The sequence below is a fragment of the Amphibalanus amphitrite genome, unplaced genomic scaffold (genome assembly GCF_019059575.1).
Source record: "Amphibalanus amphitrite isolate SeventyFive unplaced genomic scaffold, NRLGWU_Aamphi_draft 001610F_arrow, whole genome shotgun sequence".
Taxonomy (NCBI): domain Eukaryota; kingdom Metazoa; phylum Arthropoda; class Thecostraca; order Balanomorpha; family Balanidae; genus Amphibalanus; species Amphibalanus amphitrite.
In genome coordinates, this window is record NW_024883103.1 from 1 (window position 1) to 134,872 (window position 134,872).

Here is a 134,872-nt window from a genome sequence, read left to right on the forward strand (position 1 = left end):
GAGAGAGAGGGCGAGAGAGAGAGGAGAAGAGAGAGAGAGAGAGAGAGAGAGAGAGAGAGAGAGAAGAGAAGAGGAGAGAGAGAGAGAGAGATAGAGAGAGAGAGAAATTAGCCTTTTTAGAAAGCGGTCGATAGGTATTCGACATATGCACGGATTTAAAATGAACGTGAATGCTTCTCACTAGCCTGTTCACTGTTTCCATTTCCATCGCTAGTGACCTCGCCTTTAGGCCATCTGACCGGAAACCGGCAGCTAAACAGCAGATATTCTAGGGCAGAAACCTTGAAGATAAGCTGTGCCGCAATGTCATTCCTAGTGGTTTTGAACCTGGCTAGATCGGCTCCATGCGCTCCGCAGATCGGCAAATATGGAAGGCACCGGCCAAGTTCCTGCGCTGGTCCCGGCCAGATAAGACACAAGGACCAAACACAATTTCACATGTTGGAACGTTTCTAATCACAAGTCTAGAAACGAACGGTTAATGAGACCTGACACGCCGAATGCCCATTCTGGCCTGTAATAGGCTCTAAAAACTGGTCACAAACCAAAGGTCATTGTGGTCAGGGTCATGAAATTTTTCAGGGTCATGAAAGGGTAGGTGTAAACTTTTAATGGCAGATGGCCTGAACTTATCCTGACTCCTGACCGCATGGGTATTAATTTACTTATGGTGAGAAAAATAAATTACGGCACTGAAAGCTTCGCTGCTATCCGCCACTATTTACGCGAGTTATTCAGGAAAAACCGAGGAGAGGGCTTGTTTTATCACCCCTAATAAGAAGTAGGGTTTCCATTAAAGGGACCCTCCCACCTTCAAAAAAGTTAATGAATTGGCATGAAAGTGATGTCGCTCGGTTCAGAAAGAGCAAAAACGAATATCTACCAAATTTCATCGAAAAATATTCACCAGTTTTCAAGATATTAGACTTTTACTTTTGTTTACTTTTTGGGATCTCCGCTGTTCCTAGCGACTTTATTTGAAAGTGCGGCATTTGTTGCGCGCAAAGCAGCATATACCACCGCGTGCTACAAAACGTTTTAGTCAAACATTTAACGGACGTTCGAAAGCCTGATGACGTCATCAGATTCCCGTAATGGTTAAGAGATAGGGACCACGCTGGTCCCACCCTGCAAGTAAAGGGAAGAAATTTCTTGAACACCATAAAGCTGCGGGGGTTGCGACCAGGATAAATGGTGGTTTCTCAGCCTGGCCGCAAACTTGGCTATCTCAACTCAAAACTAATGTTAAGGTGGGAGGGTCCCTTTAAAAGTAAACGGTAACATAGAAAAATAATATTTCCTGTAGGTATATTTCTCAATTTAATATGGTGGCTGCTTTCGTAATATTAATAAATGGTTAAAGGTAAACAATATTGTAAGTTGACCATGGCACGACATTTCCATTCTATTTTATCCCGTTCGTTCTAGCCCCTCTCGCCTGCCGCCCCCCCCCCCCCCCCCCACCACCACCACTACCACCAAACCGGCTGAGTTGGCTGAGGCGAGCGCCTCCCCTCCCTTCATGCCAAACAGAGCCTGGCTGTCGTGACCTCTGGCCTCACCGCCCGAAGGCTCGCCCGCTGTCCAAGGACGCCCTGCGCGGGCCGCAGTGATAGCCTCTGCCGAGTCCCGCCTCTATCCACCGTTCACCACGCGCTGGATTCATTCATGCCTCTCTGTTTCAGCGTCCTACTCGTCGGGTGGCGCCACTGTAGTCATAGGCGACTGCAGAGAAGCCGCGGCCAGAATGCTCCAAACGGCGAATTTTGAGGTTTTCTTTTAATTTCTCCTTAATTTTTTTAATTTAATAATGGTGTAGCTATTGTATCACAACAGTATGAATGCGTCATTAACTGATTGCAATAAAGAAGGAGTTTAATGTCAGGCAGGGGAGCAAACCGCTGTCGTCAGTCCGCAAATTATTTCTCTCGTCAAACTTAAAATGTAGCCGCCATTTAGGCTACGAACTTGTGGTGTAATTGACAAAATACGACATTTTCAACATGGACTCAGGCGTGAGAGGTGACAGCTATGATAAAAAAGTAAAAATTGATGTCATAAAGCTGTCGAAACGATAAAAATTACTAATTTTGAGAGAAACGATTGAAAATGTAACCGTATAGGCGCATACGTTCCCATATATCTAGTCGGTTACAGTAAACGTTTTCGTTACACTTTTACAAGCGTACGGACACATGTGTAATGTTATCTACCTGGGCAAAAAAACATCGCGATTAACACCTACATTTATTATTTAACCAGCGTAAATAACATTATGAATGTTAAAGTAAGCCGCAATGACATTAGACTGCCGGGGTGTATGCACTCTGTCTCATTCGCTTAGCCATGTTAAAGTATAGGGCGCAATTGGGTTCTAATTGCGCCATCCCCATGGCGCAATTTACAGCAGTTGTTGGCAAATGCGCCCTTTTGCATGTTTCTGAAAAAGCAGCTGTCAGAAGCAAACGAAACATTCTTAATTGATCGGGAGGCTCTTAAATCGTAGCTAATGAGTTCCTCTTTGAAATGGTTACCAGTGCATGCTTATATCTCCAGCGGTTTTCTTACAATTAGCGTTTTTCCTTAAGGTGGCGCAATTCACCCTCCTTCCCCTAGCCCTCGCCCGCACATGCCATTTTCCCATCCTAGAACGCACATGGGGGGGGGGGGGTTGCCACCCCCCCCCCGCGCCATTTCGTTCCTGTTGGAGATAGAGCTTAGCAGTAAAGACCAAAAAGATTCTTTGGGAAGAGACGAATCCAATGATACCCAGTTTTACCTTCTCAGGTCAGTCATTGACCTTCCAGGTCAGGTCAAACTAAAAAATGTTGCTGTTTTGGGTCACCGTTGAATATCAAGTGTGCTGCTTATCAGATACCGATGATGATGCTGTTTTCTGGTGCCAAGCCAGCTAGAACCTCTTTGTCACACTACCCGACCAGAATTTTGCTGCTGAGGTCATTTCAGGTCAAGTTAGGTCAAGGTCAATTATATGTGTTTGTATGTCTGTGTGTGTCTGTGTGTATACTGATGTGTGCACCGATTGTTTTTGGGTCCATATTACATGAAATCATGATCTGAGAAGCTTTTACCAAAAATGCAGTAAAAAAAAACTTCACAAAAAGTAAATTCAGCTTGCCTAAAACGCAATTATCTTAGATGACCTAGGTTGACCTTGACCCTGACCTTGACCCCTGTACATCGTCGTATAACTTCGTATAACGGCACATCACGTCAGACCAAGCATAAGTCTTGGATTGGTTAAGTGTTGCCGACTGTACCCATCAGACGGCCGAGACCCATCTTATATTATATTCCATGACAGTGCAAATAAGCTTGTATCTTGTCCGGTGACAAACGCAAAATATGTCGCAGGTTTTAGAAACAATTTTGGAGTAAATTAATTAACTTGAGAGTTTGAGAAGAATAAGTGAAATACTAATAATAACCTATCCTTACCTAAACCACTAACAAGTATGATTACAGGTATTTTAAATTGTCGCATGCACTACTGTTTAAAAACGAACTATAAAACTGCTGAATTTTGATAGCTCGGACACTGTGTCGTAAGGCAGCCCCACACCTGCAGTAAAGGCGGCTAGCTTGGTCAGGCTCTGTTTTCCCGATCCTCCAACGCCGACCAGCAGCGCGTGGCCCTGCACCATCCTGAGCACCCGCTGGATCCGAGTCAGGTGCTGCAGCGCGTCGTCGAACAGCACCAGCTGGAGCTTATTGTTGCCGCGCTCATTGTACTCCTCCATTATCTGTGGATCGATGGAGGCTGATAAGAATAACACTCGTGATATTTTACAACATTCAGTACCAGCTTGTTCGATTCGTTCGTTAAAAATTGCATAACAATTCTGCCAAAAATAGCAGAAAAACAGCAAAAGGTCATCAACTCGTTAACACACAACTGTACCTCTTGGAAGAGCGCCTTGGATGCGTCGTAGTCCTGCATGTCTTCATAGAGCCTCGGCACGTCCGACTCGAGGGCGTTTCGGTAGTCGCCGAACAGGATGGGGTCTCGGAGCACGTACTCGGTCCATTCGTCGCTGTGCTGTCCGACGTTATCGGCCATCAGCTGCACCAGCTGGCCAGACACCACCGCAAAGTCCTGCCGAAAACGAAAGACACATATAAGGTACGGATCTGCATTGGTTCTACCAAAAGGGGGCTCACATGCAATTAACATAACAGCACAACAGTTAAGATCGGCCTACATCCCCTCGCGCTAGGAATTCTCACCTGGTCATCGATCAGTCGGTCGGCGAACACGCGCAGGCACTCGTTGCGCCAGCAGCGCACCATCTGCTTGGTCTTGGTGAACCGCTCCGGACTGGTCTGGCACAGGCCGCCGAAGATGCGGCTCAGGTCGCGCAGGTTAAACAGGTAGTGGAAGCGGGACGGCGTCGGCGGCAGCAGCCTCACAATCGCCTGTGAAGGAGTGGGGGCATCCGCATACCTATAATTTGGTCGTTAGTTGCCTCCTATATGTTTCTCAACTGGGTCCGTATATGAGCCTACGCCCGATTGAGGTAGAACAGCATGGGAGCGATCAACTATGCTATATTGATAGCCTGGTTTATTGTAAAAGGCCCATAGGCGTAGGAACAGGGGGGGCCAGGTGGGCAAGTGCCCACCCACTTTTCGAGGTGGGGGGGGGGCCAACCATGTGTTTTGGCCCACCCACTTTTTACTCGAGGCCCCTCGTCTCGATTTGAGAGGACGTCATCACCTTCCAGAATAAACAAACTCGGTAAAAATAAGTTCCACGAATCCCCACGCACGGACTCCAAGGGGCCGTGATGGATCCAAGGAGGCCCTCTGTTCATACTTGTCAGTCGAAGCCCCTGAGACTGATAGCCTGAGAGGTCCTAGTGGATCTGAGGAGGCCCCAATATCCACACTGGTCTGGGGAGGCCCCTGACACTGGCGGTCTGGGAGGCCCCTCTATCCACACAAGTCAGAGGTCTGAGACTGGTGGTCTGGGAGGCCCCTCCATCCACACTAGTCATAATAGGCCCCTGACACTGGCGGTCTAGCTGAGGCCCCCTACCCTCACTAGTCAGAGGAGGCCCCTCTATCCTCAATAGTCAGAAGAGGCCCCTGAAACTGATGGTCTGGGAGGCCTATCCATCTACACTGTAGTCAGAGGAGGCCCCTGAGACTGATGACCTGAGGGGCCCTTATAATCACACCAGGCAGAAGAGGCCCATGAGACTGATGGACTGAGAGGCCCTTCTATTCATATAACTGGCCACTGGAGGCCCCTGAAACCGGTGGTCTGGGAGGGCCCTCTATCCACACTAGTCAGAAGAGGCCCCTGAGACCGATGGTCTGAGAGGCTCTTATATTCATACTGCCCACAAGAGGCCCCTGACACTGATAGTCAGAGAGGTCCACTCCTAATGAATCTGAGGGGGCCCTCTATCCACATTTACACTTTTCTAGGGAGGCCCCCGAGGCTGATGGTCTGAGAGGCCCTTTTATTTATACTGTTCACAGAGCCCCCTGAGATTAATGGTCTGAGAGGCTCTTCCATTTATACTAACCAGAGGAGGCCCCTAGGATTGATGGTCTAACAGGCCCTTCTAATTATACTAGCCAGAGGAGGCCCATGAGACCGATGGTCTGAGAGGCCCTTCTATTCAAACTAGGCAGATGAGGCCGCCCCCTGAGAATGATAGTCCGAAGAGCCATGCGGCGGCAACTGGCCGTGGCCATATTTCGGCTCGGTAGGGACCCAAAGAGCTCATGAGAGCACCTCACGGGCTCCTAAGCAGACACGCTTATCCCCATAAGGGTGCCACGCCGGCTTCTGAAGGCTTCTTGTAGGCATCTAATGGCCCTTTCCGGCCTCTAAAGGCTCCACCCGCCTGTGATGGCTCCACACCAGTGTTTATGAGCGCCACACAGCGGCGCCTTTGAGGGTCATACTAGTGTCTCTTAGGGCCCTATATCGGTGGCTCTGGGGCCCCACACCGGCGCCTCTGTGGGCCACCACACCTGTGCATCTCAAGGCTCTATAGGTACATCTGAAGGACCCACACCGACACCTCTGAGGGCCCCACACCAGTATCTCGGAGCTCTGAAGGCCCCACACCGGTGACTCTGAGGACTCACCGGCTCCTGAGAGCACCATGTTGATGTCTAACGGCTCCACAAGGCCACTGAAGGCACAACACAAGCTCTCACTGAGCTCTAATGTCCTTGCACCGGCCTCTAAGGGATTTAAGCCAGCGCATTCATAGCTCCACACCAGCAATTGTAAGGGCTTCACACTGAAGTATCTGAGGGTTCCACACCGGTGTCTCTAAGGGCCACATACCGGCATCTCTGAGGGCCCCATACCGGCGTCTCCGAGGGTCCACATCTGGCGGGCACCCATCAGCGACTGAAGGTCCCACACTGTTGACTCCGAGAGCCCCATCTGCGTCTGGGAGCACCATGCCGTCTCTAAGAACCACAGCGGCTCCTCCGTACGAAAGATGGGCGTCTGCATGCCAAAGGCGAGCGGTTCTGAGACAGTAGGGCACCTACGTGCAATAGAGGGACGCCTATGAAGCCCATAGGGGCGCCTCAATGCGAAACAGGGGCGCCTCTGAGGCCTACATGTATGGGCGTCCACATGCAATAGAGGTCTGCCGCAATTGATCAATGCCATGGGAGTGCATTCATAAGAAACAGGGGCGCCGGCATGGCAAAGAGAGGCGCCTTCAAGAGTCCATAAAAGAGAGACGCCTATGATAAGCGCACATTGTATGCGACAACGGGGCGACTGTGGACATATAGGGATGTCTCTGATGACTATACATAGGGCGCTTATATGCCAAAGAGGGCGCCTATGAAGCTAATGGGGGCACCTAGGAAACGAGGAAGACATTTGTGTAAGGGTTTTCAGGGGTCATGCGCCGTTTGCGGCAAATAGATTCGAAAAAAAATCGGAGGGGGAATAAGTTTTAAAAATGGTGCGGACTTTCCGCACTGTTCGCTTAAGCGGTTAGGTACTCCCCTGGCGTACATCTGCCCGATCTCAGAAGCTAGATTTGGAGGTCATACTTGAAAGCAGCCAGCAGGACGAGGCAAAAGTTGGAGGCCCCTGAAAATAGGAGGCCCCCTGGAAAAGGAGGCCCCTTGACAGGGTGGCCCACCCACTTTTCATGACGTTCCTACGCCCGTGGTAAAAGCTATTTATATTTTATCACAAATAAAAGCAAATTCCATTGTATCGCTGCGGGGCGACAAAGACCGCACCGGGCGCCAGGGGATGTAGCTCAGTGGTAGAGCGCTCGCTTCGCATGTGAGAGGCCTCGGGTTCAAACCCCGACATCTCCAACGCCCCTCCTTTATGGCCATGAAACTGTGTAATGTGTATTGCGGTGCCTGTTTTAGCGATGACGCCTTCGGATAATGTTATTCTGGCCAAAAATAGTCCGCCTTATGAGTTGATTGACCTAAGCCTCCCTCCCCATGAATGTATGTGTAAAGTTAATTGATATGGGGCCAGCTCTGAAATGGCCGGTTTATCTGCTCCATACATACCTGGTAGAGCTGCATGGTGGCCATGGTGAGCGGCAGGGCCAGCTCCGTAATGGCCGGCTCAAACGGCTGCAGGTGACCAGACAGGATGCTGAGGGGAGGGAGACACGTCAGAGCGGTCGAAGTGTAAATATTCAAGATAAAGCAGTGATTTCAACACCGAGTTTGAGGGCAAGAAAGGGTTGCTATTTGTAAAAGTTTTAAATGTGCACATGTCACATAATTATCTTCAATGACGTCAAACACTCAGGCATGGGCACACATAACAAGTATAAAGCTACGAAGGTATGAAATATGATTGATAACAATAACAAGTCAAATGTTTATTAACCCGTGCATGACTGGGGGAGGGGCTCTACAGAGCCCCCTCCCGTTTTTCAGCAATATCTTCTAAACCGTTTGACGGATCAACACGTTATTTGCGGTACCCTCAGACGCATCAATTTGAAACCTTGTGTTTGAATTTCAACTTTCTAGCTACCATAGTTTGGCCAGAAATGACGTCAGAGTGACGTCATGTCGGCCGTTTTTGATGCAAAATACTAAATCAAAGCTAGATCCATTTTCTTTGCATGAATAAACTACAAATACACGTGTCACGTACCTATCAAACTGCTATCTTGAATTTTTGATTTTTTTTAAATATGTATTTACAATAACAAAAATTTATCTTTTGATTTTTTTCAAAAAGCTTTTAACTTTTCGCAACAACCGGAATATATGTGATAGAAAACACACTGATGAACTACATTTACAAGTTTTAACCCAATATCTTCAAAAATAGCCAAGTTAAACGCATTATTGTCAAAATTTTACAATTACATATTTTTCAAATCCATTTTTCAGTACGTTTTTGACGTCGTACAGCAGTATAACTGGCACCATCGTGTTTCTGAGCTCAAACTGCATCTGATAGGCACCTTTTTTGTTGAAAAAATTCATTTTTTCCAAATTTGACCTTTTCTGACCTTAAAGTGACCTGACCTCCGGTAAATTCAGCTGACAATGACCTCAAGTAACACAGACGACACTATTTTCGAAATCTACGAGTAAAATGGACCATAAAACATGCGTCACGTGACCGATACATGATATACAATTTTCGTGACCTAGGATGACCTGGCCTTGGCCTTAAAAATTCGAAGTAAAAGTTCGGTACCCTCAGTGTATCTAAGACATCTCTCAAGGAGTGCGTAAACCAAAAATGAGCCTGATCGGACTTGTCAGCCGGTGGTCAGAGCCTAAATTGTGAATTAGCAAAAATGTCGATAATTTATACTTTGAACTGTGACGTCATCAGTGACCTCGAGGTCAATGAAAATAGGTTTCGCTCGACAGTTTTTCCAGGGCTATCGGACGCCGTTTGAATTTTGACGATCGGCCCAGCAGTTTCGGAGATTTATCTTAGATGACCTAGGACAGGGGCGGATCCAAGGGGGGGTCACATGGGTCATGGCCCCCCCCCTTGAGGCCCGGGGGCCCAAAGACCTGCCAGGGGCACCACCGGCCTATCAGGGGTATCACAGTCCTGACAGGGGCACCACAGGACCGCCAGGGGCACCACAGGCCTAGCAGGGACACCACGGGCCTGGTGCCCCTGGTCCCTGACAGGACTGTAACGCCCCTGACAAGCCTGAAGTGTCCCCGGCAGGCACGTGGTGCCCCTGACAGGCCTGAGGCGCCCCTGCAAGGCCGGTGGTGCCCCTGGCAGGCCTGTGGTGCCCCTGGCAGGCCTGTGGTGCCCTTGCTAGGCCTCTGGTGCCCCTGACAGGCTTGTACTGCCCCTGGAAGGACTGTGGTGCCCCTGGGCCCTGACAAGCCTGAGGTGCCCCTGACAGGCCAGTGGTGCCCTTGCTAGGCCTGTGGTGTCCCTGGCAGGCCTCTGGTGCCCCTGACAGGCTTGCGGTGCCCTTGGAAGGACTGTGGTGTCCCTGGGCCCTGACAAGCCTGAGGTGCCCCTGACAGGCCCGTGGTGCCCTTGTTAGGCCTGTGGTGCCCCTGGCAGGCCTCTGGTGCCCTTGCTAGGCCGCTGGTGCCCCTGGCAGGCCTCTGGTGCCCTTGCTAGGCCGCTGGTGCCCCTGCGCCCGGAGAGGACTGGTGCCCCTGAAAAGTCTGAAGTGCCCCTCGGCAGGCCCGTGGTGCCCCTGACAGGCCCAAGGTGCCCCTGCGAGGCCGGTGGTGCCCCTGGCAGACCTCTGGTGCCCCTGGCAGGTCTGTGGTGCCCCTGGCAGGTCTGTGGCGCCCCTGGCAGACCTGTGTTGACTGGTGCCCCTGCTAGGTCGCTGGTGCCCCTCACAGACCTGTGGTGCCCCTGGGCCTTGACAAGCCTGAGATGCCTGGCTATGACAGGCTCGTGGTGCCCCTGATAGACCAGTGGTGCCCTTGCTAGGCCTGTAGTGCCCCTGGCAGGCCTCTGGTGCCCCTGCTACCCCTGCGCCCGGAGAGGACTATGGTGCCCCTGAAAAGCCTGAAGTGCCTCTCGACAGGCCCGTGGTGCCCCTGGGCCCTGACAGGCCCAAGTTACCCCTGCGAGGTCGGTGGTGCTCCTGGCAGGCCTCTGGTGTCCCTGGCAGGCCTGTGTTGACTGGTGCCCCTGGTGCCACTCACAGGCCTGCGGTGCCCCTGGAAGGACTGTGGTGCCCCTGCCCCTAGGGGTGCTCATGGGCCCAACAGGCCCGTTGTGCCTCTGACAGGCCTGTCGTGTATACTTGCTAGACCTGTGGTGCCCCTGCTTCCTGGCAGGCCTGTGGTGCCCCTGGCGGGCCTGTGGCGCCCCTACAAGGCCGTAGGTGCCCCTGACAGGTTTGTGGTGTCCTTGGAAGGACTTTGGTGCCCCTGACAAGTCTGAAGTGTCAAGGACAGACCCTTTAGACGCCAGACCCTGGCGGGTCAAGTTCGTCGGACTGACAACGATTTGCTTACCTGATAACGTTCCTGGTAAGTACTCACTACTCAGCGTCCACAACATATATATGCACACATACACATACACATTCATATATACTTGCTTACAATTGGTAAATGTGGTTGTGGCTAAGAGTTAAGATACTGACTAAAAATAAAAAAAAATAAAAAACTGAAAATGGGGCACCACCAAAATGAAGTGGACGAAATCCGTTGAGTTTTTAATTTTGGGTATAGGTAGGAGCACCACTCCGATTCATGACCCTCCCCTTGGAGTTTTTCTGGATCCGCCCCTGACCTAGGATGACCTTGACCCTGACCTTGACCCCTGTACGTCGTCGAACAGCATGTTCCATGATAGGTGGGAGGTAAGACTGGCAAAAAAGGCCGAAATCAGGGTGTCAAAAGCTCATAAGGCCCATGGCAAACGAAAGATGTTGAGAATTGGCCATTCGGGTCATGACATGACCTGAAAAACAAGGTCATATCTCCGAAACCAAAAATCACAGAAACTTGAAATTTTCAGTGGACATCAAGAAAGGATAGAGGAGCAGCTATACGAAAAATCAGCCTTCTAGCTCTAAAAATGTTGAGTGCAGAGCAGAAAGACTACCTGGGGGGTGGCAACCACCCCCCCCCCCCCACGTGCGGGCGAGGGCTAGAGCATAGGTCGATGAAAATCGCGATGAAAAATTAACAAAAAAATGTGTATTTAAAAATTCCTTAACATATTTTTGTATTTACCTAAATGCATCATACTGCATATCATTCGACTCGGCTGATGAAGAAGAACAGAACGACACCATTTTTGAAGCTCTAGCTTCATTGTCTATCGCGTTATCTGCAAAAACGTAGTTTAACCCTAGTTGACCTCAAGTGACATGACCCAGACCATTCTTATAGCATACAAACAAAAACGTAGTCACTTATTGATACCTATAAACTGATGGAGGGTAACTAAAAACCGTTAAAATGGAGCAGATATCTCCCATATTTTACAGTAAAAACCAGGCAAGCAAAGGTATAGGCACTGGAATAGAGCGACAAGCCGAAGAGGCTTTGTCATGTTTATTTTCGAAATTTATCTTTGGGCTAGTTTAAACCAAACGTACTCAGTACCTACATATCATCTCATGGAAAACAGTGGTTTAGTGGCATTGCTCTCGGTTGGGGGTAAGCTCGCCCACTCGCCCGGGGTTACCCCAATGTGCTAATTTTATTTTACAACAGCGATGTTTGGAAAAAATGTCATACTTAATTCAGCCTGCCTCGTCACCTCTCACTGCAAACACTTAAACGATCCTTTCATAACATTCGTAGAAATATTAGTGTTGTATGGTAAAACATTAACAAAGCAACATATCTCAGTTTTTAGGCTAGCTAAAAACCCTTCAAATAACATTTTTGCTCTATAACTTTAACAATAGGTATACAATTTTGACCCGTGGGTATTGGGCTGGTCTGTGTCGATTTGGTTGGCATCCATTTCGTTCGATTGCTTTTTGACGGCCAAGCATTTTGTAATAAAACAAAAAAGATACATCGCATCGAGGTGCCCGTGTCGTATTATCATGCGTTCTACTTAAGAATGATTCGGAAACTGGCGTGAAGTCTTTTGAGGACCATCGATGAATTTCGGTAAAAATGACTATGTAGTGATTTGAAACATTTGCATTTTTTTAGAATATTGTTGCTTGTCATGCAAAAATGTTGGGTGTATCTTGGACAAAATTGAATGCTCTTTCAAACGGTACCAGTTTCAATTGCGAAACATATCAGGTTATGCAGCAAAACCCGTGTAATTAAGAAAGCGGCACATCATCGACAAAAACCATTTTCTCCAGCGATTTATACCATCTTGTTGTCGATCAATTAGCTATTCACAATCTTCCCATGAGAGGCGGTACATTTCTCTTGTCAACAGGCGTTGTTTCAACTCGCTCCGTCTAACGGTCACCTAAAAATAAAATTAATTCCAAAATCTCTCAAAAACCGCAATTTTTCAAATAAAAGTGCCCTCTCCGGTGCACGTGGCGCGTGCTATCCTCTGCATTGCACACCATTCAATAGCCCGTTCAATTCTGTACACGATGCTGTTTTTCCCGTGCCGGTCGGTCACCAAGATATTGCACGGGGACTGGACCCGTGTCGGCCAAAATTAGCCGTTTTCGCCCGATTTCGCACGCCGATTTATACCCTACATGACCCTACATATACCCTACATGACCCTACAGTTGCCAAAGAGCAAAAAAAAAGGTCTCAAGGTAGTCAAGGTTGGTCATATATGAAGTCATTCACGGTATAGTTATTAGGCCATTCCAACGCGTTTTAGTGAAAAAAATTAAGCAGTTGATTTCTCCCCCCCCCCCCTGCATTGAGCTGGGTGGATATGCGAGTTCAGATAGCAGCTATCAGCCGGGTGAGGTCGACTGTGGGGACAGTCATTCCCGGTTCAGCGGTGTAGGTCTGCCGGTCACGCTGCTATCGGTCCGATGGCGCCGCTCGGCCGCGCTCCGGCGGCGGGCGCGGCCAGGTCACGGCGCCGAGTTCACTGGCCGTCCAGCCGGGCGGAGAGGCGCCGCCGGGCGCGCACCGGTCCGCCGCGCGACCGGTGCCAACAGCAGACGTCCAGCCGAGACCAGACCGGGCGCACGGAGGCAGACGGGCGGCCGCCCAGCACAGCTGACCGCAGGGCCGGCCAGACCAGGCTGCCTGCCAGTTGCCACCTTGACCGTGCCTTGACCCAGCTGCCGACCTCAGCGGCACCCGGCTCGCCGCTCGGCGGTGTCCTGGTGTGACGTCACTGTCCTGAGCGGACGCAGCGGGCCCGGTGACCCAGTGAGACAAGCGCAGTCAGCGTGGACAGCCCGAGCGCGACCTCAGGCAGATCGCCCGTCGCCAGCTAGTGCTCCGTGACCCACGCCGCGCAGGGCGCTCCGTGTAGCGCTCCGTGAATCGCTCCGTGACGTGCTCCGTGACTCTCTGCGTGACGTGCCCCGTGACGCGGCCAGGACCTGTTCCGTGCCGCGCTCCGTGACGCGGTCGGGGGCGCGTCCGTGACAGGTATCCGTGAAGCCCGGCGGGTGGGCGGCGCGGTGTCACGAGCGATGGCCAACCCGGACTCGTGGGTGCGCTCCGGGTACTCGGTGTTCTGGTCGCGGCCCGGCGCCGGCTCGCACGACTACCAGCCGCTGGGCGCCACCCGACGGCCGCGGCCGCGCCGGCTGCGCGGCTGGCAGCCGCTGGCCGTGCTCCTGGTGCTGGCCGTGCTGGGGCTCAGCACGCTCGGCCTGGTGGCGCACCGGCCGGCCGCCTCTCTCGGCGTCAGGAAGGGCTCCTCCGGCGTAAGGATGGCGCTCAGCGGCGAGGGACAGGGCGATGTCGCCACTCAGGGAGAGGCGCACGGGCCAGTTGACGTGTCAGGTCCAATGGAGGCTCCGGGACCGATCAGCGACTCGGAGGGCAGCGAGAAACAGTCACCGGCGCCGGGAGACGGAGAACGCCACCAGCCCAAGGGTGGACGGCCAGCGGCGCGAGCGGCAGAGCAACTGGCCCCTCCCGCTGAACGGGAGCGGCCGCAGCCGACGAAGACGGCCCAGGAAAGACGGCCCGACGGAGACGCTGGTGGCGAATCAGGCACTTCTAGCACCGATAAGGAAGCCGGTCCGAGTGAGGTGCTGGTCGTGCTCGGTTCACCCGCCGCCGGCGACACTACCCTCGGTCAGTGACCGCTCGTGGGCGGGCTAAAACCAGCGCGGGGCTCAGCCAGTCGGACGCAGCATTAGACCATGGACCGCAGAATCGCACTTCTCACTGAGCTGTGTCCCGTGGCCCTCCGTTTTCTGTCTCAGTACCGTTCCTTGTTTGCCAAGAGTTGTGCGCACTGCACACTGCGTGCTCGCTTTGCGACAGCTAATTGGATATATGGCGGGTTTGATCCAAGCAATGTGTCCCATCACGGTCATGCTACATAGGTTAAAAAGGTCACTGCAGCTGCAACAGTTTCTCGACCATGACCTCGGATTAAAGGGACCCTCCAACCTTCGAAAAATTTAATGAATTGGCATAAAAGATGTCCCTAGGTTCAGAAAGAGCAAAAACGAATATCTACCAAATTTCACCGAAAAATAGGTATTCACCGTTTTCAAGCTACTTTTACAAGATACACTTTAACATTTGTGCACTTTTTGGGACCTCCGCTGTTTCTGTGACGTTCTTTGGAAGCAATAATTTGGCATCCTAAAAGTACGGCAGATGTTGCGCGCAAAGCAGCATATACCACCACCTTGTACCAAAGAGCTTATTACACGATTTAAAAATCGTTAGAATTGCGCTGACATCACAAATTCTAACCCACGCCCTGGTGTGTGTGTGTGGGGGGGGGGAGGCTAGTTCCCCTTTCCAGACACATGGTGTTTTTGCGTTGTTCTTACATTCGGTAACGGAGATACAAGTACAATCGTCGAAAAAATATGCACGTGGTTGCTCGCTTCTCCAGGCCCCCCAAGTGGCAACAATCATTTTTACGTCACAGCTACTTGAACATCTATGCTAACAGGCTAATAGGCATTAATGCATAAGAGTCCATGCAGGAGGTGCTGACTGATATATCGTTTTCTTATGGCGCGGCCGCCTACACCGTAAGCTCGCGCAAGCGTTTTCGCGGGGATCCTCTGATTTCACTGAATTTTGCCTTTAAACCCCCCTGGGAAGCCAAGGGAGCAGCCGGTGCAAGGTGTCATTGCAATAGGCAAAAGAGGATGAGTCAATATCCCTCCTCCAAGGTTTACATCTCTTCGATGCACACTACTTTTAGACATTTGATGAGGCATAATTAAAGAATTTGCATGCATGTCAGCGCGGTAAAAAATGATAGCGGTCTGCTTGAACCCACGTTCTGTGACCAGCCGACTCAAAATTACCACGCAACTTACATAAACATGAAAAGTATTCATTAACCTATAAGTATGTCCAGAAATTATCTTCGTCACTCAAAACATAGTAGTTTTAAAGGAAATTTAAATTTGTCCCAATTTATCTGCAACACCCTGTATGTATTTAGGTACCAGGCAGCTGACCCCTATCGCTGAGTTTCGATAAAATGCGTTTTACTCGATGTTATAGCGCATGCCGGTCCCGTAGCTCAGTCGGTACAACCTAGAGCGTTGGACTCCGCGTGGTGAGAGCACTCGTTCCCGGTTACAACAGTCCGGGTTCGAAGCGCGACGAGCGCTTGACGTTTATGGGCCTCCTCCTGACAGGTATGGTTGCGGTTGGTGACAGGCCGTAGCCAGGCGAAGTCAGTACCTAAGGATACCGGCCGTGCGCGGTTATGTGCGCACGTTAAAGGGACCCTCCCACCTTCAAAAAAGTTAATGAATTGGCATGAAAGTGATGTCGCTCGGTTCAGAAAGAGTGAAAACGAATATCTACCAAATTTCATCGAAAAATATTCACCGGTTTTCAAGATATTAGACTTTTACTTTTGTTTACTTTTTGGGATCTCCGCTGTTCCTGGCGACTTTATTTGAAAGTGCGGCATTTGTTGCGCGCAAAGCAGCATATACCACCGCGTGCTACCAAACGTTTTAGTAAAAGATTAAAAAAATCGTTAGATCTCCGCTGACGTCACAAATTCTAAGGGGGCATTCCAATGCACTAGCCCCTTAGAATCCGAAAACTGCAAGTTTCAAATTCCATATCTCCGAATTAAAGCATTTTTCGATGTTGTGAGTGCCCAAACCGGTATTTTCAGGCCATGGCCAGCAATTTGGCTATCTCAACTCAAAACTAATGTTAAGGTGGGAGGGTCCCTTTAAAGGTAGTGTGCCACCTTCCAATGATTTCCCATTTTATTTTTCCTGGGATAAGGAGCTTTTGTTTTTACCTAATATCGCAAAAAAATCAAAAATGGGCCTAAAATAGTGCTTTTTTCGCCTAAAAGTTTATCGGTTTTTCGATATGTATAACAACTGTAGTGGGCTAACCTGCAAACAGGCGTCGGCAACAATCGCGAATGCGGCGCACATGTGACAATAAGCAAAGGTCATTATAGACTTACGACGTACGGGAATGAGTTAGCAGCTGTCTAATCGTAGACAACACAATGTCTAATTTAAACTGTAAGCCTGTATTGGTATTGTTTCTTTAATTTGGCTGTCGAACATTAATTTATAGTTTGAAATATTATTTTATGTAAAATAATTGATATGAAACAGCCGTCTCTAAAGTTATGACCCCATCTCACCACATGAAAGTGGCAGAAATGACAATGATCAGCTGACGCATTTTTCTTGGCCGAAGTCAGAGCGCGCGGCCCGACGCACCACCACCGCACCACAAAGTATGAGCAGAAGCCGCGCCCAAAGCCAGGGCCCCGGTAACGTAAGGTAGCCGAGTCGGGGCAGCGTGCGCTGACCCAAGCCGGGGCCGCGGCTTTGGGCGCGGTCTACCGCATCCCCGGGCAGCTCCGGGCTATCACATGACACCGGGAGGACGCGCGGCCCCGGCTTGGGTCAGCGCACGCTGCCCCGACTCGGCTACCTCACGTTACCGGGGCCCTGGCTTTGGGCGCGGTCTACCGCACCACCTAACAGGCGTGTTCGAAACCGCAGGAGATGATGATGAACGGGTTTATCGAAACTTGATTGGATGAGCCTATCGGTAATAGCGATTTCAGTGTGTGCATTTATTGTTCATAGTGGTGTGAAATGTGGTTGGGGTACGACCGACAACCCGTCGGGGCGAATTTCGCACTGGGGTACTCAAAATTTGAAGAATTTAAGACGTTTCCATGAGTTCTGAAGGTATGGATAAGTTCTAAAAATCCGGTTCTCCTCTAGGCCATTAACTCCATACGGTCCAGGAAAGCTGGCACACTACCTTTTAAACTTTGGGCTCTAAATTCTGCCATAGCACCGGAATTGCGCGATCGGAGGCCGGGTATAGGGCAGGGTCAACGCAACAAGCTTCGCTTAACGGGGCTCTGTCCTTGTGAATCCTTTCAATCAAAAGGTTCGGACTAAATTAAAAAAAAAAAAAATCCCTGGAACGGTAAAACACTTTAACGGTAAAAAACTTTATCTCTGACCTAACCTGTGACGTCATCGGTGACCCCGAGGTAAATGAAATTGGATTTCCTTAGACAAATTTGACAGGACTATCGAGCACCGTTTGAATTTTGCGGATCCGTCAACTAGTTTCGGAGATACGTGGGGGGGGCAAAAAAGCCCCCCACCAGGTCGCGTTATAAACAGTTCCCTCCAGGGCGCGGGCTAAGGAGGTATTCAAATGCATTAGCCCCTTAGAATCCGAAAACTGCATACTTTGAATATAAATATCTCGGAATTTAAGCAGTTCTCGATGTTGTGACTTGTGAGTGCCAAAACCGGCGATTGCAGGCCAGGGACCCCAATTTGGCTATCTCAACTCAAATCTTAAGCTAAGGTGGGATGGTCACTTTAAGCATGAAAACTGATAAAAGATGTACCAACAAAATAATTTGAAAAAATGGTATATACAATACATATTCCCTTTAACTGAGATAAACTCTGACAAACTTTCGGCGACAGAGCTTTGAGAGCGCCATCGAATGCGCTCTAACGCGACGAACCCGCGCATCCCCTCCCGTTCATTTTTAATTCATTTCATTTATTTATTTTCAAAATTTGACCTTCTCTGACCTGAAGTGACCTGACCTCCAGTAAATTCAGCTGAAAATGATCTCAAAGACACAGACGACATTGTTTTCTAAATCTACGAGTAAAATGGACCATAAAACATGCGTCTCGTGACCCATACATGATATACAATTTTCGTGACCTAGGATGACCTGGCCTTGACCTGAAAAATTCATAATAAGAGTTCGGTATCCTCAGGCTATCTAAGGCATATATCAAGGAAAGCGTAAACCAGAAATGAGCCTGATCATGGACTTGTTAGCCGGCGGTCAGAGCCTAAATTGTGAACAAGCAAATATGCTGATAATTTATACTTTGACCTGACCTGTGACGTCATCGGTGACCTCAAGATCAATGAAAATAGGTTTCGTTCGATCGTTTTTCTAGGGCTATCAAACGCCGTTTGAAATCCCCCCCCCCCCCGTCACTCGCGTTATGGAAAATATCCCAGTCATGCGCGGGTTAACTCTTGGTTCATGAGTGATCCATGACTGATTTGTGAAAAAACTTAAAACTGTCACAATCTAAAGAAAGATACGGGATTACCTTGGAAAATGCCTTGGTGACTTCAAGTGACCTAAGCGTTGCGTTGGTTTAATCGAGAAATGACCCGTATATCCTTGGAAGAACTTATGTATTTAGGGCTATCGATGGCTTTTTGGTATTGTTTTCGAGATAATTGGGCGTGCCCAAAAACACCCCCACCCCCACCCACCATGGCGAGGCTAGCTGAAACTCACACCCGGCCTGGCCGCAGCTCAAATTGAACAGATCAATGCACTTCGTATTTAGTAATTTTTGGATTTTTGCGAAAATGAGCGAAGCATCGGTAACAGGAAGAATTACAAATAGGTACGGCACTGCTTCTCTGCTCTAAATGTTTCTTTTTTTCGACGGCCGAAACTCCTTTCAAGGTATAAGGTCGACTCGTTTGCATGGATCAGATGCCGTACATACCTGCGAGCACTTATATCTACGTCCTACATTGACGTCCGTCTGTCTGTCTGTCCACAGATGCGTCTGGAAATACCAGTCCAGTTCAGGGAGACTGACCACAGTCGGTGAATAGCGGCAACGGCACCCGTTCAATACCATTCAGCTATATGAAGATATCCATAGATCAGGTCGTCCCCTGCCCACAGGCACCAGGATCTCATCCAGATGGCATTGATGTACGCCGCTGATGCACGGCATCATGTGACGCTCGCCGTATACCGAGCCATCTTGTTATGGAATGGATATCGAACGGTTGGGTCCAGGACACTGTCGTCCCTACTGCCGTGCGTTTCTGGGAAACGATAGGAATCTGAACTGTGATTTGTATGGCTAAAACCACTTCTCGTGGTTCGAGAGCCCCACAGACGTGCACATTTATGTAAATGTTTATGTCATTAGTAATACATTGCTATTGTAGGGAGGGTTTTCAACAGGAGCGAGGGAACGGTGGCTGTTTTCCAGTTGATGCAAGAGAGTCTTAGAGAGCTCCCTCTTCCGTTCATCTTTTTTGGAGGCAGGTCAGTCAACGGTGTACACAAAGATCTAAGGTCACTGCACCTTTCTGGGAATGGATGGAATAACTTTACTTGTGACCGGTCGGGTTATCGATCAATGCAATCTTTTAGTGGGATAATTGGGATCTTTAATAAGGTTTCGGGCTGGTAAATGAGCCACAAAATTATAAACGATGAAGAAAAAAGTTTTCCTACATGCCGGGGTATGTCTTAAGCACAGCACGAGCCGGGCAGTAAAACTATGACCAAGAAACTGTCGGTATCAAAATGCCATGTTATTTGATAGGCCGGGCAGGAAACAAAAGTTTACTGCCCGGGTTTACTGCCCAGGGCAATGACCTCTAAACTACAGTTTATCGCATTAGCCCAGAGGTATAATTGATAGGAAATGTATAATTGACATCATTATTGCATGATATGTGCCGCGTAAAATTAGAAAACCAACATTTTTTGGTAAAAAAATATCTGCTCTGCTTATCAAGGGGTTTGAAATACTTTGTATTGGTTACAAAGCCGAAATTATGGCAAGATATGCTTCTATTAATCGAAATCCGTTATCGCTTGTTCTTATCTTCGTTTGATACGTCCACTGATACCTTGGGCGTAAGTTATTGCGTTATTATTTGACAGTTGTAGTCCTTTCCTCAAAACAAACATGTGAAATATGGAAAATATAATGTATTTTACGAAAGTTCAGCCATAGGTCATCAACAAAGTACGATTACATAAATAAAGAAAAGATTCTTGCAAGAGCACTGGAAAATTCACGTTTAATCACTAGGAATATTATACCTTCTACCTTCTTCTTGTTCTTATGTCGTGGCAAGTATGATGTTCCTTGGATATCCAATTGCTGTGCCATTCTGAGTTGATATTTTCAGACGCGATTCTTTTTGAAGTGAGGTATTTTGATGCATTTTCTTCTATAAATTTCCTTTAAAGCTTTATCCACAGCAGTAGCGCAATCACTGTTCGGAAATTATGGACAAAACAATTGTATAAAAGTGTCACCAAAACCTGTCCAAACTACTTAGCGGGTATGCGGCATGTAGGAAAAATCTTACTGACCTCAGCCGTACGAAATTATTTGGAAACTCGGCTTGCAAAATTTGACTCCGGCCCTCGTGCTTCGCACTCGGGCCTACGTCAATTTTGCAAACCTCGTTTCCAAATAATTTCGTCGGCCCGGTCAGTAATATATAACTCTAATGCGTTTAACAGTTATCTGCAATGAAAAACACGACTCTCCAATCATTATCTTTGTCGAATCCAGCCTTCAACCTTCCTGGGGATTTCGCCATACCCGAGTCACGACTTCCCACGCGTGTTTAATTCGCGTCTTACTGCGTCTAACGATGACTTACGGCGTATACCCGGCGTTACAGCATCTTACGACGACTTACAGCGTAAAATTCGCGTCCTACGGTAGCATATCCTGACTACCAGCCACAGATAACAGTAGTACACAGATAACAGTACAGTACTACAGATAACAGATAACAGTACTATCGTAAGGTGGGCCTATTTGAGACAGTGGGGCTATTTGAGACAGTATTTAAAATTGTTATAAAATAAAAACCGTTTGTAATTTGTGCTTAATTTTGCTCAGGCGATTTACCGCTCGATTCCACACTTTCCTGAGCAAAAATATCACTTAAAAATCAAACGCTCTTCATTTTATAGTGATTTTAAATACTGTCTCAAATAGCCCCACTGTCTCAAATAGCCCCACTTTACGGCACTGTTATCTGTGTACCAGCGTATATCGCGTCTTACGAGTACAGTGCCGTCTGCCGGCCACAAACGATGTTCGCGCTTTACTGCGTGCTCCTACTTATCTTGGCGTTCCCTATCCCTCGGGCCGATGCATGTAAAAAAAAAACACTTTCACAGTACCTACTATGCATTTCAGACCCCATGAGACCCTGTTTTTCGGCGATAATTTATTTAATATTTATCCAATTGGCTTCAAATTTTCGCACAGCACATTTCAGCTCAAGCGCCAATTTTTGCTAATATGGTCTCTTAACAAAATATCAATTGTTAGGGTACTTGTCGTTGCCTCGTAATGTTAAAATCAGCTCCGTAAATCCGTCAGTGGAGTAGAGGCTATCCGTACGTAGGCGTGACGTCACAGGCACGTGACCATTAAGCTCCGCCCTCCCGGCGGACGGAGCGGTGACCTTGGCCGGTCAGTCGGATGCGTGGAGCCGACGGGGCAGTAGCCGCCGCACCCAAGGCCGTATGCCGGACCGGGGCGGCTCGCATTGGACGTGGCTGCCTTGCGGTTGCCGTTGCAGTAATAACGATACAGCAGAAACTAGCACTCGTTATTAGCGCACTAGCCTTCGGTATTGCATTTATCGCAAATTAACCTGCACCTTGTCAATCATATCTACTTTAATACTAAGTTCAGGGCTAGTGACTGTATTTTTGCTTGATTGAACGTCATTAAAAAAGGCCGTTGATGTCAATTGACTGTGAACTGATGCAAGACGTCGGTCAGCCTACGAAAAATTTGCAAGACATGGTAAACAGTTCATCATCATCATCACTCCGTTTATTACTTCAATGCACAAAACCATCATGAGAAATATCTGAGAATTGGCACAAAAGCACGAAGTGCTTAATTCGGGGTACCAACTCTCAACTAAAGAAATAGAACAGAACAGAACATCCAGCAATTGGTGATCACTGCTGTCACCGCCGCCACGTCGAACCCCGCGACCATCGTACTAAGGTACCGACTGGCCCCGCAGCCGCCGCGCACCCCTCCCCGAGCACTGCGCCCAAAGTATGTAATTGTATAAGGACAGGATCAGGAATCGAAACGACGTGAGTTCATAAGGAACGTTTGGAAGGATCGAGCCACCGGCAGACGCTCACCGCTGTTCAGGTTTGTGCCGTGAAGTAATGTGTCCAGCTGGGTACTTATTGGGAGTTGACGTATGTCATAATGGAGAGTATTAGTTAGTTCGTAAAGAAGTGTGTTCCTTTGATTTGTGTATAATGGGCATGAGAAAATGAAATGGCGAACACTCTCTGTGCTGGACCCACAAGCACAAGTAGGTGATTCCGTGTGTTGTATTTTAAAGAGATGTGAATTGAGTTGTGACATGTCGTTCCTCAGTCGTGTATGTAAAGTGTTGCCTCTTTTAGGTCCTAGGGTGTAGAATTCTGGTGGTCGTGGCAGCCCCAAATGTTTTTCTACGTGTTTTTTAAATTTACTGGGTGATAATTTTTTGACAGTGTCGGGAAACTGATTGTACTGTTTCTTTGTTTTCAATAGAAATGACCGTTGATAGGCAGTGGTGCGTGGTCTTTCATGTGTATGAGTGCGTGCGTTTCTGAGTGTTCTGTTCGTAGCTCGTTGTCGCGTTTGAGGTATCATTTCTTTAATGTATTCAGGCAATTTCGAATCTAGTACACTCAGTTGGTGGTAAAGTACAAGTCTATGTATTTGTCGTCGTATGGTTAATTTGTCCCAGCCTAGTTCTTGTCGGAGTTTGTCGGTAGATGTGCTAAAAAGTGCTCCTGTCGTCAGTCGTGCTGCTCTATTTTGTAGCGTCTCGAGTCTTGTCGCGTCATGTACGGTAATATGTCCGTCGTATATTGTGTCACAGTAGTCGAAATGGGGTCTTATGTATACTTTGTATATTTGGTCGAGAATGGGCCTAGGTAAATATTGCGCTATGGGATAAAGTGGACTTAATGCTTTGGTTACCTTTCTGCATATCTCGTTGACGTGCTCATGGAAACGTAGGTCTTTAGATAATATGAGTCCTAGATGTTTGTGGCTATCGTGTGACGGAATTGTTTCGCCTCCAAATTTTAGGGCGGGAGCTTGATGATTGTGGGAATAGGAAAATGTTTGTTGGATCGTTTTTCCAGTGTTAAACGTGATGGCCCATTCCCGACCGTATTGAAGGATAGCGTCGAGGTCGTGCTGGAGTGTCTGTTGAATTTCATGTAAGTCCTGTGTTTTATAGGAGGCGTACAAGGAGGTGTCGTCAGCAAAAAATAATACGTCGTTCTGTGTCCGTCCGGAAAGTCCGTTAAGATAGATTAATGCGAGGAGGGGTCCGAGTACGGACCCCTGTGGACAGCCGGCGTTAATAGTTTGGTAGTCCGAAAAAGTGTTGTTTATGCGCACGCACTGCTTTCTGTCTTTTAAATAGGATTCAAGCCAAGTTAACAATTTTCCAGATATTCCGAATTCTTTTTTACATTTAAACAGTTACACCGTAGCATTTAAGAAGTGTGGTTAAATATGAAATATATTATGCTTATGCGTAATCGTATGCTTGAGATGGATTCATGTGATTGAACACCTTCAGAACTAGCCCATTTTATAATTGGCTAGATTGAGGTCACCGGACTGACTTGACCCCAGGCTTTCGTGTTGAACTGCAAGTTAACTACTTTTTTAACTAAAAAAAAGTAGGCCATCCGACCAATGTCTTTACATTAGTTTGTAACCCCTTTACCTACATTGTCCCACCAGAGAGTAATAATCATACAAAGAAAGAAACCGTAGTTTTTGGACCCGCTACGCCTTTTCTTTTAAGTCGGTCATTTTGGAGCACAAATTTAACGACTTACTTCCGTTTATCGGTAAGAATCTTGCTCCTGTTATTGCTATAACCCGCGCCGGGCCGGTGCTCTGAGATTCCGCGCCGGGCCGGGGGGGAGGGGTGTCTGAACCCCCCACCCTTCTAGCTCGGCTCCTGGGCCACGTAGCGACACGCGGTAAGCGGCAATCGAGAGCACGTCCAAACTAAGGACGAAAACACTTCTGTCATTTTTTGGGTCAGGTCAAAGGTCAGGTCACCAGAGGTCACCAAAGGTAAAATGTTGACTATTTCAACATTTTGGAAACTGCCGACAGCTATCTCGGGAACCGATAGAGTTACAGCGCCGCGGAAAAGCGCATTCGATAGCCCTTTTGCAGACCTTTCTGAATAATGTTCTCAGATTTGACCTCAGGTCAACAGTTTTAGCCTCCAGAGGGCAAAAACTCCAAAAATAGCCGTTTTTACGAAAATCGTTTTTTTTTTGGCAATAACTTTTGACTCAAAAGAGCCATGACATTATCTTTGCCAGCATCGTGTTCTTCTCGTCGAGACGCATCGAATGAACTATAATTTGACCTTGAAAGGTCAACTTGAAAATTTGACCTCAGGGATCAAGGTCATGACCTCAGGTCAAGGTCATGACCCGACCGGAAAAGGTCATGTTGCATATCAGTCGATCCGCAACGTCGAGCCGAACACATCTAAGGCGTTTTCAGCGCTCTAGCACGCCTCTATCAGAAGTTATTAGCGAAAAACTGTTAGATTCTGTTCGTGACCTGAGATGACGTCAGGGACATAACGAGGGGTCACAGCTGCCATTTTCCGGTTCACTGTGTCAATCTTACCTACATCTCGATGTTTGAGAGTGTCTAGAATAGCGTTCGTGCAAAACAGACGCTTTTCAATTTTCTCCCATTGACTTATAATGGAGAGGCCGCAAAATTGACCTGACCTTAGGTCACCGATATAAAAATTCCGAGATGAACATTTTATAGATAATGTTGCTCTCATCAATCGCTGAAAGTTTCAAGGCAATCGATAAATCGGTGTAGCTATGACGAGCATTCTTATTTTTTCTGAGGTGAGGTCACTTGGCGTGACCTGGTGACCTGACCTAAGGCGACCTGGGTCTGAAATTTTCACATGTGCGGAAAAGATGCACAAACAGGTGTGCTAAAAACGGCGGCGTTCCGCGCCTCCGTTTTTGAGATATCTGCGAAAAGCCGCAGAGGGGGGTGTTCAAACACCCCTCCCCCCGGCCCGGCGCGGGATAAGGGAGCCATCACTTATTTGTATGCTGCGCTTCTTAGTTCTTAGGTCCTCTGGTTCGTGCAAGGTAGAGTTTGAACATTTCAAATCAATACGAATAATCGAGCGAAATGGACAATTGATGCCCTCGAATGACCTGAACATCGACCTAATCTTAGCAATTTAGCGAATTCGAGAACGAGCGGCAAAGGCCGAAGGCGTTCTTTTCTATACCTAGGTAGGTAAATGTCCCCCTAGAGACGTAGTTCAGGTTGGAATTTTCAATGAAAATCACAATTCTAACGGATAGTGATTATCATTGAAAAGTCTCAACCTACCGATACAACAATACCTACCGTCTTTTTAGTTCTTTTTTTTGCAGATGGATGAGCCAAGCCAACTTGGCATTTTGCCCCACCAATAAGCGTTTTGCCCCACCAACTTAAGCTGATTTTTAAGACTAGTGTTGCTTTGGAAATTAATCTTTTTCGCATTGAAGAGCTTTGGAATGTCTGTTTAATACAAAATATTATATCTGTAATGATAGGAATTGATTCAGTGTGGCATTTTATTCAACCTCATAATCGGACATTGTGGGTTTGACGACTTTTGCCCCAACAACTTCCCTGGAAAAGCTCCACCAATCACCCATGGTTGGTACTTGGTATAGCTACTCTCTACCTACTCTGCACCGCCACACAGTTATATGGGTACATGTCAAAGTCTAAAAATGCTCTCTGTTTCTGTTTGTCTCTATAGTCTGTTATGTACAATGTCTCTGTTTCACATGCTTGTTCAAAGCAAGAGGTATTTGTACTTTTCCGAATTGTTTTATAGTGGTAAGGTCATGAATCCGCATGCCCGACCTTTCGGTACATATACCTATATGCTGCACCGATCCGTCGCCATGGTGCACCGACCGGCGCGGTGAGCACTCCGTGGAACGGTAAATGCAGGGTAACTTTTAAAGGGGGAAGGGGGAATTTCCCCCCTTCGAAAATTCCGCTCCCCCTTTCAAATTGTGCGTGAACGGCTAGGGAGGGAAGGGGGAACTTCCCCCTTTCAAATTTAATTTTGAGCCCATTTTCAATCAATTCGCTACTCAGATTCTATAATCATCGACATCGTTGATCAGACTCTAGTCATCAATCAACGTTGCTGGCGCTTAGATAATTTTCAATTTGAGGTTCCATCCAACCATTTTACGTTCAGTGCAGCGGGAACTCCAGATTTGAACCGATACCGATCGGATGGTCGGTGGGACCGTCTCTTGTCTTGTCTCTTCCGACTCTTCGCAATCACTGACATATCGCTACAGGCGTCGGCGTAGAAACCGGCGGGGGACGGGGGTCATTACCTCTCCAAACCAAGGGTCTTCCTTCGAACCAGGGTCCTTCAATCGGTCTTGGCCTAGCAAAAATAGTCACGTGTTAACCTCTCTCTATTTAGAAAGGCGCTACTTGATGTTTGGCCAGGGTAATAGGTTGATACTACTGATTGACATTTGCAAGGGCGCAGTCAAGTTGGGACCTCCCCCGTCCCTTACCGCCAAGGTAGGTACCTACGTATATTTTTTAGCTAATTTATTTTTGGCAACCTAACAATATAAAGTGGCCAGAATCCGGGGAGAGAGTAGGATTTGGGGGTAGGTAAGGTTCTGCAGGCGCCATCCTAACAAAAGCCTAATGGCATTGGGCCCCCTTTCAGATGCCCCTGGATCCGCCCTTGCCCCGAACTGTATCCCCCTCTCGACTTTTCCTGTAAAAGTAACCCTGGGTAAATGGAACTGAGTTCAAGAATTTTACGCAAGATTGAGATGGATGTAGCATGTGTTACTTGACTGCCCAGTCACACAGACAGCTCGGACCGGACCCGGCACTCCAGACTTACCTATGCCAACCTAAGGGTTCTTATGGATTCAGAAAAATCAGCAGATCTGGCCAACTACTGTCGCCTCGTACTTGAGCAGACGCATGATCTTAAGCTAATAGAGGAAGGTAGTTTTAGGAAGGTAGTTGTGTGTTTTTATATTGTCTTTTGTGTTTTAGACTTTGCGTGTCTGGCTTCGAATTTAGCTAGCCATTTAGTGCACGTGTATGTTACTTATGGACACTGATTTACGTGCATTTTAAGGTATGTGTTTTATCCGCGTTTATTTCTATTTTTAAGTTACATCATTTGAACATGCACCTGGTGTCAATAAACTCTACTACTACTACTACTATTACTACTACTACTACTACTACCTACTACTACTAGCATAAGTTATGCGAACTGCACGGCGCTTCGTGGCGTAATTTTGCTACACACTTAAAAACTGAGTTGATCACCCCCCCCCCCCCCCGGTGGTGGATAAATGTGTGTCAGAAGTGGTATGATTATTGAAGTGCGTGAAATTATTCCACGCGGAAATAGTTGTACGTGCAAATTTGTTTGGAGCATTGGTGAATACAGAGAGTTGACAGAGAGACTTTTGGGCGCTACTGGTGTTCGGTTGTTTAAATTCTATTACAAGCTATTTCGGCCTTATCTCGGTCTAGTTACGGTATTGTATAAATAAGGGAAAATTCGGCAGGGAAGATAAAGAAAGCTAAAAATGGCGAAGAGGCGAGGCACGACAACGAACCAACGATCGATTCGATTTTGTCCAGTTTGGATACCGGTGCTGGAGTCCGGTGATGGTAACCGGCGATGGAGCCCGGTGCTGGAGACCGCGGTTATGGAGCCCGGTGGTGAAGCCCGGTGATGGAGCCCGGTGCTGGAGCCCGGTGATGGAGCCCGGTGCTGGAGACCGCGGTTATGGAGCCCGGTGATGGTGACTGGTCGTGGAGCCCGGTGCTGGAGACCGGTGCTGGAGGAGCCCGGTGATGGAGCCCGGTGATGGAGCCCGGTGCTGGAGACCGGTAACGAAGACCGGTGCTGGAGACCGGCGATGGTGCCTGGTGATGGTGCCCGGGTGGTGAGCGGCGAGTGCTCCGGTTTGTTGACCGATTAAGGTGCACGGTTTGGTTCATAGGCGTCGCCAGACATTTTCGGTTGGGGGGGCAAAATCAAGTTTTGTGTTAAATCTTGCCTTTCCCCAGCCGTTACTCACTCGTTTTACATATCATTCGACGCGCAATGGTGCGAGGAATCCGATGGTGACAAAGTTTTCCTTCTAGCTATAGCATGTATTTTTTTTTACAAAAAAATCAAAACTTTGAAATTTCTGGACAAAAACGACCGTTAGAATTACAGTGGCTGCGATTGCCGACGCACTGCAGAGGGCCCCTGCGCAGACTCTCGTCGCTCATGATCATTACCCAGAAGAAGGTGAAAAACGCTCCATTTGAATCGGATCACCTCGCTAAAACCTCCATTCACGCATGCATGCCGAGGTTTTACGTGAAATGCATAGGGCTTATCCCAGCCGCCGATTGTAGGTAGCTAAGAATTGGGCATTCGGCGGAGATTGAGAGAGAATGTCGGAAGTGTGAATCGGAAGTACATCATTCATCCTTGCTGCATTGAGAAGTGTTTTGTTCACTCGAGTGTGAACAAAAAGTTTCTGGTTTTTCGAGTGAAGGGAAGCGCTGCAAACGCGACCAAAAATATTTAACGGAACCAAAAGTTACGCACGGCATAGCGGCAAGGGATCCCTTAGAGATAGGATTGCGACTTCCAGGCCATTTCAGGCCACTGAGGGTCAGTGTGGACTCTCAGAAGCCTGCTTAGGATCCCGGAGATCGGCGTGGGTCACCCCAAATATTTACGTGTATGTGGTGCTTTAGGGCTTTCCGAGCCTAAGGTGGGCCCGGAAAGCCCTTTAGGGCACACGAGCTTTCAGAAGCCAGTGTGGGCGGCGGGCGCTATAAGAGACTAGGCCCAGGGTGAGCCTGGAGCCCTCGAATAACAGTGTGAACCGTCGGGGTCTGTGTCGAATCCTTAAGGACCCTACGTTGTTAGGGACATAAGAAACATGTGTTGCGGCCCTCAGAGGGACACGTGAGTTGTGACCCCTCAGATGCCGGGTTGGGGTTTAGTAAAGTCTGTCGCCTCAAAAGTTCGGCTGAACTATCATAGGCCAGTTGAAGTTTTCAGAAATTTTCGAAGGCATCCTCAAAGATTCGTGTGGTCCTTCAGAGGTCTACGTATGTATAATGTCCTCAAAGATCCCTGTATGGGCCCTCTAGAGAACATGGACACCAGTGGGACTCTCAGAGGCCGGTTTGGGCCCTCCGAAAGCTTCTTAGAGCTCAGTGGAGCTCCTTAGGAGCCTGTGTGAAAAGCAGGCTCATGAGCCCTGCGGCACTTGAACGGTACTTGTGCCTGTCGCAGACATTTGACGAGAGTTGAGAAAGGCCCCGAAGATTTCGTGTCACGCTTTGAACGAAAATTATGTGTCAGCACTCCAAAATTTATGAAAATCAGCTACAAAATGTAATACAGAACCAACTAGGAACATGGCATGGATCATGGCATTGACATTTCCGAGTCTGGAGTCGGAGTCTTGAAGATTTTGGCGACTGCGACTCTAACTTTGGTTTGAACTGCACGCTCCAACAGAGTCTGACCTCACAGGCATTCTCAGAAAGGTACCCCCATTTTCCCCGACTCCAAAATCTCATCGGATCTGTATCGATCTCAGGGGGTGCCCGGTCCGAGGTTGGGGGGGGGGGCAAGCTGCCCCGCTTGCCCCCCCGTGGCGACGCTAATGGTTTGGTTACCAATTATGGTGCCCGGTTTTGTGACCGACGATGGTCACAAAACCGGCCGCGGTTCTATGACCGAAGATAACGTTTTTGATATTTTGTGTGTGTGCGTTTTGGTGATCTTGAAGATCAGAGGGGCGTGTGTCAGAAGTGGTATGATTATTGAAGTGCGTGAAATTATTCCACGCGGAAATAGTTGTACGTGCAAATTTGTTTGGAGCATTGGTGAATACAGAGAGTTGACAGAGAGACTTTTGGGCGCTACTGGTGTTCGGTTGTTTAAATTCTATTACAAAATGTTATGTCCCGCGAGTGTGACTTTGCTCCCCCCCCCCCTTTTTGCTACTGCGGCTGCAACCTCCAGTGTGCTCACCGGTCTCTGACGGGTCCGAAAGAATTTCAAAAGCTACTCAAGTACCTACATTTTAATTCACCTGAGGTCTTATTTGTCGGTCGAAAGCACTGTTTTGACTTTTGACGAAGGTTTATTTCTGTTTACATGGCTGCCCTGCAAATAAATAACTCATAGTCATCTTTTTAGCAATCTTGGGTGTTTTCGGGGAGGACTCCCCCGGGCCCCGGATTCCTCGACAGGGGGGAGACGCGTCCGCCCCCCCCCGTTCCCCCCGCTTTCGACGCCCATGCTCATTACCAAAGCAAGTACCTATCAAAACGCGACTGTAGATCAAGTACCACATTCGGATAAATTGCCCACCTCTAAATATGCGTACTCGTTCGTTATATACATATGAGTCCATACTTTTTAAAATCAAATATGATGAGCAATATTTCTTATGGAAAAATATCAACAAAAATTTAACTTTTCGAAAAATAAGCCTTTCAATTCAATCGCAAAACGAGCAGAACAGTTAAACAACACTTTACGAACGTATACATATCAGCTGTAAACTTGCAGAGCGCCGCCATTGCTGCTCACTGCTGTCAACTGCGAAGTTTCTTAGCTGTTCTTAGCGGTTGTGACTCAAGGGATTATTTGCATGACTTTGCCCCTAGCCGGCTAGTCTCCCAGTGTTGTACTACAGATATTGAGCGTTTACTAATATTCTACATAACTTTTCATCACCAAGTGACTAGGCGTAGGCGAACGCAAGTTGAAGTGGCCCTCGCCCAGATATTTTCCTGCATCAAGAAAATCGACAAATATTTTGTATTGAGAGCCATACTCACTCTGCTATTTTCAACACCCTAAAAAATTAAATATCAGCTTCAAATCACCACTAGTTGAAAACAGGTGATGAGATAGAGCTTCTAGATAATCCAGAATGGCTTCGAATTCTAAGGATCGAAGTGAAAGCGTAGAAGTAGGGCAAAGCTCTTCCAGTATCCCCAATGGGGAGAATGCCCTAGATGGGAACAAGAACTTACTTCATGATCCAAGCAAGTTTTTGTGTGGAGTTGTTGAGGGTAAGTTTGGGTTGGCAGGTACCTAATCGCTTATTTTTATAATCACACTTTGTAACTTTTAATTGTATTTTGTACCTTATTTGTTAATCAGCTTATACCATGGTTAAATTCTTAGACTTGTAGGCCTATTTTGTAATTTGTTAATAATAAGTTTATACCATGGTTAACAACTTAAAATCTATTTGCTTGAGTAGGTACCTACTACCTCAGTCGGTGACACACCAGGGAAATAAGCTAAAATAAGAGCGCTCTATTTATTGCTCCCGCTACTTCACCGTCTCCCATAGGGTCCTGTGTTGAGCTGGTGTCGAGGCTCTAAAAATGACGCCGATTTTTGCACCCTTCTCACGAAAACCGCTCGGACCGCCTGGAAACTAATTGTTCCGCTCTAAAAATTTCATGATCGACGGGAAAATGAATGAGGAAAAGATTGGTCCTGAAATAATTCTGAACTCCCTGTAGAACATATCGAAATATGGCTGCAAACTAGGAGCATGTCAAAATCGACAAAACAATACAAATAAACTTACCGGGATTTTTTTATTTTCCATGCATCTGTGTATGAAATCAGTCGGTTTTTCGGAAAGATCATCTTCTGTTTAATAAATAATTCCACAATTGCAATCGAGAAAAAAAACATTTCCGCTGTGACAGCAGTTTTGGCATTGTGCCAGTAGTGTGGCGTGCGCGGCGCTGCGTGGTCGTCGGGACGGAGTTGTGAGTATTTTCGGTGTTTTAAATGGTTGATGGCCATTTGAACCAGCTTTATATTATTTCCTACAAATTTTTGCATCAAATTATTGCTTTGAAAGACCATTGAAACCCCTTATCTCTTCATGAAACACGATCATATTCATCGTCGACGAAAATGGCGCGGGACTCCATGTGCATTCCGATCGAAATAAATCGTAAATTAAATAATATTCGATGATAAGTATCATATTCTAGTGACACGTTTTCATAAAATAAGGCATAAACTTTGCAAGGAAGTCAACATAGGATAATTGGATTCTTATTTTGCTCACATATCCTTGTAGTAGTCAAATGGCTCAATTGTTAGATAAATGTAAGTATATGTTTTGGCTTGATGTTTGCTGTGAAACCACCCAGCCACTTGCTGGTTGAGTGGTTTTCTGATAATTACCTGATAATCATTTCTCCTTTTCCTGAAAAGAAACTAAAATTCCTTTCAAAGTAATCCCTTTTTAGGAAAGGCGGATTGCTCATTGACATTTCATGTTCTTGTTTTGTTATTGCTGGCAGTATTTTGATACAATAATGCAATATGATTTTTTTTTGCAATAAGAAAACCTAAGACAAACTTAGTTAATGCGTCAATCAAACACCCAACAGAAAGATTGTGAGTCCTTGTGACGTGAAGTAGAATATTCCATGAATGTGTTATATAGAATATGCCAAATATTAAATTAATTATTATTTGATACTGATAGCTGAGCATGTGAATTATGCCACAATATAATTACATTTTCTGGTTTTGAAATAGCCAGCAGTATTTTACTTCAACAAATGTAATATACATGGAATACATGTTGTTATGTTATGTTAAAAGTTTAATAACAGCCAATTGAAGGGGCTGTTTCAGCAGATAATGTTTGTACCTTATGCATTACCTTTCTTTTCTGCAGGACCATGCTTCCGCTGGGTGGTCGACATTTGCCTCCTGAAGAAGTTGAGCAACATGAAGACCACCAGATGAGGTGTCTGCAGTTCATGTGGAACTCTGCAGACTACAAGTGTTATGCCAACCACAACCAAAGTGCTGTGATCATGGAGGCATGAACCTCATGACAACACTTCAGATTTGCAGTTGAATCAAAGTGTGATTCAAACCACCTGTGGCATCTCACTCAATGTGTGAACAGTGTGATTATTGTGCAGTGTTCAGCTGCAACTAAGACATTTATTAGTGACTCGTTTTGCAATTAGCCACCAAAAGCATTTTTTGGGCTAGCTGCTGTAATTTGTTGTGCACTGCGCAATAGTGGTAGTGTTTTGTCACTTGTCAAGTTGTCAGTTGTGCATGTTGCATGTTTCTCTTCCCTCGGCCCTCATTATCAGTTAAGTGGTGAATTGGCATCACTCAGTCTCCCCAGATCTCCATTGACTGTCTGTCAACCACCCAACTTGAGATGGTATTTGCTAATAGTGTCAGAAAAGAAGTGATTGTAGACATTTTTAGGGATATGAGCTCCGTTTCATGCGTGTTCCAGTTGTCATTTTGTCACATGTCCCATAGTGTAATAAATGGAAACTGTTGTTCCCTTTTGAAGGTACTCGCGGATGCAGAAAGCGTTGGGCCTAATTATTAAACGCACCCTCCTATCAGCGACGCACGAAATCGACAAATATCATCCTTTCTAGAACAGGAGGAAACGAAAACTTGTGAACATAGCTGTACCTACAACAGTGCATAAGGAATTGAAATTCTGGGAGTTTTTGAAATTCGGAGAAACTCATGTTGTCGACAGGTATGCCCCCTTGCACGTCAAAGACCGCCTAAAAAAACAAACGTCTACAAATGAAGGCAGTATTCGTATGTTCGTTGTAATTGCAGCAGCCTAGCAACATGCATTGCGGCCCGATGGCGAATTACACTCGTGCTCAAAAACTATGCCGGTAACTGCCAATGCACTTAGGTCATAGGTGAGGAGAGGAAGGGTTATGTCATATGTCAACATCATAGAAATGGCTTCATCTGAGCTGTGCCTATTGTACATAATTCAACCAATCTATGCATTTCGTTTCTTGCAATCTACTCATGCCTTCACTCCAGCTTCAGAGTAATCATCCCATATTGTACGTATTGATTTCTATGGCGGTTTGCAATTGCTAGCCGCGTCTCACCTCAGTTTGGTGGCCCCGCATCGGCCCACTCGGCCGCTCTAAAATTGACTTACGGAGGAGGATGGTGGCTTTTATTTTAGCTTCTCCGCTGACTGCGGGGAGCGCCGTCGCCGAGGTAGGAGCAATAATTAGCTTATGTTTGGGACTAATTTCCACGCTTAATTAACATTTTAATGTTATTTTTATTAATTCATGTTAATCTTTGATGCATTCTCTTTCTATTGATACCATCCACCGGTCTGAGAATTACTGCCTTGCTGCGTAAGGGCCGATAAAAGATCACGCTTTTAGGGGTATCTCTTCAACATGGGGCAGGAGCAATAAATAGAGCGCTCTAATTTTAGCTTATTTCCCTGGTATGTCACCAACTGACCTAGTCTACTGCTGGACTAATGGTTGTTCGACAATATTTGATGTTACTGACCACAGGTTGATAAGTTGGCACGCCCTTAAGCCCCAATAAACAAGCAAACAAAAGCACAGGTTGATAGAGCATCATTCCGACGCACTATAGTATCTGTGGTTCGTTCATTGAAATGTTTTGATTTTTGGTATTTTTTTTTAATGCAAACACTGGACACCAATTATTCTAGAAATAGAAACGCCCATCACCATTTTTGGAAATGCGACGTGCATGGCAACCTGCTTGGAGGCATGCACGCTAAGCTACACAACTGCTCATCAAACAAAGCTAGCACAGAATAAAAATGTATTTCATTGACAGCCTAATCCAGTGGCTCCAGAAAACACCAGAAAGCTCCAGAGAGTTCAATAATTCTCCAGTCAGCATTCCTACACCCCCAGTCAGCTCCGGAAAGCTCAATAACAAGGAACCTCCAGCAGCCTCCAGTCAGTCAGGGGATCCACATTTGACTGGAGGCTCCTGGGGCATTCCACGTCAAATCAAACACCGAAATCCGTCATCCCCTTCGATTTTTCTGAAAATTTGTAGGCAGACTGGGCATGGTTCAAAACTGAGTTACGTATAATATTTTCGAAATTTGATAACGTATCGCTGAGATATAGGTCATCGAATATAGCGAAAAATGCCACACATCAATTTTTTAAATGGCTATAACTCTGGTTCCTTTTCTGGTATCAAAATGATATTAACAGGGTCTTATAGGCAATTGATAAGGCTTTGATTTTTAATTATAAAATTAAATTGAAGTGACCTTGAAATGCATTTGACCTTGAATTAAAACAGAAAAATTAAAATAGCAAAAAAACACGTCACCTTCGATTTGGGTAATTTTTACATATTATGTCCGTCACAATGTTCCTAACCATCTGTGAAAAAATTGGAGTGGGCCATTCATAACTTTCGCGGCAAACGCCGTTTTCATGCATCAACATCACGCAACCGCGCGTGACCTTGAAAGACAGAGTCAAGACATGCTTGCTTGTGTACACTTTCTGAAATGAATGATTGCTGATTAGTGATATCCCAAACTCTGCGAGAATGGAAATGCATAGTCATCGTAGTCAAGCATTCACGTTCTATAGTAAAAGTGTCGCAGGCAAACGGTATTTTGCGGTGAATTTTGAGCCGTGTGGAAATGCATCATGAAGTAAATTCAACGAAAACATTATCACGCAACGATATCTTCACGCCTTTTGATCTTAACTATACGAAAGAACATACATTTTTTAGTATGTATGGGGAATTTCTAGTTAATCCAATAATAAATATGGCAGTTAGAGGCCTGCACTAAGAGTAACATGTCGCCGGCTGAGGCGGGCTCGGCCGATGCGGGAAACGCAGCAATCACAATTTTGTGTTAACACGTTCATATTTCAATTGTTTACCTACCGATTTTCAAAATTCTTTCACCATAAGATTGTCTGTACATTTCTTAGTCTTCTCACAAAATTTGACGCGAATCGAACGTAATCAGCGGTAGGGAGCGCGATGTAAAGACGGAACCGTTCCGTTCCGTCCCGGCACAGTCTACAATTCAGGCGGCGCGTAGCGGTCGGCGCCGGCTGCCGAGTCGCCGCGTCGCTGCGGCGACAGGATGTTCACTTTACACCGCTATTACTAGAACAGTTGTGAACCGATTTTCTTATTGCTTGCACGATGAGATGTCCAATTCAATTATTGACAGGTAGCCATAATTAATGCCGCATTAATCTTATGAGATATTGGCGAAAAATAGGAGGGGTGGGCGAAATTCGCTCTTCCCCCTCCACTGCGCGTGCTAACATACGTTTGCATATGTGCAATTTTCTTCAAAACTTATGAATGGCCCACTCTAATTTTTTCACAGCTTGTTAAGAATATGGTAGGCAATAAAATATATGAAAATGAGCCAAATCGAAGGTGACGTGTTTTTTGCTATTTCAATATTTGTGCTTAAGAACAGAGTTAAGCAAATTTCAAGGTCATATATTTAAGTAGGTGCAATTCTAAACAAATGCTTAAGAAATTACCTAAACAGTAAGGTTTATTTCATTCAAATCAAACAAGTACAACCAAAGTTATGGTCGTTCAAAAATATAAAGATGCAACATTTTGTAAAAATTTGATGCCCTATATTTAGAAGACCTGTGGTCAGAATGTGCAAAAAACATCAATGTAATGTCCGGGGCCACACAGGAACTCGCTCACAAATTTATAATGAAATCGCTGATGGTAAGGTGCAAAACAGCCGATTTTTGTTCGATTTGACGTGGAATGCCCCTCCTGTCTAAAATAATTGCACCCATGCACAGACTTCTCTATATATATATAGAGAAGTCTGTGACCCATGTGACAATTATGAATGCAAACAAAGGACTTTTGACAGTTAATTTGACAATTCAAATGTGAAGAAAATCACATCCTGATACTTTTTTAATCTTTTTTTAAATTGAACAGAAATATTGCTTTTGAAGAGTGAACTATCATCATTCTTTTGGTTGTCCCTGACATAAATCACTAGAAATCTCCAGCTTGCGTTCCTGTGCCTCTAAATAAACTTTCAAGAAGAGCCTCCAGTCTACGTAGGCTTTGTGTTGGAGGCACTGGAACAGGCCCTGGAAGAGCCCCCAGTCAAGAATTTCCACTGGAGATGCTGGAGCAGGTCCTAAGTAATCCCCAAGCCCAAACAGCAAAATCAGCTATTGAATGTGCTTGTACTGGTCACCTATTTTCCAAACTCGACATAACCAAAGCCAAGTGTTACAAAATCCAGCCAGGTATAAAATTACTGCATTTTTAATGAAATATAATATGCATTTATCATGCAAAGATGGAGGTAGCCATTGAAACGATTGATTTTTTCACATTCATATTTCTGGTCAGGTAGTCAGCATTTTGTTTATATTTCTGAAAAACAACCTTCATGATGTGTGTGGCTGGTGATCACGGTCCGGAACGCTTTAAATTGTCTTGATTGAATGGTGGTGAGCTGGCAATTTTCATGCAATGGCCTACTAAGTGGGCAAACTGCTTTCCTTATAGCTTCTCAACTTTCGAATGTGTGAACAAAAGTGAAATTTGAACAAATAAGTTTTAAAAAGCTTGTTATGTTACTGCCTCCCTAATGCACATGGTTGGGGTCTAGATAATTGAACAGTTAATTTCAAATAACCTGTTACAAATATTTTTGGGCGTTAAACTATTCTAGCCATAACATTTCCCCACTCTGCATTATATTATCAGATGTATTTAGTTTTCACTTTTCAGTATGTGCTTTTGCTATGCCAATCAGCCCATGCTGACTGCTGTTGTGAGCACAGTTTCCATTTTTTTTTTTTAACAAATCTGAAATATCTGGAGTTACAACTCATGCTTTGCATACATTTCAATGTAGGCTCAAAGCATTCTAAGCCAAGATATTTTTGTAATTGCTGCCTCCCTGTTATGTTCTTGTGCTAGGGACTATTTTTTTTTTCAGAAATGCATTTTAGCTAGTCAATACAGTGCCCATTGTTGCTACAGAGAAAGGGATGTGCCACAAATAATCAAGAAAAAAGCTAAAGTATCCTTTTTTCAGAAAGTTTTTTTTTTCTGCAGTAGCTTTTGACTCCAAACAACTCGCACGAGCTTAATGTTACCAGTGTCATGTTCCTCTCGTCGAGACGCATCAAATGACCCATAATTTGACTTGAAAGGTCAATTTTGTAACAAATTAAAATGTTCGCCGTGGAATCTTCTTGATAAAAAGAGTTCAGTTCGGCACCTCACTGCAGGGTTGTGCTTGACTCAAAAAAATTTGCCGACTCGACTCATCATTCAACTTCAGAATGCCCTGACTCAACTTTGACTCAAACAAGGAGCTGATTTTTTCCCTTGACTCGACTCATGACTCAAGCGGCTCAATGAAAATATGAGTTGACTCAAACTTGACTCAAATTTTTTGTTGAGTCAAGTGCCTTGACTCAAAATTGACTCAGATAAAAAGTTGTTGAGCGGGGGGGGGGGGGGTGAAAAAATCCGGCAGCAGGGCCAGGCCTAAGTTTTTAAGCGGGGGGAGAAAGAAAAACTTATACTATATATTGTTTCTAGTAAGTTAAGTCAGCTGACTCATGTTCCTAAATGTTTTTGACTCAACTCAATGTCAAAAGTTATTTTACTGACTCAACTCTGACTCAACTCAACACCTTAATATTTTTGTCTGACTCAACTCTGACTCAACTCAACAGCTCAACATTTTATCCGACTCGACTCAAATCTGACTCATTTGAGTCAGAGTTGAGTCAAATTTCTGACTCGACTCATGAGTCAAGCACAACCCTGCCTCACTGTATTTCTTGACTCGAGACAGACGAGAGATAGAGAGATAGAGACAGTCCAGGAGAGTGACCGAGAGCAAGAGAGAGACTGGGTCACATAGCGAGTGACCGAGCGTGAATCGTCGGTGGGCTGCCGAGACTCGGCAGAGACTGACCAAGACTAAGACCGACCAAGACTGAGACCGAGACGGAGACTGCGACTGACTGCCCGGCGGCGGCCGGCGCAATCGACGACTCCGAGTAGGGGTCGCCTCGGTCGTACAAGCTCTGACATATGGCCTACAGCGGCTGACAATGTTACAAATTTGAAATTTTGATCTCAGCTCAAAGTCATGACCTGACCGGAAATGGAAAAAGTCGTGTTGCATATCAGTCATTCCGTATCGTCGAGCTGAACACAGCTAAGGTGTTTTCATTGCTCTGGTATGCCTCCATCAAAAGTATCTAGCAAAAAAAAAAACTGTAGGACTTAGGAGGGACATAAGGAGGGGCTACAGGTGCCATTTTCCAGTTTGGTGTGTCATGTTAACTTGTATATCTTTTAGTTTGACAGTTTTTAGAATGACGTTCGTCCAAAAATAAATTACCGTTTCAACTTTCTCGAATTGATTTCCCATTTTGCCACGATTCCCCATTTCGCTGTTTGATTTCTCCATTGACATATAATGGAGAGGGCGCAAAATTGACCTGACCTTAGGTCACCTATTTCAAAATTGTGATATAAATTTCGTACATACCGTTACCCTTATGAATTGCTTAAGGCTTGAAGCAACCTGTCACTTGGCGTAGCTATAGCAAGCATTTAAACTTATTTTGATGTTAGGTTACTTGACCTGAGGCCAGTTTTACCAACAGAAAATAGCCTCCTGCCGGAATTGTTTGCCTACAAAGACCACTTCACATACGGAGCGTAAACGCGATCGACACGTAAGGGGATGGGGCTTTACCGTTTACGCTCCGTATGTGAAGCGGTCTGGGCACGTAAGCGATGGGCACGTAAGCGGATAGGGCTTAACCGTTTACGCTCCGTATGTAAAGCGGTCTTTTGACCAAAAAAAAAAAATCAGGCAGGCGGCTATTTTTCTGTTGGTAAAACTGGTCTCAGATATGGTGACCTGGCCTTGAGAGACCTTGGTCTGGAATTTACATAACTTGTGTAAAAAAGATGTTTGATAAGGTGTGCCAAAATCAGCGGCACGTAGTGCCTCCGTTTTTTTTTTAGACATTCGCGGAAACCGCGGGGTGTGTTCAAACACCCCCCCCCCCTCCCCCCAGCAGAGCGTGGGTAAAGAGTAAAGACATAACTTGCCAAGCAAAGCAAAAATCTTCAATTTCATAGGCATGATAAGTTTTATCAGTCATGTCATTGAGGTATGTTGTCCTACTATTTACATTGGATCTAATGTTTCCAGGCTTCTATGGGAGACCATGGACTGCAGAACAGAGAAAGGAACTTTTTGGCAAGTAAGTATGATAAGCCTGTTCATCAAGCAGTTGCCACGATCCTCTGTTCCTTCAAATATTATGCTTAAATCAAGTTATGACTTTGACCCTTCAAGGTCCAAACGTTTTTATATTGATGCGTATTGACAAGTAGATTTTGATTGTGCTGGTATTTCTGCTCTGGCTTGTTGAGTTGAAAACTCGTTTGTAAAATTCCCTGTCCTTCTGTGCCACTTTTTCATTGTTTTGACCCCTGTGGACTGTCACATCATTTTTTTTTTATCTGACGAAATAGACCCGAGGAGAAATTAAGTCTTGTCCTATTTCATCCAATGTCTTAAACCGCTTGTTGCTAAGTTGCTTTGTTTTTCAAATCTTAAGGGGACGTTAATCCCCCTTCCTCTTCCGTCGATGCAAAGCTGGCCCGGACTCCCATGATTGGTGCGCGGTTTATGTTGTCTGACATTGAATTGTTGAATGGAACGAGCAGTGAGTTTCTATATGAAATTGCGAATTATCCTAGGGGCATGTGCTAATGCACCAAATCGTTTTCCAAGAGATTTGTTACCACAAAATTGTGAGTTTGGTAACGTTGTCATGTCTTTCAATGTCAGCTATCATATCATTGCAAATAAACATGTTTTTGATGTGTTATGCAGGATGAAGAGGTGGGGTATGACGTCATACTTATACGCACCAAAGGATGACTACAAACACAGAGCCTACTGGCGCGAACTGTACACTGTTGAGGAGGCGGAACACCTTACCTCGCTGATCCGCACAGCGCATCAGCATGGCATCACCTTCATCTACGGCCTGTCGCCGGGGATGGACATCACCTACTCTAGTCAAAAGGAGATAGCAGCCCTCAAGCGTAAACTCGACCAGGTACGTTATTCAAAACACTTTGTCAAGCATGAATGCTTTCATCGGAATGTTAGTTACAAGCGTTAGCTTTGTGAACTATTTATGGAACTTAGCGTGAAGCTGAACTCTTTAACAGGATTTTTTCACAAGAGTATGCTATTTCAATGCATATCTTGGTAGTGGTATCATAAATGGTAAAAACTTCTGTAAGGTTTAATTGTCTTAAAGAAGCGCAAATTTTCTTTACTGATTCGATTCACTCAGGATTACATGTTTGGTGCCGTTTACTATACGATTATTGATTAGAATAGCAGATACACATCAAAAACATTAAATAACTAACAGCTTCGGGAGACGGAACTTTGCACTTGCATTTGCAGACATTTGCACGAACTTGTCAAGGTTATAGTGTTATGAACACTAATGTGATAACTGACGTTTTATTCACTCCACAGGTTTCTCAGTTTGGTTGCACATCCTTTGCGCTTCTGTTCGACGACATTGACCCGGAAATGCGTGAAGAAGATAAGCAGGTCTTTCAGTCTTTTGCGCATGCTCAGGTTAGAATCTGTTCAATTATGCAGTCTTTGTTGGCTAAATCGGAGTGAATTGCAGGTTACAAACTTGCACGGTCAATATTAGTTTGACCTTGCATTCTTTATCACTTCAGCTTTTCTATTGGCAGGAGTAGCCAACGGCAAGCGATGACAGTTTGCTCGTTGGTTTACTTCAATGAAACTTAAATGAATAACGCACAGATAGTCGTGACTTACCACATAGCCCCATTGAAGAATACTTAAGCATCGTAGATATGTGAAAATTGAGGTGAAAATTGACGTAAGTTTATTTAGTCCTCCCATTACTTACATAGTTCGTGTACCCTCATTAGACTAGAAATTCGGAATAGAAGAAATAATTATTTTGAACTACTTATGTCGGACAGGTGACGGTGACGAATGAGATGAACGAGCACCTCAGCCGGCCCCAGTTCCTGTTTTGCCCGACGCAGTACTGCGCCACCCGTGCCATTCCCACCGTCTCCGGCTCAGAGTACCTGCGCACCATCGGCAGCAAACTGGCACCAAACATCGACATCATGTGGACCGGTGAGCAGCTCGTAGCTGATAGAAGACCGTCCGTTTTTGCGTACTAGCTACAGCGTTAGCAGCCCTTAAGGTGGCAGCATATAGCCGTTGTTCTGTGGGAGGCTCCTGTTTTTACTGTAATGTCAGATTGTGTTAAGGTATTGTGATGTGACAATGTCCAGTTGTACCCTACTACCAATCATTAAACACAACTTGTTGCTTTCTTAGGTCCCAAGGTGGTTTCGAAGGTGCTCACCATAGAGGCAATAGAAGAGCTGCGTGAGGTTTTGAAGCGTCCGCCAGTGATTTGGGACAACCTGCATGCTAACGATTACGACCAGAAGCGACTCTATATGGGCCCATACTCTGGCAGGTCAGTACGCCCTACTGTACGCTGTAGGTTACGTAGAACGCATTATATATGCACTGTGAAATTATATTGCATTAATGTTGCGTGGTATCGTAACCCTTTTGTTCACCAGCGCAGGTGTGCGTCCATTACGTAATGTTTCTGCTTTGAACTGAGCAATTGGCTAAATTTAATGCACTTAATCGGTTTGGAGCTTTGAAAAGACCATTGTGTTATTTCAACCATGTTCGCGAATCGCAGGTCGGTCGAGCTGAAGTCGCGTCTTCGCGGCGTGCTGACGAATCCCAACTGCGAGTACGGCGTCAATTTCGTGGCTATTCGCACGCTAGCACACTGGGCGCAATGCCAGCGAGATGGAGAGCCGCAGCGACCCCAGAGTGAGTACTGGGATCCGTAGCCATTCGCCATTCGCGGCAACTGCTCGCTTATTTTTCGTATATTGTTTATGTTATTTAATAATGTTATTTCCCCTTTTGTGTTTGTCAGGACAGGCTAGTGGTGGTCTCTGACCCACGATCCACTCATGCTATTCCCCAGATGACCCGCTCTCAGCAGACATCCGGCTGGAAACGGAGTCGGAGGAAGGCTCTGAGCCGCAGCAGGTACCTCCCGACGTGTACCACCCGAGACATGCGCTGCGGATGGCTTTGCGCGAGTGGCTGCCGGAGTTCAACAAGGCGCGCACGGCACCCAGCGTGCTGCAGCAGCGAGTGCTGACCATCACCCCCGGCGCGCTGGAAGGACCGGGTGAGATCACCAGTCGATCGACATTGATTGCGCGAAACGAGGTGCTTGCCTTTGGTATCCAATAGCCAGACATGACCATTGCCATGGGGTGCCGATACCGCTGCAGTATAATCTAACCATCTTCACCTTATTCAAGTTCAACATCAACTAATGCATCCATTTTACTGGAACGCTCTGCCCTGCCGACTTCGCGATCGGCTTCTTGTATCGCGTATGACCTGTGTGATGTCCCTGTGGACCGTTGCAGCGCCGGTGCCGATCCCGGGTATCAACACGTGCATGGCGACGACGTCCACCGTAACGACGGAGACCGCCTCCGTGCCGGCCGGCACCGTCAAACAGCTGCAGGCCATTGCGGAGGAGCAGATAATCAAGGTGCTGATCAAGCGAACTCTTTTGAGTGGGTTGGTTCGGGACTGTTGGCACTTTCGAGTTTTGTTGCCGCCTGTGATTGTGTTTGATTCCATTGTCAGTTCCACAGGTTAAACAGGAGCTAAGTAGGTATCGGATGTTTGTCAGGAAGGTAAGCATCATATTTTGCCTGGGTTGCATCACGTTTCTGTAAAAATCCCGAATGTCTACTTTTTGACGATATTGATTAAACGTCCACAATCTTCAACCATTCTGTCATGATAAGCTCTGTCATTATGTGCCAGCTCCGATAATCACGTGCCTGCGGCTGACTCCTTCCTGACGAATTGCTCTCGGCGCAGGCGGAGGAGGTACCGGGTGTGACCGGTCCGGTGCTCAATTCGTTGGCCGATAACGAGAAGATCGTGGTACCGAACCCGCCGGGCGAGCTGCCCGAGCAGCCGTCGGCCGAGTCCGAGTCGGTACCGCCCGAGCCAATGGAGTGCAATAGTGTACCGGCTGCCACGCCGGCGCTTGCCAGCAACGAACCCGAAAAGGTGAGATCAAAATGAAAAAACGGAATCTGAGGTAGTCGGCCTCAATTTTCCAAATCAATAGTCGGAGGAAGCTCTTTCCATGACTGTTCCACAGATCCTTAGTATCGAGTTGCGTCAGAGATGGTTTCCTTCGTTGTCAAATTAATACTTCATCCACGATAGCACGTCTGGAGGTCAGGAGATGTAGTCCGGTTTTCGTTTGTAAACCGGTCTTTGATTTCCATGTCTCTTCTGACGCTTTTAATCCTTGCGAGGCTGAGCACATTAATCACCTTATCAGGGGTCGTGCACTACCTTTCAAACTTGCTAAGAATATTTGTCAATGCTCCCAGTGTCCAGATGTGCGTGGCCGGGCCATGCGAATTGCGAATGCTCCATGGATCCCAATTCTCACCTGAGCTGTGTTGTGTTTCTGCTGACAGCCGACGGCGGCCGCCTCTGGCGAGCCGATGTCCGTGGAGCCGGCGGCGGTGCGCCAGCCCGAGATGCAGGTGGAGCCGGAGGGCGCCGGCGCCGCCACTACCACCGACTCGCCGTCCAGTGTCACCATGTCTGTGGAGGATGAAGAAGAAGAAGAAGAGGTGGGTGAGCTAGTTTCTGCCTACATACAACTGATGATGTGCGTTGTGTTTATGCACGAAAACGAACAGTGTGCTATCAGCATAATTGAGGTTACAGTTTCTATCAGCAGCAGCCGTAACACATTCGCATAGTACCTGAGCAATGTGATCCGTTTCGTCAAGGCCCCTCTCGGTTTATGGGCCTGTAACCACTTTACAGGACTTGACTGAGGACGACCTACTAGTCATGACAGATCTGTTCTACCTGCCATTCGACCACGGCGCCGCTGGACATCGGGTACTCAAAGACTTCCAGTGGCTCAAGACCAACTGCAATTTGGTGGCACCTTATGCAAAGGCGGGGAAGGGTGCACAGGAACCGCTCCCCCCGGAGGTAAGCTCATGAGATATTTCAAGAAAGCATCCCAATTAATAGCGATCGATGGTTTTCGTTCAATAGGCCAATTACCGAGTGATGATTGCCTACTTACAACGAAGGTACCCCATTACTGAAGCTCTACTTGTGTTTTTAAAATAGGCCTGATTGTGCACTTAAACCGCTATTAAATCTATCCAGGATTATGGTCTGTTAGAGCAGCTATCGTCTTTTTCCACATGTCTACATGTCGTTGTGGCCTGGCAGGTGCGGGAGTGGTACGACCGTGCCGAAGCGTTCGACGCCATGTCGAAGAGGGTGACGCGCCTCCTGAAACGTCTGTTTCTCTGCGAGAACCGGTCCCTTCTGTACGATCTGTACCCGTACATTTGGGACATGGAGTGCGTGCTCTCGCAGCTTAACGGCTACGTTCGATGGCTGGGTTAGTATCCCGCTGCAGAAATGAGGCTGCAGGTTAAGTTTGACCTCGGCCAGCATACAGCGTGTTTCTCACAAGATGCACCATGCCGAATTATTTAACTTGTACTGGTAAATTGATAATTACCGGCGTTTTCATGCTGACCTGGCTCATTTTGGACATCCTCCGGACTTTTCTACGCCACGCAGGGCCAGCGAATGGGCATGGTGTGTTTTAGTTGAGGAACATGCGTGTGAGTGGGATTAAGGGTTCTAAGGGCATTGAAACTGCACGATTTGGGAAGGCTTAACTGCAGCCAGGCCTCAGCGGACACGCGTGCCATGCGCGTCCAGTAATTTCACAATGGACACTAGTAACATGGCGCTGAGCCTGGAGGTTGGTTAAAGTTTGCTGGTGGCCTGTGACCGGCCTGCGTCTCTCTCCGTTTAAGGTCCCTCCTACTGCATTGGTTGACTATGGGAGACTGTATCGTGCACCCGTTGCGCGATTTAAAGCGAAGGTTACAAAAGACAAACCATAATTAAATATGTTGGCTCGAGTGATTTTATAATTTCAATGCTTATACGATCGAGGAGTGCTAAAAGAGCGAGCGCATGAAGGCCACGAGCAGCCTCCCATAGTTGAAACTCGGTCAGTTTCTTTTCACAGCGCGCTCCGCGGCCCTTCCGTGCCACGCTCAGTCGGCCAGCGCCGGACAGCTGCGCTCTTAGAGTTCAGGCTAGTTTTGCTGCGCTGGGGCGGTCCGCGCCGACTGAGCGTCGACACCCCTCTTGGTTGACAGGCGTCCAGGCGATCCCGTCTTCTGCATCCGAAATGGCTGGTGTCGATCGGCAGGCATCAGTTTTCTAAATTAAATAAAGTTTTCTAAAATATATGAATTATGCAGCATTATGTCTGACAACTCGTCCGTGATCTGTCTGATAGCTGGACGAGGCGGCGAAATGTCCAGGCGGTCCATTAACCGATCGATTGCTTTTGCCATCGGCATGCAGAACCCAGGAACGCCAGCACGCACATAGCGTTGAATAAGACAGAGAGAGAGATGCGGGCATCCACGGCACAGGCCACGGTTTGTCGCCGGCGCCCGGGGCGGGTTAATGGGGGGGGGGGGGAGGGGGCGCACGGCAGTAACTGGTAACATCATTTCTGTGGCCGAACAGCTGGAACAGTGGAGCTCAGAGGCAAGATCGGAGGCAGCAGTCTGATTGACCGATTACATCTTTTCTTTCCCAGCGCTCGGTGTGGTTTGCGAGCAGGCGGGCACCTTTGTCGATGGCAACTATACATGTAGGTGGTACGGTCAGGCATCTGCGATTGCGGGGCAAGCTGCGAACAAGTGCCACAACAGCGCGCGCGCATCGCGAATTAAGGGGAAGGCTCTCCCGGAGCATTGTATTGTGCAGCTTAACCATCTTATAATGCGTAACTTAATGTTTAGAAATAACCCAAAATAGAAATAATGACGCTGGTTTTGCTGCACCCTGCCCGTTCCGAGCGTGCCTTCCCCTGAGCCTCAGGCCACGCCCCGCTTGACGCCGCCTTTTTCCACAGCCCAGTCTGACCTTTGCTCGTTTCAGCTGGATGCGTTCCATTTGCCTCAGAATTCCAGGCGCGCGCTTACCAGAGATGGCCGTGCCAAAATCATTCCATTTTGTGATTGAGTGGCACTCTTAAATAATTCCATTTTATTATCTGGAATGAGTACCATCTCATTCGCGCGCGCCTGAACTTCCGAGTTGTCGTTTGTGCGTTATCTTGGGATGACGAGGGTGGACACCGCAGCCCCGCTGTGGCTTTCGCCCGGCCGGCTGGTTGAAAGACGGCTTCGTTCTGCATTCGTCCGGATAATTTTCAAATAACATTGGCAAAAAATGGTTTTGCATGCATTTACCATTTTGGAGGACGTTGCATTGATACACTTTATCTTCATTTATTACAAAAGTGACAACTATCTTTGACCGCTAAAATAAGAAACGATGCTCATTTGTCTTATTGACCGAGTCTGGACAGCGAAACATTCGTTCGGTGTCCAAACAACTGCTGGTGCCATGCTCATTTTGACACCGTTTCCGAAGTTTCACAAACTTGTAATAAGTGTCCTGGCGAGCATAGATTGGTGATGCGGCTGGCGCGTACCAGCCACCGGAGCTGCGGTGTCCGCCCGGCGACAGTGGGGGCGGGGCCTGAGGTGCGCACCGCGTCTCCCTGGCGGGCCGGTCGGTCGAGGCGCCTCCCGTCGACCGGCCCGCCTCCCGCGCGCCGCCGGGCAGGGCCTGTGTAGGGACAAGCTGTGTGGCCGCGCATCGCGACTGTTCCCTCCCAGCGCATTCCGCTATGCAACAGGGTAGCCTGGGCCATTAACGTAACTACCTAGGTTCTAATGTTGATAAGTTGCTCTTCAAGTTGTTTGCTGTTTGCTAGTCGTGGGTATTGAAAGCCTGATTTGAACATTGAAGGTTAATTTTATGTGCTGGTTCTTGGTAAGTGTTTCCAGTGTTAAAGATCTTCGCATATACTTGAATATTTACCCAGGCTATTGCATTTTGCCCCTTTGGGCTCAACGTAGCCCCGTGAATGTAAGTACCAACGCCATAAGTACGACGCCATTCAAAAGTAACTTTCCCTCGCTCTTCTTCGGTAGTCAGTTTCTGACGCTACCATTAACGCGTATTGCTTAGCTATCGAGATATTTCAGTCATTATTTACTTACTATCTGACATTGGATTGTTTCACCGGCCCAGGCTATCCTGTTCCCCTCTCAGGCTAGGCGTCCTGCTGATCTTGTTTTTGCCCCGGCTGGCCAGGGTTTTCCAGGGGCTGGAAGGAATCCTTCATGTCGGGCGACAACGAGCCATGGATATTCCGTGGTGGTCTCACCGGCGACCTGGAGGCAAGTTTTAATCCTCTCGATTTTCTCACACCCGACTGGTATAAATCCTTGTTACATTTTCGCATTAATGAAGCATGAATTAGATATAAATAACGCTAATCACTCTAATGGTAGCCGGCGAGAAAGGGCGGTCTTATAAAATGGAAATGCTCAAGGTGAAGGGCTGAGTCGACCCAAATTTCCTGTGTCCAAAACGCCAGATATTGTGGTAACACACGTCTTCATTGGCAGCGATTGCTCCCTCTGGACAACGCCAACGAGCTGATGGCCAACAAGTCCCCGGAGCACCCGTTGACAAAGGTGCACCTGGTCCGACCTTACCGGCACACTGACGAGGCCGCCGTGCGGGGAATCTGGAGCGACTGTAGCTCGGACCGCCACCCCAGCTTCCAGCAGTATCCAGAACTCAGTGCCGACAGGTCAGAGACGCGGCACCAGCTCGATCGCTCGCCCAGGGTGTCTGAAAATATAGGGAGGATACAGCCTACAGGACACCATGTAAAAACTGTTTGCGATATCATTTCGATTAGAAATCATAGCACTGCATCTATAGACCATATCGCCCTAGTATAAGCGAATCAAAAATGTTTTCTCTGCATTGCGTTACGTGCCGTCGAATACCTGGTGGGGAGTTTTCCATTCTGCTTGGCGTTTAGATGCGTGTGTAGAATTCTCACTTGGCTATGATATGGCTAGATGGGTGGCGCCGTTCCTGACGATGCAGCCCGAGCACATTCTGGTGCTGGAGGACGACGACGAGGTGGTGGTGGGGTTCGTGGCGGCCGCGCCCGACGCGCACCAGCTGTCGCGCCAGGTGCGCATGGCCTGGCTGGACGAGCTGCGCACCAAGTACCCGATGCCCAAGACCTCCCCGGAGCTGCGCTCGCCGGCCGAGGTAGGGAACATCGCTCATTCGCGCCTTACATTTCTCCCGTGCTTGTGCTATTGTTTTGTATGATTTCGATTTATCTGGACACGATTTATTTCATTCGCTGGATTGATTCGATTGGCCTGGACATGAGAGGGCAGCATATACCATATAAGCATATGTTGCTATACTAACGGGATGTTTTATTTACCGACATGGGTAATTATTATGTTGGCAGAACTGTATAGCGGCGCTGCACAATGACGACACGTTGGACGCGCCGGCCGCCGTGCTGGAGCGCTACAAGGGCTGTCTGCAGCTGGCCGTCCAGCCGAGCGTGGCCGACGCCAGCCTCCTGAAGCGGCTGGTGGCCTGCGCGCTGGCGGCGCTGCGCACCTCCGGCTGCTTCGGCGCCCACGTGCGCGTCCCGTGCGGGGACATGGCGGCGCGCGAGCGGCTGATGAACGTCACCTTCATGCCCATCGACTCTGTGGAGGGCGGCGAATACGTATATTACGGCCGGAACTTCTAGTGCGGCCGGTATTCACTAAGTGACGCTAGCCACGCAACGATTCCGTGATCGTTATTTGTTGTGATATTCTGTTCATGTGTGAATGCCACGTCACTGATCGGAATTCAAATTGAATTGTGCCGACGAGGCGTATATGAGCGTTGTTAAGGTAAATATGAGGGTGTATATCTGCAGCGTCTAACCACACATTGAACTGCCGTGCTCCTCGGGGCCAATGTCGAGATCTGGTCGGTGGGTCATTGGTGTAAGAACGCGTCAATTTGTTATAATGTAGGTGATACCATTCCCGGTTTATTTTGCAGCGAGTCAACGTTACGTATCACTGACGGAAAACCGTGCAGTCACTTTTTGTGTCGTATGACCAGGCTGAAATCGCCATAGCATCTGGTCATTAGGCTGCTTTCACTTTACAAGTGGTGTCGAAGGACTGCCAGCTTCAAGCACGAAGTTTTGTACGGTCGTTTTTTAACCATGGCGTGTGTCCGTTTGTGTTTGCCGGTGGAGCGCGCGTGGAGGCAGCCGGATCGGCTGGGACAGTGGAGCAGCCTCCCACTGATTCGGCGCGCAGCCCGCGGCCTGCGATCAGACCTCACTTTATAACCTTTAGCCAGGTGCTGAAACCGTGAGCTTGCACTGGGCGCCACCCGCTCTGCGCTGAGAGGGGCGTGACATCCTACAAATACAGTTCAACGGCTCTCGATACGCGTTTGCGATTGGCGGTGCGAGCTTACTTAGACTTACACAGGATGGTAAGGTCTGTGAATCGGGCTGACATTGTGTCATGTGTGGTGGCTTGTTGAAGTATTTTCACTGTTCATGGATTAGCGTTTCGTAGCGCCCAGATTGCGGCCACGGACCTAAATGTGGTACCTCAGTTCACCCCTTTGCCATAGGGAAATTGTGCTAAATTTACATAAAAGACACTGCAGTGACATTGCAGTGACCATCTGCACAGCCACCTTCACGCTCAAAATAATCGTCTGTTCAAGCTCTACATGAATCAGCCATTGAAAACAAATTTAAATGATATTTAACTGCGGTACCGGGGGCTCAAAGAAAAATTTCAGCCTCGGTTTAACCTTCGATCAGCATCATTTTCTAGCCAAGCTCGGGTTTGACTGTCCCTGCGTCGAACGTTCATGGCCACATACCCTCACCTTCACGCTTCATTGAAAGCCTATTAAATTCTCTTTCGATTGGTATGTATTTGGACGACCTACGACAAAAAATAGGTGCGGTACTTTGGCAAAAGGCAAAGAGAAGTTCCAGTGAAATGTGGCGCAATGGCGTGGGTTCAAATCTAGGTAGGGCCATCTAATTTCCGCCGTAACGTGTAATGACCGCTAACGGCGTCAACCGCTTCTGCTGTTATTATCTCGAGAACGGGTGGTCATAGCGCGACGCACGAGGCAGCAATCGAAGGGTCTAAACGAGGAGCATCTATGCCATATCAACTTTCTCTCATAAGGTCACGAGGGGTCAGGTCAGGTCATGGTTAGGTCAACGTTCAAAGTTGCAGGTTTCCACTCTAGCTGCTGCTGAATTCCTTTCATAAGGAGTCATACGCTTCTAAGAGACCGAGCTGTGTGTATATGTAACGGCGATGTGTACTGTGCACCAGGTGTCGCATTGATGCACGGGAGTTCGGCGTTATTGCACTTGCAATTGCATTGGTTATGAAAAATGACGTTTTTCGACGTTTCTGTAGTTCCTCAGTCCAATTCGAGGATGCTGGCTGAGTCCAATGGCAACATCCTCAGGGTGCTTTGCAATAGTTGGATGCTCAATTGCTTGCAACATTGCAAAATTTTGCAATATCGCTCAAAACTGGATTTCCACTAATTGGGAGTCGCCGTACTAGTTATTAATACATATTTTGCAATTATTTAGTTTCAGTTTGTACGATTGCATCATGTGCAAGGTCTTGCAATGTCCTTCAAATTTAAAATTCGACTAAATCTAAGAATTTGGATCGATTCGAACAAATCTCCCCGTCGTTGATGTGTTAAGACCGCTAGTATTTCACGCTAAATAAATTGACCAACTCAATCCAGTGTCATGTCATCCAGTGTCATGAACATCACAATGTCAGATACCGCTCCAAGCACTCACGTCCTCTCCCCCTCCCCACGCACAAGGAAATCAGCGAGTATTGGGAACCTCAATAGTATATTTACAAACCAGGTAGGAACACACAGTTTGCTTACATGCATTGCAGGTGCAGTTTACTTGCAAACAGAGCAGATACAAATATGAGAAAACTAAACAAGCGGTTGCTAGTCACATCATGAATCGTAGAACTTCAACTTAGCATCGCGAGCGCCCTCCAGAACGCTCTTGACAACGATGTTGATGCGTAGACAAAAGACAAATCGAGCAACCAAACAATATACGGCAAATGGGCGTGCACATATTTCGTACATTACGCGTGCCTTATGAAATCGCATATCATTCCAGGCAAGGGTTAATACAGTTATTAAACTACAGTACAACACGAAGGTAAAAACATGCGGGTCTTCACCTAAAATCGAACACCGGTTCACGATCAATCTCATCTCCTCAGCAGCACTGCACGCCTTGCATACTAAAGGACCGACGTACTACTAGATACAGTTATTTACATACATTACAATACAAACCACGAAACATCAGCGCTCTTGATGAACGCAGCACACATTACAATACACACAGTTAAATCACTGGCGTTTTCACCTAGGCCGAAACATCAGTTCACATCAGTCAGCACCGTTTTCTCCGCATCATTCCACACACTCACACATACCACAATGATCTGTTCACCGCCTGAACGGCTTGCTGCATCTGGATGGCACCCGGCCTGGTGACGCTCCTCACCCTGACGTTTATGGCGTGGTTCAGCGCCTCCACTCGCTGCTGCTGGAACGCTCGTAGCGATCCAAAATGTTCGATCAGCAGTGGTATATGGCACATCATGTGCACATAGTTTGGAAGCTCGTCTGAGGCAAACGACTTCCGAAACTGCTTTGTGAAGGCCACTACCGATGCTTGCAGCTGCTCGAGGTTGGGTGCGTCGGAGTTGATGAGCTTCCACACCTGCTGGAACTTCTCCACGACAGCAATCACCCGATCTGCCCTAGACGGTGGCATCAGCGTGCGCAGCACTGCCTCTTTCAGGAAGACGGCTTCCATCATCTTCTCTCTCTTGGACTTATCCAGATTTGAAAATCTCAGCTTTCCGTTCTCATCGCGAAGATGGAACGCGCTTAACTTATGGTGCTGACACACGGCTAGGAATTCACCGATCTGTCGCTTATCCATAAAGTTACAGCAGCGCACGAACAGCTGATCAGTTACACGTAAGTACAAGTGCAAAATGTCAATGATCACAAACTTATATCTCGTAATGTCCACAAGCGGCGGCTGCTTGTAACCCGGGTCACTGGGTCGCAGTGCAGGCAACGCGATCGAACCATCTGGTGCCTGACGGAACCTCGCCTGGCACTTCCCGTCCGCACAGCACGCACCCCACCTGCCCTTATTGCAGCTGCAATAAATGCACACGTCTCTACCATTAGCACTCTTGTACCCTAGGTACAGCAGAATGGACTTCAAGTCCGCGCACAGATAGTACTCCACATTCACGTGGCGACCCCCTACATCAATCACTGCATTGAGCTCACGCTCAATTTGCTCCCAGGCGCTCGAGTCTCTCACCAGCTCGTAGGTCTCTGCACCGGGGAGACTGATAACAGGCACGATGTACTTGGAGCTTTGTGTATCCCTCTCGCACACCAGGGACAGCGAGAATGTCACTGCGCTAATGTTGCGCGACGGGTTATGTCCGTCCACTGACACCTTCACACGGGCAGGCCCGTCGCACCGACATTTCGACAGGAGATTCTTCAGGAGCATGCCCACGTCGGTGGCATGCTCATTTAGAGTGTTCCTGGCCGTTGTCAGCTTTTTCTCGGATGGTTGGTTGGACAGCTTCAGTTGGCGGTACTTTCTGAGGCTGACTCCCGCCTGATCAAGCCTGGTGACGGTCTTCCTTGGAGACTCCTTAGACACCAGAACATGCTCCTGTCCTGTCTTTTCCTTCAACTCTTTCAGCACCATGCTCTTCATCCTCCGGATGTTCCGTGGGCTTTTTCCTGGCGCTTTTGGCGGCTTACTCTTCTTCTTGGACTTCTTCTTGGATTGGCTGCTTTCCAGGCGGCGAATGTTCATTTGCAGGCAGTCCACAAACGCCTTGATCGATTCATCACCAACAAAGTACTGAACCTTGATGGGAGGCGCCTTTGCCACTTTTGCTTGCAGCTGCTCGACTTGTTTTGATCCCGCAGTAGCACGTTTTGTCAGCCTCCTAAGATACTGACAGATGGATTTCACATTCTGGATGTCTACCTTTGCTGATGCTGGAAGAGATGCTGCTACCTTTTCTTTTAAAAACTGCTCAATCGATGCCTCTTCTATCACAACATGTCGGCGTCTACCAACGTTCAAAAACTCAACGACCTCACCCAGCGGCACACCAAGCTGGAACATCTTGAGCTAAATGTTTAGGTCACGGCGCACGTGGATTTTTGCCGTCACCGTGTACAAGTCCACGCTAGGCTTCTTCCGCACACTCAGAGTCACTGACTCCGCAAACACGACGAGGTTACCGTCTTTTACCGTGCACGAGTCCTTTATCAGGCCTTCAAACACAGCTTTGTGCTCCTTGAACAGGGCGACTTGCGGAGCAGTGCACACTTGCTGTACTGTGAAGTGGTCCCTCTTTGTGGTCTTTGCAGCGCGGGCAGCCAGCCTCCGGAGAATCGTCAGGTGCTCACCACCTGCGGAAAATAAATTTGCGTCAAGAACAAGTTGTTGTTCGATTATCACAAAAAGCCGACCAACTATACCAAACACCAAGGAAGAATGAAAATGATAACTGGGCTATGGTAGAAACTATGGCAATTCTGTAAAACTTGGACGAGCATTCACACAATTTTGAGCAGGAAAGTGTCCAGGGTGTTCAATATTTGGTAAATAGATATTGTAGTATTACAAATTTACTATATGTATGTGGGAGAGTATTCATGGAATTCAGGCAGCAGTTTACCCGATCTGGAAAAAAAATGCTGCACCACGCAACATGTTGATTGTTGTATGCAGGGTTGTGCTCGACTCATGAGTCATGAGTCAAATTTGACTCGACTCTGACTCAAATGAGTCGAGTCGAGTTGAGTCAGCCGTAAAAATCAAGGCTTTGAGTCAGTGTCCCAAAATTTGCCGATCTGGGTGAGAACTGACACCCAAAACGGCCGCAATTTTCCCCTCCGATGCGAAACATTTGGAGCCAATTTTCCACTCCTAAAACAGCCCTGAAACGTTACTTTTAATATAAATTAATTAGCAGGATTATCACTCCCAATTCACATTAAATATCTAAGTTTGTCCCACGCTCACCTGCCGAGAAACATACCTACAATTCTTGACGCATGTACAATTCATGAGTAAGCATGTTAATGTCGGGTTTTTCACACCTGAATTTTGCACTCTCTTCATCATTTTGGAGGTTGAATTTTCCACTCTGACACCCAGGACCAAAATAAATTTTGGGACACTGATTTGAGTCGAGTCAGAGTCGAGTCACGCTGATGGTCATTAGAGTCAGAGTTGAGTCAACTGGATACTCTTTAGAGTCACTGATTCTGCCGAAGAGAAAACGCTAATATTTCAACTTTATCTGAAGCTTTATATGGAGAGAACAAACCTCCAGCCACATTCGACCGCACCCCCACCCCCTCCCGGTCAACAACTTTTGGCGAAATTAGGCAAAATGTGATGAGTCATGAGTCATATTTGACTCAAATCCGACTCATTCTGACTCAAATGAGTTGAGTAAGAGTTGAGTCAGGCTGGGAAATTTGGAATTTGAGTTGAGTCAGATTTGAGGCAACCAATAAAATTTCAGTGGTGAGTCAAGTCAGAGTTGAGTCACCTAGGTTATCAATGAGTCAGAGTCGAGTCAGCCCGAAAAATTTGAGCCGAGCACAACCCTGGTTATATGTGCCACAAATGAGGACCATATTGGCAATCAGCACCCTGCTGCTGTTCGGAGGGACCTTGTGATGGTCAAAAGGCCACTATTTAGTGAACTTGCAATGTTGCAAAACATTAACTTTTTGTTTATGTTTAAAACAGTTATATCTTTGAGACGTGGTGGGCTAAAATCAACAGGGCCTACGTCTCAAAATCTTAGGCCTGCGTCCCAAAATGGGACGCAGTAGGTAAGTAGATTGAAAAATAAAATATGCCCTGGTTGCAGCTTAGGTTAGGTTTGTTAAAGTGAGATTCAGCTTGGTTAGGTAAGGTGAGGCTATATACACTTACAAATAATCATTTAAGCATACTAGTCCACATTCAGCTATTGGTGACACATGCGTTACAGAAACTACGAAACTGCTGAGGCAAACTATGGATTAATTTGCTTTAAATTTGCAGCATTTGCCAGGTATGATCTAAATTTTACTGTGCTATATTTTCAACAAAGCTAAGATGATACAAAAAAACTAGGATTAATTTACCAATTCACATACAAATCCACATGAATTGACCACAGTCATCAAGATGGCACAAACATGGCGCACATTCAAGATAAGTTCTTACCGATATGGAGAACTCGCAGACTGTGCTTCGCCCGACTTTTTCCCATTTCAGACTCGAAGAACCGTAGTTCAGGTAGCTACGATACTGTATAATAGCCTGAATAAGCGCAATATCACAACGACGATCAGATAAATGCCTCTAACACCAACGGGAATCCGGAATGGCGCACGCCGGGTTGCGTTTATAGAGGAGCAAAATAATGAAATATTAAATAAGAAATGTACAATATGTATTAACATAATTGTTATTTGTATTTTTAAAATTTTCTAAGCAAATATTTTAATCTTATTTTCTATTAACAAAGCCTTTTTTAAGAAAAAAAATGTAATTTCACCACTAGCACTCTCCAATAACGGAACGGGCCGGTCGGCCTCGGACGTTCCGTTATTACCGGCGGACCCCGCGCCGCTGGCCGCAGTCTGGGCGCTACGTATAGGCCAGGTACTGTCCAACAATATCGCTAAATCCCCAAAATTTCTTCAGCATTTTTTGCTTCGTAACCTGCCGTTTGGATATGCCGGCCCAGCCCACACTCCAGGGACAGGGTCTCAGGTCTGCGTATTGCATAGCCAATCTTTGGACTTTGGTATCCCGTGAGGCGGCGGCGGGACTGAAAAAAGCGTGCTCGCTCTAAGGCATATCAATATTGAAGAAAGCCAGCTATTGCGTGTGGCGCACACTGCGCCATCCTAATCTGATTGTAAATTGTTCACAAATTACCGGAAAACTGGATTTTAGGACAAAACCACATTGCACATAACACAAAACAACTCGCAAGCAAAGATAATTTGAAACAACACTTTTTCCAAACCTTTTCTGCGCGCCCTTATCCCACAACAACGAAACAACACTTTGTACGCGCACCCAGCCCTCCCGGACGCACTCAAGGCGACGCACTAAAGACACGCCCAGTAGTAGTTGGTCTTCATCCGATATACCGTGTTCATCCGCTCCGCAGTTCTCTATATACCGTGCCGCTGGTGAAGAAACACGTGCATGGCCACGTGGGTTCCCCTCTTCCCGCGTTTTGACCTTGAAACTTTGTTGTCGTTATGTTTTTCAATCGGGGGAGAGATGGCGCTGTAGTAGCAGTTTGGGGATGGTGTGTGGTGTGTGTTTGTGTGGACTTAGCAACGGAATTTCTCAAGAAGTCGGAAGCAAAAACTTTTTTGGAATTCACGGTTTCGTTGTGCAGTACAAGGAGCACGCCAGCATGGTAAGAGTTTTCGTGAAATGCATGAAGGTGATAAAACAATTAAATTTTCTCGTAGCACGCCACTTCCGCTTTGTTTTGCGGCTCAAAGATGGCCTCCATCGCAGTAGCTCATGGTACAAAAGTGGCGCAGTTCAATGATAAATTTTCATTTTTGGGATAACTGATTGGTTTTAACTGAAAAAATGCCTAGTTTTCATGATTTAACTTGCAATATATATTTTTTGATGATAAATCAAAGAAATGGCATAACAGTTTGGTTGAAATTATAGCAAATCAAAATACTCCTTCAAGCAACTAGCAAGGCTGTATATTATGCCTTGAGGCCCAAATTTTCATTTGCTTTATGTTAAAAAATAAAACTGTATTTCGTACACCAATGGTGGCCATTACTCTTCTAAACAAATAGTTTTCTGAAATGTTCAAGTAATTGCTGGGTTGCTAACGGCTTGTCTTATTTCAGGGCTATGGCATTTTAATTTCATGAATATCTGAGAACTTACTTTAATTGGTCCTTTTGCCCTTCAAAATTAATGAATGCAAAACAATAGTATGTAACATTGTTGCTATGTCAGTCACTGCTATGGGTTAAAGGATGCATTGGCCAATGATAACAATTGATAAAATAAGGATTCTCTGAGCCTGTCTAATAATTTGAAGTCCCTAATAATCTAATAATTTAAAGTGTCTAATAATTAAAATTTTAAGCCTGTCTAATAATTTAAAGTGCTCGTATGAAAAGTCCATGTAAAACCTTAATGCCTTTAACACTGGCCAGCTGAAAATTTAATACTATTCTTGGTTTTTCTTTAGAATTTATTTCAATAGTTTGATTCGTGCCTTGCTTATTTGTGCACTTTCAGCGATCAGACAGGCTAAAAAATCCTACCACTGTTGTTGAAATGGATTTTATTTCAGCTTCTTAAAACTTTTATAGGTTAAATTTTAGAAATTGTACTGTAACCCTATGAGGTTGAAATTGAGTCCCATTTATAATGTGTCCATCCCCTGGTCCAGGCGAGTATTATAATTTGGTAAATTAAAGAAGCAATATTCTTAGGTGTTGTTCCGCATAAAATTTGGCAGAAAGCTCGTTAAAGTACTTGGTCTATATCCCGCGCGGGGGCTGGGGTCTCCAGTCGAACGCGCGGGGCTGGGGGGGTGTAAATTTTACCCCCTGTTATCTCCCGAACTAATGGTCCGATTTGGAAAATTCAAACACCAATCGAAAGCTCTCATCACGAACAACTAAGAACATGTACTTAATTTAAAGTTTGAGGTCAAGATCAAGGTCAGGTCAAGGGTACAAATTGCAAGTTTCTACAGTATCGGCCTTGCACCGTAGTTGCCGAAGAATGGAGTCATGGACTGAGACTGATTGCCCAAAATGTGTTCTTAGGCTACCAAGACAATATTCGTTGCATACAATATCATTCAGAGGTCAAGGTCAAGGTCAGGTCAGGTCACCAAAAAACAAAATATAGAAAAGGGCATGTGCGACACATGTTTTTGGGTCATTTTACTCATAGAATTCAATAGGCACACTCAATAAGTGATATGGACCACCTCTGGATAAATTTCAGGTCGAGGTCAGGTCAAGGTCAGGTCAAGTGAGGTCAAATTTTGAAGTTGGTTGTTAAGGCCTAAAAAGGTGTCTATCTGATGCAGTTTTTCACGGCGATTCGAATGGTGCTATTTTTGTTTCCGTACGAGGTCTAGAACTTCCAAAAAAAAATCATTTTTCAAAAATTTTGTGTCGTGACGTCATAAAATTTTGAATAACTCCCACATTTGTGAACCGATTCTTCTAAAAATTGGTATGTAGGTGCACATAGACCATTTCTCTGACATATATTCCGGTTTTTTCGACACACCCAAAATTTTGGATTTTATAATTGTTTTCCCAAAAAAGTCAGTTTTTTTAAATTTGGGCCAAAATCCAAAATTTTCAAAAAACCGAGATAGCCATTTGATAGACAAAGTAAAATTACGTATAACCTTTTTGTTACGTCTTGATTCCTTTAAAAATGAAGATGTTAGCGGCGTTTGAAGTTTTGCCGTTTTTGAGGCGAAAATGGCGAACATGACGTCACCAAAACGTCAATTTCTCACAAATTTTCCAACGTATTTCGCTCAAATTTTCAGGGAACATGTCCAATTGATGTAAGAAAAGGTACTGAAAGTTTGGCGGCGCTGCGCGCCGCCGTTTTTGAGATATTGCAAAAATTCGCTGCGACCACAATCACTGAGTCTAGAACGGTGAGGAACCTCGGAGTGACGATGGACCGTCATTTGAGTTTTGAGCCGCATGTCGACAGCGTTACACAGAAATGTACTGGCATGCTCATAGCACTGATGCATGCACGTCATGTTGTGCCGAGGTCTGCCTTGAAGTGCATCGTCCAGTCACTAGTGATCTCGGTATTGGGCAATTCCACGACAAATCACCTAATTTTTTCCAATTGTTCACCATGACCTCTCCGATTTTGCTCAAATTTGGCATTTAAGTTGACCTATGGGCACTTCTTCGTCCCAGTAAATTTTTAGTCTCTAGGTCACAGGGGTCATGAGATATGGGTCATGCAAATTTTTAGGTTTTCCGGAACATTGAAATATAAAGTATTTTTTATCTCTGCAACGGTTCACCGGATCAAAAAAAGTTATACCGGGTGGCCCAGAAAAAAACGTTCCCAACTTCAAATCAATATTTCTCAGAAAGTGATAAAGATACAACATTGAAACTTCGAATAGTCAATGCGGCACACACAGTGTTCCATTTTTCGGAATTTTGGGTGGAAAATCACACCTAATGGGCAAAATATTTTCATCCCCAAAACCAGGTAAGTTGGAATTCTTTCATCTTTGAAAAATGCTCAACTCATGCTCAACAATTAACAGCCAGATTACCAGATTTACCTAGCAGCGCCATATAGACAGTTAGAACTTATAGGTTTGCTACATAATACATAATTTCCATGAAAAAAAGATGCGAAATCAAGGCACAAACCCAACAACTCACCCTGACTGACAACGAAAGAAAATAACCTTGCACACTTCCAGCTGTTAATAACAAATATGCGTTGAATGACCTTGATCACCTCAACTGTTTGTAAAAACCAGGTTTGTGTTCTGAATAAATGCTTTTGGATATTCATAACAACTATGATTAGTGGTTTGCTGCCAACGCAAAACGGATGAGCCGCTGCTTGCGCAAATTAAACACTACCTATGCAATTCGCTTTTGACTAAGTTGCGCAGGATACGCCTACAAAATTTTCATCTTTGGACCCGCAGTCAGCTGGGCACACCCTGGCACACCCTAGGGATGAATTTAAAACTTGGTGGGCTCTAACTTCTTTCATATACAAAATAGGGGTATGAGACAGGTACCAACTTATTCTACATTCATTTCTGATCCTATTGTATCAATTTCACCACAAATTATGTCCGTCAATGGCTTCTAGAGGACTTTAAAGCTCGATGCGTCGGGCCTGGCAGAGGTCCAAGATGAGAAAAGCCACCCTGCGCACACCCTAGGGATGAATTTAAAACTCCGCGGGCTCTGGCTGGTTTCATAGGCAGGGTTGGCATTTTTGCCGGCAAAAACTAGTTTTTGCCATTTGCCGGTTTTAACCGGTTTTAACCGGCAAAAAGTGGCAAAAACTGGCATAAACTAAAAACCATCCTAATGTCACCCCAGGCATGTTTCTAATCATATCACATTCGAAGGATTCAATTAAAGCTATGTGCTTTCAAGCAGAAGTGAGATTTATATTGATAATTTCAGTGCTATAAGTTATGAAATCCTAAAATGATTTACATGTCCTTTCCATAATTTGGTAGCAAAATTATCGTTTTCTCCTATTGTGAGGACAGATTTCCATGTTCCATGTGAAAGTTTTCACTTTCACTTCATTTGCAACATTTGAACAAATGAATGGGAAAAAACTATATTTACACTTCAGTTCTAAGTGTAAATAAGATGTAGACAAGGTGTAACTATCATCTGAAATGATTACTTTAAACAATAAGTTGATCTTACTCCTGCTTATGTTTATGGACTTACTTGGCGTCAACAGAGGCAAAGTTTAGCAAGGAACGAGATGTCACACCAGGAATGAAAATGTTGCGCCGTGTTAGCTTCATTATTTGGTAGCATTTAGAAGCAATCACGAAGAAATGCCCCTACTTGTGAGCTGCCTCCTAGTCCTATTGCAATTGTTCGTCTTATATTGTTATTTACGATATTTACTTGAGTATGCAACTTTTTTTCGTACTTTTGACTTTTAAAAATATAATTTTTAGTACTTTTTTCTTTGTTCATCAAAATGAGTTTATTACGACGTCCTTCTTAGAACTTGACTTACCGACAGTTGCTTACTTTTTAAACTTCCTGTCATCTACTGCTTCTGCTAGTTTTCGAGTGTAAACAAACACACGTGGCTGAGGGACTCTGACGATTTGGACGGATTGGTATGCTGTAGTTATATTGGGAGCGTGAGTGTGCTGTGTGGGCGTGCTTATATTTTGGTGATTGGTCTCGACTCTCGTTTCCATCAAAGCAAACCCTTAAAGATGACCGGGAGGCAAGGCGGTCGTCCACCCGCTTCTATACGAAGTGCTTTTGAGCAGAAGTCTGTGGATGGACGGATGTGCATGATCTGCCCGTCCTGCGGCAGGGCGATATCTGATCGGCCCAAACGCCTGTCCATGCACTATGATAACTGCCCAGCCCTGAAGCGTTCGAGGACCAGTAATGACGGAACAGACACCGAGAGTGATGACGTAAGCATCGCGTCCGATCAACAATCCCTGCCTGGACCGTCGGGATCCACATCTAGATCCAGGCCGCGCCAACAGCACATCACCAACTGGACATTCCGTACGAGCGACCGACTCAAGGAAGAACTGGATCTCAAGGTAGCAAAGTTTTTCTATTCCAAAAACATCAGTTTTAACACCAGCGAGTCTGCTCACTTCAAAGATCTCGTGAGCAGTCTGCGACCAGGCTATGATCCTCCCAACCGCAAGGCCATCGCGGGACGTCTGCTGGACCAGACCTACGACAAGATGAAGGCCGAAATGAGGGAGGCTTTGGCAAAGACGTCTGAGGTCACGCTGGTGCAAGACGGTTGGAGCGATGTGTCCAACTCGCCTGTTATCGCTCACACGATCCACGCGCCCGGCGGTGGGACGTTTTTCTTGAACTCGAAGTGGGTGGAGGACATGCCGAAAACCGCAGAAAACTGTGCACTGCTGGCCGAGGAAGCTATTGAAGAAGCGCGGTCGCAGTACGGCGTAAAAGTGACGGGTCTCGTGACGGACAATGCCAAGAACATGCAGAACATGAGAAGGATAATAAACCAACGACACCCCGAAATAGCCGTTTGGGGCTGCGCCTCTCATCTTCTGAACCTGGTGGGCAGTGCAGTGACGCCCTCGGACATCATGAAGTACGTGGTCGCGGTTCACAAGTGGTACCGAAACCATCACAACGCTGGAGCCTGGCTGGCGCAGAAGGAGGGCACGGTGCGACCGCAGCTCCCCGCAGAAACTCGATGGAATTCTCAGGTAAGAACTTGCTGACGGCCGCTGGAATACATTCATCGGTTTGACACAGACTGGCGCCAACGGCTAAAGTATCAATGGAACAATCCCAAATTAAATTGGAGCGTAAGCGATCCCATGCACAATTATTTATAGGTTTTGTATGGAGCGGTAAAAATATTTGTTTATTTCGCAATTTATATCTTCATTTTACATTTAGTATATTAACTTAACATTTAAGTACAACCATAGTGAACGTTAAACAGTTTTGTGTATGCATACGCATTTTAACAAATTCAAAGTCTTCAGCCGCTCATAAAAGTAATCGCCGGCAATGTTGTACAACTCCCTGAACTGCTTTGGCAGGTGGACACGCTGAAGAGCTTCATCAGGAATCGGCAGGCTTACGTGGCCATCAGCGCCGAACACGAGCCTGAGATGGACGAGACGGTCACCCAGCGTGTCAACTCCCTCGGCCTGTACCGCAGCATACAGGATCTCGTCTGCCAGCTGGAGCCCATAGCTGAAGGAGTGGATCGGCTGCAGTCGGATTCGGCGACTCTCGCCGACACCGTGGCGGTTTTCCAAGACCTGCTGGACAACCAAGCCCTGGCGCCGCACCACGCGACACTTGAGCGCCGGAAGTCGCAGGCAGTCACGTCACTGCACCTCGCGGCGTACCTCGTCCACCCCAGGTATATGGGCCAGAATCTCACTACCGAGGAGTTCGATGAGGCCATGGCGCAGTTCAAGGAGGACCTTCACCCACAGATAACTAAGTTTCATGGCCAGCTGCCACCTTTCCCAAGCAGCTTCTTTTCGGCTGGGATGAAGCAGCTGCCTCCAACGGAGTGGTGGTGCGGGGCTGCCCAAAGGCCTGGGGTGAGCAAGGAGCTGGGAGATGCAGCAATGAGCCTCCTCTCAAAGCCGCCGTCCTCCGCGTCCATAGAGAGAACTTTCAGTAGCTTTGGACTTGTCCAGACCAAGCTGCGAAACCGTCTTGGGCACGCAACCGCGGAGAAGCTCGTCTTCTGCTACCGGATGCTCCAGGGAACTGCAGCAGAGGACGATGACGAGTGAAGTCCAAGGGGAGGGGAGCTGAGGGGGCGGGGTCAAGCTCATACCATTCCTGACAGTCCTGAGAGTCATGCTTTTCAGTTATCTGTGTATGTTTTGTGAGAGTGGCTTGCCAGGTGCAAGACAGACCAGAAGTCCGAGCGTTGGACTTAACCATTTCACCGTTCGTTAAACTGGGCTGTTGCCCTGTTCCCGGATTTCCGAAGAGGAATCCAAGTATTGAATAGTGTTTGCTATTATGTTTCAGGCGTGCTCATTTGCCTGTATGCTTTTTCTGATTGTGTTTTGTGTTCCAGTGGAGTGAGTAACGCAGAAAAGTGGAACAAACTTGATAATACAATTTTAGAAGCAATTTAGCATGTTTGTCTGCGAATAGAGAATGTAAAATATGGCTAATGATTAATAAGGAACATGGACATGCAACAAGAAACTTATGAGGCGAAGTTCAGCATGTTTAGTACTTCCAAATAGCTTCTAGACATGTGTTTTACACCCAAAGTAAGAACTAACTAAAAAAGCAGCCAGGTTTGAGCCACTTGAGTTTTTGCCAGTTTTTGCCAGTTTATGCCACCTTAGTTTCTGCCAGCCGGTTTAAACCGGTTAAAACCACTGGCAAAAACCAGTTTTTGCCACCCCTTGCCAACCCTGTTCATAGGTAAAATAATGTTTTGAGGACGATGCCAATTTATTCTGCGTTTATTTCTGATCCTATCGCATTAATTTCGCCACAAATTATGTCCGTCAATGGCTTCTAGAGGACTTTAAAGCTCGAGGCGTCGCGCCTGGTAGAGGTCCAAGATGAGAAAAGCCACCCTGGGCACACCCTAGGGATGAATTTAAAACTCCGCGGGCTCTGGTTGTTTTCATAGGCAAAATAATGTTTTGAGACGGATACTAATTTATTCTGCGTTCTTTTCTGATCATATTATATCAATTTCACCACAAATTATTTACGTTATTAGCTTTTAGATGTCTTTAAAACTCGAGGCGTCGGGTCGGGCTGGGGTTCAAGATGACTGACACGCCACCCTGGCACACCCTAGGGATGAATATGAAACTCTGTGGACTCTGGCAGGTTTCATACGCGAAATGAGGTTATAAGACCGGTAATGATGTATTTTACGTTAATTTCTCATGCCTTTGCAATAATCTTACCGCCAATTATTCATTTCAATTAGTTTCTAAAGGTTTTTAAACACGAAGCGTTCGGCCGAGGGAAAGCCAAGATGAATGAAAGGATACCTTGGCACACATCTAGGGATAAATTTAAGATACGGTATTCCCAGATCTGCCCAATACATGTTCTGAAGCTGGTAGATGGGATTAAGAAGGCCCTAGCTTTTTAATAAATTATCCCTCGCCCGTATAGGGGGGGGGGGGTCGAGCGAACCACCCCCTCGTTTTTTTTTCGAGAATAACTCGCGTAAAAAGCGGCCGATCGCGACGAAACTTTCAGGACCCTCGAGTCAATTAATTTGACACCTACTCTGAAAATCTCTTATTCCTGACCCAAATGACCTTTGACCTGTGACCTATTTCTTGAGGCCATGTTTGGCCGGAATCGCGATTCGGCGAGCCGCTAATGCGTTCCGTTCACTCCCGTTCCGTTTCGGGTGTTCTGGTCAGTTGTGCTCTCGCTTTCCCTTCCGCTTGGGGTGTCCTGATCAGCGATGCCCTCCGTTCCGTTGCAGTTGCTCTGATCAGTGATCACTGATGCCCTCCGTTCTGTTGCGGGTGCTCTGATCACTGATCACTGATCAGTGACGCTCTCTCACTCAGCATTTATCACGTGACATGATACGAAGCTACCGCTCCGTTTCGGTGGCCGGCCATGAGGTCGGTGGCATCCTATCATTTTTTTTTTTGCATCCCGTTCCGTTCCGATATGGATGCCCTGGTTACTGGTTAGTTGCACGCTTTTTATTGCGATATTGCGTATTGTGCTGCGCAGTGCACATCGTTCCGTTTGGGGTGCCCTAATCAGTGACCCTTTGTCTAGTCTCATGTAGTGCACCGTTCTTTTCGAAGAGTTGCGCTGACACCGTTTCCATTTTCACTATGCGTAATGAGTACCGACTATCGCTGGCCGTTCCGGCGTTCGGGCCGGGAGATTTCCGGCGTATGTCATGCTGCATAGTGCGACTGCAATTGCATACTCAATACTGCGTCCCGTTCCGTGTGCCCAGAGCAAAGGCACCATTTCCAGTATCATCCGGCCACTGTCATATCTGTTGAAAATGGAAAGCTCAAAGCTATACTGTGTACACTGTACGAATATTACCAGATCAGATGCGAACGAAAACTACATACTTATATTGCCGCATATTATCTCAAATATACAGTAATCTTGGAAGCGGTGCTGCCATATTGTAGGCGCAAAACGTCCCAGAGGCCAGAACACATGAGTTATACGGTTTCTGGTTTCATAGTGATCAGTTACGTCAACAAACTGCCCATCAGGGTATCATGATTACCTAAGATTTTATGTCTGACAGTGTCACAGTGATGACCACGCCTCACGCATTACACAGTCTGAGTCAACTGCACTAAATCAATAATACAGGACGACAGAATGATACCCTTTGCAACGGCAACGACAGGTTCCTTCCCACTTCCTTTGCTTAAAAAAGAAAGAAAACTTCTCCACATGGCACTAGTACCAAAGCCTGCATATAGGGAGAGCTCCCTCACCCGCCCCTCCCCCACCCTCCTTAAGATATGACAACAGATTTCAACAGAATCATTGCATCTTCTGCTTCTTAAAGACCTAGTTCGCTCGCATGATGGCGACTGGCGTCGCGAGGATGGAGGTCCGCGGATGATCTTCTTTAGGAGAAATATACAGGCAGAAGGACCGTCCTGGATCCGTGCCAGTAAGCATGAGTAGGAACTTAGCAGATGCTGACGGTAATATCTGCTGTCTGCATCTGAAACGGAAAGGAAGGCATTGATTTAAGGCTAGGAGAAGGATGGCCACTGGACAGCATTCAATTGTGACAATGCATTTTGACTTGTGAGGAAAATGAAATCTCACTGGTTGAAGTAGGTATTCATTCTTAGCTGTATAAGAGACAAGGGTGATTCTTAACTTCATTAGTCTCAATCAAACACAAAGGTTGGGATAAAATGGGACGGATTTAGAAACACTTGGCGATCAGATGCTAAAGTTATAATTCTGTCGTATATCATCCTTACCTATTTGCATCGTCTTTTTCGGTTAGTTTTGGTGGTCAGGAATGATATGTTCTTTTATTATCAGCCAGCGTAGCGTTACGCCTTTATTGCGAAAGTGATATAGGTTTTCACTTGTTTTTTTCTCATCCTAGATTTTTTTGGTCATCATCGTCACACCCAACCAAAATCCAATTTTAGAACACTGGGCACACATTTTCAGTAAATGGTGTGATTTTCATGGTGTTCGGTAAATTACTTTTTAAACGTTGCGTGTTTCAAGTATGCCATGTAAAAATTACTTTTTTACTCCGATGTTTACAAAATAAAGTGAGTGAACGGGTCACTTTCACCCCGCGGCACCGCAGCCTACAGCCATGACTTCTATTGACAGCTAGTCTCATTGATGGTTCGGGTCTCAGGATGACACAGTCCCTCAGGCAACGACGATGGCTCTGTGACAGCGGCATCGGAAGAAGTTTCCAGTTTTCTAACCATCTTGTGGCTCAAATGCCTTCCTAGCTGACATTCCTGAGAAAACGTAGCTTTTCAACCAGTTTTTTTTTTGTCATCTGCTGGCAATGTTGTTTTTCATAAGCTATTCTGTGGTCTTCTGGCACAGGAACCAGTCTGCTTTAGTTTGTTTTCCTTATCCGGTCGATTTACTGTTTGATCTACTGAAAGGAGGGTAATCAGCAGTAATCCATGCACCGTGCCACTCCTGCTCGAAACATGATTTGGTGTTGAAACGAATGGCATCCATGAGCACCATTTTGGCTCAGTATTTGAATATTTGGCACACAAGTGAGACAAAAATATTTAAAATAAGAACATACGTGTTGGTTTCATTCACGTGCTCTATTTTTATTCTTTTTTGTAGCATGGGACGTCTAACCCAATCATCATTATCGTTTGACATCGGCAAAAAAGCAAAAACGTCTTGCTTGATTCAACCCAAGATTGCCAGCTTGAAAATGATGATATAGTGTTATAATTTGGCATACCAATGCGCAAAGTAATGACGCAAACTTGATGAAAATTTTGGCTCGTTATTTTCACTCGGATTTGATATATAGGCCTCCAAAGTTCGGAACGTTTTTTTCTGGGCCACCCGGTATATAAAATAAGAAGCGCAAAGGCTGGTGCGTCTAGCAAAAATGTGAACGAAACCCCAGGGCCATTTTTTGACCCTTTGACCTCGTGACCTTTTCTTGACCCCGTGACCTTTCAAATTTGTCCTATTTTAAAAATTCTGATTTTTTTCTATCAGAGATGTCTTATCCATGCTCTTAATAGTGGTATGTGATTTGGTTGGTATATCGGACCTGTTGAACTCAAACTGAGGTCAACAATGTGGTCATGACCTGACATGAAAATGACATCTGCCGAGAACGTCGAGAATCATAGGCAATATGGGTGTCATATGAAAGCTTACTTCACGGAGAATACATTGGTGGTGTTTTTGAGTAGGTGTGGGCCGGGTCAAGGTCACATAACACAGCATTGTGTTCTTGGAAGGTGGCGTATTTTATTTGTTTGGTAAGCTCAGTGATCAGCACACAATAAAAAGGAAACAAAACGTCATAAAACACCGTCTGTCTTTATTCAAAAAGCACAGATAAAATGCATTCACCCATATACACACACTCGCACAAACACACACACATACATACACCTTGTTCGAGGAAGATCTTTCAAACAAACCTCAGTAACACACACGGTGTGAAGAACGAGTCTCAGATGACTAGGAGAGCTTGAAGGCTGCTATGGTGTGGGAGTCGAGCGGTACAAAGCGGTGAAACGTCCTGGTACACTCGGGGGCAGATTGATGTTCCACCACTCCCTACCCATCGGGCGATCCCATGGCTCAGCACTGGCTGCTGCCAGTGTTGCCTGCCCTCAGCACTCCTCAGCACTGCCTGCCAATGCCAGTGCTGCCAGTGCTGCCACTGGCAGCAGCCAGTGCTGAGCCATGGGAGCCCGATGGGTAGGGAGTGGTGGAACATCAATCTGCCCCCGAGTGTACCTACTACCTACCCTTCACCGTGCGGGCACTTGTGAACCGTTCTCTTTCATTTTCGTCTTCGTTCCTGCTATTTGCGTTGCCGAAACGAAGAAGAAATGCATTTTATCGGTAAGGTGGTCCTCACAGTATTACCATGGATGAAGTAGTACCTGGATCGGCAACTCCTCGATGTTTGTGACCACCGCTAGGTGGCAGTGGTGTCGAGCGCTAAGGACGCGGGGGAGCGGGTGCTATTCAAAACAATGGTCGGCGTCGCGTCGTAGGATCGTTTGCCTTGTTTTTTGAAAAGTTAAGCCCCTTTGGAGCAGATTGGAAGGTTTCAGAAGATGGAGGAAGATGGCAAGGTAAGATTGGTAAGGTTTTTTTGTGGTTGGAGGGTCTGAGTGGCCTAAAATATGACTGTAAAGAGCGGCTGTTGACGATACTGGCGCACATTGCTTCTCGCCATATGTCGTTAAAAATCGTATAATTTCCGTAATTGAATGGTTAATCACTTATTTATATGTTTAATTTTATGTTTTTATATGTTTGTTATATGTTTGACACATCATATCTCAAGCTTATACATGCCGCTGATATAGCCATGGTTTTGCTTGTGATACAATTTCGGTCGTGGCAGCGCATGATAGGTGGTGGATGATGCATTGTTAGTTGTGAATTGCTTAAGTTTTTGTTAAGTTTTTGGTTTAGCAAAATCAGTTAGTGTGCCATTATTTTTTAACTCAATATTTGTTCAACTATTGAAAATGGTTTCTGTTTTATATTGTGTAGTGCCAATACCTACCTATAAATTGGTCAACTGCTCACTGTTCAGACTCACTGCTCACCCATATCAGTTTCCTACGTATTTCTCTGAACGGCTGACTAGAGTGCAACACACTTCAGGACTCAGGAGCAGTTGACTGGCATCATGTCATTTCAGCTAATTTTTATAACCTGCTTGCCAATGCCCTGATTTCATAAATAGTTGAATGATATTGAATAAAAAAAAACACATTTAAATAAATCATGTTCTCAGCCTGAAAAACTGAACCATTTGACAGTAAAAAGAAAGCCTAATGGCAGCCAGTGCCATTGTCAACCACAAATGACAAAAGAGTGCCGACCCTGGTCCCTGACATCAGCTTCCTTCTTTTCTCAAAGCCAAAAGGTCCAGAGTAGTACGAAGAAGTTTGTGAGTTTCCCTCTATTGAATGATATATAACAATCACCTTTTTAGAACGAGTGCTAGCCAAACTGTGTGTAGATAGCAGATAGATTTAAGTAAGATAAAGCCATTTTAACCCTAGAACGCCTAGGGGGGGGGGTTGTATCAACCCCCCCCCCCTGAGGTTTTTTCGAAGTGCACGCTAAACGGCTTGTCGTAGCGGGCTGAAATTTTCAACACCCTCTGGGGCAACCTTTGCGCATCTTTTGCCGAAAAAAAATTGATCGGGTCATGTCAGGTCACGGAGTTATGACGTCATAAGAGGTACAGCCTCCGGCCGGATTTTCACAAACTGAGTGCCAACGCCCGAGGTTTCCTGCCGGTGGTACGGACATCGGTTCATGGATCGTGATGAAACTTCCCATGCATGTTGGGGCAAGTATTGGCTATCATATGGTATAAGAAATTTGACCGGGTCAGGTCAGGTCACGGAGCTATGACGTCACAAGAGGAACAGCGTCCGGTACTATTTTTGAAAAGCGCCCGAACCACTATTTTGCTAATTCTTATCACCTCAATGGGAATATGCAGCAATATTAGCTTCTATAGGGAGCAAATGGACCTCCCAAATCCAAAAATACAATCAGATTTCAAAAATTTAAATTTTGATTTTTCGAATTTCTGCCGCCGACTGTGACCTTGCCGACTTCCGGCGCTCCCAACGCGCCATTTTTAGAGCTAGGGAAACGAAATACATACCAAACGATAGAGAATTGATCAAGAAACACGATAGTGAAGGTTTCAAGTCGATATCTCCCACCGTTTTGCCGCAATCGCCGCCGAAAGTTGAAAAAAGTCTATTTTTCCGAAAATTTGACCTTTGACCGGTCAAAAGTAGGTCAAATGTTGACCTAGGACCAAAAAATATACCACCAATCGCGAGATCTCGTTGAGAGCAATCCGTTGGTTTTTTCCGCTAAGCTCTACGACCTTCCGTTTCGAAACGCCAGGGGGGGGTCGTAACAACCCCCCCCCCTGGTCGTTCGTGTTATGAGAAATGGCCTGGTCGTGCGAGGGTTAAACTATGTAAGCCTAGCAGATAAGGTGTTAAGCTTTTGGGTACTTTTGTTTGGGAGTATCTTGTCAAGGTATTATTTATTTTATTTTTTGCCAACATCATCGCAATGTAAAATACTTTTTTGTGATGTTGTGGGGAAACAGTTTGCCTTGGAATGCCCTCACTCTCCATTTCATTACGGTATGCTCAGGTATCTAATTTCCCTCTCTCACTCTTCGTTTCAGATCAAAGAGATGGGTTCAGTTTCCACGGTGTGCTGACTTGAATTGGCATCCTGTGATTTGTGATGTGAATTATGATGCACGCACTCGCAGGTGCACGCCCACTGCGGACACGTGTGACGTGACGGCAGCAGGCAGCCGGGGTGTGAACTGTGAACTGGCTCGGCCGAAAATGTTTAAGGTATCACAGCGTTTGTAACTGACTAACATACCCACTACGGGCATACCCATTGAGCGGATAATGCGTTCGTGTGCATCGTGTTTGCATTTATTCCCGATATACTCTGGTGGTAGGTGTGAATTGGAAGCCAGCTTGGTGCTACGACACCGTTTAGTAGGCATGTGGCACGTCGTTTCTCGAAACCTACCTATCAGTCTATGCAATAATATGCATTGTATACATTGTGTGTCATCGTTCACCTTAGTTGTCATTGAACCTGTGTTAAATTCTGAACTTCAGGCCGTGACAGACTATTTCCACATTCAGGAAATCGCACACGAGAACCTATTCAAATCCATTAAGTTGCAATAGCATCAATCGCACGCAAGGAGGTGCGTGTTATGGATGCGAGTGCGACCGGGGTTTATTTGAATAGGCTCTCGGTCTCGCACATGATTTCTGACTGCGGAAAGAATCGGTTTCAGCCTGTACTCAGTAGGCAATTCGCTCATGCGACGGCAAATATAAGTTCAATATGGAAACAGTTTTTTAACGAAACGGTGTATGGTAAGCTTATAATCCTGGAATGCTTCTTGATAGAAATTGTCAGTGGTGCAGATATTCGTTAATCGATATGACAGCATTTGTCTTGATCTTTATAAGTCAGTCAAAATGGCTGTAGCAATGATTTGGATGTTTCACGGCGGACGGCACATTTCCTCTGCGGTCTACCGACGACTGAGTTGGAATGCTCAAGCTGATCAGGGGCAACCCGAGTGATAGACAAAGTCGTTTGATCGAAGGTATTTTCAGGCAGCTGGCAGAAGGCGCCTGGCCTGGCCATGAGAGCTAACAATACGACGTGCTGAGGTAAAATCGGCCAGTCGCGCTCGGTAAACGACCCACCACACCATTCTTTCCAAAACGATACATAGTCTATGGAACCGCCCTGGACCGCTCTTCCGGAACCCGACACTGTTGGCCTATGTCAAACTTAGCCGCGGCTGGTTCAGGCCATGTAACTTGCCGGTCATTTTCGGACTTTGCTGGTATCGGCCGCTGTCTGACTGGGCGGCGGCGGCGGGCTGTCCTTAGCAGGGATCAGTCTGCTCGATAGGTGGCAGCACTTTCGGGCGGTCGCGCAATACAATGGGAATTCCGCGGAGTTGCCGATCCAGGTAGTAGGTAATCCATGGTATTACCAATACCATCGCATGCGCTTTTGCCATGCGAGGTGGCAAAAAATCCACTCACATTGAACACTGAAATCCTCGGCATGATGACATATATTTGCAAAATTGTATTTGTTCTTGTACTGGGACGCTGCTCCGTCAGAGAAGTAGTGTATTTTTTAGTCTTGGGCAATCATTTCAAATGTGGGGAATAACCACTGCCTGAAATGCCGCTTCAGCTCCCGCGTCAGCTCCCGCAACGCAAATAGCAGAAACGAAGACAAAAATGAAAGAACACTTCACAAGTGCCCGCATGGTGAAGGGTACCAGGACGTTTCACCGCTTTGTACTGCTCGACTCCAATACCATAGCAGCCTTCAAGCTGTCCGAGTCTTCTGAGACTCGTTCTTCACAGCGCGTGTGTCACTGTGGTTTGTTTGAAAGAACTTCCTCGAACAAGGTGTATGAATGTGTGTTTTTGCGAGTGTGTTTATATGGGTATGTGTGCATTTTATCTCTGCTTTTTGAATAAAAAAGACGTTTTATGACGTTTTGTTTCCTTTTTATTGTATGCTGATCACTGGACTTACCAAACAAATAAAATAAGCCACATTCAAAGAACACAATGCTGTGTTAGGTCACTGACCTAATGTGACCTTGACCCGGCCCATACCTACTCAAAAACACCACCAATGTATTCTCCGTGAAGTTAGCTTTCATATGACACCCATATTGCCTATGATTCATGACGTTCTCGGCAGATGTCATTTTCATGTCAGGTCATGACCACATTGTTGACCTCAGTTTGAGGTCAACGGGTCCGATATACCAACCAAATCACATACCACTATTAAGAGCATGGATAAGACATCTCTGATAGAAAAAATCAGAATTTTTAAAATAGGACAAATTTGAAAGGTCACGGGGTCAAGAAAAGGTCACAAGGTCACAAGGTCAAAAAATGACCCTGAGTTTTCGTTCATATTTTTGCTAGACGCACCAGCCTGTGCGCTTATTATTACATATATAACTTTTTTTGATACGGTGAACCGTTGCAGAGATAAAAAATACTTTATATTTCAATATTCCGGGAAACCCTAAAATTTGCATGATCCATATCTCATGACCCCTGTGACCTAGAGACTAAAAATTCACTGGGACGTAGTAGTGCCCATAGGTCAACTTGCATGCCAAATTTGAGCAAAATCGGAGAGGTCATGGTGAACATGCCTAGGTGATCTGTCATGGAATTGCCCTATTGCGATACTGTTCGTCCGTCTACGGATCGTGCGGAGAGACGCAACTTCGGCGGCTCCAAAAAGTACTGAACTTCTGTTCCCGGGTCGTGTCGAACAAGCGGCGTCGCGACAGTGTGGCATCTGCAATGCGCGAATTGAAATGGTTATCTGCCAAGCGACTAATTGACTACCACACCGTGTGCGCTGTACAGCGAGCTATCGTATCTTCCCAGCCTGAGCGCCTGAGCAGCACCCTAGGGCGCCAGGCGAGCAATCGCCACCAGCACGACACAAGGCGCGCCAGTTTGCTCACGCTCCCGTCCATTCGGACGGAGGCAGGCCGACGGCGGCTGTGCTACAGGGGAGTGGCACGACTCAACCAGCTCAAAGTTGACCCAATGGTGGCATCTTTCAGAGCTAACGCTATGAAGGTGCTGCGAGCAATGCCTGAACAAGATGCTTAGATTATGTGTGTCTATGTTGAGCATACGTACTGTGATTTGTGAATGCGTGGATGTGTGCTCGATATACTCCCCCCTCCCCATGATGTCCCCATCGTATGACGTGAGCTTGTGAAAAGCCACTCCATTGTGTGGATCTGGCTCGAATATATCTGTATCTGTATCAGGGGGGGGGGGTAAAATTTACCCCCCCCCCCAGCCCCGCGCGGGATATAGCTCAGAGGTAGAGCATTGGAGCGCTAATCCAAAGGTCCGGGGTTCGAATCCCCGTATAGCCCAAATCTTTAATGAGCTTGCAAAAGATTACTGATGTCATCACTGTCAACCGTGGAAGCCGTATGGCTACCCATCTACGCTGGAGTACGAAAAACATCATCTCACATAAAGAAGCAATACAATTTTTGACATGCTATTGATCATTTTCACATCAATTTTAACTAGGGATGTTGATTGCTGTTTCAATCTATTATTTTGTATAGGTGGCACAAACCAAACCATCAAATTGCCATGGTTGGTTGAAGCATCATTTTTTATACATATTTCCTAAACATTTCCAGCTTCAGTGGCCATAGACGGTAGACCACTGGTCAAGTCACCATATCTAAAGAAACACAATATTAAATTTAAATGTATGTTTGCTGCTCTCCAGCCCAGAGTTTTGATTTGCTTAGAAGCTGTTATATTGCTGGGCATAAAACTTGTTCCAGTTTTTAACATGTCATCTAGAGGTCACTCATAACCTTGTAATGTTGAACCTGTGGGAAAAGTTCAAATTGAAGTAGGTAGAATGTTGATATTTTTGTGCTTTATTGTTTTTATGTTTCAGGTTCCTACTACCTCAGCTTACACTAATATGTGATCTAGTTTTTATTTGTTTGGTGCAAGCATGCAAGGGTGCTGCAACACAGGGAATTGACATGCTTAATATGCTGGTGCTTTTCATTTTGCTTAGACATCAAAGGTTTTATGCTAAAAGCAGGGGTGCGGAGCCGGAGCCGGAGCCGTCAAAGAAGGGGGCGACTCGGGCTTTTTTTAAGAGGAAAAAAAGTTAATTGACCTAATTTGGTTTGACAGTCCAAGGCAGTAAAACATGTGGTACGTTATGGGCCATCACGTGAATGAAAAAAGCTGAATACGGATCCCCGGTGTACGTACAGTACAATTTTTTCAGTATGTAATCAACCTCCTGTCTGCTCCTCCCTCCCCACATCTACTGCAGCCCCAGAACCTGAGGACCGGTCATCAGGTGATGGCCATTGTTTTGGCCACCTGCATTTAATTGATCGCATATGGGGATGTACTGAGTCGGAGCCGGAGCCGGAGCCGAAACCGCCGGAGGCGTACCATTTTACTCGGAGCCGGAGCCGTAGCCGCCATGACATTTCACCCGGAGCCGGAGCCGATTTTTTTTCCCGGAGCCGGAGCCGTCTGAAATTTCCACGGCTCCGCATCCCTGGCTAAAAGCTATTGACAGAATTTAACCAATTTGTAAATTAGCTTCAAATTTGAAGCTGAAATTGTCATTGAAGTCATTTTTGCTTCAGGTTGAACTAATGAGGCTGTTTTTGGCGGCAGGCGCAGGCGGGCACGCAGCTAACGGTCAGCGAGCTAGCGCTAATCAAAGCGGCGGTGGCCGTAGCGTCCGGCAATGCCAGCCAGCGGCCACTGCAGCCGCTTACGCAGAACAGCCTGCAGGAGTTTGGGCGCGAGCTGCTGCAGCAGGCCGCTGATGGCAAGGTGGACCGCATCAAGGAGCTCATAAAGCAGGGAGCGCCCTTCACCACCGACTGGGTATGTGCTGTCACATTACAAAACACCTCTATCAGGGCGAAACTTGATCAGGACAGAAATCGTGGAAAACTCCCAAATGATCACGTAATGGAAGTGCCTGTAAGCTGCAAATTGACTAGTCACAAAACGAAGTCACAAAATAAATTTAAGCCACTTAATGTTATTGTTTTGGTAGTTGTTGAGCATAATGTTGATTGTCACATTTGTCGACGGTTTAGGTTCATTGACTGGCTATATCAGGCTGCTGTCGAGTCCTGTGAGTGTGAGCCGGTGAGCTGGCTGCCGCTGCCCGTCTGACCGGCGCCGCGCCGACAGCTGGGCACCTCTCCGCTGCACATGGCCGCCATGTACGGCCACTACGAGGTGGCCGAGGTGCTGCTGGCGGCCGGCATCTCGCGCGACGCACGCACCAAGGTCGATAAGACGCCGCTGCACCTGGCCGCCACCGAGGGCTTCACCAACATCGTGGAGCTGCTGCTCATGAACCACGCCGACGTCAACGTCAGAGACATGGTGGGTGGCCGCTCGCCCGATGGGGTCGATGGCCTTGCAGCAGTTGCTCAGACGGACGAGTTAAATCGGGGAATGGTTTTGCTCAGGCGGGAGCATCCGATGTCAAAATATTAGCTCCTTTGTTTTAATGTTCAGTTTCTTTTTCACAAGTTTGAGAACCAAAACTACATGTGTTTTCTCTGGCCGGCAGCTGAACATGACGCCTCTGCATTGGGCGGTGGAGAGAGCTCACATCGAGTGCATTGAGTGGCTGCTTCGATGCGGCTCGGATGTAACCGTCAAGAACAAATTCGACAAGACCCCCAGAGATATTGCCTGTGACAATGGGCATCCGGGAATCATGGAAATGTTGGAGGTATGTTCAGGCAGGCCAGTTCTTGTGCACCTTGTCATGGTGCTACTACATTTGCAGTGATTAAATGAGTCATTGAAGTCTGTATGCAGAGGCCCATGAAGGTATACGATGTTTTAACGTGGTGTCTATTTGTGCTGTTATGCATACATGTGATGTATTGTTAGACTTCTTGTCGTTTTTCGTCTCTTTTTTTCCTACTAACTGATTGCGTTCACCCATTTCGCGGTGCTCAGAATTACGAGGTGTACCGGGCGGACAACCCGCGGACTCAGCCGGAGCGGGTGGAGAACACCGCCTCGGCCACCGAGGACGCCGTCAACAGCATCTTGCCGGAGCTGACGCGCGCGCCGCTGTGTGTGGACGCGGCCGAGCCGGCGCCCGAGCCGGCGCCGGAGCTGCCGGACTCGCCGGCGGCGGCCACCTCGCCGGGGCTGCAGCTGCCCGAGCTGTCTCCGACCGACCAGGCAGGTCAGTCAGCCGCCGGACAGACGGCCGGGAATCGGGGGAGGCTGGTGCCTCAGATCGGGAGGGAAACATGGAAATGTTTCACTTGCTATGTACGACAGGTGAAACATAAGGCCTGCATAAGGCTGTGATTGGTCTGCTAAAGAAGGAAGCGTAAAGCAGAGATTGGACGCACTACATTGAAAGCGCCAGCTTACACTCGCGGCCTCAGTGCTGTTTTGACCTCTCACTGTATGTACCCCATGTATCTCACTACGTAACGGTGCCACTACCTCTGTAACTAGGTGGCGCTGAATGACTGCACTGAGTGCACATATTGTGTAAACCAGCCCGCTTGGCCTGCCTGGGGAGCATTATTCACTTGCTGTGGTAACGTGGCCGATGTCTTTCAAGCGTAGATTTGATATAAGCTTTTCATTATCATGCGTATGTTTGGTATATGCTTGTGACTTTGAATGCCAGTGCTGTGCTATGTTAAGTTAATATTATTCGCGCTGTAATAGCTAGTCGTCGCCATCCTAGCATTCGACTATTTCAAAGGCGGTCAATGCCGTACATTATCGATTTAGTAGTGATTTGGTATAGCATGGCGAGCCCTGATGGTACGAGGTCGGTCACAGGATAGTTTCTTGGTCTAAGAGCGCGATCTGTCGGTATCAGTTTTCTTGCGACCTCGATTTAGTGTCATTTCGGGTACCATGTAACGCGAATACAGTTGCGCTTCTCGGTTTTAACGGCAGTTACCTAAATAAAGCCAAATAAGTAACAGCTCCTTCAAAGTGACATTTTCTTATTTAAATCTCGCTTTACAGTAAGCACCGTATATGGCTGAGAGAGTGTCGTTCAGTTTGCATTGCCGGCTGGCTGGCGGTACGCGGCGCCCACCTTGGTGCCCGAGTCCTGGCGTCGCCCACTAACACGCACCCTGCATGGCCGGTGTGGGCGGGCGGGGGCGCTGTCTCTGTGTCGCCGGCGTGCGTCAGCGGCCCGTCGCCTGTTGCAGCTGACGGCATGTCCACGCTGGCCACGGTGGCCGAGGCGGCCTCCGCGGCGCGACTGACAGGTACTCGGGGCGGCGCGGCGCGCCCGTACCCCCACCCGGCCGGCGCCGGCGGCGGCACCCACCGCTCAGTCCGCACTGCCTGGCACGGTGGCGCCCCGGTCGCGGCGAGGAACCCGCAGTCGGCGCCCCACTAGCGATAGTCTGTCGACTTGTCGTATGGCGTGTTCACGTCGATTATGAGATTCGCTCTAGTTTCTAGAGGCGCACTGCCGGCATGCGTGGCGACACTGAAGAGACGCATGCGATGTGCATTAAACGCTGTCTGGGGCGATGCAGGCACGCTACGGAGTGTGCTTACAATATCAGAGTGACTTGTTGTCGTGTGTTTTGGTTGGTTTAGTTCAGTTCGTTTGCAAAGTATTTACTGAGGCTGCTGACGCTTCTTTTGTTTCGTCATGTTTCGTCCTTATGTAGGTGTGCGTTGGATGACGCGTGCTTGATAAGTCACACACAGTAAACGCAGCGTAGGATGCGACCGACGGAATAGCGAATGTCCGATCGTCACAGGTTACTCTTACGTCAGAGATAGGTGCTCGTTTGAACGGGTTGAGAGAGTTCCGCCGTGCTAGCCTCACTAGAAAACAATTATCGCTGCGATATACCTTTTCTACGCTTTTTTACCATGGCATTGCTGTCCAACGTTAAACTCGACATTGCTCTGTTTCTAATTTGCATTAACCCTACATCTCCAGTCATGTGCTGCCCATCCGGCCACGTTACCGCTAAGCGCAGTCCCGCCCCGCGCGCCCGTCTCCGTCACCACTGACGCCGGCGCCGCGCCGCTGTGCCGCAGGGAAGCGCGAGGCGCTGCGACTGCTCGCCTCGCACGGCATCACCATGCTGCCCGTGGAGGACACGAGCACGCTGCCGGCGGCACTGGCCGCGGGGAAGACCATCTCGCTCACCGGTGAGTGTGTGCGGGGAGGGACGGGAGGTGTCTGTGCGGGGGAACTGGGAGTGGGTCCCCGTGGTCCAGCGGGATGACCATCTCGCAGCCCGCTAACGCTGCAAATGAGCAGCCCGGCGGAGGGATCTTCCTGTCCGTGTTGGGTGAATAGTGCCTCGAAACGTCAGGCAACGGTGAGCTGACGGTTGTATGAGGGATTATTAAATAGTGGAAGCGTTTTTGTTTCTAATTGTCAGTCCTTTGTCACATCAGGTCTGCTTTTAGGTGCAGTTATTTTTTTTTTTTTGTGTGTGTGTGTCTCGAGTTTTACGATAGGTAGCCCTTCATCTTAAAACGTTTGTCGTGGCTATCGTTAGCGTAGTCATTGTATTTCAAGGCCATCACTCATCAAGGTCACCACTGGATTATCTAAAGAAAGTATTTCTGAATTGGAAGAAATGGGGTCGTAGGCACGGACCGACTGAGGGCCGGAGAAAGGCGGGCTGGGCAGCACAGCTGGTCGGCTGTGACCGGCGGCCGGCCGGTGAGCGGCGGGCGGGCCTCGGCCACAGCCCGCTAACGCTGCGAACACGGACACTTTATGGACCGCCGAGTCGACGGCCGACGAAAGTCACACCGACGAGAGATCGCCGCCACTCTATTTATGGCCTCTTCGGGCCGCTGATGAGGCTATGTCACGTGACCTGTAGAACACTGGCAGTGGGCGGCGGATGCCTGAAGTTGGCATCCGGGAAAAGTCACGTGACAGAAACTGCAGTGCTGATGGCTTTTATCGAGTGGTGCTGCAAACTTAGGTACGGTCAATTTCTAGGTATCTGGAATGTTATGACTACATAGGCCGGCGTAAGGCAAGGTCTGCATGTAGGTACACAATAGGAAGAAGCTTTGTTATTCAGCTCGTATATTTTGAATGAATGAATCGATGAAGCCCACGTCAAACAGCTGCATCTGTGAGCCGTGATCTCAATTTTCCCGATCGAATTATATCTGTTTCCTGGATAAATGAAAGCTTAAAGGCTTACCTTGTATATAACGCCGGAATGAGTCGGGCCCGACTACTCGTCGCCGGAAGTCCCCCGATTTACCAACTGAGGTACCGAACCGGTTTGATGTCGGATTCACTCCGCCAGCAAACGGTAAGGGCGTTAAATTTTTATTTAGAACATTCATAGCTTGAAGTTTTCATGACCAGAGTGGTCACGGCAGCGTGGAGTTACTAAAATTTGGCTCATTTGGCCTGCCCAGCGCTTAGAGCTAAAGCGTGTCGTGGGTGCAGCAGCTTTCGTCCGCCGCCTACCGGCACCTAGCGATTCGCTGGCTCTTTCATGGCGCGGAAGTGCAGTTCGACGCGACAACGGTACAACGCCATTCAGCTATATATGAACTCAACTAGGCGCTAGTGATTAGATGCTTGCAAGCTCGCCAAAGTAAGTACTTTTAGGTTACGTGTTATTTATTATTTGGACTTGAACTTTTATAATATTTTTGTCGTCAAGCTTGTGTCATTCTTATCGGGCACGCGTCATTCACCGAAGCACCTGTGGAAGATGTTCTGCTGTGAGTGTAACCCTTTCTTCGTCAGGTTATTTCCGACTGTGTTTGGCCCTGTATCTGACCGGTGCGTGCCGCGTGGCCCTTGTACCTGGCATGTGTGACCGCCGTCTGACCGGTGTGTGTCCCCTCCCCGCAGCGGCCGGCGCGCTGGCGCTCGGTCTCAGTAAACCGAAGACGCCGGCTGGGTCTTCCACCGACAGCAAAGTGGGCGGCGGCGGCGGCAGCGGGCGGACGGCGGCGCCGGTCACCACCTCGGCCGCCCCCGCCCCCGCCCCCGCCCCCGCCCCGGCCGCGCCGCCGCTAGGCGCCGGCAAACCGCGCGGCAAGGTCTCCAAGATCATCAAGCTGACGCCGGAGCAGTTCGCGCAGCTGACAGGTGCGTGTGTATGTGTGTGTGCGTCGGACCGCGGGGCCTTTCTCACCGGCCGCCGACAGATGCGCCGTTCGCGATGGGGATCACAGTTTCTAACGGTGCGCTCGGGAAATCATGTCAGTGTGCGGCCACTAATATGCATCTCCTTCGATTTCTCACTTTCACCGGCACCTGTGTGCAACAAATGGGCTGTCATTGCAGGCAGCGCTGCCATTTGGCTCATCCATCACTGCTTCCGCCGCTGAGCCGTTAGCTGCACCGCGCCAGATGGAACTGAATAATGTCTGTCATTATTGGGTCACGCTCTGCGGGTGAATCCCGGCCGTAGCGCCCGTGGCAACTAACCGGCGGCGTCCGACACTGACAGTCACCCCGCACACCCCGGCAGGCGGCCGCGGCAAGTCTGCCACCGTGGCCGGCAAGGCGGCGCCGCTCCAGCTGAAGCTGCCCTTCTCGACCGGCGGCAAGCCGCCCGACCCGGCCAGCGCCGCCAAGCGGCTCAAGTTTGTGCCTGTCGGCGCGGCGGCGGGCGGCACCAATGGGCTGACCGAGCAGCCGGCCAGCCGCCTACCGGTAAGGACGACTCCTTGTGTGTGCCGGATGGCGGCACAAAGAGGGCGCTAGACTTCGACCTCTGGTAGCTAAAAGCTAGGGTTGTGATGCGATATGGAATGTACTTTTGTCGATTGGAATATAGCGTTGGTGTTGAGCAAGGTCTGGTGATCATCTGTTACGAATCGGGGTTCTTTGGTAGCATTCCACATATAGTTCATATCATATCATAGCGCGTGGCAGTGCGGTATATTACGGTGGTAGAGAGTAGAGACACCTATATGCTAATGTGTCTGTATTGTCCGTGTCGTGGAGGCGTGCCGTCTGACCCTGTGGCCGCCTGCGTGTCATCTGACCTGTGGCCGCCTGCCAACAGGTGGGTGTGCTGAGCCCGGCGGCGGCAGAGCGGCTCGGCGCCAGCCCCGAGTCCTCAGTGCCCGCCCCCGTGGTGTCGTCGTCTTCGGCCGGAGACGCGGCGTCGCTGCGCGCGCGGCTGGCGGCCGCCGAGCGCGAGGCCGACCGGGCGCGACAGGTGTGCCGCGAGCGCGAGGCCGAGGTGGAGCGGTGTCGCCAGCTGCTGGCGGCCGCCGAGGCGGCGGCGCGCTGACCCGGCGCCGGCCGGCGGAGAAAATGACCGACAGCCCGAGACGTGACGCGCCGCCCGTCAGCCGGCACCGGATCGGCTCACGGACGCCCCACCGAGATGTGCTGTTTTACAGTTCACCAGCGCTACAGTTGTCCCGTGCAATTTTGTTACATCAGTATTTCACTAAGGGTGTCGTGAGCGGTCATTTTCTGCGTCGGCGTTCGTATACCTCGTTATTTATATTGTACCTGATTGTTGTCTCATGTGCGCCCGCATTCCTCGTGTTTCACCCGTGTACCATGCTCATTCCATACTGCCATATGTGAGGCGTGTATCATGGAATACAGAGTCGATTTCTAGGCTGCGGTGTGTGCTGGTCGCGGACCGTTCGCTGGGTGGGCGGTGTGGCCTCCTGTCCCACATCGCGTCTGTGGGGCTCATTTCACACGGGCCGCTCGCCGCCGGCCTGTGACGCGGCACTGGCTCACTTTCCCAGGCGGAGTTAATGAGCGATTTCAAGTGACACCAGCTGTACAGAGGCCGAAAATATGCCGTATTCATGCCTTGTGATCCTGACAAGTGGCAAGAAATGAGGATATGGCAGCCTAGAAAATCGGTATCAGGCGAAAGCATTTTCGGACACATTTGTTGGCAGTATGGTTAGCGGATCAGGCTATATTGCAAATGGGTGAATGGGGCTCGTGCTATCTGCTGAACGCATCTCTGGTGCTTTCCGGAGACGAGTGGATTTGGATTCATTGTAATTACTTGCACTTCCTTTTATCCACCATTAGTGCCAAAAAAATGTCCCGACACGGCCTCACCCGTGCTGGGCTTTCACGGCCCCAGCCGCGTCCGCATGGGGTCTCGCCGGGCATCGACTACCATAATTGGGTATATAGAGCTCTCGCAGTAATATGCTAGTGGTATTAATGTACGCAAATATGCCATCCGTTTACCGAGACCTGCTTCCGACACTGGTGGATCCGGGGGGGGGGGGCAAATGCCCCCACCCCTCACCCCACCTCGCAGCGCCCGAAATCGACGAAAGTTTGCGGTTTTTGAGAAAAGAACGAAAACTATACATTTATTATTAGGAAAGTTTGTTTTAAACGGCACAGCAGTGCGTAAGGAATCGAAATCCGACGACTTTTCTTAACAATTTTGAGAAACTTGTTTGGGGGTATCCCCCGCAGCGTCCAAAAGCGCCTTTCGGGATCCGCCAGTGGCTTCCGATTGACCAGCGTAGAAATTATGCAAACCTATCAATCGCCTCCAATAATGCTGGGATTGTATTTGATGTCCTCGCAAGCCCGATGGCTAGGCGCTCGGCCATTGCCATTCAAATGTTTGCTCCCGAAACAGCTGTAATTATTCGTCAAATAGAATGGGGCCGGCGGCTGCATCGTTCAGTGAAAGTGCGCGCCTCCGATCGTCCGCGCGAGACGGGCGGGCCGCCGCTCGGTCCGAGATCCGACGACTCTGAGAAGTGAGCGGCCCGTGTCCGGGTCCGTGGGAATTCGGTACACCAGCACCGCGCCGGCTCAGCCGCGGCGCCGCAGGCACAACCAGCGCGCCGGAAGCCGTAAAAACGAAAGTTTCCGCATCCTGCTGTAATACCAAATGTTACCAATGGATGTTTTCACGACCAATAATTCTTTGGTCTACAATATGACGCCTTGATGTTACTTTAGAATCTGAAAAGTAGGTATCAACAATCGACTATATGAAAGGTCTGCTCGTTAAGTTGATGTGGTTCAGATGGGACACAACCTCTCCCCCCTTGGAATGCGGAGCACACCCCGGGCTGACGCGGGACGCTCACCCGTCCCCCGGCGGGCAGAAGCGCGGCCGTCTCGGCGATCTCCGGCCGACCGCCGATCGGTCACCACGGAGACAGACAGGTGGCCGGCCCATTCTCACGAAAGGAGCTCGCTCAGCGGGTCAGGTCGAGCGATCCAGTACGGCGCGGGTGGGCGCGATAAGGTTGGTCGGGACAAACAGACCCGCCCGCCCGTGATCGATTAAAAAAGAAAATACATTGGCGATGCCTCGGCCCTTGGAACTAATCAAAGAGTAATGTGGGATGAGATGTCAGAAATGTAGCGCTCGTCGCTTCGTGACATTGGACGTATCCGTATATTTCTTAACCCGGTCGGGCCCGGGGGTAATCCCAACCACCGCAGCCCGGGGGGGGGGCGTTTTTCGCCCTCCTGTCTAACTTCGTAATTAAGGGAGCTACGGAAACAAAAGCGATACCAAACGAAAGGTCCTTACGAGACGATTCTAAAGCACCTAAATTTTTTGACCTCAGGTCAATTTTCAAGGTCAGAGGTCAAGGTCAAAGCAAAAACCGGCACATGTGTAGTGATCTCAAAGTAAGCCTTCTAGAGGACGGCAGGCTGCATGAAACCGGCAAAATTGGGTGTCAAACGAAAAAAGAGAATCTGAGGATTCCGAAAATGTGCTTAAAATTAAAGGTCAAGGTCAAGGTCACGCTCAAAGTTGACCTCAAACTTGGCACTTTTTCGCACATCTTGCGTGCTAGCTTCCAAGATGTTTTGAAATGTTTTGAGGCTTATCAGTTCCCTATTTGTGGTTCATCTTACGATGCAAGGCTGCTCAAAGGTCAAGGTCACAGAAGAGTATCCCTGCTAGAGGCTATTTCACTGATTCAAGGTAGTAATAATAAATAAGACAATTTTGCCGTCCAGAAGCTCTAAATGAAAGCTTAGAGGAAAATAGATGTCAGATTCGTGATCAGCGGGCACAAATTTATCATAAATGACCTCTCACGTGTCAAGGTCAACCAGAGGTCATTCGAAGTCACATGAGGTCAACATAAAACTTGACCTTTTCCGAACAAAATATATATCATTCGACGCGGCTTGACAAGGCAAATAAATGCGATGGTACCATTGCCGTAGCTCTAGGACCTTTTTTGTGGAAGTTATTTGCGAAAAACTAAAACCACATTTCGGGGTCGTTGACCTGACCTCTAACCTCAGGTCACCAAAACTATTTTTCTATTTTTCTCTAGAGCCCTGATCGGCGGCCGGCTAGTACTCTTGCCCGCGCTCACATACGTGCACGTTATCCCGGCAACGGGCTATTGACCAATGAGAAGCGAGAAAAGTGTTACGTCACTGCGATTTTTCATATACCTGTGCCCCCGGACGTGACGTAGTGTGCTCGCGCGCGTGCAGGGTCTCTGCGATCGAAAAAGAGCGCTAGCAGCGCGCCACTCGACGCCGCAATTGTCAAAAGCGGCGTGTTAGTATGCTTTATTATGAATGGTGTGTGTAAAAGTGAGTTTTTATGTTGTTTATTTGGAGAAAATTGTTGGAATAAAATTAGTTATTTTTATTTCTGTTGGTTGGAGTTTTTATTCAAAAGATTTCGGTCTATAGCATTGATATTTACTGAAAATACCTTCGTTTGAATAAATTGCAGATATTTGGCAACTGAAGTGTTAGGTAAGCCTAAATCATACGTAAAAAGGTAAGAGACACCCTGATTATCATTTTAGAGACTGAAATATATGAATTTCCCTTATAAGACTCGCTCAATATGCTACTCCGCGGTTTATGCCCCGAGGGTGTCCGACGGTTCCCGTTAGTTTGTCGTTGGCGTCGGCTCGCGCGCGAGCCGACGTCATCGCCCGTGACGTCGGCTCGCGGAATGCGTCATACCCTGCACACAAAATAGCCGGCTGCCGAACAGCGCTTAGGTCAAACGCTACACAACCGTGCTCGTAATTTGTCTTTATCTCTAAAACTCTATTTTTAGCAGCTATTTGAAGTTTGCGTCTGTGACGCCGAAGTTTGCCGTGCAGGGGTCTAGAAAAATGGACCTTGTGACGTCATCAATGGGGCTAGGTCCAAATTTTTTACTTCAGAAGATGTCAAATTGATGGGAGAAAAGGTACTGAAAGTTTCGCTTTCCTGTCCCTAAGCGTTCGGGAGCTATCGCAAATATTCGCCAGGGGGGGGGGCGAAAAACGCCCCCCCCCGGGCCCGCGAGGGTTAACCAGACTGCTAAAGATCGCGTGAAGGCAGTAGGAGGGCATGGGATGAATTGCGTATGAGGATCGGTGTGTGGAGCAATAGATGTCTCATTTTCGCCGGTCCATTGAGCCGTGGCTCGGACTGCTCGAGCGCATCCAGTCGGAACAGGGCATCAGAGATTAGGTACCAAACCTCTGCTCGATAGCCGCAGAAGATGATGCAGGGCAGCTTGGCATTTTACAAAACTTTTTACGGCATTAGGATGCATGCGTGCGTGCATACATGAAGTTATTGGAAACGCCCTAATTCTGTAGAGTTTCACAGATACCTAGATTGTGCAGTGGTTTCCAAATTATTTGGGATACCTACAAGCATTGTAAACTGCACAGGGTGATTTTTTACAGGATAAAAGATTTTGAACGAAATGTACCGAAACATTTAACAAACGCGAAAAAAATATGTTCATGTGAAAGATAATTGTTTGTCATTTTGTTTTCAGGACCTTTTAGAGACTTATTGGCATAGGCGCGGGAGCCGGGGGGGGCAGTGGGGGCAGCTTGCCCCCCCAACTCTGGGGCCGTGGGGGCGGTGCCCCCACAGCTTTGAGACGGAATACCACACTTTTTTTGCAAATGTTTTCTTTTTTGTTGAAAAAGCCGAGGGGTGAAAAATAAGTGGCCTAAAACCGGTGAGAAAACTAGATTTGGGGGTACCCTAGGTTAATCTCTATTATGGTGTGCCCCCCCAGTCGGAAAGTAGGGGAAGGAGGGTGAATTGCGCCACCTTAAGGAAAAACGCTAATTGTAAGAAAACCGCTGGAGATATAAGCATGCACTGGTGACCATTTCAAAGAGGAACTCATTGGCTACGATTTAAGAGCCTCCCGATTGATTAAGAATGTTTCGTTTGCTTCTGACAGCTGCTTTTTCAGAAACACGTAAAAGGGCGCATTTGCCAACAACTGCTGTAAATTGCGCCAGGGGGATGGCGCAATTAGAACCCCATTGCGCCCTATACTTTAACATGGCTAAGCAAATGAGACGGAATGCATACACCCCGGCAGTCTGATGTCATTGCGGCTTACTTAAACATTCATAATGTTATTCACGCTGGTTAAATAATAAATGTAGGTGTAAATCGCGATGTTTTTTGCCCAGGTAGATAACTTTACATGTGTTCGTACGCTTGTAAAAGTGCAACGAAAACGTTTACTGTAACCGACTAGATATATGTGAACGTATGCGCCTATACGGTTACATTTTCAATCGTTTCTCTCAAAATTAATTATTTTTATTGTTTCGACAGCTTTATGACATCAGTTTTTACTTTTTTATCATAGCTGTCACCTCCCACGCCTGAGTCCATGTCGAAAATGTTGTATTTTGTCAAATACACCACAAGTTCGTAGCCTAAATGGCAGCTGCATTATAAGCTTGACGAGAGAAATAATTTGCGGACTGATGACAGCGGGTTGCTCCCCTGCCTGACATTAAACTCCTTCTTTATTGCAATCAGTTGATGATGCATTCATGCTGTCGTGATACAATAGCTACACCATTATTCTATTTGCGCCCCCCTGGCGCAATTGCCACGGGCGCAATTAAAATTGAGGTACTTTTTAATAAAAGCGTGGAAGTTATCATAAAGATGTTGAAGGAAGTTAAATGTTTTAGTGAAATATAATGAAAAAAGGGGTTTTCTTTCTAAATATCACTCTGAAAATCACACAAATATCACACATTTTTATAGCCAACGGTTCAAAATACTGCAAAAAAGTTAAGAAAACGCCGTAACATCTTTGATGGCGTAATGAGCCTTGCTGATTGGCTTCATCGGGGAGCTTGGGCCATAAAAGGAATTATCCAGTGGGGAAAATAATGTTTTCAAACACAAAATTCAAAACATGCCATTGAATCCGTGGGAATGTTGGTGGGCGCAATTGGTTAGGAGGGCGCAATACACCCACTTTCCCCTAGTTCCCGCGCCCCTGCTTATTGGGACTCATTCTGTTCATTCTGTCATATAGTGAGCTTAGCGAGTACGCTGTCATCCGAGCAACGTAACACATTTAATTTTCACATTTAATCTTGCATTTAAAGAGCTCAGGCTTGCGCGCATTAAAACGGTGCTTACTTCTAGCACGCTCTGTAAGCCTGACCGGAGCTTAACCCGCGCACCGACGGGGGGGCGGATATCCGCCCCCCCCTGAGGTTTTTCGCGAATAGCGGGAAAACCGCGGCGCGTAGCGCCGCGAAATTTGGTATGAATATTCCCTTATCAATTTTACACATGGTGTGCAAGTTTGAACCTCCTACCTTTCAAGGTCAGGTCACCAGGTCACTTTGAATGACCCAACCTCAAGTCACTTTTTTGCAACTTTGTCACCGTGCCAGAGCTACAGTAGATGTCGGAGGCCTTTGAAAGTCGCAGGATGTTATTAGGTCATTAGTAGCTACAATTTGTATATCTCGGAATTTTGATATCGGTGACCTAAGGTCAGGTCAATTTCGCGACCTCCCCATTATAAGTCAATGGGGGAAAAATCAACTCCCTGTTTTTACCACTAAAACGGGTCGGAATGGCCCCATATACCATACATGACTTCATATACGATCAACCTTCACTACCTTGAGGTCTGTTTTGCTGTTGGGCAGCTGTGAGGTCATGTGACGTCATCAAAGGTCACCAAAGGTTTTTGGCCAATAACTCCGTACAGGAACAAGATACAGACGCGTGGATGGTCTCATTGTGTTCAGCTCGTCAAGACGCATCGAATGATATACATGATGACCTCGAGGTCACGTGACCTGAGGTCAACCTTTGACCTTGACCTTTCGAGGTCAACATATATATCATTCGATGCGGATTGACGAGAGGATCACGATGATGCCCTTAGTTTGTTCCTATCTTGACTAATTCGAAAGTTATTCGAGAAAAACTCTCTCCATATTTAGCGCCGCCATTTTGACTTTTTCGACCCCTGTGACATCATCTTTGACCTGACCTGAAAATGACCTTAGTAAAAATTGTAGATCTTGACCGTGCGTATCCGATGCCGTTTACCGCTTGTCGCTATCTTGCTTCGTTCTCGAGATCTCAGGGGGGGGGGGCGGTCATCCGCCCCGGGTTCCGGACAAAATATCGAAAAGCAAAATATCGAATAGCAAAATATCGAAGACAAATTATCGAAGTGGCAGAATATCGAAAGCAAAATATCGAATGTGCAAAATATCGAATGCGCAAAATATCGAACCGCAAAATATCGACATCGCAAAATATCGACATCGCAAAATATCGAATTGCATAATATCGAATTGCAAAATATCGAACTCGCAAAATATCGAATAGCATAATACCGAAAGCAAAATATCGAAACGCAAAATATCGAAAGACAAAATATTGAAAGACAAAATATCGAAAGACAAAACATCGAAAGACAAAATATCGAAAGACAAAATATCGAAAAGGCAAAATATCGAACGCAGAATATCGAAAAGACAAAATATCGAACGCAAAATATCGAACAGACAAAATATCGAACGCAAAATATCGAAAAGGCAGAATATCGAACGCAGAATATCGAAAAGGCAAAATATCGAACGCAAAATATCGAAATGACAAAATAACGAACGCAAAGCGTCGAAAAGGTAAAATATCGACTTGAAATGGCCCTCTGCGGACTCCTTAGAGCTCTGTCGAAATTAGGTTTCGCTCGACAGATCTTCCGGGGCTATCAGTATCAAACACCGTTTGAGTTTTGAAAATCGGTCCAGTAGCTTCGGAGATAGAAGGGGGGGGGGGGGGCTCCAAATAGCCACCCGCCCAGTCAGTTGTGTTATGGAATATACCCCAGTCAGGCGCGGGTTAACATCATTTTAATTTCACTGCGTCGTCCATAAATCGTGCATTTTTATGTTTATAAGTGGATATCTATAGCAGCAAGGGCCTATTCCTTCTTAATTAACATCTGTCATCCAAAATTAACCCGCGCCCTGCTGGGGGGGGGGGGTGTTTGAACACCCCCCTTGTGGTTTTTTCGCGAATATCTCAAAAACGGCGCCGTTTTTGGTACACCTTATCATACATCAATTCTACACATGTTGTGAAAATTTCAGACCAAGGTCATTCAAGGTCAGGTCACCAGGTCACTTGAAGTGACCTCACCTCATAAAATGTTTCAATGTCTGCCATAGCTACGCCGAGTGACCGATCGCTTTGAAACTTTCAGCGATTGATAAGGGTAACAGTATCTATAAAATGTTTATCTCGGAATTTTGATATCGGTGACCTAAGGTCAGGTCAATTTTGCGACCTCTCCATTATAAGTCAATGGGAGAAAATTGAAATGCGCTTCTTTTGAACGAAAGACATTATTAACACTCCCAAACACTGAATTACAGGTGGTTTAGACACACTGAACATGAAAATGGTGTCCGTAACCCCTATTTATGCCCCTGAGGTCATCTCAGGTCACGAATGGTGTCTAACAGTTTTTCGCAAATAACTTTTGATAGAGGCATGCTAGAGCGGTGAAAACGCCTTAGATGTGCTCAGCTCGACGATACGGATCGACTGATATGCAACATGACCCTTTCCGGTCAGGTCATGACCTTAACCTGAGGTCAAATTTTCAAGTTGACCTTTCAAGGTCAAGTTATAGTTCATTCGATGCGTCTTGACGAGAGGAACACGATGCCGGTAAAAGTAAGCTCGTACAAGGCTTGGGTCAAAAGTAATTGCAGAAAAACTGTTTCCAAAAAAATCGGCTATTTTTGCAGTTTTTGCCCCCTGCAGGCAAAACCGTTGACGTTAGGTCAAATCTGAGAGAATTACCCATAAAGGGCGTTAATAGGGCTATCGAATGCGCTTTTCCGCGGCGCTATAGCTTTATTGGTTCCCGAGTTATGCGTTGGCTTCCTGGAAATTGTCGACATTCGACCTGAAAATCGGCGAAATTTTGCCTTCAATGACCTCTGGTGACCTGACCTTTGACCTGACCAAAACAGTGACCGAAGTGATTTCCTCATTATTTTTGACGCTCTTTCGAACGCCGCCTTCCGCGTATCGCTACGTGGCCCAGGAGCCGAGTTAGAAGGGGGGTGTTCAAACACCCCCCAGCAGGGCGTGGAAATCCAGGACCCCCAGCCGGGCGCGGGTTAATTAACAAACAACAATTGTCGTCCAAGATCCCTTGCATGCGTCAATTTTTGTACTTCCATACAGGCTTTTTTGGGTCCGATGCCAGTCTCTGAGAGCCATCAAAAGCCTTTCGAGTATACGAGCAATGAGCATACTGCTTTCTGAAACCCTTCAGCAACTTCTGAGGGACCGACCCTGCTGGTCGGAGGGCTCATTCGGTCTGAGGAGTCATGTAGGTCTCTGGAGGAGCCTCTAAGGGGTCGGTTTCCAAGGGGCTTTTAAACACGGTCTTCTAAGAACGGTCTCGTAGGGCCCTAATGGTCCACTGCGGATCCAGAAAAGTGGGTTGAGATGCTGAGGGTGGCGGCTAGACTAAAACAAGATTAGATGATAAAAAACTAGCTGCATTTGCTTCGTTATGCTTTATTTGAGATAGGTGCACTGTAATTTCAAATATTTTGCAAAGCTTGTGTGTTTGGGGATAGTTTCCAAAATCTTCGTTTTTCATAAAGCAATGATAATCACCCTAAAAAATATCGGGGGGGGGGGGGGTGAAACTTCCAGAGGGCCCCCTTGAGAAAACTTTGCACCCCCATCCGAAATTACCTTCCGCCGCCACTGCTGAGATCTACAAAAAATATCAGAGCTTTCCAAGTCTGTCATGGACCCGCTGATTGCTCTTTGAGGCCTACAGATAACAGAGGGCCCGATGAGTTCGACAGAGCTCTAAGGAGTCCGCAGAGGGCCATTTGAAGTCGATATTTTACCTTTTCGACACTTTGCGTTCGTTATTTTGTCTTTTCGATATTTTGCGTTTGATATTTTGCCTTTTCGATATTTTGCGTTCGATATTTTGCCTTTTCGATATTTTGCGTTCGATATTTTGTCTGTTCCGATATTTTGCGTTCGATATTTTGCCTTTTCGATATTCTGCGTTCGATATTCTGCCTTTTCGATATTTTGTCTGTTCGATATTTTGCGTTCGATATTTTGTCTTTTCGATGTTCTGCGTTCGATATTTTGCCTTTTCGATATTTTGTCTTTCGATATTTTGTCTTTCGATATTTTGTCTTTCAATATTTTGTCTTTCGATATTTTGTCTTTCGATATTTTGCGTTTCGATAGTTTGCGTTTCGATATTTTGCTTTCGATATTATGCTATTCGATATTTTGCGATATCGATATTTTGCAATTCTATATTTTGCGATTCGATATTTTGCGATTTCGATATTTTGCGATTTCGATATTTTGCAATTCGATATTTTGCGATTTCGATATTTTGCAATTTCGATAATTTGCGACTTCGATATTTTGCTTTCGATAATTTGCGTTCGATATTTTGCGCTTCGATATTTTGCGTTTCGATATTTTGTCATGGAAGCATCCGCCCCCCCCCCCCCGTCGGTACTAAGTTGGCGCAGACCCCCGTCGGTGCGCGGGTTAAACTCAAAGTTTCTGTGTGCAGATGAAATGCCAGAATGTGTTTATTACAAAAATATAAATTTTCTGGCAGTTGATGTTTTCTGGTGCCACCTACTTTTTACTCTTTACTTTTTGCCCTGTATAAAAAATCACCCTGTAGGTACCATGAACATTGATTATAGCAGCTGTGACGCTTCCGCAAACGACTCATTACGTTTGCATTGGTCACCTTTTGTCATGTCTCAAAGGGACGAAGGTGCGCTTGGACCGCTTGGCATCATGCCGGCCGGGCTTCTGATAATGGTGTCGGGCCGTTCAAATCTCATCGCCCTCTAAAGTCGCGCGATTTTACCCACTTATGCTAATCATGATAGGTACCAATAATGTCATTATTAATGATAATAATAATATTCATCATCATCATAAATAGAATAATGAATAAGCGATGCAAGTACCATTAAATACCTCGCAAATTCCACCGGAAGCTTCTGAAGTCACGTTATCGTTTTGGCTTAACCCGCGCCCCACTGGGGTCTGCGTACTGGGGGGGGGGTCTACCTACTGGGGGGCTCTCCATAGACCCCTCCCCTCCTAACTCCGAAACTACTGGGCCGATCGTCAAAATTCAAACGGCGTCTGATAGCCCTGGAAGAACTGTCGAGCGAAGCCTAATTTCATTGACCTCGAGGTCACCGATGACGTCACAGGTCAGGTCAAAGTAAAAATTATTAGCATTTCGGCTGGTTCACATTTTGGGCTCTGGCCGCCGTCTTACAAGTCAGATCAGGCTCATTTTTGGTTTACACACTCGTGAACAGATGCTCTAGATACCGTGAGGGTACCAAACTTGTACTTTGATTTTCAGGTCAGGGTCAGGTCATCACAGGTCACGGAAATATTATATCATGCGTCGGTCACGTGACACATGTTTTATGGTCCATTTAGGCCATAGATTTCGAATTTGATGTCGTCTGTGTCATTCGAGTTCATTTTGAGTCAAATTTAGCTTAGGTCAGGTCACTTTCAGGTCAAAAAAGGTCAAATTTTGAAGTTTAAATTTTTCGACAAAAAAGTTGTCTATTGGATGCAGTTTGAGCTCAGGAACACGATGGTGCTATTTATATTGGTGTACGATGTCAAAAACGTACTGAAAAATTGATTTGAAAAATTAATAATTGTGATTTTTTTTGCAATAATGCGTATAACTTGGCCATTTTTGAAGATATTTAGCTAAAACTTGCTAGAGTTAGTCATAAGCATGCGTTCTGTCACATATATTCCGTTTTTTCGAAAAGTCTAAAACGTTTTGAAAAAATATAAAAATATAATTTTTGAATATTATTATAAAAATTTTCGAAATTTTCAAAATTTTGAAAATCCGAGATATGAGTTTGATAGCGCAGTCAATTCTGAGTTCTTTCATGCAAAGAAATTGGATCTAGCTTAAAAACTGAGCTCTTGGAAGCAATTGCCGTGGTTCAATGTTTTGCGTCGAAATCGGCCGAACATGACGTCATTCTGACGTCATTTCCGGCCGACCTATGATAGCTACGAAGTTCAAATTTCGACACAAGGTGTCAAATTGATGCAGCCGAAGGTACTGAAAGTTTGGCGTCGATACATCAAGTGGTTTGGAAGTTATTGCAGAAAAACGGGAGGGGGCTATGAATAGCCCCCCTCCCCCCAGTGGGGCGCGGGTTAACGACTTCATCCCCCCGGGCTCGTGACAGGTCCTAAGGAAATGCCTATCAGCGTAGCTCCTACTGTGGAAGGGTCTGACAGACGTCTTGTACCATCTCGGAGCGGCCGCCGGCGCCGTTCGTTCCCGTCTCTAGCCCTGCGGCGCGCGCCGCGGTCGGACGCACTGGGTTAGCGGCGCGCCGCCGTCGGCAGCAGCTAGCGGCGGCTCTCACTGCACCGGCGCGCCGGCGCCGACGGCGGCACGCGGCGCGCGGCGCGCCCGACGGACGGCCGCCGCCTGTCGGCCACTCTCGCTCTCAGGCTGTGAACCACTTCGGACGGCCGCACCCGGACCGCGGCGCCGCCGGCCAACTGAGCCGTGCCACCCTGTTTCCGCGGATGGTGCTCTTTGATGGCTCTTCCAGGCCTAACTGCGGTCGATAGTCTGATCTGACAGGGTTGATCCATTGCATATGCAAAAAAGGATTTCCTACGGGATGAAGGCAATGTGGGCCTGCTGAAATTGATAATGTGAAAATGCGATAATGATATAATGCGTTGTCAGTTAGCGGATCACTCTTTTACTACTGAGGCTACGAGACTTACCAGCCGCGTCAGTCGTGATCATCAATGAGATGTTGACGTTATTGATAGTTTGTCATAACAGTCGTCGTCGTCGTCATCAATCATCTACGTTCGGTCATGGACGAAAAACGTTTGACCTGTTTTTAGCGACATTTTTACATTTATAGGTACCCTCCAAAACCCCCCTAAATATTGACCTAGAGCAACCAAATTTGGTTGCTCTAGAGTTCTCACAGGGGCGAGAACTCCAGGGGGCCCACCTACCTACCAAATTTGGTGTTTCTAGGTGCCATAGGAGCCAATCGCGAGGGGCGGGGTCGCATCGACCCCCCCCCCCCCTGCCAGGCCGTGTTATGAAAAATGCCCTGCCAGGGCGAGGGTTAAAATAGGTTATCATAATCACCATTATCGAAAATTTGATAGTCCCTTCTCATGATTGAATAACAATTTCTAATTAGCATTCCACTTGATTCATTCTTTTTTTTAATTATATTATATTGTTCGGTCGCTTCTATAAATATAAACCTCTCGTAATACTTATTAATCGTAATAAGCATATTAATCCCGTAATAAGCTTTGCTCCTACTCAAATATGGGCATACACAAACAAACTACGGCCGTTTCATTTCCAAATTATCATTCAGCTACGCATTATTTCAGATTTATTAGATGCTCATTGAGCACATTTGAAACTGTGTGCTGGAGTAGCACTTTGGTCTCTCTCGGCGCGTGCGATCTGCGGCACCTACACGGCCGTGTGACGCCGCGCCGGTCGCCGATATACCGGCCGGCATTTGTCACGCCTTGCTGGTGCCGCGCCGGCGTTACGCAGCGCTCCGAGAGAGCCGACGTGTGGTCGCTCGCGACATTAGCGCGTCACGCTGCACGGCATCGGTAGTGACCATTTTCCCGCGCTACTTAATCGTTCCGTCTCAACTCCGCAATCTCGAAAATTATGCTGCCTACATATTTTTACGTTGCGAGATGAACAAGTCAAGTGTAAATTATAGACGTCGTGCATGCGTTTGACCTATTTAATTAACCTACTCGTATATAACCTAAGCAGCAGCTACTGGCTGGCTTCGTATCATTTATTATGTGTCACTTTTATCTATAAACCTGCAACTGGGGCCCATCGGCAGGGCCCCTACTGGTAGAGCTCTGCTCTGGTGGTTCGACATCATTGCTCAGCAGCGAGGTGTTGGACTACTCGCTAATTCAGCTGCCTGGCAACGATGTCCTACGTCACAGACATAAATACCTTATATCGTGATAACTGATAGCCTTGATCGTGATGAACAATATAGGTACACCATGCTAACCATCGTCGCAGTACCGGCTGAAACAGTACGAGTACAGGGGCCGGCATAAGCTTTGTCCTATCAAAAATGTGCTCTTAAGTTGCCATGCATGTAAGAGGTAGAGATTCCTTTTAATGTCCAGTACCTATATTCCCCACGAACAGGGAGTTACGCACGAACACAAGAATATGACATAGGTACTGGCAGGCAGTTTCTGCGCCACAGACGGCTTGATTTTCGATCATGTCCGTTTGAGCTGTAACGGCAGGGCGCTGAGGCTGGCCGCCGGCTTCTGTTTGCCCAGGTCCTGCTGGACGATATCACAAAATTCCTCAATCAGGCTTAGGTCCGGATAATAGCCGGCGAACAGATCCTTCCTTCATAAGTCCGGCATGTTCGTTTCGCACCACCGCGCCGCTGGGCCCATGGGTGGAGCTTTTCCAGGGAAGTTGAATCATGATAGGATACGAAAACTACACCGACTACGCCTCTGCCTGCCAGCTCCTCAACCTCGAGACTCTGAGCGAGCGTCGCGATTCTGTCCTCTGCAAGCTGGCGGCCGACATCCTCGCCAACCCCGCCCACCCACTGTACCCGGGCGAGCAGCTGGCAAATGTGAGGCGCCCTCTGCGCCGGCAGCGAAAGTTTGTCGTACCGCGGGCCAAAACTGAGCGGTACAAAAAGTCCACTGTGCCTGTACAGTATGTCTAAAAAGAATGTACCGTCGCCACTACATGGCGCTGGTGTCGCGAGCCGGTAGTTGGCTGAATCCGCACCAGACCACACATTCCCAAGCGCTAGGGGACAGCTGCGCAGCGGCCGATAGTAGCGTAAGCCCGAACCTTCGTGGCACGACCCCGGGGGGGGGGGGGGAGGGAGAGAGGGAGGGGAGCGGGCGGGGCAGCGCGTGCAGGGAGGGGTGCTCCGGCAAGCTGGCAGTTGTCGCGGCCAAAGGTCAAGGGTCACACACCAAGCGAACGGACGCTGATATGGGTTCGTGGGGATCGTGAACTTGTGTGTGGTAGGTGTGTCTTGCGATGCACGGGTGATACGCCATGGGTCTAAGCCAAATATTCAGGGGAGGGCTGAAGAAAAATACCTGGTCAACTACGGCGAATAATGGTGCTGAAAAAATGGAAAGTATGGGTCAATGCAAGCCTTCATGACTATAAATTTGTCTGAGGACGCAAAGGCCAGCATTGAATAACGATATCCGGATCGAAATTAGCAATGATTTATAATTACATGCCGAAGTAATAGCGCTGCAAAACCCAACTAGTAAATTGTCAAGTCGGATTCATACCGACTTGAATTAAACTATCCTAAATTAAATTGTATATAAGATCTCTATGCTTTGACCAGCTTCGTGACCTGACGGGCTGTGACCTGACCTTGACCCGAGGTTAACACCTTAACTTGATCTCACCCGAAGAAAAAGTATACCATTCGACACGCCTGAGCTAGACAAACACGATGCTGCTAAAATCGCGGATCTGCGATCATTTTTAGCGAAGTTATTTACCAAAAACCGAACCTGTGCCTTGGGCCACTTGACCTAACCTCAGAAGTCATCGGCTGATCCTAGTCCTTAAAATCGGAGACCAATCGCTGCATTTCGTAACGACGCACACGATCGTTTCTTTCGTGAGGCTCTAGCTCAATAGGGGGCGAATCGGCAAAGGGGGTTGTTCCCTCACTTCCAACCCCCCAACGCCCCCTCGGTATTCAGACAACCTGAAGGTCCGGTGAGGGTTAAAACGTTGCTCCTGAACGAGGAAGAAATCAAAGCTCTATAGACGTCCTGTAAAAGTGGCCATAATAAATAAATTGGTTGGAGATAAGATGCTTTTTAAACGACTTCCTCATATAAAATCGGGTGCTGGGACCAATCTTATAAACGCTTTAGAATGGACAGGGCTCAATGGCTAAAGTTTGGGTGCAGAAAACGGCTATTAAATGCAAAAAGGTTTTCATGCATTTCAGTCAATTGTATATTGACGGTCCCAGTGGCCGAGCTAAAAAAGTTTGGTAGTGTTTTGCATCTTTTACGCCCTAAGAAACTACACCATCTATTGAAGTGGGCGGGCTTATTTGAATGGGAGGGCGCATTATGCGTCAATCGTGTGCTTTCGTTTGTTTTGGACTGTATTTTACCCATAGGCGTCGCCAGAGATTGTCGGTTGGGGGGGCAAAATTAACTTTTGTGTCAAAACTTGCCTTTCCCCAGTCTTAACTCACTCGTTTTACATATCATTCGACGCGCAATGGTGCGAGGAATCCGATGGTGACAAAGGTTTCCTTCTAGCTATGACATGTAATTTTTTACAGAAAAATTCGAAATTTTGAAATTTCATAACAAAACGACTGGTATAATTATAGTGGCTGCGATTGCCGACGCACTGCAGAGGGCCCCTGTGCAGGCGCTCGACGCTCATGATCATTACCCATTAAGAGGTGAAAAATGCTCCATTTAATCGGATCACCCTGCTAGAACCTCCATTCACGCATGCATGCAGAGGTTTTACGTGAAATGCATAGGACTTATCCCAGCCGCCGATCGTAGCTAAGTTGGGCATTCGGCGGAGAGTGAATGTCGGAAGTGTGAATCGGAATTCGGAAGTAATTCATCTTTGCTTCAGTGAGATGAAGTGTTTTGTTCACTCAAGTGTGAACAAAATTTCTCGTTTTTCGTGTGAAGGGAAGCGCTGTAAACGCGAACAAAAACTGTTAAACGGAACCAAAAGTTACGCACGGCATAGCGGCAAGGGATCCCGTAGAGATAGGTTTGTGACTTCCAGGCCATTTCAGGCCACTCAGGGTCAGTGCTGACTCTCAGAAGCCTGCTTAGGATCCCGGAGATCGACGTGGGTCACCTCAAATATTTACGTGTACGTGGTGCTTTAGGGCTTTCCGAGCCCAAGGTGGGGCCCTCAGAAGCAGTGTGGGCGGCGGGCGCTAAGAGACTAGGCCCAGGGTGAGCCTGGAGCCCTCGGATAGCAGTGTGAACCCTCGGGGTCTGTGTCGAATCCCTAAGGACCCTACGTAGGGACGTAATAAACATGTGTTGCGGACCTCAGAGGGACACGTGGGCTGTGACCCCTCAGATGCCGGCTTGGGGTTGGCAAAGTCTGTCGCCTCAAAAATTTGGCTGAACTATCAGAGGCCAGTTAAGGTTCTCAGAAATGTTCGAAGGCTCAAAGATCCCTGTATGGGCCCTCAGAGAACATGAACACCAGTGGGACTTTCAGAGGCCGGTTTGGGCCCTCTGAAAGCTTCTTTAGGGCTCACTGGAGCTCCTTAGGAGCCTTTGTTTAAAGCAAGCTCATGAGCCCTGCGACACTTGTACGGTAGGTACTTGAGCCTGTCGCAGACATTTGAGGAGTTGAGAAAGGCCCCGAAGATTTTGTTTCACGCTTTGAACGAAAATTGTGTCAGCACTCCAAAACTTATGAAAATCAGCTGTAAAATTAAAAAAGAACGAACTAGGAACATGTAATGAATCACAGCATTGACATTTCCGAGTCTGGACTCGGAGTCTTGAAGATTTTGGCGACTGCGAGTCAGACTCTGGTTTGAACTGCACGCTCAAACCGAGTCTGACCTCACAGGCATTCTCAGAAAGGTACCCCCATTTTTTTCCCGACTCCAAAATCTCATCGGATCTGTATCGATCTCAGGGGGTGCCCGATCCGAGGTTGGGGGGGCAAGCTGCCCCGCTTGCCCCCCCGTGGCGACGCTAATGATTTTACCACATCCACTGCTGGTATCACTATTAATATTATCTAATGCCGTGAATACGACAGCATTCCATTTATAAGATTGGGCCAATGGAGTCGCGCCCTGCGAGCTCGGTTTTCCGCTCGGCCGCTACGGGCCGAGGAAGTCGGTCTTCGCCTGAGGGCAGGACGGAGGTCAGCGAGGGAGCGCGGGGTCAGCCAGGTATCGCCCAGTGCCGAGCGGATGCCGCTCCCTCCCCTCGCTTCCCCTCTTCTCCCCTCCCCACCTCGGTATAGATGGGGAGGGATCAGGGATCGAACTGCCAATGACATGCGAGCGGTCAAGGCCGCTCGCGCGGCAGCGACCCTGGCGGCCGGGTGCCGCAACTGGGATTCAGCCAAGTTACCGATTCGCCTCCTGTGGGAGAGCCAAACCAGGGGACATACTTTTTAGACATACTGTACTCATAGATCTAATGAACAAGATGTGATCCCCACGTAGATATGTTCGGAGCTCTTTTGAAATGCACTGTGTTTTTAATTTTTGTGATGCTTTTCACTTCTTCATGTGGTGCCACCATTGCACAGCTCGCCTCATGTACGGCCTTTTTACCAGTCGTTGACTGTCACGTGGTCAAATAAACCTTTATGTATGTAAGTTGATGGGGCAACTTTTTGTTACATGTACTACATATAAGCTCAACATTTCAGTTATCCTCTTTAGTTGGCTAATAGCGCAGCTCATCTCCAATCTATATATATATATATATATATATATATATATATATATATATATATATATATATATATATATATATATATATAAAACGTGCTCGGCTCGTTAATTAGTTAAAATAAATATAACTCGGCTTTATCGGACAGTTTCGTGGTCTTTATTGCCACTGCTTCAGCGAAATGCATTGTCACATTTGTCACATTTTCACAAAATTTCAAAATTGGCGATGGGAAGTACACATGCGCCATAAAAATCGCTACCTCTTGTAGGTGATCCAAAGACACAATAACAAAGACACAATATAAGACAATACCAGAGACACAATCAGGATTATATATACAAAAGCGTGTCTTGTTATTCGCAGCTACGTATAGCAGACGTACAACTACCTGCACACTAGTACAAATGTCGTAAATTGTCGATTCGGTCGTAGTAAGTAGTGGGCAAATTTGATAACAATCGAACAACATAAATCATCATGTAACATACAGACGCACACGGATATCGAGCGAAGCCTAAACATAATTATCAGTCCATGTACTCGTATTGCTAGCTAGTGGTGGTGATCAGCGAGTGTAAATTGTCACCTGCTTTTTGTGTTTAATCCCCCCTCCCTTTTGTGCGTGCCGAAGAGACCAACCCATCTTTGTTCTCTTATTCTGCGGTATGTGACCCACCCTTTCCATACCTTTTCTAGCCCTACAAATTTAGCGTTGGAAAGATCGTGCCCTCCCCCGTTGAAGTGAGCTGCTACGTCCATATCGTTCCTCTGACATCTGATAGTTGACAAATGGTTTTGAAGTCTCTGGTATAATACACCTCCCGTTTCTCCTACATATATCACACAATCACACACCTCACAGAAAACTCCATATACTACGTTCCTAGATCTGCAACCTATCGACTTGTCATATGTGCATGTGTGTGTGCCCCCTGGTCCTTTGATATGGTCCTCTTGTTTGTACATTACTTTACATATTACACAGTTTTTGCCACAGTCTCCCCGGCCTTTCACATCATCTTGTATCAGACTTTTTGTCTTTTTGTGTACTAATATATCTTTAAGATTCGTCCCTCTTTTGTAGGATACAAACATGTCAGCATCAAACACATTTTTTAGCCTTTCAGACCTACACAGAAGACGTTTTTTGTCCCGCAGTATTCTCCCTATGTTCGGTAAGTGACTAGAATACGTAACTATCAGGGGTACCCCTCGCCTACCTTTTTTGGTATTAGTCTTTAGCAACGATCCTCTATCCATGTTTTCTACCCTATTTACTCCATTTTCAACTAATCTCACGGGATACCCTCTGCTGACTAGGTTTTCACGTATCTCCTGAGTCTGCCTTCTGTAACTTGAATTTGAAGCACATATCCTTTTTGCTCTCATAGCTAAGCTCGAAGGGATTGATGATTTTACATGCAGAGGGTGGTCTGAGGAAAAGTGGAGGTAGGCCTTAGAGTCTGTAGGCTTACCGTACACATCTGTGGAGAGACCACCGTCCTTAATGCTCACTCGCACATCCAAAAAATCAATAGATTGCGATGAAAGTCTGAGATCCACGCTAATCTTCTCGTGTATATTGTTCGCCTGTCTGTGGAAATCTCTTAAACTATCCTCTCCGTGAAGCCAGATCCCGAAAATGTCATCTATATAGCGCAAATAAATAAAGGGTTGAAGTTCTGAGCTTGTTAACAGCATACTTTCCCAGTGGCCAAGGTAAGTACATGCATAGTTTTTCCCTAGTTTGGACCCTATCGCTGTTCCGTCAACTTGCAAGAAATGTTTGGAGCTACCTATGCTAAAGTTGTTGTTATCAAGAACTAGTTCAATCATTTCTACTACTTCTTTCGTTGGAATGCCTGGATCGAGTCGTGAGTCTAAAGCTTTCCTGCAAGCTTCTATACCCTCCGTTCTTGGAACACTGGGATATAGTTTGCTGACGTCCATGCAGAAAAGTAAGGGCTGATGTCCTGTGGTAACGGGCGTTTTGATATCCTTAATTTTATTGATGAAATCTGTACTGTCCCTCACAAAGGAAGGTTGGCTCATGACATGTTCATTTAGTTCTTTTTCTGCTAGTTCAGCGATACCTGCCGTAGCGTGACCCCGCCCACTTATTATAGCACGCATGGGATGTCCTTCTTTGTGCAATTTTGGGTTTCCTTGGAGATACCCAGGTCTAGGACGTGTCGGAACCAAATATTTATGTAAATATTTACCTATGTAGCCTTTTTTTCAACAGTTGGTCTGCTAACACTTTGACTTTCTTGTATATCACTTGGGTCTGGTCCGTGTCGGTTGATTTGTAGGTACACGAATCATCTACTTCTCCCTGGAGGCGATCTAGGTAATCCCTGGCATTCAGTACGACTATGCCCGATCCCTTGTCTGCCGGCCTTATCACTATACTGTTATCGTTTAACAAATCCGTAAGGGCCTTTTCTTCTCCCTTGCTTAGGTTACTACTCCTCTTACTGCCAATCCCATCCAGGACACTCTTAGTCACCTCTTCTATGTATAAATCGAGCCAAGGGTCCCTTCCTTTCTCAGGTGTCCAGTTTGACTTTTTATACATAAAATCGTGTTCTGTGGTGTACCCTCCACCTGTGTTCGCTGCACCCTGTAGACTAGTCTCATCCCTACTGTGAGGGTTATTAGACCAAAATTCTTTTAATCTAACTAGACGTTCCCATTCTTTAAGCTCTGAGACCAGATGCGTGAAGCGCTGTTTTTTCGTTGGCACAAACCCTAAGCCTTTACTAAGCAACGACAGCTGATCAGGTGACAGAACTTTATCTGACAAGTTAACCACTTTTACATTTCTTTCACCTGGTTTCGCATTGGATGGCCCAGTCCCAGTCGCCATGCCCTTAGGCCCCTTATCCCCCTGTGTATCATCAGTGGAGGTAGGTACTATAAGTGTCCTGTGGTCCTATGTCTGCCTGTGAAGCATGTCCTTTATTAGTGTCTGGCTGGTAGGTCTGCCCACCGGCAGCGGGAATTATTTATATATATATATATATATATATATATATATATATATATATATATATATATATATATATATACACAAAATATACGAACCTGTAGACTGTATGTATATGTATTGATGTCATGTCCTACACTTATGGCCAATGTTGCGGATGACAATCGGAATCATTCGCACATTGTGACTACACGGTGACGGTAAGATTTGAGGGCAATACAGAAATTCCGCGAAGGGAGTTCAACGGTGACGAATTGGAAATAGTACCTACGCGTATATTGATAAAGACAAGTATGTAAAGCACGGAACAAATTCCGTGCGCTTTGGTAGAGCATGCATGATTTATTTATATAGCATATATTTATTACATGTTTAAAGTGTTACGCGTATGGCTTCGTTACGCGACCTACCTGTCACTTTGACCGAGTATCTACTCGCACACACGCTTGAAGCATGAAGTGATAGGGCGCGGAATGATGCCTGCACAATCGTAGCATATGTTCGCGCGGTGATTGCTAAGAGATCAGGTATCCACGCCGTGACTGTCAAAAGATCAGGTGTCCGCGCCGTGACTGAAATCGATGTTGCGACTATCGGGGGATGATGTCTGCGGTGTGCCGGACTGACGCCGTGACTGGATGTCCGCGCGGCGACTGAGACTGACGCCGTGACTGGATGTCCGCGCGGTGACTGAGACTGACGCCGTGACTGGATGTCCGCGCGGCGACTGAGACTGACGCCGTGACTGGATGTCCGCGCGGCGACTGAGACTGACGCCGTGACTGAATGTCCGCGCGGCGACTGAGACTGACGCCGTGACTGAATGTCCGCGCGGCGACTGAGACTGACGCCGTGACTGGATGTCCGCGCGGCGACTGAGACTGACGCCGTGACTGGATGTCCGCGCGGTGACTGAGACTGACGCCGTGACTGGATGTCCGCGCGGCGACTGAGACTGACGCCGTGACTGAATGTCCGCGCGGCGACTGAGACTGACGCCGTGACTGGATGTCCGCGCGGCGACTGAGACTGACGCCGTGACTGAATGTCCGCGCGGTGACTGAAACTGACGCCGTGACTGAATGTCCGCGCGGCGACTGAGACTGACGCCGTGACTGAATGTCCACGCGGCGACTGAGACTGACGCCGTGACTGGATGTCCGCGCGGCGACTGAGACTGACGCCGTGACTGGATGTCCGCGCGGCGACTGAGACTGACGCCGTGACTGAATGTCCGCGCGGCGACTGAGACTGACGCCGTGACTGGATGTCCGCGCGGCGACTAAGACTGACGCCGTGACTGGATGTCCGCGCTGCGACTGCGACTGACGCCGTGACTGGATGTCCGCGCGGCGACTGAGACTGACGCCGTGACTGGATGTCCGCGCGGCGACTGAGACTGACGCCGTGACTGAATGTCCGCGCGGTGACTGAAACTGACGCCGTGACTGAATGTCCGCGCGGCGACTGAGACTGACGCCGTGACTGAATGTCCGCGCGGCGACTGAGACTGACGCCGTGACTGAATGTCCGCGCGGCGACTGAGACTGACGCCGTGACTGAATGTCCGCGCGGCGACTGAGACTGACGCCGTGACTGGATGTCCGCGCGGCGACTGAGACTGACGCCGTGACTGAATGTCCGCGCGGCGACTGAGACTGACGCCGTGACTGAATGTCCGCGCGGCGACTGAGACTGACGCCGTGACTGGATGTCCGCGCTGCGACTGAGACTGACGCCGTGAATGAATGTCCGCGCGGCGACTGAGACTGACGCCGTGACTGAATGTCCGCGCGGCGACTGAGACTGACGCCGTGACTGAATGTCCGCGCGGTGACTGAGACTGATGCCGTGACTGACGCTCGTAGGACGGTTGCGGTCGCCACTTGTGCCCAGCTGTGGGCAACTGGGCTGCGATTTCTCTGCACCAGCGGTCGGGTGCGCGGCTGACCGCCTCGCCGCCACCATTGCCGGTGGCGCGTGCTGCAATGGGAAGGCACGCCCGTATAAAGCGCTGCACACTATTGTCGGCAGCAGAGCTCACCGAGCGTCCTCCCGCAGCGCACCACCGAGACAGACCGAGAGCCAACATGAGCGTGTCCGCCGCGATCCTGGCCGTCTGCTGTGTGGCGGCGGTGAGCGCCGCCGAGCCGACCGAGCTGATCGACAGCGAGTCGCGATTCCTCTTCGGAAACACGTCGCAGCTGTCTGTGTCCGTGAACCCGGGCTCAGTGGCGGTGGTCGCCGGTGTGGCTGCGATCGCTCTGCTGACGGCGCTCTTGGTGTACTTCGTGCTGAGTGGTGGCGAGGAGTCGTACTCGGGCTACTCTACCGGCACCGGCTACTCGGGACACTCGGCCGGCGGCCAGACCAGCTACAGCCACGCCCGCGGCGCCGCCGACACCTGGAGCGCCCTGTCGGCCATCGACTGGATCGCGCTGGCCCAGGAGCTGTACGAGTCAGCCGACGAGCTGCGCAGCCGTCCGTGCCAGCAGCGACTCGTCTGCCAGCTGGCGGCCGGCGTCGAGTCGAGCAGCAGCGGCGCGGCTCGCGCTGCCGGCACCGCGCTCGACTACCTGTCGTACCTGCAGCTGGTGCGTCTGCCGGCCGACGTGCAGCAGACGGTGCAGCAGCTGGGCGACGCGGCGCGCAGCGGCCGCAGCGTGCCGGCCGACTGCGAGCTGCGCTACTCGAGCTGCTCGCTCAGCGTCCGCCAGTTCATGGACAAGATCACGCCGGCGGCCACTAGCTGAAGTCTTTGAGACCTTTCGTAAAAGAAAACGCTCCAACTGAGACAGTATTCGGGACATTAGTTCAGACGCTGTAAACATCTGAACTATTGACCCTGACCTAGTCTCGGACGTTCCTAAAGGCTGAATCATTTGCTCGAAAGTGTTCAGCCGCCGTTCTGTTGATGTTATTCAGAAGATAGCAGGTCGCTGATGTCTGCCGTCTTCAGCTCACCGCTTGCCAGCACCTTGATCTATATCTGCTGGACACAGATGGAGACGTGATGGCTTTTCGACGTTCTCTACGCCCCTGTCAATCGCTATCACCTGATCTATCATATCATGCCCAACTGCAAAGTTATTCCTGATTCCAGCACAATTAGCAGATCCTTTACCATCTATCATTCTCTATCTTGTTGTTGCCCGTTAGTTCACTGCTGTGTCCTGCTGATTAGTCACTCAATCGCAATACTCATTGTGACGCTCGCCAGTACCTACTCGCTCATACCGTCTCATGTACCCTGTTTTTGGCAGTTGTATGTGTCTGGACTGCCTTGAGACGGAAAATCGCATGAACAGGTGCGATTGGTTTCATGTTTTGTGAGAGTTTGTTGCGATTTGTTGTTTGCTATTGACAGCATGACGATTGCTGATATGTGACAGCAGTTCGTGATATCAATGACTGATGAAGAACGTTTAATCAAATATATACAAAAGTAAATCAGTTGTTTTTAATGATACACTAATGCAAAGAGCTTACCGAGCTTACCGACAAAAAAAAAAAGAATCTGATATTAACCCTCGCCGGCCGAGGGGGGGGGGCGGGTGCCGCCCCCCATAGGGTTTTTTCGCGATAGCTCCGAACACGCTGACGATAGAGAGCTGAAACTTGGCATACCTGACCTTTGATCCAAGCCGGATCTTTTGACACCAACCGCATTTTTTGGGTCAGGTCAGGTCACTGACCTATGACGTCATAAGTGAACCTCTGCACGGTCTTCAGATGTCGCAACTTCGCAACGCCCTCACTGCCAGAGGAGATGTCACAGGGAAATGAAACTTGCAGGATCTAGTATCCATTATGAGTCCCACAACTTGTATATCTCGGATTTTTCCTAAAGGTCATATGAGGTCAGGTCATTTTCGTGACCTCACCATTATAAGTCAATGGGGAAAAAATTCAAACTGCTATTCTGGCGCCGGGAACGATCTCCAACTATCTCAAGCACACAGAATCGTGATTTGATGCACTCCTTGCAAGGTTAGATGCGTCACGTTTGCAATGTTGACCTTGCATGACGTCATTTATGACGTCATCAAGGTCAAATTAGTTTTTCGTCAATAACTCTTGATCAAATTGAGCTAGCGAGTCGGGAAAGGCACCAATGAACTCAGGAAGGCCTGCCGAATCGAATGATATGCGACATGACCTCTTTCGACCAACTTCATGACCTGGGGGTGCTGACCTGACCTTGACCTGAGATCAACACCCCAAGTTGACCTGACCCGGACAAAAAGTATATCATTCGACGCGCCTGAGCGAGGCGAACACGATGCTGCCAAAATCGGCGCTCTGCGGCCGTTTTTTGCGAAGTTATTCACCAAAAACTGAACCATACCCTGGGGCACTTGACCTGACCTCAGAGGTCACCGGTTGACCTAGGACCTTAAAATCGGGTACCAATCTCTGCGTCTTGTAATGGCGCACACGCTCGTTTTTTCCGCGACGCGCTAGCTCCACCAGGGGCGAAACGGCGAGGGGGGGGGTCGTACCCGTCCCCCCCCCCTCGGCCGGCGCGTATGTAGAAAACCAATAGGTCCGGCGAGGGTTAATTCTTGAATATAATTTACTTAGTGTCGGGGATTTTTCTTTCGAATTACTTGCTTAGTTTGTTTCTCGTTTAACTCGCGCCCCAGTGGCGGTCTCAGCCAACTTCGCCCTAGTGGGGGGAGGGGGCATATGTTACCACCCACCTCTAACTCAAAAACTAAGAGGGCTAGAAAGACGCGGTAAAAAGCAGACGATGGCTCTCAATGCGTACGTTTAAAAGTATTTCAGTCATTTTTCATTTTAGAGCAATATTGGGGTCACCAGAGGTCATCAAAGGTCAAAATTTGCCAATGATCATTATATTTTTCAGAAAACATGCCGTTATCTCAGGAACTATGGTAGCTAGAAAAACGCATGGAAAAGCAATCGATAGCTCTTGAACTCTTGTTTTGAAAAGGTTATTATCAAAATTTACCTCAGGTCACGGGTTTAGCCTCCAGAGGGCAAAAACTCCAAAAATAACTGTTTTTACGAAAGTGTTTTTCGACAATAACTTTCGACAACAAAAAGCCACGACATTTCGTTTGCCAGAATCGTGTTCCTCTCGCCGAGACGCGTCGAATGAACTATAATTTGACCTTGAAAGGTCAACTTGAAAATTTGACCTCAGGTCAAGGTCATGACCTGACCGGAAAAGGTCATATTGCATATCAGTCGATGCGTCTCGGCAAGACAAACACAATGACACCATCCCCAGCGTTCTATCTCTTACCAATCGCGAGTTATTGGTAAAAAGCTGTTTGTAGCCTCAAATGACCTCGGATGACCTTTCTAGAGGCTATCAGCAAAAATGACACCTTGGTCATCACGGGTGGTCCAAATCATTGTGATTCTGAAATATTTGGACTGTTCCTATGCGTACACACGGATCTAGAGGCATTTTCATTTTTATCCATTGACTTGTAATGGAAAGGTCACGCCACTGACCTGACCTTAGGTCACGGATATAAAAAATCCGAGATATACAAATTGTAGGCACCCATAACATCATGCAATCCACCAAGTTTCAAACCTTTCTGACAAACACTGCAGGCTGGACATGATTGCAAACTTTTTTAGGCCTGGTCAGTTAACTTGACCTGGTGACCTGACCTGACATGACCTGGGGTCAAAATTTTCACACATTGTCCAAAATTGATGTACCAAAAGCTACCCCAAGCGGCGCGGCGTTAATGGCAGTACCATGCGACTTCATTACCACAAAAACACAAACATCGACGGAAACTTATTTTCAGTCATGTTACTGGACCGATTTGATGTAAACCTCACTTTAGGATAGCAAGCAAACACCATGATGTGCCACAGTCACAGTCACAGTGATATACGACGCGCTCCACTGGCACGTTCCTGGATTTTTTTTTTTTGCGGGGATTAGGAGGAGGGGATGCTTGTCTGAACATTACAAGCCAGCTCGGCTGCAACTGCAAGGCTATGTAGCGACAAGTGGTACCTAAACGGTGACCGTCGTAGAGAAGCTGTCAAATTCACAAAGAAAGCCTTAACCCGGCAGTTGCTGGGGTATTTCGCCACCCACCGTTTGCTGGGGGGGGGGGGGGCGTTAAACGCCCCCAGCCGATAACTCGAGAACCAATAGGCGCAGCGAAACGCACGAGGCGGCAAACGAATGAGCGCGACGAGACGCTTCAGATGAGTACTTTAAAGTTGAATTTTGAGGTCACAGGTCGGGTCAAGGTCAGGTCAAACACCTGAAATCGGGCTTTCAGTAGCATGGACTTCAGGACTTCGCAGTGGGTGCCTCTCGCCATAAACTCTGTCAAAACGGTGCACAATCCATCTTATAAGGCCTACAAGAGTGTCAGCTCCATGTAGGGGTCAGTCAAGCATAGGTCAGGGTCAAGGTCAGGTCAACCGGGTAGGCACATATCCCCGAAAATCAAAACTGATATTCGCAGCCTGTGACACATGTTTTATAGGTAATTTGGGTTGTAGAACACGATGGTGACATTTATTTTATCATATGTGTACGTTTTTGGCTCAAAAGGTTCAATTTAAGAAATTCATGTATCATGGTCGTGAAGTAGTCACGAAAAATTGCCAAGATTCAGCTCAAGATTATGGAAAATGCGGAACGATAATCAATAATCGAAGATAGCCATTTGATTGATCATGGTATTGGCAGTCTATTGGCGTTTACAGCATGTCTGTATGTCTATTCTGTGATTTTATATGATTTTTTGAACATATGCCGTTTTTGGTCGAAAGCTCAGAAATCATGACGTCACTAAAACCTCGATATCTCAAAAATTTTCCGACCGATTTTTTTGAAACTTTGTCACAATAAACTTCAATCAATTCCCTACAGGTACCCAAAATTTGGCGTGCCTGCGGCGCGCCGTTTTTATGCTATGGCCCGGCGAAAAAAGTGGGGGCGTTTAACGCCCCCCCCAGCAACTCGCGGGTTAACCCGGCAGTTGCTGGGGTATTTCGCCACCCACCGTTTGCTGGGGGGGGGGGGGCGTTAAACGCCCCCAGCCGATAACTCGAGAAGCAATAGGCGCAGCGAAACGCACGAGGCGGCAAACGAAAGAACGCGACGAGACGCTTCAGATGAGTACTTTAAAGTTGAATTTTGAGGTCCCAGGTCGGGTCAAGGTCAGGTCAAACACCTGAAATCGGGCTTTCAGTAGCATGGACTTCAGGACTTCGCAATGGGCGCCTCTCGTTATAAACTCTGTTAAAACGGTGCACAAGCCATCATATAAGGTCTACAAGAGTGTCAGCTCTATGTAGGGGTCAGTCAAGCATAGGTCAGGGTCAAGGTCAGGTCAACCGGGTAGGCACATATCCCCGAAAATCAAAGCTGATGTTCGCAGCCTGTGATACATGTTTTATGGGTAATTTGGGGCGTAGAACACGATGGTGACATTCATTTTGTCATATGTGTACGTGTTTGGCTCAAAAAGTTCAATTTAAGAAATGCATGTATCATGGTCGTGAAGTAGTCACGAGAAATTGCCAAGTTTCAGTTCAAGATTTTGGAAAATGCGGAACGATAATCAATAATCGAAGATAGCCATTTGATTGTTCAAGGTATTGGCAGTCTAATTGCGTTTATGGCATGTCTGTATGTCTATTTTGTGATTTTATATGATTTTTTGAACATATGCCGTTTTTGGTCGAAAACTCAGAAATCATGACGTCACTAAAACCTCGCTATCTCAAAAATTTTCAGATTGATTTTTTTGAAACTTTGTCACAATAAACTTCAATCAATTCCCTACAGACACCCAAAATTTGGCACGCCTGCGGCGCGCCGTTTTTATGCTATGGCCCAGCGAAAAAAGTGGGGGCGTTTAACGCCCTCCCCAGCAACTCGCGGGTTAAGGACGTATTAAGACAAAGTTCCAGGCACCAAAGATCATGAACCCTCGCCCAAGTGGGGGTTGGGGGGCATATGTTACCACCCTGTCGCGTTTTTTTTTTTTGCGTGCGAATGAAAAACCGCGGCGCGTTGCGCCGCGCCGCTTGGAGTATCTTGCTGTACATCAATTTTGGACAATGTGTTATTTTTGACCCCAGGTCATGTCAGGTCAGGTCACCAGGTCAAGTTAACTGACCAAGCCTAAAAAAGTTTGCAATCATGTCCAGCCTGCAGTATTTGTCCAGAGAGGTTTTAAACTTGGTGACTTGCATGATGTTATGGGCACCTACCTATAATAGGGGAGAGTGGGGTGGGTTGTATCAGTTTTTACTCCGAGACCCATAACCTCGTAACTATCCGTGATAAACTCATTATTTCCATACTATCCCCTTCCTTGATTCTTCTGCTTTTTTGTGCAAAGTAACTTTTCCGCTACCTCTACCAGTTTTTCTTCTACGGTCTCCCGAATAGAACAATGTTTTTGATACAACTTGCCCCATGGCTTGGGTGAGTTGTATCACATGGTGGGGTAATTTGTATTACTATTTCACGTTTCAGGGAGTGTGCTTGCTACTGGTTTTGAACATAACAACAACATTAAATGGGGTTAATACAATGTATAGGTATGCTCAAAGGCTTCACTTTATTAGACCAAACTTAGGTCAATGCAATCCGAACGAAACATCAACAGACTTGAGACGCAAAAGTGGCCCGTTAAGAGCAAAGAAGCCAACACATTGTGCCGAAATGGAACGAGCATTGACTAGCTACCTACAAACGCGAGCCAGGGCTTAGCTTTCGCGATCAAAAGCAACATACCCATACATACATACATACATACATACATGTTACAACATACCCCACCCGGCTCTGATACAACATGTACCTAGCCGCCATCTTGGAAAAAACATCCTCGTGCTAAAAAAACAGCGGACAGCTGGAGAAATCCGTTTTCACTCACGCAGCCTTAGAATCTACCCTCACCACCGCTACGGAGATCTTTCAAATTCGTGCACATCTAAATGCCCAGAACACACATTTTCTTGCAACTTATTTTTTTTAGAATGACATTAAAAAAACATAAAATCGGCTCTCACCTCGAGACGCGTCCACTCAGCCACAAGACAGAACAGGGAAAGATGGCGCCCGGAAAACCTCGTCGGCTGGTCGTGTCGCGAGCGCCATTCATTGGATAAGTTTGGCACAATTCGCCCTGATACAACTTGGACATGATACAACTCTCCCCGCTCTCCCCTATGCATATCTCGGATTTTTTTATATCGGTGACCTAAGGTCAGGCCAGTGCGTGGCGTGATCTTTCCATTTTAAGTCAATGGAGAAAAATGAAAATGCCTCTATAGATCCGTGTGTACGAATAGAAACAGTCCAAATATTTCAGAATTACAATGATTTTACCACCCGTGACGACCAAGGTGTCGTTTTTGCTGATAACCTCTAGTATATTTTTTCGAAGCGACTGAAGGAGAGAAACACGATAGTGCCATTGCCAATTCTTTATCTTTGCTGGTTCAAAAGTTATTCGTGAAAAAAGTTTTATCCAAAAACAGCTATTTTCGCAATATTTGACCTATGGAGGCTTAACCGTTGACCTGAGGTCAATTTTGAAGATGACCTTATCAAAAGAAGAGTTCAAAATTTATCGATTGCTTCTCCATGCGTTTTTCTAGCTATCCTAGTTCCTGAGATAACGGCATGTTTTCTGAAAAATATATTGACATTTGGCAAATTTTGACCTTTGATGACCTTTGGTGACCCCAATATTGCTCTGAGATAAAAAATAATTTCAAACGTACGCATTGAGAGCTATCGACTGCTTTTTACTGCGTCTTTCTAGCCCTCTTAGTTTTTGAGTTAGAGGTGGGTGGTAACAATATGCCCCCCCCCCCCCGCTATGGCAAAGTTGGCTGAGACCGCCACTGGGGCGCGGGTTAAAGGTAAAGTCCTATAGATTGGGACATTGGGCACATCAGCTCATCGATATAGGTAATTGTACCTTATGCTTATACTTATACCCTCAGAACGCCGCAAAAAAAACTCCATTGCATTTTTATTTAAGTTAATTCATTACTGATACCTACCTAATTGTTTTTGACAGCAAGTCAACGGTTTCGCTTTTGGAGACCAAAAACTGTTGCGTACGCTTTTTTATTTCATTTGTATTTTTGCTTGTGAGAATAGATATTGTGCAGTAACTTTTGGCTTGGGATACCATTTTATATTGTGATGTGATGTTCTCAACGGGCCAGTCAAATGAGCGATGACAGACTAGCTCGCGCACTGCTGGGGCATTCAGCCACTGCTGTCGGGGGGGGGGGGGGGGGGTTCTCCCTTCCTTGAAGCATGTTGTTAAACATTGTTATGGTTAAGTATTCTTATCCGATGACAATACAAAAGCAAGTATTCTAAATAGCCAAACGTCTCGGCTGCAGAGTGGCTTTATCTATTATCACTGGCGAAGGCACCCTGAGTCCGAAATGTCTGGCTGTTTAGAATATTTGCTTTTATATTGTCTTCGGGTGAGAATAAACATAATAGTTATGCGGCTGCCTCTCGTCTAACATCCCAACGAGTCATCGTACAAAGGCGCGGAAAACGGCAGTCAAAAGCTCTATGCAAGACGGATCTTTGAAGCAATCATTTTTTGCCTCAGTAGGTCACAGGCCAGGTCAAGGTCAGATCAAGGGTAATCATTGCAAACTTCTACATTATTGCCTTCGGAGCCTACTAGTTGACTGAGAATGGATTGAGATTTATCACCCAGAACGCATTATGCTACCAAGAATATACGGCATACGCTGTACCCGGAATGTCATATATCAAAGTCAATGTCCCATGTCAGGTCAGGTCACCAAAGACGAACTCTAATAGAATAAGATCGACACATGTTTTTTTTTTTGGGTCATTTGAATCATAGAACTCAAGGAGCATTCTCAATTAGTGTTATAAACTATAGTTAAGTGATGTTCAGGTCGAGGTCGGGTCTAGTAAGGCCAAGTTTTGAAGCTGGTTTTGAGAACAATTGAGTGGGCTAGCTGATGCATTTATATAACAAATCAAATGATACTATTTCTCTTCCTGTAAAACGTCTAAAACTGACAATAAGAAATGGAAAGTTAGGTTTGACGTCACTAGTTATAGCACCTATCATTATTCTTATGTACACTTTTAGCTTTAACTGGTTTGTCTAAAGATCGCAAAAATAGGTAGATGCTTCATTTTCTGTTATGCTTTCCGTTTATCTAATATACCAAAAATTGTACATTTATTGCTGATTACGAGCGAGCGAGCGCAGCGAGCGAAGCGAAGTCTTTTCAATATAATGGAAAAATCTCAGTATGAGCGGCCCGGCCCGGCCCGGCCCGGCCTGTAACGCTTTTGAGAGGCTTATATCTCAGCAACCGCTGGACCGAATGGCCTGCGGTCTTTTTTTGCTGGGTAGCCCCATCCCTTCTACCCCGTAATTGACTACTTTTGATGCATCTCAGTGACCGCCTTGGCACGTGCCACGTGAAAAGTCAAGGGTGTTCAAGCAGTTTTGCAAAAGTAATGATTTTGAGAGGCCCATATCTCAGCAGCGGCTTGAGCGATTGTCTTGCGGTCAATTTTATAGGGTAGCTGCATCCCTTCTACCAAAGGTCGGATACTCTTCATCTATGTGAGTGACCCCCACTGCACGTGCAAAATACAACAATAAGAGGTGCCAAATTTGTTCCCATTTCAGTAACTCGGTAATTACTGGGGCGATTTCGCTGAAACTTGGCGTACAGGTAGGCACCTACCAGGCAATGCATTCCCATTGTTGCGGTTAGGGTGCTACTGCACGTGCGCACGTGCAGGGGGCGTTTCCAGATCTCGAGAACGGCTGGGCCGATTGCGCTCAAATTTGGTACACGGTTGGGGACCGGTTAGTATGGTGCCGTGCAAAAGTCATTTTGGACCCGTTTGCACGTGCGCACGTGCAGAATGCCGCTTCCAGATCTCAGGAACGGCTGGGCCGATTGCATTCAAATTTGGTACACCGCTAGCGATCGGTTAGAAGGGTGCTTTGCACAAGCCCGTTGGAAGTACCTTCTCGCCCTTCTGCACGTGCAGGGCTCACTATCTCGCTCGCTCGTTCTTCGCCCAAAAGGCGTTTTACTGGTTATCTATTCATTTTATTCATTTTTATTACTTGGAAATTCCTAACGTCAAGATAGAAAACGACATGGCCATTTGGAACACAAAGTAGAATCGAATTTCGTTCAAATTCTCAAAGAACATGTCAAAATGATATATAATATGGTAGTTAGCTTACTAAAATTTGAAACAGCTGGCTAAAGGCGTTTAGAATATAGGTATTGGCGAGACATGGGTTGGTGTAGATTCGCCCTCCCCCCCCCCCCCCTCTCCAGCCAGGAGCGTACCAATTGAGGTCGAGTCGATTTAAAGAATTAACCTCGGGTTAAGAACATAACATGACCCGATCAATTCAAGCTGCATATCAGACTCGAATCAGCATCGTAAGTTATCCGTCGACTCTCGTATGGGCCGTTTTCACGACGGAATAGTGGGTACCTTTTGGATACCTGTGAATCCGTTTGATGCCTCAGGATTTTTAATAGTTGTTTTATTGCAGGTTTTCCATCTTTCGAATGAGTGGTCCATTTATTTGCTGTTTTCTTTTTTTAATCAAATATATTAAATCAGTGTATCTAAGGGTTTACCACACGTGTAAACCTAAAGCGTAAGCACATTCATGAAATCCTCAAATTTCTAAATGCTAGTATAGGATGAGCTGTTAGATCTTGAAACGTCAGCCTGGCAAACTTGACTGAAAAGCGCCACGCTGTACAGCAGGCGATCCGTATCGATGAGTAGAACACACCGACAGTTTTTTTTTGTTTTGTTTTTTGGTGGGGGCTGTAGCGTGTCTTTATCAGTAACAAACGATTTCAAAACTGCTAGTGACGTCTCATCACCTAAAATGACATCTTATACCTACATCCAGGATATGATGTGGGGACAGGATTGCAACGCAACTTCCCTATTTATTAATGGATACTTTGGTACCTGAATTGATAATAGCCGTTTTCACGACGGCCATCTGGTACACATTTGGTGCACATCTGGTGCAGACAGGTGCAGATTTGGTCAAATCAGGTTCAGTGTGTCTCTTAGTAGCTATCAGCTAGGGTTGCACCACAGATAACAGTAGTACTACTGTTATCTGTGGTTGCACTTATTGCCTATATGCCTGCTTTGTCATATTAATTATCAGAGAGCATCATCGATTAAAACACTGAAATAAATTCAGAAAATGAAGATATTTGCTGTAAAAGAAATTAGGTGGAGATTTGGTCAAATCAGGTTCAATCAGGTGCACTCACCGGATAGCCCGTCGTGAAAACGGCTAATTCCATCATACATGTATTAGCCGTATACCTAACCATTATTCCATGTATAACCATTAGACCATATAATTATTACGGGCATGAGGAATAGCAAAAGCGACCATCAAAATCAATAATAAGTGTGGAAATGTCAATGAAATTTCAGTTGGCATGTACATGATCAGAATAGGCTACGTACCTATATTATGAACCGTATATTCCTAACTCCGCCATCAAATTCAACAAGGTGTTTATCATAATAGTTACTTTATGCAATATACCTATGGTTTCGAGGCGATCAGTGAACTTGTTTTTATGTGACTTAATCAACCTCAACAATAAGAACAATATACCTAAATGTAAAATGTAGTGAGTGTTCAACCCTGCCACAGCTCTCTGATCGGGGTAAAGTTTCTCCGTGATCGGCCGCCTCCGTTCGACGCACCGTTGTCTCCCGCAGCACACCACCGAAACGGACCGAGAGCCAACATGAGCGTGTCCGCCGCGATCCTGGCCGTCTGCTGTCTGGCGGCGGTGAGCGCCGCCGAGCCGACCGAGCTGATCGACAGCGAGTCGCGATTCCTATTCAACTCTACGTCGGATATAAATGTGGGTGTCACTCCCAACACGCTGCTGGTGTCGCTCGGATTGGGCTCTATTCTTGTGATGGGGGCGCTACTTGTGTACCTAATCCTGACCACCGGAGGCGAAGAGGAGCTGTACTCGGGCTACTCTACCGGCACCGGCTACTCGGGACACTCGGCCGGCGGCCAGACCAGCTACAGCCACGCCCGCGGCGCCGCCGACACCTGGAGCGCCCTGTCGGCCATCGACTGGATCGCGCTGGCCCAGGAGCTGTATGAGTCGGCCGACGAGCTGCGCAGCCGTCCGTGCCAGCAGCGACTCGTCTGCCAGCTGGCGGCCGGCGTCGAGTCGAGCAGCAGCGGCGCGGCTCGCGCTGCCGGCACCGCGCTCGACTACCTGTCGTACCTGCAGCTGGTGCGGCTGCCGGCCGACGTGCAGCAGACGGTGCAGCAGCTGGGAGACGCGGCGCGCAGCGGCCGCGGCGTGCCGGCCGACTGTGAGCTGCGCTACTCGAGCTGCTCGCTCAGCGTCCGCCAGTTCATGGACAAGATCACGCCGGCGGCCACCAGCTGAAGCATTTAGGTTGAATCATGCCGGCACCAGCTGAACCGTGCCGGTAGCCACCAGCTGAAGCAGCTCGCCTACTTCAGATTCTTACAAACGCTGATCAGGCAGAAGTCTGAAGCCAGCCTGCGTGGCTTCGTCAGCCGAAGTGTTGACTGTTGAGCTCCCCGAAGTGCCGTCCAGCACATACTACCAGACGATCGAGTGTATCCACGAGTCTATCTAGATGTCCAGTGTATCCATCTCGTATATCATCGGGTGCTGCTTTCGACCGAGCAGTGTGTCTGCTCGCCGGTGGACTCGTGCTCAGGTGTCAGCAGAATAACACGCTGCTGGGGAAGGAATCTGACAGCGGGCCAACTCGCCTGCTGCAGGCATGTGTTGCTCGTAGAGGGGACACATCCAGCCCGTTATGCAATGACTTCTCCCTAAAAAGTTGAATATTTAGGCATGGTAAAGTTGCGAGTGGCCGTATTTATGCAATATTGTTTGTTGTTGTTGTTGCTAAGCTCTGTTACGAGTTCCAAGATGTTTTGAAATAGTATTTGATTCCATAATACATTGTTATTCCGTACCGTTAATTTTCATACTACCACTCAAAAGTGACAAAACATTAGGAAGGTAAAACCATGTGCTCTCTCGGCACGGAAACGATCACGTCTAAAAAAAAAGATCTCCCAAGCATCCCGCGCTCCACACTCTCTTCCTCTTTCCTTTCCTTCTTCTTCTTCTCTCCCTCCTCCCTCCTTTTTTTCTCTCTCTCTCTCTCTCTGTCTCTCTCTCTCTCTTCTCTCTCTCTCTCTCTCTCTCTCTCTCTCTCTCTCTCTCTCTCTCTCTCTCTCTCTCTCTCTCTCTCTCTCTCTCTCTCTCTCTCTCCATATCTTTCTCTTTTTTCTCTCTCCTCTGACAGAACAGACTCACGCCACCGTCCAGCTTGCAACTAAAGTTCGTTTTTTTTTTTTTAATTCGATCGTCACCGTATGCGTATTTACAAATTGCAACCGAGCTCCGCCGTGGGGTAAGGTGGGCAGGGGTTTTTGCACTACGGCTGCGGTTGAACTACCGTCTGTGGTAGAAACTTCAGGATGATGGCGCGTTTCATACGAAATCTGACGCAATGTTTGCTTGCTTCTGAACTTGTATTGTTATTGCTATGAGCTCTTGAAGTGGGAGTGTTTCAATAACAATTTGTAAATTATTTGAGTTTCTTGATATAAAAATCGAATAATATTATGAATCATTGTGTGGAAACTGCAAATACTGGGCCCTGTTCATGAACCCCGGCGGTCGCTGCGGCCGCTGCGGTCGCTGCGGCCAGCCGGGTTGTTACGTCACAAAAAGGGGCGGGGCTCATGTAGTATGACGAATGTATGACGTCACCTTGCTGCGGCCGCTGCGATCTCTGCGGCCGCAATCCAGCGACCGCCGAGCCGCAAGAAAGTAATTGCACTGAACTTGGCGCACTGAAGTCAAAGTGTAGGCTATGTTGCCATGGAGACGATGTTGTAAACAAATTCATTCCGTCCGGTGTTGCATGCCATGATACCTAAAAATTAGATTACCTAATGCTTTAATATGAGATTTTATTTCAGACTTAAGTTATTTGTGCTACGATTTAATGAAAAGAATGCCAAATCATTTATTTGACCCACTTTCAAAAATACAGAAACACCAGACGGCCTTGAGAAACGCCCTTTTCATCACAAGAATGGAATACACAGATAAAAGAAGCGCGTGGAAACTATTGATTAGTAATCGTCTCAAGCGCGCAATTATCGGAAACTATTTCGGCAGCAGACGTGTTCATGGAACGCTGATTGCGGTCGAGTGGGTGATGACGTTTCAAAAATGGGCGGAGCTTAGAGCCTGCGGCCGGCCGCAGCGGCCGCAGGGTTCATGAACAGGGCCCTGATATAATCAATTGCTTAGTTTGGGAATTGATACACATTTTGTAGAGGTTTGTCTGGCAAATGGTGTAACAAACTGAAACTTCAAGCCTATCATGATCTGAAGCTGTTGTAACAAATCAAAATTGCTTTGATGTTCCATAGTACCTTGTTGGAAAGACTGGAGCATGGTTCAAGATGATGTGTAAAAATTCAAGATTTGTGCAAGAGCTTATGACTGAAGAGCGAAAACAGTTCTATATTATGATGGCTCAATCAAACTTGGAAATGGACGACAAAAGTAGAGTTTCAACATTCCAGCATGTGAGAAGAACTTCAGAACTTCATAGTTCTTGTAGTATTGCATTCTTCTTATGTACAGTTCTAGGTTCTGTTAGGGTATTTCAATTTCAATGTGTCAGTTGAGATATAGGTGGATTGCGGACAAAATTTAGAATCATTGCATGGTAGATAGGTACTTGTTCGGTAAAAAGGTATGTGATGAATGCCACGAGAAGGTTCTTTCATGATTTAATATATGGTCATTTAGAAGCTTACTAGCACCTAATTATTGAATCAAATCGAAAGTATTTGCTATGAATGTAAATACGTACCTGCAAAATATGTCAATAAATTTGTGTGATGTTGACCAGAGAGCTGTATCATCTGGGCATTTATGTTGCTTCTTACATTAGGTGTTAAGCATAGTAATTATGGATGAACTTTGTGCCAATATCTTCAATGCACAGTGTATGTAGCATGTCTACAACCCTCACTGAACCTGCTATAGCTATAGGCATTTGGCACCAGCAAGACCAAGGGCATGAACTTCACAGTTGCACAACCCTTTGTCATGTACCACCAGTCACTTTTTTCCCTTAAGGTGCACATGGCAGTGTACACTGTACACAATACCTAATGCGCAGAGGGCCTACGCAAAAACAACAAAAACAATCATGGTAATATTCCAATAAGTTGGACACCTCCCTGGGCGTAATTTTCCAGGAAGATACCTCTGCAGGTGTTGTGATAGCTTAGGTTGAATTGGGTTAAGTTAGGTGAAGTAAGGCGGTTTGGACCAAGTCAGACCGTAAGGCCTGGTCAGGTTGATTTCATTCTAATTTGATTTCATTCACTTTCATTCTAATTTGACATAGATACCTATTACCTATGTTTTTGCTCCAGACTGCACTTCATTAGGTAATGAGTTCATTTTGTTTTGTTTTTTATCTGTCTTGTTTTGTTTTTTTGTCCCTTATGTTTTGCCCCATATGCAAGGGTGGAGCTTTTCCAGGGAAGGTGGTGGGGCAAAAAGCCGTCAAACCTGCAATGCTTGGTTGTTAAGTTAGATTATGTGCAACACTGAATCAATTCTTTTAATTGCAGAACTAACATTTTGAATTACACAGACATTTCAAAGCTCCTCAATGCGAACAACATAGTGGTTTGCTAAGCAACGAAGTTCTACAAATCAGCAAAAGTTGGAGGGGCAGAACGCTATTTTTTCTCTCACAGCTTCGTAACATGTTACGAAGGCACCAAAACTACTTCAGTAGGTACAGGGTGTAACGAAATTATCCGGGCATCTATTTTTTCGCCATATCTGTTTCTACAGTTTCCTAATCCTTTCTGATGTTAGAAGTGGGAATATTGGATGAATACATGACTCTGCTATTGGTTTTTCAACTCAGCAGTGACCTGACCTTGTCATGTGACTGTTGCTCTGAGTAGGAGTCGATTCACAGACGGGTTCACATGGTAGTTTTGGTCCAAGGCAGTTGCGAGAAAGGGATACAATCTCTCCTTTCGTGGTAAAATTGCATGGCGGCATCCACGGCGTCATGAGCCAGGAGCTGGTCTGCCAGCAGATGGACACCAGCAGCAGCCAATTGCACATCTGCCTGAGGCGTAATAAGCTGGGACTTCGGTGGCAGACTCAGCCCGGTCGCGACCACAAAAGCCGCCCTTTGTCAAGTGGTGAGGAGAGTCATCAAGATAGCGGCAAGAAAACGGCACCAATCAATCCGCATATTGACTCGAATTCTTACCAAGTCAGATAATAAGAGATCCCATATCATGGTTTACTGCTAACCGCCCTTTAACTTGGTTCTAGTGCCCTTCAAACTGAAAAAGACAACGAAACTGACGGGAAAATAACCTGTTCACCACCTTTCGCCTTACGCCAGATCGCGTCCACTGGTTGAAGAAAGATAAGGGTGAGGTGGTCTGGTTGGATGGGTAGCCGTTCGAGCTGTATTATCCTTTGAACCGTCAAATCGGCCATGTATGGGCGGCCAGCCGCTCGAACTTGCTGGTCTTCGCCGCCGTCAAACATCCGGACAATATTCAGAACTGGAGCATGTTCAGCTGCCTAGCGATGCTCCAATAGGACATAGTGTCATAAAATACCGCCACCAACGTCAAGTATTACCGGAGCCACATACTGGCCAATGAATGGTTGGAGACGCTCAACCAGACGGAATAGGAGGACTCGGTTTCTGAACGCGCACTGGTGCCTGATTCAAGCCACGCTGTCTTCATGCGGGGCGGCGCGCTACTTAAAAGTCTCTAAAAGAACGGGAAGTGATGCCGATAGAACCTTCAATCATTCTGGGCTAACGCTTATGACTTGGAAAAAGTCGCGATCCCAATTCAATCGAAAACCTGTGGGCTCTTGTTCAGCAGGAGGTGTATGAAGAGCCACCCGCCATAAGCACCGCTCAACCGCAGGCACAGGTTTAGACGGCGTTGGTCCGCATCAAAGCCAATGTGCTGGAGAATCCAGTGGCTGAAATGCTCCAGAACATTCGCCACTGTGTTTTTATGAAAGGTGGCTACATGCTCAGTTAAAAGAATAAGTATCAGATTGTTTTGCTTTTTAATTACAGCGGGAGGAAAGGTGTCCAGATAATTTCGTTACACCCCCTGTAATGTTCAAATGGTTGCTAAATTCGAAATCAGCTCCAAAAACTAGCCTAGAAACATGTAAAACTCGAAAAAGTGAACCGAGGTCATCAAAGGTCATTGAGCTGACCTGACCTTCATGTGACCTTGATACACACCCTAATGCATGGGACCAGCATCATATCACATGTTTCAACGCTTGAAACCACGTAAAGACTGCAAACGCGCGGCTAATGCGAGCCGACATACGCCGAATCGCGATTCGGGCGTATGTCTCGAGAAATAGGTCTCGAGAGTTGTCATTGTCTCGAGAAATAGGTCACAGGTCAAAGGTCATTTGGGTCAGGGTCATGAAATTTTCAGGGTAGGTGTAAAATTGATAAAATCGGGGGTATTGAAAGTTTCGTCGCGATCGGACGGCTTTCAAGCGAGTTACTCACGAAAAACCGATGGAGGGAAAAGCGCACCCAAAAAGGCAAAAATATGCACATGCGATAACCTATACTGCGAAAAAAGTAGGTACATCATTTTTTAACGTCGCCGACAAATTGTAATTACCCCAAGCTCAGGCAGATGTATGGTAGAAAATACCCCAAGTGAAATACACTACGGCGGAAATAAAATACCCTACGGCGGAGCTCGGTTGCAATTTGTAAATACGCTCACCGTATAGGGTCTCTTTGAGCACAGCGCGAGCATTACTAGCTGAATTACTGAGAATGGTTAGCGCACATTGTATTGAAGATACGAGTACCTAATCATTTCTAAATCAATTTGAACACCGATAATGCACCATCAGGAACATATGTTAAAATCGTGCGATGTAGGTATTAATTAGTTCAATTATGATTCCTGACAAATCGCCTTTCCCTGGGGGTTGTAAATAAAGGCAAATACGAGCTGTGAGTCTGGGAACTCATTGTAGCAGCCAGGTAGAAACCAGTAACTATAACGCCTTTTGGGGCGACTAACGAAGGGGAAGGGTGAGCAGGAGGGTGAGCCTTGCACGTGCGAAATTTCGAGGGGGTACCTCCAACTGACTTGTGCACGGCACTCTACTAACCGGTCTCTAGCGATGTGTCAAATTTGAGCACAATCGGCCCAGCCGTTCTCGAGATCTGGAAGCGGCACCCTCCACGTGCGCACGTGCAAAATGGGTCCCAACTGACTTGTGCAGTGCACGGCACTCTTCTAACTGGCCCCTAACCGTGTACCAAATTTGAGCGCCATCGGTCCAGCCGTTCTCGAGATCTGGAAACGACCCCTGCACGTGCGCACGTGCAGCAGCACCCCAACTCTGGCACATGGATGTGCATTGCCTAGTGGGTGCCTACCTACATGCCAACTTTCATCGCAATTGGCCAAGCAGTTACCGATATATTGCAACCAGACATGTGCATGGATCCGAGAAAATGGATCTGGGATCTGATCCCACGGATCCTGATCTCGGATCCGTCGGGATCATAGGTCCAGCTCTTTAATTTATCTAGAGATCCGTAGCAGGCGCGGATACAAGGGGGGGCCATGGGGGCCATGGCCCCCCCCCCTTGGCCGATTTTTTTCAAAAATAAAATAAAAAGTTAAAAAGTTAAAAAGCTGAAAAGGGGGCCTCCTGAAAATAAAGTGGCCGAAATCCGATGAGTTTTTTTTTAACCTACCCACTTAGTTATTTCTTAGAAGACTAGCTGAGAAGACTTCTTTGTTAGAAGATTGGTAAAGCTTTTCATAACTTGGAGGTCTCTTATACTCACAGAGATGACCACTTTTACAGGGCCTCCTAACCTGCACAGAGGGCCTCCAAGCCTGCACAGATGTTGAGATGTTGCCTGAACAGCTAGATAAGCTCAATAGACGCAGTTTTTTTGGGGGGGCCCAACAAGTGGGAAGATGGGGCCTCCAACAGGTGGGATTATGGGGGGGGGGGCTCCTGGTTTCTAATGGCCCCTCCCTTGGAGATTTTCTGGATCCGCCCCTGATCCGTAGGGATCATAGATCCGAGTCTAGTATTGTTGCTTGAGATCCAGTGGGATCATAGATCCTCATTTATTTTTGGTCAACACAGAAAATCCCAAAAGATCACTCGTTGCAACTCACAAACGTTCTTATTTAGTGTTTTTTGTGATAATACGTCATAATCCATAGTTTTATGGCACGTATTGACATAGAAACACTTAGGAACGTGGTTTCAAATGTTGTTCATGGTGGGATCCACTCAGATCATAGATCCATGCTTTTGGTTTATCGTTAGATCCTGTCAGATCATAGATCCAGGATAAATTTTTCACGCCGGATTCGGTGGGATCATAGATCCGAACCTACAATTTGCCTCGAGATCCACTGAGATCATAGATCAATCACTCGGACCCATGCACATGTCTGATTGCAACTATTACAAAACTGACACCTCTTCGTTTTGCACGTGGCACGTGCATAAGGGGTCACCCACATGCATCGGGAATAGTCCAATACTTGGTAGAAGGAATGAAGCTACCCTACACAAATTCCTGCATGTAAATCGGTCAAGTTGTTGCTGAGAAAGTCTCGCAAAAGCGTCCGCACGGCCGGCCGGCCGCTCATACTCAGAAATTTCCGTTTATCTAAGGAAAGACTATACGCTCGCTTCGCTCGTTCCGTAATAATTTGGATGAAGTTGATCGCCTGTGAAATCAAATGTGCGGTGTGCGCCCTTGTGTGCCCCAGCCCGTTTCCTCAGTAATTCAGCTAGCAATGCTCATGCTATGTTTAAGGAGACGTCTACAGTGACAGGTCCGGGGGGTAATCCCAACCACCGCAGCCCGGGGTTCGTTTTTCGCCTCCCACCTCCGTCTAACTCCGTAAACCAGTATAACGCCTTTTGGGGCGACTAACGGAGCGAACGAGAGGGTGGGCCTTGCACGTGCAAAATTGCGAGAGGGTACCTCCAACCGACTTGTGCACTGCACCCTACCAACCGGTCCCTAGCGATGTGCCAAATTTGAGCGCAATCGGCCCCAAATCGGCCCAGCCGTTCTCGAGATCTGGAAGCGGCACCCTGCACGTGCGCACGTGCGAAGTGGGTCCCAACTGACTTGTGCACGGCACTCTATACTAACTGGTCCCTAAGCGTGTACCAAATTTGAGCGCCGCCAGTCAAGCCGTTCTCGAGATCTGGAAACGACCCCTGCACGTGCGCGCTTGCAGCAGCACCCCCCTCCCCCCACTGAGGTAAATGGATATGCATTGCCTATAGTGGGTGCCTACCTAAATACCTACATGCCAACTTTCAGCGCAATCGGCCCAGTAGTTACCAAGATATCGCAATTGTTACAAAACTGACACCTCTTCGTTTTGCGCGTGGCAGTGGCACGTGTATAAGGGATCACCACTCACCCACATGCATCAGGAATAGTCCAATACTTGGTAGAAGGAATGAAGCTACCCTACAAAAATTACTGCGTGTAAATCGGTCAAGTGGTTGCTGTGATATAAGCCTCGCAAAAGCGTCTGCACGGCCGGCCGGCCGGCCGCTCATCTCAGAAATTTCCGTTAATCTAAGGAAAGACTACGCTCGCTTCGCTCGCTCCGTAATAAGGGAGCTACGGAAACAAAAGCGGTACCAAACGAAAGTTGTTTACGAGAAGCTTCTGAAGCACCTAAAGTTTTTGACCTCAGGTTGATTTTCAAGGTCAGAGATCAAGGTCAAAGGCAAAAATCGGCACATGTGTAGTTATCTCAAAGTAAGTGTTCCAGAGGACGGCAGGATGCAAAAAAGCGGCTACAACGAGTGTTAAATGAAAGAAGAGAATCTGAGGATTTCGAAAATGTTTTCAATATTTAAGGTCAAGGTCAAAGTCATGGTCAAAAGTTGACCTCAAACTTTGTACTTTTCATTTCATTTCAAAGTTATCAGTCATTTCTAAGTTTCAGTTTACCCGTAAATATCACGACACTCCTGCTATCGCCTCCCTGCTCATTCGCCACTCCTGTGACACCTCCCTTGACGCATTCCAGCTCACTGAGGAGCACTGTTATCAAAGCGCCATTGATGGGTGTCATAGCAAGTCATTGAATTGATGCCTGAAGCTCCAGAGTCCAGACTGACCAATACGCGATTTTACAGGGTGTCCCAAAATTAATGTCACACCTTTCCAGCGTCCATTGCATGAAAATAACAAACATGAGAGATACGCTTTTCTTACATATGTATTTATTTATTTATTTAAACATACAACGACATCCACTCAAAGAGGGCTTTTCAGTCGAGGCACAGTTCCTAGACAAGATACAGTAAAATAAGAGTATTCACACTCAGGTCATAAACCACACTCAATTAGGTACACACGTAGGGGAAGCGGGGGGAACACCGCCACTGTGGGAAACACCGCCACCCCATCTGGCGGCGAAAGTATGAACTATTAAGTGTGAAAATCAATTATTTCCTATTAATCGCACGAAGGTAAGCGTCTTCTGATTTGTGTTCCGGTGTTTCAGTGTAATCGAGGCTCAATGTGGGCATTTAAAGAAAAATGCACAGTCTCTTATAAAAATTCGATGAGTTGGGAGCACTTTTGAATGTCTTTAAGTAGAGACTCATTTTGATGTACTTGATTACGTCGAAAAATAACTGATCGGCTTTGTCCAGTAAGATAGGTTTGCTTGAACCGTGTAGTACATTCTTGCCGCTGGCGATTTTTGCTTGTGATCACTTATTGGGGAACACCGCCACCCCGTAGCGGTGTTCCCCCAATTGAGGTTGCAGTGTTTCCTGTTCGCAGCGTGATAAGTGATGAAACTCCAAAGAGCGCATGCTTTATTTATGTTCGTAGATGTTCCTAAGTCGGGAATAAGCAGCTTATTTGATTCTTTTATTTTATATTTTTCATGCATCCCGACCAAGCACTTGCCACCTGTATAAAACTGGCAAACAGCTGATGAACCTATACCTATTTATGTGTCCATTACCGATTATTTGCGAAAATTACCACTTACCGACAGGAAACTCATCGCACGCGATCTCTGAACAATGAAAAGCTTTCGTAGGGATGGGTTGGGTTAACATCAACACCGGTGGCGGGGTTACCACACAATTTGTAGGTGGCAAATATGCAAGGTATTTTTAAAAGTCGTGATACATGAAAACCTTTTAGGAGCATTCAAAATTAGTACCTAAAACACGTGAGAAAATGTTTAAATATTGTAACCAAGACAATAACTACCAAGAGACTACACACATATTCTCTCATTTTGGCGAAAAGCTTAGGGGGGCGGTGTTACCCCCGCTTCCCCTAAGCCTGCCAGATCACAACATGCGGACCGATCACCTTGCATCTGCCTGAATCGATATACGTGCGTTTCTGCGCACCGTTCGCCTGGATGTACTGGACAAGCCCTTCGAAATTATAAATTTGTTATACTTTTGAGCTGCACGGTACATGAATTGCCTCTTTCCATAGTTAGCTTTAACGCGCGGTAAGCTAAGTTGAGTTGACTGTCTGGTGTCGCGGGCAGCTCTCTCGCGGTTAAACACCAGTGATGATCGGATCATGTGAGGTCTGCCGGTTCTGATAATGTCATGGAGCAAGCAGATATCTGAATAAATAACTAACTGGTGGGCGGATAGCCAGCCTAATTCGCTTAAAACGCTACTAATATGATCATATTTTCTACGGCCTGAAATCACCCTTGCAGCGAAGTTAAATATTTTTTTTTGGATTTTGGACACATTTGACTGATTTGCGCTGCCATACACTTGTGCACAGTGTGATTTGCGCTGCCATACACTTGTGCACAGTACCATGTGAAGACATGTGAGAAAACGAGGGCGTCGATTATTTTCGAAAGCAATGCTTGAGGTAGGGCATATTTAACATTAAGTATACCGATAAGGATGCCGATGCACTTTTTAACAATTCGATCGATGTGACAATTGTAAGACAGTGACGGGTCCATAACAACTCCTAGGTTTTTCACTGTTTGCGAACATCTCAGCGTTTCGCCCATAAACTCTATTGATGGAGAGTCAACCTGCCGAAGCTGTCGACTGTCTCCACACAGAATCATCTCGGTTTTGCCTGTGTTCACCTTCATACCATGTTGCATAAACCATGTACAAGCGATATCAAGCACTGTTTCAGGTGAAGCCCGCATCTCAGACAGTTTGTTGCGAGGTCCTGTGATAGCTATCTGGGCATCGTCAGCGTATCGAACTTAAGTGACACAAAAGCCATTCATGTGCGTTGGGATAAAACATGAGAAATCGTTGCTGAAAATATTGAACAGAAGCGGTCCCAAGCATGATCCCTGGAACGTTCCAATACCGATATTTTGAGATGAAGACAGTGTTTGGTCTATTCTGACGCGTTGTGTGTGCCCCTCAAGGTAACTCTGGATCCATCCGGTCGAAATTTGAAGCTGTTTCAATTTTGTTATCAGCATGCTGTGGTCAATAACATCAAAACAGCGACTAAGATCAATCAATGTTAATAAAGTTACTTCAGATCGGTCCATTCCTTTTAATATTTCATCAGTGATTGATATGAGCGCCGTACAGGTAGAGTGATTTTCTCTGAATCCATGTTGGTCTGTACTAAAAAGATGATAATGCTTGAGATAATTGATTATTTGATCATGAACCAATTTCTCGACTATTTTACAGATCGCTGGAACCGTCGTGACTGGTCTGAAATTTGAAGCGTTTGACGGATCACCCTTTTTGTGAATGGGGATGACAGTTGCACACTTCCAGCTGGAAGGCACGGTCTCTGTAACAATGCTAGTATTAATAATTTGTAGCAATACTGGCCGGCCCGATAAAATCGAAGCAGAGCCTGAGAATGTGCACGGGAATGTCGGCCTCCATTTTAGAATATTTGTTAGGCATTGAGAACAATATTGGTTTTAGCTGATCCAGAGTTACCGGTACCCACCTTCATCGCCCCCCGCGCTGCGCGAAGGTAGGTTACCCATATGTATCCCACCTTCTCCCTGATACAGGAAAGCATACATTCCCGGACGCCAGACATCAACATGTCCAGCTTCTGTGGACTTGGTCTTGGACCAGGCAGATCGAACGTTCCTGGTCAACGTGCCTTCAGATTATCCTGGCGCCATTTTGTTCACCTCTTACCGTACGATCGCCCTAAGATTTTCTATCGGTGACAGGCCCGGGCTATTCCCCGGCCATTTGTCCTTCTCCCAGAATGCTGAAAAGAGCGATATGCACCAGTCCTGTGTCATTCTAGCTCGATGAGCTGGGACGCCAACGTGTTGAGAGATGGCCCTGGACATGTTCAGCAGGAGTTTTCGGCTGGAAACGTGGCCTGGTGGGCTTCAGCTTTAGAGACAACCTCAGGTACCGATGGATTGTCGACTTGGGAGCCTGGATGACTGTTGCCAAATGGCAATCAGCTTCCTTGCCAGTTGCCAGTTTCCTTGTGGATTGGCCCGTCTTTAGCCCCGCGCTGCGCGATGACGATTTGCGCTACCCGGCTGGCGGAAGTCTTCCTGCTGCGACCTAGCTTGTTCTCCGGCGTCTATCCGCTTCTGTAGCGTGTCATCCAGCGTCTAATCGTGCGGCAACTCATGCCCAGTGCCTCGGCAACCTGGCCGTGCAGGTCTTGCCGCCGGCAACCATACCGACTGCCCCGCTGCGGGACGATTTGCTCTGCGGCTTTGCCATCCTGGACACCCAGTACGCGTGCGCCGGGTACTGCCCCAGAAATGACCTCCGTACACCCCTTCACCCGTCAGAGTCACAAAAGTTTGAAGGCTATGCGACTAGAATGGGGAGCCAGTACCGGCGAAATTATATTGATATTGCGCCGTAGAAGGCAAGATGAAGGCAGTGGGAGGGTGTGACATTAAATTTGGGACACCCTGTATATCATACACCTATATGATGATAAATTTATTTTACCTTCAAAGCGATATCATAGAGAAATGCGATATCATCAACAATGCAAATAAATACAAACCCAAATGTGGCATAAATTGCTCGCCTTACACGCCCTGCACAACCAATGCAACATGAAACGAAATCCACATACTCAACATTTGCATACCGTAACATGTATCGCGCAAGATAAAAAATCTCGCTCAGATAACAATCAAGTCAAAACATCACTGCCAGTCCACATGACGAGCAAACATTCACCACAGTTTTCCATAAATTATCTGGAAGGTTTGGTCACATCCCTGGCAGCAGGTTGTTCCACGTTGAGCGTAACTGATGCTCGTGATGTCTGATGTCGCGACTTCAGCTGGTGGCCGCCGGCGTGATCTTGTCCATGAACTGGCGGACGCTGAGCGAGCAGCTCGAGTAACGCAGCTCACAGTCGGCCGGCACGCCGCGGCCGCTGCGCGCCGCGTCGCCCAGCTGCTGCACCGTCTGCTGCACGTCGGCCGGCAGCCGCACCAGCTGCAGGTACGACAGGTAGTCGAGCGCGGTGCCGGCAGCGCGAGCCGCGCCGCTGCTGCTCGACTCGACGCCGGCCGCCAGCTGGCAGACGAGTCGCTGCTGGCACGGACGGCTGCGCAGCTCGTCGGCCGACTCGTACAGCTCCTGGGCCAGCGCGATCCATTCGATGGCCGACAGGGCGCTCCAGGTGTCGGCGGCGCCGCGGGCGTGGCTGTAGCTGGTCTGGCCACCGGCCGAGTGTCCCGAGTAGCCGGTGCCGGTAGAGTAGCCCGAGTACAGCTCCTCTTCGCCTCCGGTGGTCAGGATTAGGTACACCAGTAGCGCCACCATCACAAGAATAGAACCCAATCCGAGCGACACCAGCAGCGTGTTGGGAGTGACACCCACATTTATGTCTGACGTAGTGTTGAATAGGAATCGCGACTCGCTGTCGATCAGCTCGGTCGGCTCGGTGGCGCTCACCGCCGCCAGACAGCAGACGGCCAGGATCGCGGCGGACACGCTCATGTTGGCTCTCGGTCTGTGTCGGTGGTGTGTTGCGGGAGGACGCTCGGCGGACTGTGCTGCCGGGAACTCCCGGGCGTCCTTTATAGTTGGGTCCGGTCCGAATGTAACACATTCCACCACCTATAGTACGACGGCGCGGCGGTAACGGACCGCCAGCGGCCGTAACGGAGCCGACCGATCGAAGTGAAACTATAAAACTGACCAATTAACTAGGCCTGAATAGAAAACACAATGACGCAAAACGCACTCAGTTCAGGGCGATACAAAGGTAATCTGTTTCAAATGAGCAGGACCTGACGGCTATCTTGAATTGATAGAAATAGTGCTGATTTGCAGCTATAAGTAATACTTACGTTGTCTCTTTTTCCGGGATTAAAACGGGATTAAAGGGACCCTCCCACCTTCAAAAAAGTTAATGAATTGGCACGAAAGTGATGTCGCTCGGTTCAGGAAGAGCGAAAACGAATATCTACCAAATTTCATCGACAAATATTCACCGGTTTTCAAGATATTCGACTTTTACTTTTGTTTACTTTTTGGGATCTCCGCTGTTCCTAGCGACTTTATTTGAAAGTGCGGCATTTGTTGCGCGCAAAGCAGCATATACCACCGCGTGCTACCAAACGTTTTAGTAAAAGATTTAAAAATCGTTAGATCTCCGCTGACGTCACAAATTCTAAGGGGGCATACCAATGCACCAGTGGCGCAGCCAGGATTTCGTTTCGGGGGGGTCATCGCCTCCAAAGCGGGCCCCCTAGTGTGCGGGCCCCCCACCCATTTTTCAGAATCTTTCCATATTACATACGCATTCTGCTGAGCGGGCCCCCTTTACCTGTACGATAACCCTGAGCGAGTTTGAATCGGAAAATTTTGATAGAACAATAGCTCGGTAATCACCCAGTGTTCAATTTCTACGCGAATTGACCATGACAGAAATATGTTACTAAATACTATGACGTATGAATTCGTATCTTTCGAGGGCGAAATGTGCCCCTTCCGCAATATGCATAGCATATATGCAAACGGAACTGTTGCCTGCTTCTGTCGGACAAGATTTAAGCAGTCCCATGTGCCTGTCCTAACTCCTAAGTCATCTATTGGCTGCTGTAGTAGATTGTGATTTATTCTTCTTCATTACGTGAATTCGCTCACAAGAAGTTTTAACCCTCGCCGGCACAGGGAAGGGGATGATGCAACCCCCTAAGGGTTTTCGCAAATAACTCGCGTAAGAAGCAGCCGATCACGACCAAACTTTCAGTACCCTCGCGTTGATCAGTTCTACCCTACCCTAGAAATTTCATGACCCTGACCCAAATGACCTTTGACCTGTGACCTACTTTCCGAGACCATGTTTGGCCAGAATCGCGATTCGGCGTATGCCGGCTCGCATTAGCCGCGCGTTTGCAGTCTTTCGTGGTTTCAAGCATTCAACAACAGTGAGTTGATGCTGCTCCCATGCATTAGGGTGGATGTCAAGGTCACCTGAAGGTCAGGTCAGGTCATTCATTACCTATGATGACCTCGGTACTTTCTTCGAATTATACATGTTTCCAGGCTATTTTTGGAGCTGAATCCGA

At 47.1% G+C, this 134,872-nt stretch overlaps 5 protein-coding genes, 1 long non-coding RNA gene and 1 other non-coding gene across 11 annotated transcripts; 5 read left to right on the forward strand and 2 right to left on the reverse strand.

The window, feature by feature from the left end:
- Positions 1-1,794: 1,794 nt before the first annotated feature.
- Positions 1,795-45,130, reverse strand: LOC122374137 (dynein axonemal heavy chain 10-like). Its single transcript, XM_043352719.1, has 5 exons — positions 44,973-45,130; positions 7,546-7,633; positions 4,249-4,437; positions 3,923-4,117; positions 1,795-3,764 (listed from the first exon to the last, which is right to left on the reverse strand). The coding sequence occupies exons 2-5, from the start codon at positions 7,567-7,569 to the stop codon at positions 3,516-3,518; spliced, it is 657 nt and encodes a 218-aa protein (XP_043208654.1). The 5' UTR covers positions 7,570-7,633; positions 44,973-45,130; the 3' UTR covers positions 1,795-3,515.
- Positions 7,267-7,338, forward strand: Trnaa-cgc. The gene has a single exon. It is a non-coding gene; the product is annotated as a tRNA-Ala (tRNA).
- Positions 12,896-19,538, forward strand: LOC122374138 (skin secretory protein xP2-like). The gene is made up of 2 exons (XM_043352721.1): positions 12,896-14,166; positions 19,140-19,538. The coding sequence occupies exons 1-2, from the start codon at positions 13,554-13,556 to the stop codon at positions 19,175-19,177; spliced, it is 651 nt and encodes a 216-aa protein (XP_043208656.1). The 5' UTR covers positions 12,896-13,553; the 3' UTR covers positions 19,178-19,538.
- LOC122374133 (protein O-GlcNAcase-like) lies at positions 30,879-50,941 on the forward strand. Of its 2 annotated transcripts, XM_043352712.1 has the most exons (18): positions 31,055-31,574; positions 40,571-40,622; positions 41,261-41,489; positions 41,924-42,028; positions 42,412-42,574; positions 42,782-42,926; positions 43,164-43,300; positions 43,461-43,670; positions 43,918-44,045; positions 44,384-44,578; positions 45,001-45,159; positions 45,359-45,532; positions 45,782-45,956; positions 47,187-47,240; positions 48,758-48,843; positions 49,075-49,262; positions 49,540-49,738; positions 49,950-50,941. In XM_043352712.1, the coding sequence occupies exons 1-18, from the start codon at positions 31,433-31,435 to the stop codon at positions 50,241-50,243; spliced, it is 2,835 nt and encodes a 944-aa protein (XP_043208647.1). In that variant the 5' UTR covers positions 31,055-31,432; the 3' UTR covers positions 50,244-50,941. The 2 variants fall into 2 exon arrangements, with proteins under 2 accessions (XP_043208648.1, XP_043208647.1); XM_043352713.1 differs by lacking the exon at positions 47,187-47,240 and having other exon boundaries at positions 30,879-31,574.
- Positions 50,942-52,393: 1,452 nt separating this feature from the next.
- Positions 52,394-57,049, reverse strand: LOC122374136. Its single transcript, XM_043352718.1, has 2 exons — positions 56,877-57,049; positions 52,394-55,057 (listed from the first exon to the last, which is right to left on the reverse strand). Exon 2 carries the CDS (start codon positions 54,765-54,767, stop codon positions 53,016-53,018), a length of 1,752 nt encoding a protein of 583 aa, XP_043208653.1. The 5' UTR covers positions 54,768-55,057; positions 56,877-57,049; the 3' UTR covers positions 52,394-53,015.
- Positions 57,050-57,882: 833 nt separating this feature from the next.
- Positions 57,883-83,906, forward strand: LOC122374134 (ankyrin-1-like). Of its 4 annotated transcripts, none has more exons than XM_043352715.1 (9): positions 57,883-58,092; positions 76,963-77,178; positions 77,494-77,691; positions 77,882-78,046; positions 78,280-78,514; positions 80,368-80,481; positions 82,172-82,411; positions 82,797-82,981; positions 83,337-83,906. In XM_043352715.1, the coding sequence occupies exons 1-9, from the start codon at positions 57,976-57,978 to the stop codon at positions 83,565-83,567; spliced, it is 1,701 nt and encodes a 566-aa protein (XP_043208650.1). In that variant the 5' UTR covers positions 57,883-57,975; the 3' UTR covers positions 83,568-83,906. The 4 variants fall into 4 exon arrangements, with proteins under 4 accessions (XP_043208650.1, XP_043208651.1, XP_043208652.1 ...); XM_043352716.1 differs by lacking the exon at positions 57,883-58,092 and adding an exon at positions 58,161-58,205; XM_043352717.1 differs by lacking the exons at positions 57,883-58,092; positions 76,963-77,178; positions 77,494-77,691; ... (4 more) ...; positions 82,797-82,981; positions 83,337-83,906 and adding exons at positions 58,176-58,205; positions 62,822-63,660; positions 64,003-65,065.
- Positions 70,049-72,756, forward strand: LOC122374139. Its single transcript, XR_006255163.1, has 2 exons — positions 70,049-70,254; positions 72,360-72,756. It is a non-coding gene; the product is annotated as an uncharacterized LOC122374139 (long non-coding RNA).
- Positions 83,907-134,872: the final 50,966 nt, after the last annotated feature.

What these genes read in the sequence shown, in the direction of transcription:
- LOC122374137 (XM_043352719.1), bottom strand. Translation starts at nt 7,569, where the DNA reads ATGGCCACCATGCAGCTCTACCAG. An exon ending in CCACCATGCAGCTCTACCAG is followed by an intron (nt 4,438 to 7,545) that starts GTATGTATGGAG and finishes ACTCCTTCACAG; the next exon opens with GCGATTGTGAGGCTGCTGCC. An exon ending in ACCGACTGATCGATGACCAG is followed by an intron (nt 4,118 to 4,248) that starts GTGAGAATTCCT and finishes CGTTTTCGGCAG; the next exon opens with GACTTTGCGGTGGTGTCTGG.
- LOC122374138 (XM_043352721.1), top strand. Translation starts at nt 13,554, where the DNA reads ATGGCCAACCCGGACTCGTGGGTGCGCTCCGGGTACTCGGTGTTCTGG. An exon ending in CGCCGGCGACACTACCCTCG is followed by an intron (nt 14,167 to 19,139) that starts GTCAGTGACCGC and finishes GTCTGTCCACAG; the next exon opens with ATGCGTCTGGAAATACCAGT.
- LOC122374133 (XM_043352712.1), top strand. Translation starts at nt 31,433, where the DNA reads ATGGCTTCGAATTCTAAGGATCGAAGTGAAAGCGTAGAAGTAGGGCAA. An exon ending in CATCGACATCATGTGGACCG is followed by an intron (nt 42,575 to 42,781) that starts GTGAGCAGCTCG and finishes TTGCTTTCTTAG; the next exon opens with GTCCCAAGGTGGTTTCGAAG. An exon ending in CGGCTACGTTCGATGGCTGG is followed by an intron (nt 45,957 to 47,186) that starts GTTAGTATCCCG and finishes TTTCTTTCCCAG; the next exon opens with CGCTCGGTGTGGTTTGCGAG.
- LOC122374136 (XM_043352718.1), bottom strand. Translation starts at nt 54,767, where the DNA reads ATGTTCCAGCTTGGTGTGCCGCTGGGTGAGGTCGTTGAGTTTTTGAAC.
- LOC122374134 (XM_043352714.1), top strand. Translation starts at nt 62,665, where the DNA reads ATGACCGGGAGGCAAGGCGGTCGTCCACCCGCTTCTATACGAAGTGCT. An exon ending in AAACTCGATGGAATTCTCAG is followed by an intron (nt 63,661 to 64,002) that starts GTAAGAACTTGC and finishes CTGCTTTGGCAG; the next exon opens with GTGGACACGCTGAAGAGCTT.